This window comes from Nycticebus coucang, chromosome 1 (assembly GCF_027406575.1).
Source record: "Nycticebus coucang isolate mNycCou1 chromosome 1, mNycCou1.pri, whole genome shotgun sequence".
In the NCBI taxonomy this organism is placed as follows: Eukaryota; Metazoa; Chordata; class Mammalia; order Primates; family Lorisidae; genus Nycticebus; species Nycticebus coucang.
In genome coordinates, this window is record NC_069780.1 from 111,340,740 (window position 1) to 111,484,918 (window position 144,179).

Sequence of the window (144,179 nt, forward strand, 5' to 3'; positions counted from 1 at the left end):
ACCTTGTTCATTCTGTCAGCCAATTCCTGTCCAAAGTGATGGACAGAATTATTTTCCTACTTTTTCATAGACCCAAGTGCAGGTGGCATTGTTCAGAATGCTGTCCACTGCTCATTTCCCATCTTTCAACGTTTTTGTTATTGATTTTTCCTTTCCTTTCTATACCTAATGTTGAACCAAAACTATTTGTAAAGACGTGGACAATCTGCTTTTTTTCTGCCATCAGTTGTAGTTTCTTCAAACTTCTCTTCCAGTGTACAAGAGAACTGTATTGTTTTCAAAGTGCTCTCAGTTTTATGGTCTGGCCATTGCATCCATTTTTCACAGAACTGTTGCCTCCGTATATCTGTCATACATAGCCTTTGCTGTCCACCAGGCATCACTGTCCTTCTCACTGTAGAATGGTAGCCATGGTGGGCATGGGAAGAGCAGGGTCTGGGAAGGACCATGCAGAGCTGAGTTCTTTAGTTAACTTGTATAGGTCCATTTTTTTGACATTTGGGTTTTCACCATTTGTTAAAAAGATAAACTTTCTCCATTGAATTACCTTTGTACCTATGCAATAAATAAGTTGACTATAGTATTTGTGTGGGTCTGTTTCTGGACTCTATTCTTTATTGATCTATGTGTCTCTGCTTTTGCCAGTATCATACCATCATGATTATTGTAGCTTTATAGCAGAATAAACTTTTGAAATCTCTGCTAGAAACAAGTTCTCTCAAGCACACTGTAGTCAATTTTCAATCTTCTTATCCAAGAAAATGGATTATTGTCAAGATTTTAATGTCTTTAATCTTCATTCTTTTTATATGTTGATTATAAGCTCAGAGTATGTTGTATGATCTTAGCCAAAAGGCCAAGAATAAATATCATACTTCTTATATCCCTTCCCTGAGTAGAAAAAGATGGCTGTGCACTATGGCATTTGACTTGAGCTTGCTCTGCATCAAATTGCAAACATTTACCAAAATAACCCAAATAGTAAGCTACTATCTGTAGAAGTTCCCTCAAGGGAGCCACTTCCTATTTTTTTTTTAATTTCAGATTAATATGAGGGTATAAACAATTGTGTTATGATGTTTGCATTTGTTAGGTAAGGCCCCTCACCTAGGAGGTGTGCCATACACCCTTACATTGTGCCCATTAGGTGAGAGCTCATCAATCTCCAACCCTCCTCTTTTCTCTCCTCCCTCCTTCCTCCTTCCCACAACTTGAATTAAATTGAGGTTTTCTTTTGTGTGGACATGTATTAGTTCATCTATTGGCTTCATATTTTATTGAATACATTGGATACTTGCTTTTCCATTCTTGTGATACTTTACTAAAGAAACTGTTCTCCAACTCTATCCAAGTTAATATAAAAGATGTGAAGTCTCTACCTTTTTATGGCTGAATAGTATTCCATGATATACATATACTATAATTTATTAATATATTCCTGGGTTGATTCTATACCTTGGTGATTGTAAATTAAGCTGTGATAAAAAATCTAGTACAAATGTCCTTATGATTGAATGATTTTTTTTTTCTTCTGTGTAGATACTTAGTAATGGAATTGCAGGATCAAACAGAAGGTCTATTTTGAGTTCTTTTAAGATTCAGCCGCTTCTTATAGGCCCTGCTACTCTGTCTGAGCTGCCTGGACTGTGATGACACCTTACCAGCCAGTGATAACAAGCTTCCTGTGGAGTGGCAGTTGGTGGGAACCAGCTGTTATCATTCATGCCTTTTCAAATTTCTGCCTTTTGAGAAGTGACGCTAATAGAGCAAGGCTGAATAGTGTCTGATTGGGAGAATTTTCTTCATGAAAGAGGTTTGATTTCTAGTGTCTCGGCAATTGAACTTTTTATTTTTTAACAGGTATACTCCAATCTCTAGTTTCTGTTTGAGCTTAGGAGAAGGATAAATGTTGTTTTCATCAAGTGTTTGTACTGGCTGTATTTCTTCTTGAAAAACAAATAAGCATGGCAACTTCCCTAAAGAAAGATTCTTGCATTACCAATTCTTTAATAGTTTTACAAGCTTTCTGGCTTCTGATATTCTCCAAAAGGCAAAAAATTCCATCCATAAGATATGACTTGTTACATTTATATTTGGTGAAAGAATTCTTCAGTGTCTGAGGGATTAACTTACATAACTTGAGGGCATTATCCTTTCTCTTGGGCTACTGAGCCCAATTTCATCTTGTTATGTTTGTTTTTTATCATTTTCTTAGCTCTAATAAGGTTGTAAATATTATTTGATACCAGAAGGTTTGTTAGACTTTGAAGCAGTTTAAAACCATAGGGACAAACTATTGTAAATAGAATGAAAAGAACAATATAAGAACAAAAAAATTTAAATATTCATAAAGGAAAAGTATATTGGTTTTCATGAGTTACACAAAATTAACCTTGTCCTTACTTCAGAGAAGATAAGAGAGCATGTCAAGAAGGAGAGTGATGGTGGTTTGGGACATACCAGTCATGATTCTGGTAGCGTGTGTGGGGAGAAGGAGAACCTGTCAACAGCAGCCTTGACAGGGTGGAATAGATTTTTCAGCATTGCTATATGTACTTTGCTACGTACAGAATTACACCCCTCAAAATAAGAAAGTAAAGTTCTGGGTAGAAATTTTCTAATACTAAGAAGGACTGGTTTCCTAGAGCCAATTAAAGTTGTTTTAGAAGTTCAACATCTTATCACATTTGGTGGTAAAAAGTGATTTTTAGCTTTGGATTACTGATAACCGAGGGCAAAAGTTTTCAAACTTTATTGTACATAGGAATCATTTGGGGATCTTGTTAAAATTTAGGTCCCTAGGCCCCAGCTCTCTGAGGTTAACATGTAATAGGACAGGGGAGTAGCTGAGAATCTGCATTTTGACAACATATTCCTTTTAGCACCCTGAGTCATTTTTCAAAAAGTTCCAAAATTCTCCTAACAAAAAGTATTGCCCTTCAACTGACTTTTTAAAATACTATTTTACTTGGCACAAGTCTTATGTAACATAATGATGACTGAGCTTCAGAGTTCCAAAGAGATTAGCAATATCTAGTTTAGAATCCCTAGGTGTGAACTAGTATGTAGCATGCAATGAGCAGTATACATAGACTTGAGTTAAATTTCTTTCAATTAGAAGTTATTAGTTACACAATTTCCATTTCTAGGACATCTGTGTATCCGCAGATGCTATTAGATAAGGGAGATGGACCAGACATAGATACCTAGGGAATTTCACAGTTTCTTTTATAACCATTTATTGCCTACTGTGCCCTTAATGATGTTACTCAGGATCCCATTAAGTTAGCGGTGGATATAGTAATTGGTCCCCTGATAATGGGGGGTGGGGGCAGGGTGTCAAGTCCTGTGGCTCCACCCCATTCTGGTCATGTTGGAGACAAGACAGAAACTATTGCTTGTAATTTTCAAGGACACTTTCCTTTCTAGTGATAAGGCACAATTGCTCCAAAGTCCATTTCTGAAAACACAGTGAGAGTCCCTAGAGAGTCTTCCTTCTCTAATTCAGGCTGACACTTACAACCTACTTTTAAAAGTAATTTGAAAATCCTATCAAACACAAGCAATCACAATATAGATTCTCCACCAGAGATCCTATAGACCTGGCATTTCATTGTTTCCATCAGCCTATATTAATAACATAAATATATTTTGGACAGGATTTTTTTCCTGCCTCTGTTGATACTTAGGTAAAATGGAGCACTTGTAGTCACTGGATTCAAAGTAACTGCACAAACGAATATGATGCAAATTGTTTCTTTCTGTCTGTAGAGAACAGACATAGTGTCCATGTTACAGCATTGCAGGTACAGAGTTAAAATCTCAACCCAGAGTTACTCCTCCCTTGTTGAAATGGGTCCCTGGGCATATGCAGCTGGCTTTGAATCTTTTCTAAATTTTTATGGTAAAACTTAAGCAAGAGATTCATGGAGTCCTCTAGATATAGAAAGAACTTTAAACTTAAAGAACATCCAATCCTATCTCTTACTTAATTTTTGAATCTCACCTTGCTTTTATCTTAACTTTCCCACTTAATTTTCATCTTAAATACAATTTTATGTGAAAGAAAAGTTTCTTTTTTTAAATTTTAAATTTTTAAAATTATTTATTTTTATTTATTTTTTTGTTAAATCATAGCTGTGTACATTTGTGCAATCAAGGGGTACAATGTGCTGGTTTCATATACAATCTGAAATATTCTCATCAAACTGTTCAACGTAGCCTTCATGGCGTTTTCTTAGTTATTGTATGTAGACATTTGTATTTTGCATTTAGTAGGTTTCGCCTGTACCTATTCTAAGATGCACCGTAGGTGTGGCCCCACCCATTACTCTCCCTCTGCCATGACGTCCCCCCCTCCCTTCCCCTCCCTTGGCCCTTTCCCCATATTCTTGTGCTATAGTTGGGTTATAGCCTTCATATGAAAGCTATAAATTAACTTCATAGTAGGGCTGAGTACATTGGATACTTTTTCTTCCATTCTTGAGATACTTTGCTAAGAAGAATATGTTCCAGCTCCATCCATGTAAACATGAAAGAGGTAAAGTCTCCATCTTTCTTTAAGGCTGCATAGTATTCCATGGTATACAGGTGCCACAATTTGCTAGTCCATTCGTGGGTCGATAGGCACTTGGGCTTCTTCCATGACTTAGCAATTATGAATTGGGCTGCAATAAACATTCTGGTACAGATGTCTTTGTTATATTGTGATTTTGGGTCTTCTGGGTATAAACCTAGTAAAGGAATTATAGGATCGAATGGCAGGTCTATTTTTAAATCTCTAAGTAGTCTCCAAACATCCTTCCAAAAGAAAAGTATTAGTGTGCATTCCCACCAGCAGTGTAGAAGTGTGCCCTTTTCTCTCCATCCACGCCAACATCTCTGGTTTTGGGATTTTGTTATGTGGGCTACTCTTACTGGGGTTAGGTGATATCTCAAAGTAGTTTTGATTTGCATTTCTCTGATGATTAAGGATGATGAGCTTTTTTTCATTTGTCTGTAGATCATGTGTCTGTCTTCTTTAGAGAAGTTTCTCTTCAAGGACTTTGCCCACCCTGAGATAGGATCACTTGTTCTTTTCTTGCTAATATGTTTGAGTTCTCTGTGGATTCTGGTTATTAGACCTTTATCAGAGGTATAACCTGCAAATATTTTCTCCCATTCTAAGGGCTGTCTGCTTGCTTTACTTACTATGTTCTTGGCAGTGCAAAAGCTTTTTAGTTTGATAAGGTCCCAGTAGTGTATTTTTGATACTGCTTTAATTGCCGGGTGGGGGGTCCTCCTCATAAAATATTCACCCAGGCCGATTCCTTCAAGAGTTTTCCCTGCACTTTCTTCAAGTATTTTTACAGTTTCATGTCTTAAGTTTAAATCTTTAATCCAGTGAGAGTCTATCTTAGTTAATGGTGAAAGGTGTGGGTCCAGTTTCAATCTTTTACAGATCGCCAGTCAGTTTACCCAGCATCATTTGTTAAATAGGGAATCTTTTCCCCACTGAATGTTTTTAATTGGCTTGTCAAAGATCAAATAACAGTAAGTAGCTGGATTCATCTCTTGGTTCTCTATTCTGTTCCAGACATCTACTTCTCTGTTTTTGTGCCAATACCATGCTGTTTTGATCACTATCGATTTATAGTAAAGTCTGGTAGCATGATTCCTCCTGCTTTGTTTTTATTTCTGAGTAATGTTTTGGCTATTCAAGGTTTTTTCTGATTCCATATAAAACGAAGTATTATTTTTTCAAGATCTTTAAAATATGACTATGGAGCTTTGATAGGAATTGCATTAAAATTATATACTGCTTTGGGTAGTATAGACATTTTAATGATGTTGATTCTTCCCAGCCATGAGCATGGTATGTTTTTCCATTTGTTAACATCTTCAGCTATAGCTTTTCTTAAAGTTTCATAGTTCTCTTTATAGAGATCTTTCATGTCCTTTGTTAGATAATCTCCCAAATATTTCATCTTTTTTGGCACTACTGTGAAAGGAATAGAGTCCTTGACTGTTTTTTCAGCTTGGCTATTGTTGGTATATATAAAGGCTACAAATTTATGGGTGTTGATTTTGTAGCCTGAGACATTGCTGTATTCCTTGATCACTTCTAAAAGTTTTGTGGTAGAATCCCTAGTGTTTTCCAGATATACAATCATGTCATCTGCGAACTGGAGGAAATCAAGTTGCTCATGTCTGTTACAGTTTCTCTTATAAATTGAGGTGCATTCTAGTAGGGTGCATATTAATAATTGAAATCTCATCATATTGAGTATTACCTTTAACAAATATGAAGTGTCCATCCTTATCCTTCCTTATTTTGGTTGGTTTAAAGCCTACTGCATCTGCAAATAGGATTGCAATGCCTGCTTTCTTTCTGCTTTCCATTTTCCCGGAGTATAGATGAACATCTCTTCATCTTGAGTCTATATTTGTCTTTTAATGTAAGATGAGATTCTTGTATGCAGCAGATATCTGGCTTGAGTTTTTGTATCCAGTCAGCCAACCTGTGCCTCTTTAGAGGATAATTTAAACCATTCACATTAATTGAGAATATTGATAAGCCTTTTGAGAGTCCAGTGGACATTTTTAATCCTTTTGCTACTGTGGAATTTGGAATTTGATTAAAATTTTCTGGGTGGGTTTACTTTTGTGGAGGAGTATTATGCTGGTCTTTATGGAGGATAGGTTTGAGAATATTCTGGAGAGCTGGTTTAGTTGTGGCAAATTTCTTCAACATGTGAATTTCATTAAAGTATTTAATTTCTCCATCATAAATGAAACTCAGTTTAGCTGGGTACAGGATCCTGGGTTGAATGTTATTTTGTTTTAGGAGATTAAAAGTCGATGACCATCCTCTTCTAGCTTGAAAGGTTTCAGCAGAGGGATCTGTAGTTATTCTAATATTCTTGCCCTTGTAGGTGATGGTTTTCTTTCATCTGGCTGCTTTCAGAATTTTCTCCTTCATAGTAACTTTAGCGAAATTGATTACAATGTGTCTGGGGGATGTCTTATTCGGGTTGAGTTGTGCTGGAGTTCTGAAACTGTCAGCTATCTGAAATTCAGGATCTCTTGGCATGTCTGGAAAGTTCTGTTTCATAACCTCATGGAGAAGAGACTCTGTGCCTTGTGAAGCCACTTCATCGCTTTCGGGGATCCCTATAAGATGAATATTGGTTTTCTTCTAATTATCCCAGAGCTCTCTGAGAGTGATCTGTTTTTATCCTCCATTTCTCTTCCTCTTTGAGAGTTTGGGAGCATTTGAAAGCTTTGCATTCAATGTCAGAAGTCCTTTCTTCTGCTTGTTCCATTCTGTTACTGAGGGATTCTACTGTGTTTCCCAGATCTTTGAGGGCTGCAACTTCTTGTCTCAATGTGTCAAAATCTTTGGTCATTTGGTCTTTGAATTTGTTGAATTCTTGAGAATAATCTTTTGGGTTACTTCTTAGAATTCTAATTTTATCTTATTTGCTATCCAGATTCTGAATTCGATTTCTGACATCTCAGGTATTTGTTTGTGCATGGGATCTTGTGCTGTGTCTGCCTAATTGATCCTTGGGGGAGTTGATATACTCTGATTATTCATATTTCCAGAGTTTTTCCTTTGATTTCATCTCATGATTGTTTTTCACCATTGCCTCTGGTCCTCCTCAGAGTTGGGGTGGTATCTCTCTGAGATTAGACCCCGAGGGGATCACTCTATTGTTGCTGGATCTTTGTAGGGAGTGACACTGTGTAGCTCTTCTGGGGCTGCCCCAGCCAGGGAGTTCTGGTTGTGGGAGCAGCTCCGGAGTGTAACACCCTCGGATCCAGCAACAGGGCGGGAGTGGTGCACACGGTTCTTGGAGTGCCTGGTGCCCAGTGACTTTGGCACAGACAGCCCAAGGCTCCAGCAATCTCTGGCCAGGAGAAGGGCTCCACGCAGGGGCAGGGAGGGCTCTGGAGGGCACTCAGTTACCAGAGTCCCTGGCCAGATGAGCAGGCGGCGTGGAGGCAGGGAGGGTACAGGAGGGAGGGCGCGGGGTTGTGCGGGTCCTGGAGTTCCTGGTCAGGGCGTGGGGAGGCCTGGCGGAGGCAGTAGCGGGTCTTGGTGCAGCTCCTAAGGAGGTCTGGGAGGGTGCCTATCGCAGGTCCCGGTGCAGCTTCTGGAGGTGGGAGCATGCCAATCACGGGTCCCAGCGCAGCTCTTCCAGAGGTCCGGGAGGGTGCCAATCACGGGTCCTGGCACAGCTCTTCCAGCGGTCCGGGAGGGTGCCAATCACGGGTCCCCGCGCAGCTAAATTTTTTAAATTTTTAAATGTTATGTGTAAAATACATTTAACATTTACCATCTGAATCATTTTCATTGCACAGCTCAGTTAAGAACATTCCCATTGTTGTGCAACCATCTCCCACCTCCATTCACAGAACTCTTTTCATCTGCAAAACTGAAACTCTATACCAATTAAACAGTAACTCCTCATTTCCCCTCACACTCCAGTCATTCTATTTTTTGTTTCTATGAATTTGACTGTCTAGGTACTTCATACAAGTATAAACTGAAATCATGCAGTAATTATCCTTTGTGACTAGATTATTCCATTTAGCAAATTGTCATCATGGTTCATCCATGTTGGCATGGTGCTGAGGCTCATGCCTGTAATCCCAGCACTCTGGGAGGCTGAGGTGGGTAAATTTTCTAAACTCGGGAGTTGGAGACCAGTCTGAGCAAAACCAAGACCCCATCTCCAAAAATATCTGGGGATTGTGGCAGCCGTCTACAGTCCCAGCTACTTGGGATTCTGAGGTAAGAGGATCACTTGAGCCCAAGCCCAAGAGTTTGGGGTTGCTGTGAGCTATGATGTCACAGCAGTCTACCCAGGGTGATTCTGTCTCAAAAAAAAAAAAATTCATCCATGTTGTAGCATAAGTTAGAATTTCTGTCCTTTTAAATGCTAAACAATATTCTATTCTATGTATACAATCCTACCTAAGGTGTATAAGGAATACTATCTTGGTGACGGACACAATTACAACCATGACTCAAGCATTATAAAAGTGATCAATGCAACCAAAAGTATTTGTACCCTCATAGTATTTTGAAATAAAAATTAATGTCTAGTTCCTTAGAAAATTAAAATATATTTAGATGTAGCAATTGTCTGATTCCTTTTCTGAATGTATTTATGTTCATTCATTCTTTACAAGGTTTTTGTTTCTAGTCCTTATTTTAAACATTGTTATTGTTATTAAATTTTAAGCCTTTTTAATTTTGTGACGGCAAAAAAATGGAAACCTAATAAACACATGTATATGTAAAAATAAAAAATAAAAAAATTAAAAAGTGGAATTACTGTTAAGATCCAGCTATTCCACTTTTGGGTATGTACCAGCAAGGGCCAGGCCTGGTGGTTCACACCTATAATCATAGCACTCTAGGAGGCTGTGGTGGATGGATCCCTTGAGCTCAGGAGTTCGAGACCAGCCTGAGCAAAAGCAAGAAAAAGAGCTCATCTTAAAATAGAAAAACTAGCTGGGCCCTGTGGCAGGCACCTATAGCCCTAGCTATTCAGAAGCCTGAGGTAAGAGGATCGCTGATTTGAGATGCACTGTATCTAGGGCAACAGAGTAAGACTCTGTCTCAAAAAAAAAAAAAAAAATGTGGAAGGAGGGCTATCAAAAAAAATTTGAAGAGATATTTGTATATTCATGTTCATAGAAGCATTGTGCAGAATAGCTAAAAGGTAGAAGCAACTCAAGTGTCTTTGGATAGATGAAATGGATTTAAAAATTATTAGCTTTGTAAGGGAGACTGATAATTCTATCTTACTCGTATGTTTTTAAGCACCTTGAGATTACATTAATAATCAAGTTCAGTTTCTCAAGGAAAAGAAGGCTTCATTTTGCACAACTGGCTTAAAACAAATATTTTTGAATACTTTTTTTTTTTTGAGACAGAGTCTCACTTTGTTGCCCTCTGTAGAGTATTGTGGTGTCACAGCTCACAGCAACCTCAAACTCTTTAGACTTAAGCAATTCTCTTGCCTCAGCCTCCAACATAGCTGGGACTACAGGTGCCTGCCACAATACCCAGCTTACTTTTTTTTTTTTGTAGTTGTCATTGTTGTGTAGCAGGCCCAGGCCAGGCTCGAACCTGCCAGCCTCAGTGTATGTGGCAGGCGCCCTGCTCACTGAACTATGGGCACCAAGCCTTGAATTTTATTACTAATATATTGGCAGATTCTTTTCTCATTCTCTATTTTCCTAGTTGCATGAATTTGGCTGCCACATTTCCTCAATTCAGATTCCTGCCCAATCACTTACTATGGTATGACCCTGGGCAAGTTATTTAACTTGTTTGTGCCTTAATTTTATTCTCCTCCCCTCCCCTCTTCTCTTCTCTCCTCTCCTACCCTCTCTTCCCCTCCCCTTCCCTTCTCTTCCCTTCACTTCCCTTTTTTAGACAGAGCCTCATTCTGTCACCCTGGGTACAGTGTTCAGGCATCATGGCTCACAGCAACCTCAAACTCTTGGGCTTGAGCAATACTCCTGCTTAGCCTCCCAAGTAGCTGGAACTACAGGTGGCCAGCTAGTTTTTCTATTTTTAGTAGAAATGGGCTCTCACTCTTGCTCAGGCTGGTCTCAGACTACTGAACTCAAGGGATCCACCTGCCTTGGCCTCCCAGAGTGCAGGGATCACAGGTATGAGCCACCATGCTGAGCCAGCTTTTCTTGTCTGTAAAATGACACTCAATAAATGAACGCATGATGATGATAACTATCATCTTTAAGGATGATATTATAGAATATGATTAATATTTATGTGTCCAGATTAAGTAGATACCACTAATAATAGCTACCCATATTTTGAGGACTTAAGTAGTGTATCCATGTTGCTATAACAAAATACCACAGACTGGGGCGGCGCCTGTGGCTCAGTCGGTATGGCGCCGGCCCCATATACCGAGGGTGGCGGTTCAAACCCAGCCCCTGCTGAACTGCAACCAAAAAATAGCTGGGCATTGTGGCGGGCGCCTGTAGTCCCAGCTACTCAGGAGGCTGAGGCAAGAAAATCGCTTAAGCCCAAGAGTTGGAGGTTGCTGTGAGCTGTGTGATGCCATGGCACTCTACTGAGGGCCATAAAGTGAGACTCTGTCTCTACAAAAAAAAAATAAATAAATAAAATAATAAAATAAAAAATACCACAGACTGGGTAATTTATAAACAATAGAAATTTGTTTCTTACAGTTCTGCAGGTTGGTAAATCCAAGGTCACAGCACCAGCACATTCATTGTCTGATGAAGGCATGTTTCATAGATGGCATTTTCTTGCAGTGTCCTCACATGGTGGAAAAGGCAAGAGGGCAAAAGGGCAGAAGAGAATGTTCCCTCTTGCGCAAGCCCTTTTGTTAGAGTCCTAATCCCATCCATAAAGGCTCTGCCCTCTTGACTTAGTCACTCCTAAGGGCTCTTCCCTCTTCATCTCATCATCACATTGCCATTAGATTTTAATATATGAATTTGGGGGACATTCAGACTTTAGTAAGGACTTATGTGCCCAAAAGTACAATATAAGCTTTGTTTATATAACTCTCAAACTCATGAAAACCCTGGGGGTAATTGTTATCCACAGTTGGCAGAGAGGAAAAGCAAAATTTAGAGTCTAAGTATCTGGGTTCCCAAAATTATAATAGAGGATTGATTGAAATCCAAATTTGTCTATTCTACTTTCATTGCTCCCTGCACAGAGATTTTCTTATCATCTGTTACCATACTGCAAAAAACATAAAAAGGGACTGTGGAAAACTGGAGAGGTTATAATTCCATCTGATAGAGGCTGTCAGCACACACAACATGGGTTTCTAGGAATAAGGGAACTTGGATTTTAATGTTTTATGTATGCGTAAGTAGATAAACACATATATGTATATTTATATAATTTACATATTGATAACATTTAACTTTATTTTAAATATGTTGCAAAATATATTTGCAAAACATAAATATACATATGACTATATATTCTATATCAACAGTTACTTAAAAACATTTGAAAGTATTGGGTAGGCCAAAACTTTGATACTCTGAATACTCTGAGGAATGGCTGGATTTGAGTTGTTTGTATGGTTTGATGAAGTCTTTTGGATTGTGGACTGAAGGAGTCTTATTTCAGCTGAGCTTTGGATTGTGGACTGAAGGAGTCTTATTTCAGCTGAGCTTTCCTGATCACCACCAGCCAGATGATGCTGTCTTGATTTTAATCACTTCAGGATGTCTTTGACATGATTTCTATCAGCTGTCCTATTTCTGTTGGTGCTTGCAGCTCTCTCTAAAGTTTTCTATATTTTCTGTGTTTATTCATCTCTGACTATATTTCAGCTAGAATTCTGTAGTGCCAAGCATTATCTGGTGTGCTATAGGTTCTGGGAATAGTTGGGGTGTTGTGGGAATGGACAGCATAACCCAGGCCGTAGGGGAGCCTGTGGGCAATCCTGGACCTGCCACTTATTTCATTTTGTCTTAGTTTGTGTCCCTATACAGGAATAGCTGAGGATGGATAATTTATAAAGAAGAGAGGTGTATTTGGCTCATGGTTCTGCAGGCTGTATGAGAAGCATGGTGCCAGCATGTGCTTCTGGTGAAGGCTTCAGGGAGCTTCCTCTCATGGTGAAAGGGGAAGAGGGGCTGGTGTACATAAGAAGAGGGGAGGCAAGAGACAGAGGAAGGTACCAGGCTCTTTTCAACCATCAGTTCTTATAGGAAGTAAGAGCAAGAACTCAGTCTTTCCCACAAGAATGGCACGGAGCCCTACCTGAGGGATCCTCTCCAAACATCTTCTACCAGGCCCTGCATTGGGATCAAATTTCAACGTAAGAATTGTTGGGGCCAAACAAACAATATTTAAACCAAACACATGTTATCTGACTGGGCCAGGTCAGTTTACCTTGATAAGCTCAATTTTCTCACCAGGTAAGTAGAAGTGATAATAATAGTACCTATGACATGGGGTGAAGCATTAAGTGACTCAACATATATAAAAGCACTCAAAACAGTGATCAGCACATAAAAGGGATACCATGCCAAACTCCATCTTAGAGACTCTGATCAAATTGATGTTGGATGGGGCTCAGGCATCCATATATTAAAGCCCATAGCTCAGTGGTTAGGGTGCCCGCCACATACCCCGAGGCATGTGGATTTGAACACGGCCCAGGCCTGCTAAACAACCGCAACAAAAAATGGCCGGGTGTTGTGGTGGGCACCTGTACCCCACCTACTACCTCATCTGCCTGGTGGTGATCAGGAAAGCTCAGCTGAAATCCCAAGTCCAGCTACTTGGGAGGCGGAGGCAAGAAAATTGCTTAAGCCCAAGAGTTTGAGGTTGCTGTGAGCTATAATGCTATAGCACTCTATTGAGGGCAACATAGTGAAACTCTGTCTCAAAACAAAACAAAACTCTATAGATGACTCTGATATGCATCTAGGATTGAGAGTCACAGGATTGGTGGTTCTTAAAGTCAAGCCTAATAAGTAGTGGTATTGGCTTACATGTTTAGGCTTCTGCCCTTTCATTTCTAAGTTCTACTTAGAAAATATTGTGAGAAAACAGAAGTTATTTGAAAGCTGGTGAAAGAATGACATATTAATGGTTGCAATGATTTAGTAAGGACATACTGTATATACTTTATTATGGTAAATCTCCCATGATTCTAAGATAAGTGATTTTTTAATAGAAAATATAACAAGGAGTTTTTAGGCTGCTTTGACTCCTACAATGTAATAGGGAAATTACAATACAATATGTTAAAAACAAAAACAAATACATGATTCATTTAACAAAGTGAGGATAAGTATGCCTGTCCTAAAGAGTAAATTAACTTTTTTTTTGGAGTCTGATGAGTTGTAATGAATTGGGTTATCAGATGGTGACTTCAATTGTGCTAAACATTCAATTGTGCTCTTGAATGAATTAATACTCTTTAAATGTTGGAAATTCACACTCAGCTTCATCATACCTGTTGGTAATTTGGTGGCAGTATCCAAAAAAGCAAATTTCTGAAATAAATGCACCCAAAACACAACACCCAAACACAATATCCAAAAATATATAAAAGAATAATAAGTATCAGCAGCATTAGGGCCCTAACTTGTCATATCCCTGTGTGCCCCATAATGTTAACTGCAAATAAACTGGTAAGTAAAATACAGAGAAATAGAAAACAGAAAACTAAAACCACCTGCAATCTCTACACTTTGAAATACCTAAGGACTTTCTATAACAATTCTTCCTAGCCACAATTATATATTATTTATAAAAATTTTTAAACTTTTATTATAAATGTTAGTTGTCTATTTTTTGATACTTAAAAAAAAATAAGAAGTCAACTGATGACTCCATACTGAAACTCAGAGTCAAACCATTCTATAATAGACATACTCTTATTTGACAATGTGAATGTTACTTTGCATTATTATTACTATTGCTCAATATTTTGATGAAGCAATCATATGTTTCCTTTTCTGAATGTATTTATGTTCCTTTGTTCTTTACAAGCTTTTTGTTACTAATCCTTATCTTAAACATTGTTATTGTTATTAAATTTTAAGTCTTTTTAATTTTGTGAAGGCAAAAAAAATGGAAACCTAATTAACACATGTATATGTAAAAATAAAAATTTCTAAAAATGCATAAAATTAAAATAAGGTCATACTACAGATAAAAATTTACATATATCCTATTCAACAAACTCAATGAGAGTACCTTGTAAGACAAAATAACTATTAAGCTTTGCCTTCTCCTCAGTTGTACATAACATATGCTAAATAATAATGTGAGTTCAAAGGATCTCTGAAACTGAAGACAAAGCTTTTGAACATTCCCAAACCCTCAAAGATGGAGATAAATGGAGAGAAAAATCTGATCATCCCTTAGAGAGTTGTGGGATCACTCCAAAAGATCAAACATTCATCTTGTAGGAATTCCTGAAAAAGAGGATGGTCCCAAAGGTACAGATGCTCTACTCCAAGAGATTTTGGAGGAGAATTTCCTGAGCATTGCAAGAGATACAGAACTTCAGATAGCAGACAGTTTCAGAACCCCAGCAAGACTCAATCCAAATAAAACATCTCCTAGACACATTGTGATTAACTTTGCCAAAGTGAAGACGAAGGAGAAAATTCTGCAAGCAGCCAGACGTAAGAAAAGCATCACCTACAAAGGGAGAAATATCAGAATGACTGCAGATCTCTCAACCAAAACGTTTCAAGCCAGAAGAAGATGGTCATCGACCTTCAGTCTCCTCAAACAAAACAACTTCCAGCCCAGGATCCTCTATCCGGCTAAACTGAGTTTCATTTGTGATAGAGAAATCAAATACTTTAATGACATAGACATGTTGAAGAAATTTGCCATAACTAAACCAGCTCTCCAGTATATTCTCAGACCCATCCTCCACAATGACCAGCGCAATGCTCTACCTCCAAAGTAAACTCACCCCAGAAATTTTTGAACAAAACCCAACTTCCAGTGGACATACGAAAAATCATCACAACCAGGCTTATCAATTCTCTCAACAAACGTGAATTGTTTAAATTGTCCTCTAAAGAGGCACAGGCTGGCTGACTGGATACATAAACTCAGACCGGATATCTGCTATATACAAGAATCTCACCTTAAAGGATAAAAGGTGAGGGATAAAGGATAAAGGATAAAAATAGACTCAGGGTGAAGGGATAGACTTGTATAATACAGGCAAATGAAAACCAGAAAAAAAGCAGGGGTTGCAATTTTAGTAGCAGATACAATTGGCTTTAAACCAACAAAGATAAAGAAAGTTAAGGATGGTCACTACATATTTGTCAAGGGAAACACCCAACATGAAGAGATTTCAATAATTAACATTTATGCACCCTACCAGAATGCTCCTCAATTCATAAAGCAGACCCCAGTGGATATGAACAACTTGATAGCTTCCCGCTCTATAATAGTTGGAGATTTTAACACCCCTTTCACAGTTTTGGATAGATCCTCCAAGAAGAAACTAAACAAAGAAATGTTAGACTTAAACCTTACCCTAGAACAAATGGACTTTACAGACCTCTACAGAACACTTCACCCTAATAAAACTGAATATACATTCTTCTCATCAGCCCACAGGTCATCCTCCAAAATAGATCATATCCTAGGACACAAGTCTAACCTCAGCAAATTTAAAAGTGTAGGAATTATTCCTTGTATCTTCTCGGACCACCATGGAATAAAAGTTGAACTCAACAGCAACGGGAATCTTCATACTCACACAAAGTCATGGAAGCTAAATAATCTTAGGCTGAGTGATAGCTGGGTCTAAGATGAGATTAAGAAGGAAATCACCACATTTTGGGAACAAAATGATAACAAAGACACAAATTATCAAAACCTGTGGGATACTGCAAAGGCAGTCCTAAGAGGGAAATTTATAGCATTGGAAGCCTTCATCAAGAAAACAGAAAGAGAGGAAGCCAACAACTTCATGGATCATCTCAAGCAACTGGAAAAGGAAGAACATTCCAACCCCAAACCCAGCAGAAGAAAAGAAATAACCAAAATTGGGGCAGAATTAAATGAAATTGAAAACAAAAGAATCATTCAGAAGATCAACAAAACAAAAAGTTGGGTTTTTGAAAAGATTAACAAAATTGATAAACCTTTGGCCAATGTAACCAGAAACAGAAAAGTAAAATCTCTAGTATCATCTATCAGAAACGATAAAGGAGAAATAACAACAGACACTTCAGAAATTCAAAAAATTCTTAATGATTACTACCAAAATCTCTATTCCCAGAAATGTGAAAATCTGAAGGAAATAGACGGATACCTGGAAGCACGCCAACTTCCGAGACCCAACCAGAAAGAATTGGAAACCTTGAGTAGACCTATATCAACTGCTGAAATAGCATCAACAATAAGAAATCTCCCTAAAAAGAAAAGTCTGGGACCAGATGGCTTCACAATGAAATTCTATCAAACCTTTGAGGAGGAACAAGTACCTATATCGTACAACATTTTCCAAAGCATAGAAAAAGAAGGAATACCTCCCAACACATTCTATGAAGCAAATATCACCCTGATACCCAAACCAGGAAAGGATCCAACAAAGAAAGAAAATTATAGACCAATATCATTAATGAATATCAATGCAAAAATATTCAATAAGATCTTAGCAAACAGAATTCAACAACACATCGGAAAAATTATACACCATGATCAAGTTGGTTTTATTCCAGGATTACAGGGTTGGTTCAACATACGCAAATGTACAAATATAATACATCACATCAATAAAATAAAAAACAAAGACCATATGATTCTCTCAATTGATGCAGAAAAAGCCTTTGATATTATCCAGCATCCTTTCATGATCAGAATTCTTAAGAAAATAGGCATAGAAGGGACATTTCTTAAACTAATAGAGGCCATCTACAGCAAACCCACAGCCAATACATACTGAATGGTGTAAAATTGAAAATATTTCCAGTCAGATCAGGAACAAGGCAAGGATGCCCACTGTCTCCACTGCTATTCAACATAGTAATGGAAGTCTTAGCCATCGCAATCAGGCAAGAAAAGGTGATCAAGGGCATCCAAATAGGGTCAGAGGAGATCAAACTCTCCCTCTTCCCTGATGATATGATCCAATACCTGGAAAATCCCAGGGACTCAACTTCAAAACTCTTAGAAGCGATCAAGGAATACGGCAGCGTCTCAGGACACAAAATCAATACTTATAAGTCAGAAGCTTTTATATACACCAACAATAGTCAAACTGAAAAAACAATCAAGGACTCTATTCCTTTTATAATAGTGCCAAAGAAGATGAAATAGCTGGGAATTTACCTAACAAAGGACGTGAAAGATCTCTATAAGGAGAACTATGAAACTCTGAGAAAAGACATAGCTGAAGATGTTAACAAATGGAAAACTTACCATGCTCATGGCTGGGAAGAATCAACCTTGTTAAAATGTCCATACTACCCAAAGCAATCTACAGATTTAATGCAGTCCCTATTAAAGCACCATGGTCATACTTTAAAGAACTTGAAAAAATAGTACTTTGTTTTACACGGAATCAGAATAAAACCTCGAATAGCAAATACATTACTCAGAAATAAGAACAAATCAGGAGGTATCAAATTACCAGACGTCAGGCAGTGATCAAAAGAGCATGGTACTGGCATAAAAACAGAGTGGTAGATTTATGGAACAGAATAGAGAAACAAGAGATGAACCCAGTTACTTATCACCATTTGATCTTTGACAAGCCAATCAAAAATATTCAGTGGGGGATAGACTCCCTATTTAATAAATGGTGCTGGGGTGAACTGGCTGGCAACCTGTAGAAGACTGAAACTGGACCTCCACCATTCACCATTAACAAAAATTGATTCCCACTGGATAAAAGATTTAAACTTAAGACATGAAACTATAAAAATACTAGAATAGAGTTCAGGGAAAACACTTGCAGAAATTGGCCTGGGAGAATATTTTATAAGGAGGACCCCCCTGGGCAATTGAAGCAACACCAAAAATACGTTACTGGGATCTGATCACTAAAAAGCTTTTGTACAGCCAAGAGCACAGTAAGCAAAGCAAACAGACAATCTTAAGAAAGGGAGAAGATATTTGCAGGTTATGTCTCCGACAAAGGTTAAATAACCAGAATCCACAGAGAACTCAAGCATATAAGTAAGAAAAGAACAAGTGGGCGGCGCCTGTGGCTCAGTCGGTAAAGGTGCCGGCCCCATATACCGAGGATGGCGGGTTCAAACCCGGCCCCAGCTGAACTGCAACCAAAAAATAGTCAGGTGTTGTGGCGGGCACCTGTAGTCCCAGCTGCTCGGGAGGCTGAGGCAAGAGAATCGTTTAAGCCCAGGAGTTGGAGGTTGCTGTGAGCTGTGTGATGCCACGGCACATTACCGAGGGCTATAAAGTGAGACTCTGTCTCTACAAAAAAAAAAAAAGAAAAAGAAAGAAAAAAACAAGTGATCCCATCGCAGGCTGGGCAAGGGACTTGAAGAGAAACTTCTCTGAAGAAGACAGGCGCACGGCCTACAGACATATGAAAAAATGCTCACCATCCTTAATCATCAGAGAAATGCAAGTCAAAACTACTTTGAGATATCATCTAACTCCAGTAAGATTAGCCCATATCACAAAATCCCAAGACCAGAGATGCTGGTGTGGACGTGGAGAAAATGGTGGGAATGCAAATTAATACATTCCTTTTGGAAAGATGTTTGGAGAACTCTTAGAGATCTAAAAATAGATCTGCCATTCAATCCTATAATTCCTCCACTAGGTATATACCCAGAAGACCAAAAATCACATTATAACAAAGATATTTGTACCAGAGTGTTTATTGCAGCCCAATTCATAATTGCTAAGTAATGGAAAAATTCCAAGTGCCCATCAATCCACAAATGGATTAATAAATTGTGGTATGTACACCATGAAATATTATGTATCCTTAAAGAAAGATGGAGACTTTTACCTCTTTCATGTTTACATGGATGGAGCTGGAACATATTCTTCTTAGTAAAGTATCTCAAGAATGGAAGAAAAAGTATTCAATGTACTCAGCCCTACTATGAAACTAATTTATGGCTTTCATATGAAAGCTATAACCCAGTTATAACCTAAGAATATGGGTAAGGGGGAGAGGGAGGAGAGGGAGGAGAAGGATGGGCAGAGGGAGGGTGATTGATGGGATTACACCTACGGTGCATCTTACAAGGGTACATGTGAAACTTACTAAATGTAGAATACAAATGTCTTAACACAAAATAAAAAATAAAAATAAAAATAAAATAAAAAGCTTTTGCACAGCCAAGAGCACAGTAAGCAAAGCAAACAGATAACCTTCAGAATGGGAGAAGATTTTTGCAGGTTATGCTTCCAAAGGTCTGATAACTAGAATCTACAGAGAACTCAAACTTATCAATAAGAAAAGAATAAATAACCCCATTTCTATGTGGGCAAGAGACTTAAAACAGAAACTTCTCTGATGAAGACAGGTGCATGGCCTACAAACACATGAAAAAATGCTCATCATCCTTAATCATCAGAGAAATGCAAATCAAAACCACTTTGAGATATCATCTAACCAGTAAGATTAGCCCACATCACAAAATCCCAAGACTACAGATGTTGGCATGGATGCAGAGAGAAGGGAATGCTTCTATACTGCTGGTGGGAATACAAGCTAATACAACCTTTCTGGAAAGAATTTTGAAGAACACTCAAGGAACTTAAAAGTAGATCGTTCGATCCTGTAATTCCTCTACTAGGTATGTACCCAGATGATCAAAAATTATTTTGCAACAAAGACATTTGTACCAGAATGTTTATTGCAGCTCAATTCATATTGCCAAAACATGGAAACAGCCCAAGACTTCACATCTTTTATGTTTACCTGGATGGAGCTGGAACATATTCTTCATAGTAAAGTATCACAAGAATGGGGGGGGGGGGCGAAGTATCCAGTGTACTCAATACTACTATGAAATCAATATATAACCACCTACACACTCATACGAATGGCAAAACATAACTATAGTCCAGAAAGTAGAAGGGAAGAGGAGAGAGCTGGGAGGGGAGGGGGGTATTGGAGAAGGGAGCGTATTTGGGGGGACCTCACCTAATGCGCGTGATGCAATGGTACATTTCAAAACTAATAAGAAATGAGTATAATTGTGATGGATGTGTTATTTAGTTCAATGTAAACATTTGACATTGTATATCAAAGCAGTACCCTGAACCCCATAAATGCATCAATGTACAAAGGTATTATTAATTAAAAACAATTAAAATTAATGGGTTCAGCTAGAATGATCATTAAAATCATTTTTAGTTGGCCTCTTTCCTTCCATACCACTTCCACTTATCTAGAATCAGCTCAGCCTCCATGAAACCTCTTCAGACTTCTCCTTTCTTTGAATTTTTGAGCTTATCACCAATACCATCCAAATTAGCATTTAGTAATTCTCTAATTGTTTGCTTTGAGTGTAGTGGTTCAGTTGCCACATTCAAACAGAAAATCCCTTTAGAGACTATACACTTTAAATTTTAAACCCTCCATAACATGTTACACTTAGTTGGCATTCAACGATTATTTCCTAATTAAACTGAATAAAGGTCCCAAAAATATGTATAATTTAGGCAACCTTCCCAAAAAGCAACTTTCATCAGCCCTTTCAAAACTAATTACCTCATCAACATCACAACTGAACCATGTGATTTAGGCATAATGTGTGGTCTGCCTGTGTGACAGGCAATGAGAGACATTGGTAGTTGTATTAGTACCATTGTAGTATATGTAGTTGTATTGCTACAGTATTACTTTGTACCTGAACACAGCCTCCTTCCTTAACTGAAAACCTCACAGGGGGGGAATCTACAAAGGAACATTAACTCATTACCTTAATATATTACCTTCTGATTTCATTAAAAAGATACATGTACATATATGAAAGAAAAATATAAAGAAAAAACTTAAAAAATAAAAAGAAAATATTACCCCCTGGAACAATTTGTTGCCCACTAATGTAGGGCATGAGAAAAAATTTCCCACTACAATTAAGGAAAAAAAAATTACTAGGAAGAAGCTGTGGGTCAGACATTTGAAAACTACAGTAAAAACCACCTTTGCTCCTCCCCAACCCCCTTGGATGTCATTAGAAGTTCTGAGTAAGAGGCCAAGTTAGGATGTCATGTGGGTGGGGATTTATGCATCTTCACCGGAAAAGCAGTGGGATACAGGTTTTACTTGTTCTGGTCAAGCCTCCCCTCACCCCACAATAATTAAGGCTTTTGATATGTGGTCACTCCTTCCCTGTCAAAACAAACAAGAGAATAAAATAAGTACAGAATCCTCTTTAGACTATGGTTCACTTAGATATGAACTATTTGAGTAAGGTTTCTACTTTGGGAAAACTGAGATTGGGTTATAAAGCCTCTATTTCCCTTCTCAAAGTAAAATTCTTAATCCAATTTCTTTGGTGATTGTCTTAATTTCCTTACTCAATAAATTTAAGATCATTAACATTCCGTATTAACACTAAAGTAAACTAAATTAACAAGTGTTAATCATATCTTAACAGCTAGCCAATTCTAGTGGATTGAAATTAAATCAATTTACAACCTGCTCTCCTGTGATGGGGCCGATGCTTAATACAGGTGTTTCTACTTAACACATACACCAAGGAAAGAGAATTCGTCCGGCAATTCACTACAAGGTCTGAGGGTCTGAACCAAAAGGGAGTGTACTTGTAGAGTGGTGAAGGGATTTATGCAGGTGTAGGGAGGGTGGAATTATGGAAAATCCGCAGGCCTGATCCTATTTAAAAGCATCACTGAGGGTAAAAAGAAGCATCTCAAATTTAAGGGGGGTAAAGTTATTTTTTAAAACTGCCTTTCAATGGTTATAAACCTTCAATGGTTTGTTTTTAATCCGATGTTTCTGAGCATCCAGTTAATCTATGCTCTCTGACAGGAAGCCTATGGGTCTATTGACACGTGGCCTGAAGCGAACTCTGGATCAGGCCCTGGGTGTAGCCACGCCTGCACACTAAGCGTGGGGCGGGGCGGGGCGGACACCACGCAGGCCTGGTCTCCCAGCATCCACCAAACCCTGGCTACGTTTTCACACGGCCCTGTCATAACTCAGAACTAGAGGTGTCCACGTTTCTTTTAATTTCAGTCAATGCCAGTTACTCTTCTTCCCGGGTCCTTTGAAATGAGATACTCCCCAAGCAGGGGTGCACAACCCCACACATACAGCGAACTCCAGAGAGTGTTCGTTCCTTTGGGATCACAACCAGCACGGTGTGGGAAAGACCTCCAAGTCCAAGTCTCCTGTATGCTATGCCTGCCACTCGAAAGGCGCCTATCTTGATCTTCTGTACCTATGATGCTCATCAGAACACAACTCCTGACAGCCTGGGGCCGACTCACTAGGCACCCGACCCCATCGGCTCGACTTCAGCTCCAGACGGAGTTTTGAGGCGATCTCCAGAGACGCCGCCCGCTGTCTCCCCTCACAGGCACACGTCGCGCTCCACATGCTCACTAGGGCCAGGCTCGGTGAGTTACAAGACCCAGTAACTCCGGCGCTCAATCAGCAGGGGATCCCCCATGCCCGTCAAGCCAATCGCGGCAGGTGAGCCAAGACGAGCAGACCTGACGTCAGAAAAGATCAAGTTAGTGCGTCATCTATACGTCAGCCTTTCGGCGGTCGGGTCCCGGGAGCAAAACTCCGGCGACTTTGGGCCCCGCCCTGCGAGGGTGGAGGGTGGCCAATGAGGGCGGTTCTGAAGGAAACGCGACCAATGAAAGGAGTCCGGGGCGGGGCGCGGGGCCGGAGGGTGGAGCGGGCGGCGGCGGTGGCAGTCGGAGGTCTGGCTGCGCTCAGTATATGACAGTACGTCAGCGGCGGGATGGCCGTAGCTGTGGCGGCGGCTGCAGAAGCCGGAGCAGCCGCGGCCGCAGTGGAGGCTAGAGCCCGAGCGGTGTCGGCGGCTGCACCCCGGGGAGTTTAAGATGGCGGCGGGGGGGGCGGCGGGCCTGCGAGAGGAGCAGCGCTACGGACTGTCGTGTGGGCGGCTGGGGCAGGACAACATCACTGTACTGCATGTGAAGCTCACGGAGACGGCGATCCGGGCGCTCGAGACTTACCAGAGCCACAAGGTAAGCGGGCCAGTGGCCGACTTGGCCGGACTCGGGGAGGCAGAGGGCGTTCCTCGCCGCCTGGCCGCGCCTCCCGGCGTCCAGGGCACCCGGCGCCGGTCCAAAGGGGCCAGCGGGGCTGTGGCTCGCTACTGCTGCGGTCAGCGCCCGCGGCGGCGGGGTAGAGCTGGGCCAGGCAGGGTCGCTGACACCGCGGTCCCGGGTGGGCCGGGCTGAGGAGGGGCGGGCGGGCGGCCCCTGGCGGCGGGGCCGAGGCAGCCACAGCCCTGGCCCTGCTGCGCCTCCGCTGCGGGACTTTCCGACGGCGCCTGCGGATTTCCTGGCTTTGGGGTCCCAAGGAGGGAGGTAGTCTCTGGGGAGAGAAGTGAGGTGACCACGCTGCTCCGGCTGGGGCGGCGGCGAGTCGGCAGCCTACCGGTAAAAAATAGGGAGGACCTGTGGTCCCAGGCTGTCCGCGTTTTTTGAGAGACTTGTAGGCACCGTAGACCCGCAGCGACGGGACCCAGGCGCCCCGCCTGTGGGGTGGGATACACCACGTCCTCCCAGGGGTTGGGGACACAGCGGCCCGGACTCTACTCGCGAGGACGGGGTCTCGCTCGCTCCGCGGATGGAGGTGGAGGCATGGGCGGGCTGGGCGGCGCACCCGATGAACTCGCCAAGGCGGCGCAGCCCTGTCGCCTCAGGAGGAGAGGGACACACATACTTGCATTCTCCGGGACCCGGGACGTGGGCGCGACGTCCGAGAGGGACCCAGCACTCGGACACCTGGCGCCAGCCGGGGAGCAAAACGTCGGGCGCCGGGGAGAGGGGTTCGCAGACGGAAGGACGCGAGCTGGCGGCGACCCGGGGCGCGAACCTAGGGGGTATCCTGGACATAGAGCCCCTCCGCCCGCGTTCCCGAGAAACCCCCGCCACACACACACCCGAGTAGAGAGTAGAGAGGGTCAAGTAGACGCGGGTACGCGGCGAGTGCAGGACACCCCGGAACGCTTTCTGGTTGAAGTGGGGGACAGAGGAGCGCTGAGAAGAGATGAGGCACCTGAGGCGCTCGGGAAACCTTTTATGGGCTTTCGTTCCTGTCTGTGGACGAAGGACGCGAGAGGGAGGGATGTACCATATGGAGCAACCGGTAACATTTTACTCCAAGAGGAGAGAGCGAGTCAGGAAAACAACCCACAGGGCATCCTACCAAGTAGCCCAGTCCGTACCAAGGAACACGCCCCAACTGGTCTCATAAATAGAGGGACACGCAGGCACGGGCTCACATAGTTATTCAGATGAAAGGGGAGAAAAAAATTAACATCTGTTGAGCTCCCACTAGTGCCAGGCACTTCAAATGCATAGAGGAAAGAGGGCCCAGGCAGAGCAGCAGGAGAGGTGTGAATCCTGCTTGTCTGGGAGTGTGTTCAGAGAGGCCCTCCATGTAAGTTCACACACTTCTGATACGAACTCATAGGATAGGGTATGTGTAACAGCACTAGAAACTCAGAGGTGAGTAGTAGTATCAGAGTGCACTCACAGAATTGGGTGAATGCATGGGTGTACAAGTCAGGATGCACATGTTACCAACCAGAGAAACATACGGTGAAAAACACTCACAGACTTTGTGTGGTGGGGTGGGAGAGCATCTGGGAGGAGTGCATGCACAGGAAGAAAGGTACCGTCCTACGCTCAATGTAATCCCAAGCAGAAAGCCTCAAGTACGGCTGGAAAGGCAGTACACGCCCCGCAATAAGGATGCTGAGAAAGAAGAAATGCAAGATGGCATGTGCCAGATACTCCCAGAGAGGCGCAGCTGCAGTGGAAAGACCAGCAGCGGCTTGGAGTGGGAGGCCCATATGGGGGGAGCCAGGTAGGCAGGCAGAGGAGAGAAACTCAGCCCTGCAAGATGGAGAGATAAGCTTGTCTGTTCCAAGGGGAGGGTGTGGGAAGGGATGACAGTGAGGAGAAGGTAGGTCAGGGGATGTAAAGAGAAAAAAAACATACACACCTAGAGAGAATAGAAGTCAGCAGGAGGTGGCCAACCTCCTGTCAGAAGCAGACCCAGGGAGCAGAGAAAGACTGACACACAGTGGATGGGGAGAGGCATTTCTGGGGACCTTGGGGAAATAATAGGCAAACTGTAGGGATGATTACAGTGAGATTGACAGTTTACACTGGGCAGGAGAGGTACAGCGAGATTGACAGTGTACCTGGGGAGGGGTGGGGTGAAGAGACCCACTTGGGGAAGGGTAGGGTGGTGCCCAGGAAAGATGCCCCCACAGTGCTCACCCATCTGCCTGATTACTGGGGCCCAATAAAAGGCTGCAGTTTGTTTTCCTACTTTTGTGTGACCTTCATTTCTGCCTCCTACACCGTAACTGGTGTTTTCATGCTTGGGATTAAGGTTAGAGTGCTCTGAAAGCCACCACATTTCTATACCAGTGTCTTCTAGGAGATAGAAGATGAAAAATTCTTTCTGTCCCAACTCACCACTTAGTACTTAAAAAAAACTTTTTTTAATTTTACTTTAGTTAAAGTTACCAAAGTCAGTGGCTTTGTTTGCTCCTGACTACTTCTCTTGCTTATTAATGTCCTTACTGTCTTTTTTCCATCTCTGTGCAGGTAAATTAGTGGGTCTGGTTGATTTGCCCAGAGGCAGGAAAGGGGAAGACTTTTTCCAAATTGCTCCACCTTTCTAAGGTACTTCGTATTAGTCCTAGGATTTCTTTTCTCCTAAAATACTTGGGGGGGGGGGGTGCATAAACTGACTTGGCCTGAACTAGCTCCTGTTCTCAAGCCTTACTGTTGCTTCAGCCACGGAAACATGTTTTAAGGAGTTTGGAATAGCAGGCAGGAATTGAGGTGAAACTGTCAACCTCAGCTGGATGAGAAGTGGAAAGAGACTAAAGGAGTAAGAGACTTTTCAGGTATCTGTATGCATTTCTGCTACTTACTGCGGGATCCTCCTGTGTTCAGCTAAGCCTCCCATGGTTGTGTCCTCAGTGTCCCTCCTCCTCGGCTCAGCCAGACCAGAGCTCCCCATGGGCACAGTAATAGTTGCCAGCAGTAGGAGTCTGGCTGAGCTTTTACCTTCCAGTAGGATATTTGGTCTTTCTCACTTTCCATCGCTATCAGAAGTAGGGCTCATGACTTTTTCTTATAGATATTGTTTGGGAATATGTTGGCATATGTTGGCGTATGTTGTCTTATGGGGAAAAGGATTCTGGTGGTCAATCCTTTTCTCTCTGGGGAAAAAATGGCTTTGGTTTCTCGTATAAAATTGCCTCTACGAATCTTATGTTCTTATGGGAGGGTGCTTAATGACTGTTAACTGTTCTGAGAACCAGAAATTTTGACAGGCATTAATTGATGCATTCTTTGATGCCTAAATTAAGCATCAGAGTTCTTTTTTTGGTCTAGATTATTTTGTCCTTTGGTATTACTATTTCAAATTAGTCTACTTAACCTAAGGCTTCAAAGAAATAAATTTAGAAATTTTAGGAAGGTATGACTTAAGCAGAATAGAGACATTTTCTAGATAAAATTGAACAAAAATACTATTAGGGTTCATGGCAACAGAACTGCTGAAGAGAATTCTGAGATCTTGATTTTTTTCAAATCATAATTTCTCACTTTCAAAAGACAAACCTAATTGACTATCATTATTCAGCTTTTCTATTTTTAGAGAATAGATCTGGGAACCTTTCTAAATAGGCAGCAGAACATGATGAGTCCAGGAATGGGAGTTAGAGTTGGAGTAAATGCCTCCTAAAAAAAGTCGTTTCCACTAACTTTGAATACAGAAACATTTTTTAAATTTATTCATGATTTGCAGAAAAATTTAGATATGCTAATATAGATATCTAGGATATTAAACTTTTTAAATGTGGGTTATTTTAAATGAGGGGGAAAGTTACTAAGTAAAATCACAGATTACAACTTTATAGTCATTCTAAATTAGCATCTATGATTGTGTAGTCAGCATAAGCTCTGTGTATCTTAAATGAGCATATATTACTATAATTACATATTTCTTTCAAGTGTAAAATATATATTTTAAATTCCAATATTTAAAAATATATTTTGGCTAATTTTCTTAATTATGTAACTGCTTTCTTTTGACATTTGAGTAATTCATTTTTATATCAAAATTCTTATCAAAGTATTCTTTTTAGGTTTTGTCATTTTTGAACCTGCCAATTTAGTTTTTAAAAATATTTACTCAGGGCGGTGCCTGTGGCTCAGTGAGTGGGGCGCCGGCCCCGTATGCCGAGGGTGGTGGGTTCAGGCCCAGCCCCGGCCAAACTGCAACAAAAAAATAGCCGGGCATTGTGGCAGGCGCCTGTAGTCCCAGCTGCTTGGGAGGCTGAGGCAAGAGAATTGCGTAAGCCCAAGAGTTAGAGGTTGCTGTGAGCCGTGTGACGCCACGGCACTCTACCCGAGGGCTGTACAGTGAGACTCTGTCTCTACAAAAAAAAAAAAAAAAATATATATATATATATATATATACTCAAAGTTTCAAAGATGGTGGTTCAAATAATATTACCATGTCTACCCAACATAAAAAGTCTTGCAAAGTTGTGTTGGGAGACAGGAATTCATTCTCTATCTCTGAAGATCAGGAAGCAGGTTCCTGTAAGTAGATTCTGTTGTCAACTTTATTGGCTTGAAATAAATTTTCTTGCCTTGATTAATGTTTTCTAGGAAAATGATAGTGCTTTTAAAATTTGTACAATCATACTTCCATTTAACTTTACGTGAGTAACTCAATCTCTCTCTGCATTAACAGATAATCTTATTTCAAATGAAAGTATAAGGTCTTATTTCAGCCTCCAAATTTACCAAATTTACTAAATTCACTCCTTCATAATGGCTCACATAAATGTGTTACATGATTATTTTTTAATCACTGTTTCCACAGTTTATGGGGTAGGTGATTTCACTTTAGCATTTACCAGGTGAACTTGTCAACATTCCATTCATTATGATACCTTGTATCTTAAACCCACTAACACTTTGCCAGCAAGGGTCAAAGACTCATACCTGCTTTTTTCTTATCTCTTCCTTTTTCTGTCTGCCCCCAAATAGTGTGTGTGTGTGTATGTGTGTGTTTAATAATCTACTTTATAACTATAGAATACCATGTTCTCAAGTCACCATTTGAGCATCCAGACCTGCCAGCACAGCACTGCCATCCAGTTGGACATGTTTTTTAAGTAAAACAATGAGATTTGCTTTAACAGATTTCAGATATTTAAAAATATAGCCAGGTTTAATTTAAATAATTTAATCTTACTGACATTTAACTTAGTCCCATCTTCATTTTTCACTTGATCTTAAAATGCTTTTTATCAAGTAAAGTCAAGTTTGTGCTGGGGCTGCAGTGTTTGAAAAGTTTATTCAAATGCTCAGTTTCTCAGTGCAGAGGAGGGTGCTCTTCCCTGAGAAAAGTAGTAGCCAGATTGCCTAAAAAGATAGACAGGGAACCTTGGCACCAGAATTGGGAGGAGAGAGAAAGAACATATGTGAAGTATTGGAACTTGTTCAAGAAAAGAATTTAAAAGGAAAGGGGTGTAGAATTCTTGGAATGATTTACAGGAAAGTTTACTGAGGACAATCATCAGATTCAGCCTTTCCATTTGCTCTATTTGCATTTGTAAAAAAATTATGGAAGCTGTGCTCATAGGGCTTATTAGGCAATTGGTGATAAAATCTACAGAGAGGAGAAAGTGAGAATTTCAGCCAAATTAACGCTGAGTCATTTTTATCAATTCGTGGTGACCCTTTTCTCTGCCACAGAGAAACTCAGGAGCCTGGCCCTGGAGTGCAGCCAGATTGAGCCAAATCTGGATTGTTTGAGAAGATGTCTCTAAAATGTGATATCATGGGCATTGCTGCATTTAAGATGAGCTAAGTTTTACAATAAAGAAAACAGCATGTATATAATCCTGCATTTGCTTCTCCTATATATTTCAGCTCCATACAATATTTCCTATGTTAAAAATCTAGAAAAGCAGGTTCTAGAATAGACTAAAATAATTTTATGGCCATGTCTCCACAGCCAAATTAAAGCTAAAAAACATGGCATAACTCAGGTCAGATTTACTAGGGAGGATAACTCTCTCCCTCTTTCACGTTTTTCTCCCTTCCCTCCCTCCCTCCTTTCCTTCCTTCCTGTTTACCTATTTGTAATTTCTGTAGTGGCATTATGGCTTTTGAGAGCCATGTCAGAGGCTCAGAACTAATTTAAGGGTTTCCACTAATACTTTGCCAGCAAGGGCCAAACCTAGCATTTCTATGGCTGGCAGTTTAATATGAGATGTGAGAAAAGAGAATCTTATTAATTAAGCTGTAAGCACCCTGCCCCCCCCAACCCCCCACATTCATGAATCAATCACATCTGCATCTTGGAGTGACCTCTACAGTGAGGACATTTAGCTACCAGTTTCATGGTAACTAGATTGTTAGACTACGGGCATGAGTTTCTTTTCTTTTAGGGGATCCTATATGTTATTTGTCAAAAAAAAAAAAATCCTTGGATCTTAATGAATTTTAGCAGACAGAGTCTAGATGGAGACCATATTTCCAAAAGAGGAAATGGCATAGGTAAAGAAGAACACTGATAGAAAAGCTGAGGCAATTTCTGAGAATTGCCTTGTTATGCTTAACCCAGAGTGCAGGAGAAAAATACAGCTGGGTTTAAGAAAGGAAAAGCAAATTGGAGCAGGATGTAGTTTTTATTTGGTCCTTGCTGGCTAGAAATTTAAGGTAATTTGAGCTATGCCTCATTCTGGCCTTGGTGACTACATTCTGGCAGGATGACTACAATGTGAATCTGGAAGACAGTAGACAAATTACGAAGACGTATGTGGTCCAGGCCAGAGATGACTGGGATCTACACCAGGATATTTGTGAGAGATAGTAGAGATGTATAGAATCTATAGGAAGCTTTAACAGTAGATTTTAAAGGAAGAGGATTGAATTGAGCTTTCTAGCCTTTGGCCCTAGGAGGATACCCTTAGTAGAAAAAGGGAAATTGGAAACAGCTGGACGAGTTGCGCAGAGGTGGGGGAGATAAAGATGAGGACCATTTTGGTGAACATTCACTCAATTCTTTGATTGGTAATCAAGAGATGTAGATTTGATTAGGTGTTTTATATTTCAGAAGTATATTTGGGAGTTTGAAGCAGGCAGATATATATAGAACAGTGCCATGGTGCTTATGTGTCTTATATAAATGCTTCCATTTGAATGAAAATTGGGGAGATTGTTGATATTTCAGAGGAAGTTGAAACTGGAAGAAAATTTGGTTTTGAGCAGGGCTTTTAAAATATTGTTTGTATTTTTATTTTTTTGAATAACCTCTGCAAATTGCACTTAAAGCTATCAGAGAGCCCTGATAATATGAAAATTTAACTTTAAAATGAATGTCAGACCTTGTGTTGTTTCCATTCCTAGTAATTATTGAACCATAAGTAACTATATATATACAGTGTGCCTAGATTTACATCTCAAGTTTTAGTCATAGTTTGATAGCATATCCTAAAGACTTTGAAAGCATCAGTGTTTTTTCACTTCTTCCAGGTTACCTCCATTTCTATTTAGGTGTTTGGATTCCCTTATTTCTTTTTGGGATGGCAGTTACTTATGAAAAACAAAACAAGCATCATGAGTTCATAAAGTTTTTGTTACACGTGCACTTTGTAATTGATGATGGTGCTTGGTTCATGACCCCTGGAGGTAACCTTTGCTGGAAGACTCTTCCACTGAACAGTGAGGTTGTTCAAGGATAGAAGCAGGCTTGGACTTCCTTATAAGAATTTCACAGAGATACTTTAAGATCTAAATGTGCTTAGCTGGAAACTTATGTGTTTTATGTATATATACATATATGTATCGTATATATGTGTGTATGATACATTCACTATATATATGTATATTATATATACATATATATATGTGTGTAATATATATTATATGTATATGTAAGATAACATTTACATAGTATTGTTACTTTTGGCTCCATTGTTAGAAACCACAATGCTTCAGAAGACAGAAAAAGTTTTTATGTAGTAAAGATACAAACGAGTGTCTTATGCTTTTCCTTTAATAAAAGGTGAACATATAGGAGTCAGAATTAAAATTACCAAATATTTATTTGTTCACTCAGTAAGCATTTATTCATCTTTTGACATGAGTCAGGCACAGAGCTAGGCAATGGAGTTATAAAACTGAATAAGTCATGGCTGGTCCCTGCCAAGACAGTGCTTATCATTTACTGGAAGCAGACAAATGTGAAAAAGGAAATGCAATAAAACATGTGCTCAAGGTGTGTACCCAAAGAGAAAGGACTGTTTGAGGACATGTTAGAGGAGCAGTGTCTTCACCCACCATCCTCTGTGCAGCCCACTGTTTCTAACCATACTGCTGAGATTATATTGATAAGGTCTCCTGTTGCCAAATCTGGTCACCAGCCCTCAGCAGTTGTTCATTCTCTTGACCACTTCTTCCTACTAGAAACTCCCTGCCCCTTCTTTCTCAGTCTCTCCTTTGTCTACTGTCCTCTGCCTGAATGGCTTCTCACTGTTGGATATCCTGACTCTCTTCTCTTTATCTATTCATTCTGCCTAGGTGAGTTTGTCTAGTCCTTTGAATTTAAATGCCATCTCTGTGTTAATTACTTTCAAATACTTATCCCCAGATCTGTCCTTTTCTCCACTCCAGGCACTTATTTCCAGCACATTATCATATTCGTCAAAGTTTAATAGACATCTCAATCTATGGCCATACTACCCTGAATGGGCCCAATCTTGTCTAATAGACATCTCAGACCTTCTGTATCTAAACGTAACTCTTAATTTCATTCCTCAAAACTACACCTGCTTTAGAGTTCCCCATCTCCATAAGTGGCAGCCCTTTCTACCAGTTGCCTAGAAATTAGCTAGTAACCCTTGATTTGTCTCCTCTTTTCTTGATATATTTAAACTATCCGTAAGTTCTGGTACCCTTCAAAATATGTGAAATCTAAACCCCACCATTAACTATTCCAGTCCTGCCTAGCATCATCTCTTTTCAGGGCCATGGACTCCCAGCTGACCTCCAAGTTTCTATTCTTCCCCTATAATCCATTTCACACAACAGCTGGTGTGATCTTTTTTAGAACATTACATATAGTATGATCATGTAGTTTCCTACTTCTAGTTTCAAACCTCCTAATGACTCCCTTTATAAAAAGTATTTGAGATGCCACATTTTACCAATTTCTATGTATTTTTTAAACAATAATCTCTATCTTCCAATCAAAGCTTATTTTACCATCTGTCTATACTTCTGTTCTAGAGATCGTGATCCCAGGAAACAAATCTTTATTTGCATTGATAGTCAGATTTGACATGTAAGGTTATTATACAATTATAAAGCTCACAATAAGCTCTTGGGAAAAAATAGTGAGATTATTATGCTTCAAGTGTTGCTTATTTAAAGGATGTTTCATAGTACCTGACATTTTGGTTGATTGTTCAGTTTACATTTATGCCTTACATGTTCCTTTGAGAGCTGGTTGAAATCCTAACAGTTAAGACAGCAGGAATAATTTGTCCAGCATCAAATAGACAGTTTTCTACAAGCTATCTTTCAAAGGAAGAATTGTGTTAAATAAATTAGGGTTGGGTAATCCCTTTTTTTTTTTACTATTTTCTATGCTATAATGACTAGAAAGATATCATTCTCTATTCTATGTTCTTTAATCTGATGCTTCCAAATCTGCAAGAAGGAGTTTCTACTACATCTCCTACATTTGACCCACAAAGCAAAATACCAGATTTAATGGCTCTCTTTTTGGCAGCTAATAAAATCTTTGAGGCAAAAAAGCGGATACTATTTATTAGTTTTGGATTATCTTTAAATTTCACATCACGTGTCATTCTAAGCATACTACATCTTATCAGTTTTTGACAAGAGCTGAGTATATTTTATGTCCTTAGGATCAACTGTCTGATTTTCTACATGATTTCTCACTTTAGTTCCAATTTTCTTTCTTCTTTGTCTCTCTATGGCTAGATTTTTATTACAGTGGTTAAAAGATAATTATTAGATAGCCTTTAGATTTTCTATCGGGTTATAAAAAAACAAAGAATAAAATGACTCTTTAAATATAAAATTACAAACACAGTTCTTAAGTAGTATAGTGCCTCTTTTAGGAAAGAAAGATGATCTATTTTATACAATTGCAACCCAGGGAAAATCATATCTGCTTTTCACTTTGCTCGCACAAGTGAAAGCAAATTCTTCACTTGCCAGGTATTTTCCCTAAGCCATAGTACAAAACCAAAAACGTCTGATTTGCTGACGTTTGCTGATTTGCTATCAGTTTTTAATGCTCTGGGTTTTGGGTGCTTCAGCTTTTGTATAACTATTATTGGAGAGGGGCAGGAAAAGCCTAGCCATGTAAAATGGTGAATAGTAGCACAGTTCTTAAAATGAGAGGTAGAATAAGAGTACGGTTCTTAAAATGGGTTTGAGCCTCATTCCACTTATTAGCTGTGTAGTCTTAGGTAATGTACAGGACTTACCTGAGCAATGAAAATAATAGTATCTACCTCACAAGGGTGTTTCTGAGAATTCTTAGATATATTACTAAAAATAGTCATAGGGCCTGACACTCTTTAAGTACTTAAATAATAACTGGCTAGCTATAATTGTTTCTTAAAACAATCCTAGCAAGTCACCTGGACTGTCTATATTTATAGAAAGGGTTTTGGGGGGTTTTTTTGTTTTTTTTTTTTTTTTTTTACTATTTGGGCAAAATTGCAAAACTATATTTGACTTTGGAATTTTTTTGCAATATCTTTATCATGTCTCATAATGCAGCTTTACATTTCCAGGTAAATACCTAGTATTTAATAAATGCTTATTGGTTGATTTTTAAATGATTTAAGAGTTAACTTTGAATTAACTCAGAGTTCCATGATAGCTTCAGAAGGGAAGCTAAAGTTGTTAAAAGTCTATCTCTAACATTAGAGTATAAAGCAGGGAAGACCTCTGTAGTTTCTTAGAGAAATCATTCTTTTCTAGGACCAAAATGTTATTTCTTATTTTTGTATATTCACAAAACTGCTGATGTTTGATTAGATGAAAGTAACCATAGATTTAATTTGTTTGCATGGATAAGCAGTATGTAAATAAATCAAGAGATGGTTGTAAACCACCTTTATAGAATGAATACCTATCTTTTATTCAACTCCAAAGAAACATGAACTGTGTTTCTCTCACCCTAAAAGAATCATGTCAGAAATTATATTACTTAGGAAATTATATGTTACTTTTATAGTTCTGACATATTATGAGGAATAGTTCCTAGAAATAAGTGGACATAGACTTCTTTAATCTCAGAACAATTTTTATTACATAGCATTGGCCTGTAACCAAGACATCAAGAATGTAACCAAACTTATATAAATAATTTAGTGTTGCCTACATATCTATGTTTAGGAATCCCCTATACAGTGTTTCATAAGAGGTGTAGCGGGTAAATTCAAGGAGCTCTAAAAACAGTGAAAACTAAGAGTTTAACAGAATCGTTTGCCTGCAAACTGTCACCTTTATCCGGTTGTTGAAGTATTTGTCAAAAGGAATTTTCCTAGTCAGTTCAAATCTACCATTATGTTTTTGGGCTGGATATAGATATCAGATCACTATCTTATTTACAAGTCAAATACTGTTCAGTTAAACCTTAGAATAACTTGATTTTCAAAAGAGCTGCTTGGTGGGCGGCGCCTGTGGCTCAGTGAGTAGGGCGCCGGCCCCATATACCGAGGGTGGTGGGTTCAAACCCAGCCCCGGCCAAACTGCAACGAAAAAATAGCTGGGCGATGTGGCAGGTGCCTGCAGTCCCAGCTACTTGGGAGGCTGAGGCAAGAGAATCGCCTAAACCCAGGAGTTGGAGGTTTCTGTGAGCTGTGATGCCATGGCACTCTACCGAGGGTGATAAAGTAAGACTGTGTCTCTAAAAAAAAAAAAAGGAAAGAAAGAGTTGCTTGGTGCTAATGCTTCATTAAAACGAAAAGCAAAAATTGAAGCCCTACTTGAGACTCATTTCTAACGTACTTAGTAAATTTTTAAAGGTACAATGAGTTAAGCTCACAATTAGCTTAGGCTAAAAAACATTTAACCCAGAAATGAATCCACACGTTCACCCCCAACTTGTTTTCAACAAAGGCACTAAGAACCATACGTTGGGGAAGGATGTCTCTTTAATAAATGGTGCTGTGAAAACCAGATACCCATATGCAGAAGAATGAAACTGGACTTCTATCTCTTCTCATGTACAAAAACCAAGTCAAAGACCTGAAACTATTAAACTAATAGAAGAAAACATTGAGGAAACACTCCAGGACATTAATCTGGCAAGGATTTCTTGAGTAAGACCTGAAAAGCATAGGTAACCAAAGCAAAAATGAACAGGTGGAATCACATCAGGCTAATAAGCTTCTGCACAGCAAAAGAAACAATCATTAAAGTGAAGAGACAACCCAGAGAATGGGAGAAATATTTACAAACTATCCAAATTTGATAAGGGGTTAATAACCAGAATATATAGGAACTCAAGCAACTCAATAGAAAAAAATCATAATGTGATTTTTTTTTAATGGGTACAAGATCTGAATAGATATTTCCCAAATGAAGACATATAAACGGTGTACATGTATATGAAAAAAATGTTCCACATCACACTAATCAACGGAGAAGTACAAATCAAAACTATGGTGAGATTGAGCCCCAAATAAAGGGGCTTTATCCAAAAGACAAGCAATAAACCATATGACCGGCAGTCCCACTAGAAGACGTGGATATCCAAAAGACGTGGAATCAGTATACTGAAAAGATAGGTGCACTCCAGTGCACTGCAGCACTATTCACACTAGCCAAGACAGGGAGTCAGCTACAATGTCCCATAACAGACGAGTGGATAAAGAAAATGTGATACGCACACATGATAGAATGTTAATTCAGCCAGAAAAAATAAAGAAATCCTCTCACTTGCAATGACATGGATGGAACTGGAGGACATATGTTAAGTGAAATAGGCCAAGCACAGAAAGACAAGTATCTCGTGTTCTCATTCATATGTGGGAGACAAAAAATATTGAACTTAAGGAGATGGAGAGTAGAATGATGGGTTACTAGAGGCGGGAAGAGTAGTGGATGGGTACAAAAATATAGTGAGAATGAATAAGATCTAGTATTCAGTAGCACTGTAGGGTGACTATAGTTAAGAATAATTTATTTTATATTTAAAAATAGCTAAAGGAGTGGAAAATTGGAACATTCCTAACATAAAGAAATGAGTACTTCAGGTGATGGATACCCCAATTGCTCTGATTTGGTCATTACACATTATTTGCCTTTATCAAAATACCATGTGTGCCCCGTAAATGTATGCAACTATTATGTACCCTTAATAATTAACAAATTGATTTGAAAAACCAAAAGGAAACCTACACATATTTGGACACAAAACTAAGGTACTTGAGACATTTGCTTCTAATAGTATTGACTTTTAAAACTTATTATTCTTAGGCTAAGCGCCCATAGCTCAGTGGTTAGGGCACCAGCCACATTCACTGGGGCTGGCGGGTTCGAACCCAGCACAGGCCTGCTAAACAACAATGACAACTATAACAACAACAACAAAAATAGCTGGATATTGTGGCAGGCGCCTGCAGTCCCCAGCTACTTGGGAGGATGAGGCAAGAGAATCACTTAAGCCCAAGAGTTTGAGGTTGCTGTGAGCTGTGACATCACGACACTCTACCGAGGGCGACATAGTGACACTCTGGTAGCTGTCCTATTAACACAGTGGTCTGATGCATAATAAGTGGTGTAGAGCACTATCTAGCTCCTCTTGTGACAGTTATTATACAGTTTTTATATAGCCAAAAACTTTTCTTTTTTAGTTCATCAAAAACATTAGAAATCATGATTTTATGAAATATATTTTCCCTGGACGGAAACAGAATGCCAAAAGAACTGAATGAGCGTCAATGGTCTTTTAAGTGTCTAGCACTAGCAAATAACCTATTTCAGAGGCAAGAGAAGGAAAGAGTTCTGTATTCAGAGTTCAGAGGACTAGGTTTAAGTCAGGAGCTCTGTGACCCTGAGCAATGTGCTCTCCTCTCAGAAAGGAAGAACCTGAAAATGGGAATAATGATGCTTTCCTGCCACCCAGATGCTAGCTTGAGGCCGTAGATATGAAAAGGTTCTGTGACATACATTAGAAACCTGAAAATGATTATTCTTGTCAAGGAATCAAGCAATATACCAGTAGGTAGACTAATGAATATAAGCTTATCAAAGGGTTAGGTTCTAAATTCAGGGCATAAGATAAAAAATGACCTACAGTCAAAAAAAAAAAAAAATGACATACAGTCAAAATTACTCTTGAAACTCTTTAAATTGATCGAAGGAATAGTACATATTATTTTGTATAGAGTGATATACTGTATACAGGGAACATATCCAAAATGATTTATCATACAGATAACATTTATAAGTTAAATATGCCTTAGACAACTCTGTATTGTAATAATCAGGAATAAAAGAACCTATGAAAAAAATACACCCCGATATAGTAGAACAGTGGACACAGCATCGGGAAAATCAGTTTAGAGTTAGCAAAATGGTAGCAGCAGTGTTTTGCTTGGTAAGAAAAGATGTAAAATTTTAAAATTTGAATCTTTCCCTTTGACCTTTCATTCTGCAGGTATTCACCACTCATTGTTGCTTTACACCCATGAATCTGCTTGGGGTCTTTGAAAATTTTTAACACTGCGTCTTTGACCCCTAGTTTATCCAAAGAAAGGTATAGTTCAGGAAATTAATCTTGAGATTGAATAAGTGGTACATATGGATTGGGAATAGTGTATGAGAAGTCATGCCAGGTTGAAGGACTGGGAAGGAGATAGGAAGTGTAAAACAAACAAAGATTAGGAGTTTACTTTGAGGGAGTCAGGGGCAGACTGGCCAGAGTTAACAGCTGGGAGCCCTGGAGCTCCCTGGCATCATTTTTCTTTGATCCCTGATATTCTGGTTTTTAGCACAGCTTATCATTCTTCCTGGGAGTGTTTGCTCTGCCTGCCACCTCCTGTTGGCTCCAAATGCAGTCATACCAACCTAGACCTTTATCCTCACTTGGGGAGTATTGCTCAGACATTCTCTGGAGCTATTCTCTAGTCCATTTCTCTAGCCCTGATATGGCACATCCACGTTCTCTTCATCTGCTTTACGCATGATCTAAAGAGATGCCTTCCCCCAAAACACTTCTTTCAGCAACTCACTTATTCAAAAAATTGGGAGAGCCTTCAATTGTTTATCATACCAAACGCAAGACTCAAAATCCATCCATGAATGGGGTAAAGAGGGCAGGATTATTTCACAGGGTGGTAAACTTTTAAAATTGATTGATTGATTTAGACACAGGGTGTCTCTTTGTTGCCTGGTGTGTCTCTTAACTCTTTGCCTTACATGATCCTCCTATCTCAGCCTCCTGAGAGGCTGGGGCTATAGGCATGAGCCAGCGCACCCAACTGAGATGATTAGCTTTTTAAACAGACATCCTGGGGTCTGAAATTTAAATTACTGTCCTATTTACTCTGTCACAAATGGAAATTAAAACTGAAGACAAATTTTGAGGATATGGAATCTCCAGGTCCAGTTCTTATCCTTTCCATTGCATTTAAAAACTGTGAAGGAACTCTGTACACACACAGACCTGCCCTCTGCCCATTCCTGTCTCCTTGTTTTTCCCTGGTTTTGTTTATCTTTTTTTTTTTTTTCTTTGCAGTTTTTGGCCAGGGCTGGGCTTGAACCTGCCATCTCCGGCATATGGGGCCAGCACCCCACTCCTTTGAGCCACAGGTGCCACCGGTTTTGTTTATCTTTTCTCAACTGTTACCCAAGGTCCTTTTCCATGAACCCTTTGACTTTTCTGACCTCTATTCTAACTTACACTCTTCTCTCATTTTTTGAGAGTTCTTACCATATATCCCAGTAGTACTTTGTCTAATATTTACTCATTCTCACATTTCCCCAACTAAAATGTGAATTCCCTGGCTTACAGGATTAGGCCCCCAGACTATCAGATATCCTGTAGCAAGTGGATGTGGAGCACAGGGTAGTAGAAGAAAAACATTTAGGTTTTTATACCATGGCAAAATAGGAAGATTAGAATATTGAGTCTGGGTTCTGGTCCCAGCTTAGCTATTAATGGGACACAGGGCCTGTGGGAGGTGGGCACCAACTATATTATAATCTCTATATTCCTCTTCTGGCTTTAGAATTCTGTGGTTCTAGGGACATGTAATTGGTGAGATAAGGAGAGAGAAGAGACTATAAATTAATTCTAAGGTAGTGAGCCTGGAGAACCAAAAAGATAGATGTGCCCTTGCAGAAAAGTAGGAAAGAGGTGCCAGTTTAGCTAAGGAGGTTGAAGGGGGGTAGTTTGCCAGTTATTGAGAGTTTCTTGTGCAGAATGTCCTATAAGCAGTAGTGAGTAGCTGGCTGTGGATTGATGCTGCTTGAAGAGTGGAAAAGAGATTCCAAGTTGTCATCCCAAGGGTGCTGTGAGCCTTTGGATGAACTCCAGCTAGAAGGAGGTATGGAGGGGCACTAGCTTTTGAAATGAAATCAAAAAGCTAGGAGCACTTGTCCCTCTAAGTACAGTGTAATATCAGTAGATGAAAAATGTCCAGAAATTTTCAGTCAGCAATGTGAAAACCAAGAAAAAGTTTTTTATTTGACAGTAAGAATTGATGGACTTAATGGAGAGAGAATTTCAAATTTTAGTGATGAACTTAGGACAGCCCTGAGTTGCCAAGAGTCAAGGAGGGAATCATAACAAGTCTCTAAGGAGATGTTCAGTGTTTGTGATCTGAAAGGAGATTCAAGGGGCAGGGCTGTGGATGGAAACATTACGAAAATTGGAACCTGAACCTGCATTGCCTAAATTGGAGGGCCACTCACCTTTCGCACAAAGTGGGCCTTCCCACATTTCTGTGGGGAGGCTTTCATTACTTTAGGAAAAATAAGTTTAGCCAAGGAAAGTAGTTTTGGGGTGGAAGTTAATATGTAGAATGAAACACTACTAAAAATTAGGTATTAAAATTTCAAACACTACCTTTTTATTTTTCCTTTGAAAAAAAACCCACTTCAGGGCAGCGCCTGTGGCTTAAGGAGTAGGCCGCTGGCCCCATATACTGGGGGTGGCAGGTTCAAGCCTGGCCCTGGCCAAAACTGCAAAAAAGAAAAAATCCACTTAACCCACACCAAGGTCTGCATTTGTCACCCAGGAGTACTTGATTGTGCTGTAATCCCAAAGGTAAATAAAATCTTATGGTTGTAGGACAGAGATAACAGTATCCATTGTAATACCGTAATACTATCTCCAGGAAGACCTTTTTTTATTCATTTTTATAAATAATATGATTAATGCTACCACTTGATTTCATATTCAGGTAGTCTATCTTATAAAGAAGTACTTATCCTTTACTTATTTCTCCTTAGGTTTTTATACTCCTCATTAGTAAACTTTTTTATCTGGAGTTTGGAGAAGTAATTGGAAGTGATAGGTGATAAACCATGGCTGAGAGAGGGCACATGAGTGCCTTTTTTTATTTGGGGTAGAGGTGAGACCAGAAAGCACTGTTTGTTTTTGTACACTGGATTCAGATATGATAGTGTGAAGAATAGTTAACAGCTGATTTTTCACTATTAAATATTACCAAAATATGATTTCCTCCTGGATTTCTGTTAGCAATTTATAAAAGCATTCACATAGACAGACACACTGGTGACTGAATACAGGAAACCATACTAGAGACCATGGCTGATATTCACAATTATAGCTTTTCTTCCAAATGCAGAACTTCATATCGAAGTTATGAAAAGGCAAAGCTTGTAATAAAACAAACAAAAAAATTATTCTAAAACTTTTTTTCTTCTGGTTAAGAATTTTATGAGAAAATTGGCAACTTGTTTGACCATCATCTAAAAACAAATGTCTGGTAAAATGTGAGAAAATGGAAAGCCACAGCTCATTCTCAAATACTTTAATTTTATATTTCTAGCATCCTGTTGGAGTACGAAGTTCCTCCAATTATCTCTTCTCTCTCCCCACCCCTAGTAAAAATATGCCAGGAAACAAAGCAACAATATGCTTTTATAAATGTACAATTCAATTAGTATAGTAATTATTTTTACTAAATCATGTCATTCCATTTCAAATACATGATTAAGTACACTGCCAAAAAATACCTTTTGGTTGTGTGGTTCAGAGAAATGTAAAGAGTATGATATCATTCAGCTAAGGCATCATAATAAATGCCACCCACAACAGTGTGAAAAGGGAGTTTCATATACTACTATACTATGGCATTGCCAATACAAAGATTTTAAAAGTTTAAACATTTAGCTCTGTGGCATAGTAACCAATATTTACCTGTTTGTTTCTCATTTCTTTTAATAGAATTTAATTCCTTTTCGACCTTCGATTCGGTTCCAAGGACTCCAAGGGGTGAGTACTCTTATTGATTTGGAAAGAAAATCTAATATTCTTACATGCTATTAAACTTTTAAAATTTAAAAAATTCACCTGAGCCTCTTGATGCCACCAGACATTTATATTTTGTGACTTTTGTGACTGAAAATTTCTAACATTTTTCATTAAGAGGCTTGAATTACCTCTATTTAAAAAATAGTTCAGATGTAGTTAATGATATTGAAAGTGGTCTTTTCCTAAATCATGTATAATTGCATGTTTGAGTCTTTTTATTGAAGTATAGCATACATCATGGTATTGTGTGAATATGTTTTGTTTACAACTAAACACCTATAAGGAATTATTGATTTCAACTTTCACTATTAACAAAAATTTGCTGTTTGTATAGTTTTTTAACTATACAACTTTCACTATTAACAAAAATTTGCTGTTTGTGTAGTATTAGGAAATGAAATGTATAAATAGAAATTGAGTTTTTCTAATGCACAGAAAAAAAGCATTCTATGTTTATTTTTTGCTGCATTTAAAACCATTAATAAATGATAGCTCCTAATAAAATAGACCTATGAATTTTATGTTTATAATAGATAAGTTTTGCAAGAGTTGTATCAGTATTCTTTTTAAATTATTAATATTTAGTTCAATCATTCTATTTTGTTTCTTCACTTAAATTAATATGCATGTCTATATTTGTTCTTATATACTAACTATAGTATGTAAATATGAAAATATCTGTAAGTGGATTTTAGGGCTATAGAGAAAAGGCAGGTTGAGGGAGAAGTATTATATTCTTTTTTATTAAAAGGAGTATTTACCAAATATTCTTAAAGCACCAAATTACACACTCATACCATAATCACTATATTATGCTTATTTTAATATATTTTTAATATCATACTTAATGTTTTAAATTTAAAATGCATTAATTTTTAGCATTTATTCTTTCATTAAAGTTTTTATTTTTAATTATGACTACATAATAGTTACATATATTTATGATACATGCAATATTTTGATATAGGAATACAGTGTATAATAATCACACATTTAGAATTATAGTCATGATTATTATAAATCTCCATTCTTGTGAATTTTTGTTTAGTTATGTCACAGTGCACAAATACCAATATAAAATAAATACAATCTTTCTAAACTTTATAACTTGAAAACATTTCAAGACTGAGGTTAATTACATCATTCAACAAGCCCTAAGAGTACTTCTAAATGTGTTGTGTAATGCTAACTTGAAGGAGACGTTTGTGTAGATGTCAAAGCTTTGCTTCTACATGACAACTTTACAATGAAGTCTTTTTAACCCTCCTCAATAACTGAGTGTTCATGAATGAAATCCTAATTAGACTAAGTGTTTTGAAATTTTTTGTATAGCTTTTTAGGTAGACATTAGCACATTCTGATTCTATATTTGAGGAGTTAGTTCAATTGTTTAAGGCTTCTTGAATTTTTCTCCCAATTTTAATGGCATCAATAATATCCAAAAGGATGTTCCAGAGGCAGGGGCTGAGTCTGTGAGCTCTGGAAGGCTCCGTGGTGGGTTTTCACTACAGTGTTAACTGGGAGGAGGGGGCTGAGGAGAAGAGTAAGGTTTGAGCTGTTTCTCACTAGGACTTACAGCATTATCACCTTGTTCTGCAGCTCCTGCTTCTCTTAATCCTGTCTCCCATGGGGACATCAAGGCCAGAGAAGTCCAAGTATAGGACATTTTCTTAGGAGGCACCAAGTTAAACTGAAAGATGGGGACTAGTGTGTGCAGGCTTCCCGGCTTTCCACTCTGACCCTGTGGTTTTCCTTGTACTAGCCGCTCCTGGGCATCTAGGGATGCCCTGCAAAGCAGGCAATTTGTCTTTGGTACCTTGGGCTGCCTTTTCTGACTTCTGCCTCTTCGAATTGTTGATTTCAAGCAAGTTAAGATTGTGATTGTTTTTACTGTCGACAAAACCTACAGGTTTCCTGTCCCCCATGTTCAAGCTCCCTAGTTCATCTTTGCCTGCTCTACTTTCTCCTCTATTCTTTTCCTTGCCCAGTAGAGTTGACCAACAGACATAATTCACATATAAATGTCTGATAGGTTAAATCTTAGACTGAGTGTTTGAATTTGAACAGGGAAGCTTTTTAACCCAAATGAATGGTGATAGGATGAGGGGGAGAGATGCTGAGAGCTGGCTGAGAGTAGGCTGAGAGCTGTGGGGTGCTTGGCCCTACCTTATTTACTCTGGGTCTGTCTCCTCAACCCCCTACTCTTTTTATTATTCTAATTGGGAACAAAATATCTGGACTCAGCATTGTTTTAGAGCCCACAGCTGCATTCCATCCACCCCTCCCCCCTTTTCTCTGCCCAGCTCTCCCCAGCCCTTTGGGATTTAGTAAAAACAAAGAGTCATTACAGGGGAGAGAGTGGGTTGGCACAGCCCACAGGGAGTACACAGAGCCACAAATGTGAGGGTCTTCTCTACAGTGCTCCTCTGTTTTTGTTTTTTTTTCCCCCAGAGCCATGATAATTTAACATTGCCTGTGCTGATTACTTTAAAAACTCTCCAAAGGAGTATACTTACAGAATTTTCCTATGTGGAATATATTTAGGACTTTAAATTGAAAGGTTTAAATTTAGATTTACCACAAAAATGGTATCTTTTCTTAATGAGAAATTTTGTCTTTTTACATCAAAGGTGATTGAAAATGTACCTTGACTGTCATCATAGCATCATGCATTGGCATATTTGAAGTGTAACTGAAATATTGTTAAACTAGCATTTTAAAAGGAACATACAACGTTAAAGCTTTCCCTGCTTTTCTGATGAGTCTCATGCTACATACTATGTGGTATACTATTCCTTGTTACTAATTAGATTTTTTTCCTTCAGTAATGTCTTTAGGAGACCAGAATTTGGGTCTTGCCAGGTTAGCTCTTAAGTATATTTACTTTTGTGCCTGAACCTGTTCTCTTAGGATGAAGTTTTCTTCTAAATGAGTGCAGACTGAAACATTAAAGTATAGCAGTATCTTTAAGAGAGTATCTTTAAAGATCAAAAATTCAGAGAGTCATTGATTACCTGGATTTTTATTATCACACTTGGACAGCATAAAAAAATACAAATTGTGTCTTTTGTAGTTCATTCCACCCCTTACCCTTAGTGGAAGAAAGCCCTCAGGAAACTGAGTGGTCGGTGAAGGCATTTCTGGGTTCAGAAAGATGAGGAATTATCTATGGGAGCAGTTGATTCTGCTTTCTAAACTCATGAATATCAGAAGCTGAATAAATCAGCCCAAAATACTTTTGAGTCTGAATCCTACAATTGTTATCTGTACCTACTGTGTTCATCACTGAAGTTTTACCAGGATTATAAATATCTGCACACTAATATATTTGGACAGAAAAGGTAGCTAATAAGATGCACACTGGCTGTGGCATTGAGGTGTTCAAGTTACAACATTCATAGGGTGTGCTGTACCCATTTTCCAAAAGTGGCATCATTGTCAAGTGAGCTTTTAAAAACTCAGGATAGTTCTGTCTCTTTATTTTAACCAGGTACTGAAAATGTGGCAGGTGAAAAATTTCCAGACATGTGTATTCCAATGAATTTTTAAAAACTAAGCTGTATTTTCATGCTTGTTGAAAGTGTCTTATCTGAAGGCACACAGTTGATAGAGGCAGAGCTGTTGCTACAGCCTTGGTCTTTACATCTCTAGGTAAGAATTCTTCCAACGGTACGGTACAGCTTTAAAAGAGATGCTAGAAGCGAGTTAGCTCATGTGTTTTCATGTAATGGCTGTTGTTAATTGTACAGTTGTCAACCAATGTAATTATTCTAAACAATAAACTATGGACAGGTGCCACCAGTGAATGTACTAACAGGTTAGCTTATTGTTCTGTTTATTGGTTATTCATTGCACGTTCTTTCAGCCCTTACTGGTGCCAAGTACTTTGTTAAGTAGCTAGTGCAAAAAGATGCAAGGATGGCCAGGACTTGGGCTTCACTCAGAGAGGTCAGTCTGGCAAACACATACAGGCTGATGATACTCAAGAAAGAAGAACAGGATTTGTCCAGAATTCTCCACTTAGAACGTGTGTAGAAAAGGACTACCAGGAATAAGGCTGATACATGTAAAAGTTATAGTAAATGTAAAATGTTGGCAATAGGTATGCAAAGTTCCAAAAGGCCTGTTAAGAACTATGTTTGCATGCATGTAAACTGTTTGCATGCGTGCACACGTGCACACAAACATATGTATCTAGTGTATAATAATTGACATGAAATCTGAAACGGTGACGTTTCAACATTAAATAATGGCCAGTCACTGGCATATGGTGGCCTTACAGAGTGGACTCGCCTATGGCCTCAGGGACTCTTCGGGGCATGAGAAAGATTGTTCAGGGCAGTGAGAAATAATGTTCACTGTCTCACAGAACATGAGATTCTAGACCTCAGTGTTAATTCAGTAGTTGTTAAAAAAATGTTCTACACTTTGTTCTAATTTAATTGCTTACTTTCGAACTTGGAAATTCCAGAGGCTTGTAAAAATAGAAGTTATACATAAATAATTTTTAGAAATAATTTTTAAGGACTAAAAATAGAAACTGTTTTCTATATGTACCATTCATTGCCTCCTGTGAAACACTGAGTCACACATACTTTTCCAAGAATGAGCAAGGAGTAGCTAGCCAAACAAGTTCTGAATGTGTGCCTTCCGAAGGCACAGTGACCTTCTGAAGATTAAATCAGCATTTAACTGGTAACTTTAAAGGCTTGAATAGTGAAAAACTATGGTCATAGTCATTAATTCTAAAAAGCAGAGGGTTGGATTTTTCTTTGTTTTAATCTCCATACTTAGCAAACCATTCAAAGGTACTTTGGTAATTAGTTATTTTAGTTTTTGGAATCTACGGAGAAAGAAGATTGGGTTAAAAAACAAAATTATACAGTATTTGAAATTAGTAGGCCATTTCAACCCTCCTGAAAATGCTTCCCCCAGACTGCCCTCCCCTACCCTGCTTGGTCCCTGGGAAGCAAAGATAACTATCAGCTTAAAATAAGCAGCAAAGATAAAAATAAACCCCCAACACTGCCCTTCCTTCTTGGATGATACATGCCTTCCCTCCAACTTCTTTCCCCTACCGTTTTGGTTTGGCTAGTCCACTGGTTTTGCCAAGGGTTGTGTTTAGTCAGTCTGCTCAGAAGGTTGCTGACTAATAGTTACCTTTATACTCCGGCTCTGAAATGTAATTCATACTAGAAGGATGTTAAAATTATATCTTTTTGTAATGGCAGTTTTAATTTTTAAAATATTGCAGTGGTTAGCACATGTAGATGGCATTTACCTTAAAATACAATTCTGTATCCACATATTAATTTACTAAGGTATTAATAAAACAATAAATTACCCAATTTAAAAAATTGTTAACATATATACCGGGTGTCCATAAAGTTTGTGTGCTATTTAAAATTTTAAATTGTGGATCTTATCAGCTACCTTTTCTGTTCAAATATATTGGTCTGCATAAGTCAGACTTTATGGACACCCTGTCTGTATACACACACACACACACACACACACACACACACACACACACACTTTTTAAAATCTCGTTTTAGGCAGGGAATGGGACCCTAGAAACTCATACTATCAAAAACAATAATTAAATTATAGTTTACAGCTGTTGTAAATTAACAGCGCTCCTGTTCTTGAAGAGCTTAGAATAGTAGAGGTGGGAGGGAAGTTTTTACTAATGTGGTGCCTGAGGAAACTGTCTCAAAATACTTGCTGACCGAACAGCTCTGTCCTTTAAGCTGCATCACTGGAAAGCCACAATTGGAGCTATAATTTAAATCTGCAACTGCCACAAATACCATAAATTGCATTCTTAGCAGTGAGTTAAGTGTTCTGTCTTCATTTAGCAGACCTTCATGAATACATGTTGTATACCCACCACAGTAGACTCTGTGTACACACAGGTAAATACAACCTTGAACCAGCTCATTCCTAACTGGCATTATCTGTTTGTCAAAAAAATCCACCACCAATAACTTTGCTATTTTGTTTCCCACCAAAAAACTGAAACTTGTGAAATCGAGTAATCTGTATTGCAGACAATATCACTTTAATAGCACTCACTTATTATTTAAGCTTGGAAAATACTAGTCTTTTACCATTCTGTAAGACCTTGTGCTCCTTTTAGCTTAACCATCCCTTATATCTTAACTGTGAGCAGTATTAAAATATCTGTTGACCTCTTACTATGTGTAAGACTCTGTCTTAGCATGTAAGATGATTTTATAAAAGCTCTTATAAAATGTCAAAATTTAAAGCAAGGAAAAATAAAAACCTTAGCAGAGTATATCCAAGTCCCAGATCTTATTTCAAACAATATTTAATAACAATGACAACAAAAAAGAAAATCTTTGTCACTGATTCCAAGGGATGTAGTGTGTGTGTTTTATTCTTTTTAACTTTTAAGGTCTTTGAACTTGGAATGCATCTCATCGTGCCATGGTTTGTCAGTATTTTATGTTACATAATGGTACATAAAACCATGAATTATCTCACATTTTCTGGCATCGTAGATTGCCACAGACTACAGCAATATAGTAGAAATATTTAGAGAGTTCCTACTTGCTTTAATAAGAGCTTACCCTAAATAGAATCTTTTCAGAATTTTTTTCCTGACCCTCCTTAACTAGCTTCCTTTCTATTATTAACTCACTATGTTAGATAACCTGGAGAATTTATAGGGAAGGTATATTCTTATACCTATTCCTAAATTGTAATTTAAACTGGAAGGGACAAGATTATGAACTAAAAATGTTCTCAACTTGTCTTTCGGACAAAAATGTTTATTAAACTTTTGCAAACAAGTTTAGAAGAAAAGAGTTTCACTGACTTAAGGACTTCAAAGTCCACATACATGCTTTGAAACTAATGAATTTGCCTTTATCAGGTGAAGAATTTTCAAATCCCTCTAATTAAAGTTTTATAATTTATACTATATTTAGCATAAAATCATAATTATCTATTTTATTTATAGATTCCAATTATTTTTCAGTAATTACAGCTAACATTTATTAACTATTACATGCCAAGAACTCTATATTAAAACACTTTATATATATTTTCTTATTAAATCCTCACAGCAATGCTATCAAGCAGGTACTCCCATTTTGTTGATGTGTAAAGTATGGCTCCAAGGTTAAATGACTTGTGGAAGCTCATGCAAACAGTGAGTGAAGGAGCCGCACTCATATCTAGGCATCTGACTCCAGAGCCTGTTTTCCTCACTACACGGATCCCCTGCCCTGTCATAGTGTTCAATGAGCATTTTTACTCGTTCCCACAGAAACATTTGTTGAGCATTCCCTCCCCACAACTAGCAAGAGGAGAGGTAGTTGGGAATGCCTCAGAAGAAGTAATGTTAGAGGTAAGGTCTGATGGATTAGCAGGAGTTAGCTGATCAGAGAAGGATAAAAATGCTTTTGAGGGCTGTGGTGCAGCATGGGCAGAGTGCTAGGCAGGCCTGGCCGTACTCCCACTTTCCTAAGGAGTTAGGGTTTCACCTTGGAGAGCAGTGCTTCTTGTTTTTTTTTTTTTTTTTTTGAGACAGAGTCTCACTTTGTCGCCCTCGGTAGAGTGCCGTGTTGTCATAGCTCACAGCAACCTCAAACTCCTGGGCTCAAGAGATTCTCTTGCCTCAGCCTCCTGAGTAGCTGGGACTACAGGCATCCACTACAATGCCCGGCTGTTTTGTTTTTTTTTTTTTGTTCTTGTAGTTGTTGCAGTTTGGCTGGGGCAGTATACACCACCCTCAGTATAAGGGGCCAGCCCCCGACCCACTTAGCCACAGGCACTGCCACTAGTTTACATTTGAATACTTAAATTATGAGTGCTGTTACTTTTAATTACTGACATTGTGAAATTTAACTGCTTTTGCCAAATTTTGCTCATGCTTATTAATGAGAGTAGCAGAAGATAGAGAATGAACTTTGGCATCCTCACTCAGTGGAAAAGTCTAAACAATGGAAAGCACTGACTTGTAATTACACAGCGTGGCCGTGAATGTCCTAAGCAGACAGAAGGCTATATATGATATGAAATGGTTTTTATAAAATTTAATAAGAGACAAAATTAAATATATTGTTTAGGTTTAAATATATGATAACATTATTAAAAACCAAAAAAGGAGTGATAATAATATAAGTTAGCATAGTGGTTACCTCTGGGAGGGAAAGGAGAGGAACAGGAAGATATGTTTGCTGACCTTTTAGTTCTTCACTGGTGAGTTTACAGGTGTTCATTATATTATCAAGTTTCATGACTATCAAGCTGTATTTGTTTTATAGCAACAAATATTACATAAGTTCTCCTTATTAACTTTAAAGATAGTTTGTTGTCTTCATGGGTTAAATGAGAAAAACCAGAACGTATTTATTCAGTAAATGCCAAAAAGGCATTTTTTATCTTTATTTCCTAATTGTTCTATAAACATAAAAGAAATTTTGGAGATACAAGTTTAAATATGACAAAAGCCATGGAGAAAAGCTGCATAATAAAGGTTTAAAAACAGGTTGACAAGGAGAAAAAAGAAGTTATCTATAGGTAGACACCAGCTAAATATCTTGCTAGTGAACTACTTGATAGAGTTGCTTTGTCATTTATCGGTGGAGAAAGTTTTCTCCCTGCCGGTAATCTCTGACCAATGGACAGAAGGTATATATGGGCAGAGATGCTGGTGTTATCAAGGGTGTGGAAGGAGAGGCCATTTTCCTTTCTGAGTTAATACTTGGCATTTTGAAGCAGTGGTATTATGAAGTGTCCTGGGGAAAAGGTCACACTTAAAGAAGGACATATTAGAGGAATAAAAAGTAGTTTGTTGAATTTTTTAAAAATAAGGTTTTTAATTATTGTGTTCAAACCCTTATACTCTACACTTAGTAAACTTCACCTGCACTCTTCCAAGATGCACCCTAGGTGTAGAAAATGCCATGAAGGCTGTGTTAACCAGTTTGGTGAAAATATTTCAGACTGTATATGGAACCAGCACATTGTACCTCATGATTGCATTATTGTACACAGCTATGATTTAATAAAACAAAAATAAAATAAAATATTTTAAAAAATGAGGTTCTTGGAGGTTAGGGTGATAAAACTTGGAATGCAATGGAGAACTGATTAAGGGAGAACCAAATCAGGCCCACATCAGAAGGTTGGTACCTAAGTAGCTATAGGAAAAGGGCAGCCTTTGATAATATTTAGCCTAGAGCTTAATAATCACTCAGTAAATTATGCTAAGGATATTTTATTTTAGAGTGAGAATATAAGGCATAGCCATCTTCATGAAGGTAGCAAAACTTTACTAACCAACCCCGTTTTTTCTTAGGACTAATCTGAATGATTTTCCATTTTCTCTTAATCTAGGCATATTGCTAATTCACTGAAGTTAGTCTTCAGTCTGGAAGGAAGGTGTTTTGAGGTTCTTCCATTCTCCAGTGAGATAACGATGACTTATATTTCCACAGCTGTTTGAAACTTTTGTGTTAGACTATAAAGGAAAACTTTCTGCTAGGGAAACTTGTTTTGTTTGTTGGTTTTTTTTTTTTTTTTTTTTGTAGAGACAGAGTCTCACTGTACTGCCCTCAGGTAGAGTGCCGTGGCATCACACGGCTCACAGCAACCTCTAACTCTTGGGCTCACGCGATTCTCTTGCCTCAGCCTCCCGAGCAGCTGGGACTACAGGCGCCCGCCACAACGCCCGGCTATTTTTTTTTTTTTTGGTTGCAGTTTGGCCGGGGCTGGGTTTGAACCCGCCACCCTCGGCATATGGGGCTGGCGCCCTACTCACTGAGCCACAGGCGCCGCCCTGTTTGTTGGTTTTTAAGGATGATAATATTCTCTTCATTTTTTAGAGAATGTAAAGGATAGGATAGTTATGAATCTAGGATTAATTTTGGATAAAGTCTTTTACAATTTCTGATTTGGTAAAAAAAAAAAAGTAATGCCTAACCTTTTAAAAATAGTTGAGGTGACGAATCAGGAAGGGCAAACCTAACATCTAATTATTATATTTTACAGAGCCATTATTGCTTCTGATTGAAAAGCAAAGGGCATGAACATTTTGGAATTGTACAAAGTAAACATAAGAGTAAAAATGAATAATAGAAGTTATCCTAACTGTGCAAAACAGTTTTGCTGGTTTTCTTCTAGTCCTTTCTCTTGCTTACACACACACTTTCTGAAAATTATGGTCTTAGGCCAGGTGTGGGGGGTGGCGTGGTTCATACCTGTAAATCCTAGCACTCTGGGAGGCACAGGCAGGTGAATCGCTTGAGCTCAGAAGTTCAAGATCAATCTAAGCAAGTGTGAGATCCATTCTCCACTAAAAATACAAAAATTAGCCAGACGTTGTGGCAGGTGCCTATAGTTCCAGCTGCTCAGGAGGCTGAGGCAGGAGGGGCTTGAGCCCAGGAGTTTGAGATTGTCGTGAGCTATGTCATAGCACTCTACCCAGGGCAACAGAGTGAGACTCTATCTCAAAAAAAAAAAAACTATAATCTCTGTATTTACTGTTTGTTTGTTGTTTTTTTTTTTTAATTTAGCACATATCTTGAGCATTTTCCTTTTACTGAGTAGTAAAAGTTACTTTTAAATAGCTGCTTTATATTTCATTTTACAGATAACATTATAATTTATTTAGCCATTCTCCTATATGTGTACAGTTTCTTTTTCTTCCCCCCTTACCAGGTTGTGATTTGAATGTATATAATAATAATGGTATGATGAGCATCCTTGTACATTAGTCATTATTTTTGTCTTCAATTATTTATCTGGATAGATTCCTAGATGTGGCATTTACTAGGTCAGAACATTTTTAAAGTTTCAGTAACTGTTGCCAAATCACTCACCCCACCCCACTCCCAGAAAGCTGCTGCTTCCTATTTCCACAGCTGTTTGAAAGTGCCTGTCATGAGGTGGTGCCCTGGCCAATGTTAAACACAGGTTTTTTTTTTTTTTAATTTCCCAGATTTATTTGGTAATGTTTAAAACACGTTTGCTTGGTAATATCTGGCATGAGTAAAATACGGCAATGTTTTAAGACATCACAAAGTATCATCCAGTATTATTTACTTTCTCCATCTGGTATTGTTGGAAGGAATGGTTTTGAGTTTTTCTTTCTTTCTTTTTTTTTTTTTTTTTTTTTAAGACACAGAATCTTACTTTACCACTCTCAGTAGAGTGCTGTGGTATCACAGCTCACAACAACCTCCAACTCCTGGGCTTAAGTGATTCTCCTGCCTCAGGCTCCCACGTAGCTGGGACTTCAGGTGCCCGCCAGAACGCCCAGCTATTTTTTTGTTGCAGTTTGGCCGGGGATGTGTTCGAACCCGCCACCCTCCGCATATGGGGCTGGTGCCCTGCCCACTGAGCCTCAGGCACCACCCAAGTTTTTCTTTTCTTTATATTTGTGTTTCTTCCAATATAGTGGATAGGGTTTTTATTTTAGTAGTTCATGGATTCTCTTGGACAAATTACTCTATCTTGCTAACTATTTAAAATAATTATACTAAAAAAAATAAGTAAATAAAAATGAAATAAAATAATTATACTATATGTAACTTTTTATGTGCTGTATGTTGCTATTTTGACATTTCGCTTTACCACTGTTTGGAGTCCTACTAATTTAGGTAGGACTTACCTTTAAATGCCTGTCTTCTTAAAAAGAACATTATAAAGTTCTAATGAAGTCTAGTGATTTGGATCTGTTTTTTATGAGGCAATACGGTGTGAGTCATTGACAAGGAGGTAAAACATTTTACTACCTCATAGTTTCATTGTTAGAAGAACTCTGTAGTGTATGGTTCTAGCAGAATTCTCCTAGCAGAATTAAATAACTATCTAAAAGATAAGCAAAAGTTTTGTGATATGCATTATTCAATACAGCAATTGCCTAAACTGTCCATATGTTAACCATTAACTTTTTTTTTTTTTTTTTTGCCAAAATGTAATTTTCTCTATGTGAAGAGATCGGTTTGATGGCTTTGCCAGTAGCTCAACCATAGCATCCTTAGAAATCTTTTCAGGCGTATCTTTTTTATAGTTGTAGATCATTTTATCTAAGAGATTTGATAGGTCCTCTATATTCATATCAGACATATGCCAGGTCTCTTAGAAATCAGAGCTGTAATTTCTAATCTTACCTCTTGACACATTGTACATATCAATAGTTTAATATATGTGAAATCAAAATTAGTTTTACTTCATTTATAAATCTAAAAGAAATTAACAAGTGAATTTGATTTATGAAAACCGAGTAGAAATAAATTTTATGGAACAGACCAGATCCTACCTTAGAAATGAATTTTCAGAGTAGATGTTTGGAAAAAAATGTATAATAATTAAAATACTGTAGGCTTTATTTATTTTTAGGACTACCTATAGTTTTGATGACAAAGAAAAAAGAACCCAAACTTTAAAATATTTGTATTTATGAAGATGGAATGTTTAAAAGTCACGATGTCGTAGTTCTCATGAGAACCTTTAATTCTATTTCCTTTGTCTCTTTGTTGTGCTGTAGCTAGTGTCTGGGACTCTGGGGATCTAAAGACAGCATTTTTTTTAATGGACAGGGCAATTGGAAAGCAGTGTTTGCTGCCCTTCTAGAAGAGCAGCAGGCATTTCTAATTTTTCAGCCTTCCATGGATACTTGTTGGGGCTGATTCGTACTTGGACCTTACCTCTCTGTACTTTGAGTTTGGGGCAGTTAGAAATATTGCTAGTCCTTTTCCTTGTTTATTTATTTATTTATTTTCCAGATAGCTTCTTTGGCTTCTATTTATACTAACAGTTACGCTTTTACCTAGAAGGCTTGTAGCCCCTTTTAAATAACAAGAATTCAAAATGAGTATAGTCAACTTCTGATAATCCATAGGATGTTTGTTACCAGATTTGATCATTTGAAATTTGATCTAAAAATTAAACACATCATTATGCCAGGGAAGGTATGTGTGTTCTTAATCAAACGGGTCAGATCAGAGTAGGAGCTCCCCAATCTTGTGTTTGTACCACCAGAGCAAACATTTTTTGGCACATACTGTGTGCAGGCATTGTGCCATGCAGCTTAGGTGTGTTACCTCTTTTACCTCTTTTAGCAGGCAGCAGTCGTGTGAGGTAGGTAATACCATTATCTTGAGGGAGCCAGAGATTTACTTGCTCAAGGTAATACAGATGGTAGATTCTAGAGCCAGAGTTGGAAACTGGGGAGTTTGTTCCAGAGCCTGTGATCTAGCACACTGGATATGGTCTGTTGGGCTGCTCCCTTTTTATCTACATGTAAAGATGAGTTCTGGGTGGGCTTGGTGGCTCTGGCCAGGTGCGGTGGCTCACACTGTAATCCCAGCACTCTGGGAGGCCAAGGTGGGAGGATTGCTTGAGCTCAGAAGTTCAAGACCAGCCTAACCAAGAGCAGGATCCTGTCTCTACCAGAAATAGAAAATCTAGCCAGGTGTCATAGCAGGCACCTGTAGTCCCAACTACTCAGGAGGCTGAAGCAGGAAGATCACCTGAGCCCAGGAGTTTGAGATTGCTATGAGCTCTGACACCATAGCACTCTACCTAGGGCAACAGAGTGAGACTCTGTCTCAAAAACAACAAAAAACAACAAAAAGATCTCACTTTTTTCTTAAACCATTAAAGAAGACACAACTTAGTACTATAAACACAAATGGATCCAATACTAAAGAAAGCATTTTAAAAAGGAGAAAGAAGACAGGACACCATTTCCACCTTTGATATCCTTCAAATAGTTGGTACTAATTCCCATCAGGTGCATATTTTTTTATATTCCCATAAAGGTGCATATTTTTTGCACTCTTGTAATTATTATTTAATATATAACTAATTTAATTAATAAAATTATATTCCTTGAATATTGTGTGTCTTCATGCTATTTCTCCTTCCTTAGTTATAGACCGTGGTTTGGGCCTTTGGCCCCTGGGAGCTTCTCTGATGTCACCACAGTCACTGCCTCAGCAGCCCCAGGCTCTCATCATCCCTTTCCTCACACTTTGTTGTAATACATCATGGGTTTCCCTAGAAGATTTTTTCCCTTGAAAAAAGGCATTCTGTAGCTTTACCAAAAACAGAGCCAAAAGGCTTAGAAGCAATTGGTGTCTTAAAGAAAAAAAAAAAAAAAAAAAAAAACAGCAGTAAGAGCTGAATAGACTTCCAAATCTATATGAAAATATTCTTCAGATTTAACTATTATTTTATTGAAGTCATAAATTTTCATGATGGCATCGATTAGATTAGGGCAAAACCATGTGTTTTGCAAAATCTACGGCCTGGGCCACTCTTTAAAACTTATGCTAATCTTGAGAACTCAGTATCTGTCAAGTATTAGTCTTTCCACTAGATTTACACAACTGCTGCCGGCTGCCAGGCACAAATTCTAGGCCCACTCACGTTTGCCAGCAGCTCCTCCTCGCATCATAGAAAAAGAACGTTGCTGAAGGCTCCGAGAGAAGATTGGCAATGAATTGGACACTGTCAGTCATGTTTGAGATTTTTTTTTTCCCCTTGTAGGATTTACATTTGGGCTTTGTTTCTGAGAACTCATATTTTAAAAGAAAATTCTACTTCCTACTTGATCAGGAGAATTACTGAATTTAGAATTATTTAGTGTCATCTCCCTGACTTCTTTAAAATCAAAGTGGTTTTCAAGAGGCTGGGTCTTATTTTCAAATGGAATTTGGTAAGGTCAGGATATTCTGTGAATATTTTTTAAAAGATGAAGGTACTCTTCAAAAAGAAAAATGTCTAATACAAATTTAAGTCCCACAAACTGAGTAAGCCACTTGGCCTAGGTTTTGGGGCTAAACATAGCACAAGAGAGGCTAGAAACTTTCTCATCCTAATGTTTGTACCACACAGCAGGCAGCTATTCAGGCCCCCACCCCCACCCCCTTTCATTTTGTTATTTATTTTTGCCTGCTCTGGGGAGCCTGATTCTCCAAAGACTCTTAGGTGATCTATTTCAAATGCATTCATAATTTTTCCAGTATCCCTGGCATAAGGCACCTTCAGAGTGAGTGAATCTAGTTCTAAGTTTTTTCTACATAAATCCAACAAATTATTAGGTAGCTATTCAACCATGTTCCAGATAAATATAAAGTGAGCAAGACCACAGTCCTTGCCTCCAAAGAACTCAGTCTGGTGGGAGAGAAAGACACACGAACAAGTACTTACTGTACAGTGTAGTGAAGGCAACAATAAAAGTGAGCCCTACAGGAGAGGGGACTGTGGGGTCCAGAAAAGGGTCTTCTAAAGCCACCTCCCTGGGGAAGCAAAGTCTTCCCGAGGGAGGGACTCTTGAGCTGAGTCTTTAGGATAAATTATCATGTACTAAGATAAGACGTGGGAATGCAGAGTAGTTGTTTTGGCACCCAGTGGCACAGGGTTGCTGCTGGAACATAAAAAAGAAGGAGGAAAGTGAGTTCCAGTTAAATTAGTTTAGCAACAAGAGTGCTGGTCTGTTGGGAAGGAACATTTTAAGGAGCTTAGACTTACTACTACTCAGTAGTAGGGAGTCACCAAGAATAAATGACCTTGGGACTGACATGGTCAGATTGGCATGTTATAAGAATAGTTTGGGGGGCACCCATAGCTCATTGGTTAGGGTGTCAGCCACATGCTCTGGGGTTGGTGGGTTTGAACCTGGCCTGGGCCTGCTAAACAAACAAACAAAAAATAGCCAGGCCTTGTAGTGAGTGCCTGTAGCCCTAGCTACTAGGAACGCTGAGGCAAGAGAATTGCTTGAGCCCAAGAATTTCAGGTTGCTATGAGCTGTGACACCACAGCATTCTCCCGAGGGTGACAAAGTGAGACTCTGTCTCAAAATAAAATTTAAAAAAAAAGAATAGTTTTAGTAAAAACTGGATGATTAGGAAGGATGGGATTGAGAAGGGACCAAAAGTAGGGGCTGAAAATAAAGTTGTTCAAGCAAGAGTCAAAGGATAATATATCCTTGAGCCAAAGGATAACATAAAGATGAGATTATACATTTAATAAATGATTTAGGAGAGAAGTTGAGGGGAGTTGGGGTAGTGTGAGAGGGCCTTGGATGCCAGTAACCTCAGCATTAGTTAAATGATGGCTTATTAACTAGGAGGCAGATGATAATTTAGTTTTTATCATTGATTCTAAAGCATATGCCTAAATTTTAGAAGGGATAGGCTAATAAAAATAAAATGGAGTTTTATAAGAGTTGATGAACTCAATAGGAGTTTTAGTTTTTGCAACCAAAGAACTTGTGGCTCAGTCCAGCTGTGACACAACTACACGGTAAATGAACTGCTTAGAATCAGGGGTCCTCAAACTTTTTAAACAGGGAGCCAGTTCACTGTCCCTCAGACTGTTGGAGGGTCGGACTATAGTTTAAAAAAATATAAAGGAACAAATTCCTATACACACTGCACATACCTTATTTTGAAGTAAAAAAAGAAACAAAACGGGAACAAATACAATCACACCGCCTCATGTGGCCCACAGGCTGCAGTTTGAGGACCCCTGGTAGATTCTCTTCATGACTCTCTCACTTTTCTTCCCAAAGCCACTTTTGCGTTTGGCCCAATTTTGGTTAATTTTTATTTTTTTTTATTTTTTTTTTATTAAATCATAACTGTATACATTGATTTGGTTAATTTTTAAACACGACTTCCTTGCTCTCTCATGCTCCTTAGTCTGTACCCCTTTTCCTTAATGCAGCGTCTCTACTATTTGCTGTTTTCATCTTTACCTTTCAATAACTGTCATCCCCCTTTTGTTCCCTGGAAATGCCCAGCCACCAACCAACTGACACCCAGCCACCTGGTTTCTTCTAAATAATTTTTAGCCAGGAAGCTGCAAAATGAGTCATAAGAAAACTTACTTTGAAACCCCTTTTTAGCTGGTGAAACCAACATTGGTCAGTGGTACAGTACACATAACTGGCTAATGAACTCAGTTACATGAAGACGCTCATTGTCACATCCAAGATAGTCTATACGTGTGTGTAGGTCTGTAAGCAACAATGCACACACACGTTCAGATGATTCCTCTCTTCCAGGAACGGCACTTTGGAGTCATCCTCAATTTCTGTTTCGTTCCTCATACTCAGTATGTCTAAGAATCTTGCTGCCTGTACCTGAAAAGTGTAACCACAATCCATCCCTCTCTCCCTCTCTCCTGTTCCTTCATTTCTGTGTGTATTTGCGGCAGTGTCTGGGATCATTGTCAGTTCTATGCACTGACACGCCTATGTCATAGAAGCCTACACATTGCCTGGCACAGTTAATGTTTGTGGAATAAATGAATTAAATGAATGAATCAGTTAGTCAATGTCACTGTACCAGTCACATCAACATTTGGAAGTCTGGTTTCATATTAATAGAGAAGCCATATGGAGAGAGCCACAAATTAGGGTTTGTTTTTTTTTTTTAGTTTCAGTTACATAGCAACTGAGTATATGGGTGTATGTGATTTTTTTTTAATTAGTACTTCCATCAGTGTTACTGCTTACACTTGTAATTTTAATTATAATTAGTTTTGAAATGTTGCCATCAATGTTGTTTTCTCCAAGATAGTTATACATTTAAGAGAATACATTAGCTATGAGAATATAATTCTCGCAAATGATTTTTCTAATAAGACTGTCCTACATAAGTCACAGTAAATTGGAAAGCTCAGTAGGGGCTGCTCTACTCTTTAACTGAGAACTACTTAAGAAATTCTAATACTAGATCTAGAGGAGCTATGTGGAGAATACTCAGGGAAGCTATTCTACTTCTCTTTCTTCCTTATTACACATCTTGCAAAAGAGGAAGTATGGAAGCCAGCAGTTCTCAACCTGTGGGTCGTGACCCCATTGGGGGTCAAACAACCCTTTCACAGGGGTTACCTAAGACCACCCTGCATATCAGATATTTACATCACGATTCATAACAGTAGCAAAATTACAGTTATTAAGTAGCAATGAAAATAATTTTATGGTTGGGGATCGCCACAACATGAGGAACTGTATTAAAGGGCTGCGACATTAGGAAGGTTGAGAACCACTGATGTAAGGAAACAAATGGACATAGTTTGTCCTGAATTATTTATGTTAATTGCTATATGACCTGAATTTTCATGATAACTGCCAATGTTTCTCCTTGTGCTTGGAAAAAAATTAACATTATTTGCTACTGTCCTCAGTAAAATATATCATATGGAAAATTCAGGTGTTTCTAGAATTTGTGGGACCCTCACCACCCCCTGCCCTTCCCTGTCAGTAGGAATATTTAGCTTTTACATATTCCTCTAACAACTAAATTTTTCTGTTGCCAGTTTAGTCTGTCCTCCCCTTCTGACCCCTCCCCCAGCACTGATCTGCACATCTGGGCTGATCTGAGAGGGGTTTTTTTGACCATCCTCCCTAAACCCATAATCCTAGGCCTGAAGTCATCACTGCAGCTCTAGCTTGAAAAACAGCACTGGTGGCTTTCAGGGTGAGGTTTCTGTTTTCTGTTCTGATTCTAGATTATTCTTCCCCTAAACTATGGAACCTGAATAGTACATGCAAATATATTTTTCTAGAATATGTATTTGCATACATTTTCTGGATTGTTAGGAAATCGCAGAATCATGAGTCTGGAAAAAATTTGAGAACGACAGAGGATTCTAATGTTTAAGTGTTTGCAGCAAGTTTTATCTATATATAAGCTAAGAATATACAGCCTAGATGTAATCAAATAATAGATATATTAGTCCAATAATATTAAGAGACAGGCTGACCTCCTAGAATATTAGAGGGATGAAAAAGGTGGGTTCTGAGGTCAGACAAATTGGAGAACTACTATTCAGTATGAAAAGACCTACGCTACAGCAAAGAAAGTCATTTTGCTTAACCTGGCATGTCCTGAATTTATTTGAAGATAGAACCCTCTTTCCCCATAAGGAAACTTTTCAGCATGCTTTGGAAATGCTAGTGGAAAAAAGCAAACATTTCAGTTCCAGACCTGGCTCAGGCATTAATCAACATTTTCATTTATGCAACAAATACATATTGAGTGACACTTTGTGCTATGTACCATTCAAAGTGCTGGTAATATATTCAGGGGACATAGGAGACAAAAGCCTCTGGCCTTCCAGAGTCTATGTTTTAGTGGAGAGAGAAAAACCATAAACATATTATGTAAAGCATTACAAGGTAACATGTGTCTTAGACAACTGTGGAGCAGGCAAGGGGGTGGGGGTACAGAATTGGAATTTTAAATATGGCTATAACCTTGAGTAAGTAACTCAGTCTCTTTGTCCCTAATCTATAAAGTGAAGAAATTAAACTAGCTGATCTTGGCTCCCTGAGCCCTGTGGGTCCACTTAAGAGCAGGAATTGTCATATCAAACCACCATTCAAACTGACTCTTCCTGAGCATTTACAAATCACCTTAGCAGGCAAGTTTGGATATTAATGCTCATAGAATGACTATCAAAGAAGAGCTCTGTAAGTTTAAATCATCTGTTAAAACCTACAAAAGAACAAAGTCTTTTATTGGTTCTATTTTTAATCTAGTATATACCTCAATGCAATATTGAGTAGGAAGTATTTAACTTAAGGGTAGGGAACCTCCACAGTAAAGGCACACACAGCTCAGAAGAGAGTGCTGCAGCCTGCAGCCGTGTACACATTAGGCTCCTACCCTAGATCCTTATGCAAATAGGAGGGCTGGGACTTTATGTTGAAATGACCTTCAGACAGTATTCCATTGCCACATGCCTGCGCTTGTGTCTCAGAATAATTAGAAACTTTGACTTACACATTTTGGTATACAGTGTTTATGTTAATTATAAATGTCTGAAAGTTTCCTGAAAGTTTTTTCTTTGTAGCTTTTTATCAAAGACAGACTGGGGTTTGGGAGGAGGGTTGTGGATTGTGGTCCCTAAACCTTTGATTTTCAGTCTCTCATTTTTGGAATGAAAATTAAAATCTGCTTTTCCAGTTGCTGAGACATGGTGGTGTATTTTTATATCCTTCATCTTTAGTAAGAAACTGCTTGGAATCACAGTCTGTATTAAAAGAATATTTTATTCATAAAGCATTAGTTAAAAATTCAAAATCATGAGTTTGAGTCCTTAAATAAAAAGTTATCCTCACTGACCTGTAGGATAAGCTTCAGATGATGTAATTAAAATCCCCTTCTATCTTATAAGGGGAAGTTCTTCCAAGATTGTTTCTAAATCAGGCCTCAGAATTTTTTCCCGAGGTAGTTAGCCCAGTCCTCCAAGGTCGGCCTTAGGCATGCCAGTAGCAGCCAGTACATTTTTACCTCTCCCTCCTATTTCATAAACTTGGAGTTTAGTTTTTATGAAAATACTTCAAAACCATTTTGAAAGAAAGGACCGACTATCTAGGTCAGCTGTGGAATAGGCTGTTGTGTGTCAGAGAGGAATGGTAAGAATCCACAGGCTCCTCAGAAACTCTGCCTCTGTGAAGTGGTTCTAGAGTAGACCAGGTTTCAGACGCACCCTCGCTGCGGCCTGCAGCAGTCCCACAGGTTCTGGTCCACTCTGAGGTCTCGTAGTTTAGTTCTGAAAGACTCCCTCTCCCCTGCACGTGCACCAAATGTGCACCTAAGTGTGACTTTATATGCCAATTTCATTTTTAAGAATATGCTTGGATATTGATACTAATAAACTTTGTATCAAATTTGTACCATCCTTAGGAAATTAGACCAAATAAACCATGTAATGTAAGCTTTTGAAATTTTTTTTTATTTTTTTTTATTTATTTTTTTTTTTTTTGAGACAGAGTCTCACTATGTTCACTCTCAGAAGAGTGCCATAGCATCATGGCTCACAGCAACCTCAAACTCTTGGGGGCTTAAGCGATTCCCTTGCCTCAGCCTCCCAAATAGCTGGGGCTATAGGCACCTACCACAACACCCAGCTATTTTTTGGTTGTAGTATCATTGTTGTTTGGCAGGCCCAGGCTGGATTCGAACCCGCCAGCTCCAGTGTATGTGGCTATGCCCTAGCCACTAAGCTATAGGCGCCAAGGCTGAAATTTTAAATATATAAATATATAAAAATTGTTGGGCGACATCTTGTTTTCACAAAGCCCTGACATTAGGTCAGACCACCCTCCATGTGCTGCTACTCTGAAAACCACTGAGAAAAGGCAATGTACAAACTCAGATTGCCTGGGCTCCATGTCCCCTCGTTGCCTACCCTCCATCTTCCACCTCAACTCCACAGCTGGAAAAATCACCATGCTGTGCATCCAGATTCACCCTGAAGTCCCAGAGTGAACACCATTTGCCCAGACGCCCGGCCCAGCCCTGTCGGCACACTGCTTGCATACACTTACCCATTTCTTATTTTGAGCTTGTTTATCTTTTTAAGACTTCTTTATTAAAAAGAAAAAAAATGATATCAGGAGTAGGTATTCTAAAAAAGTATTTTTTTATAACTCACATTAAGCCATTTGTTTATTTGTTGGCTTTGTGATACTTAGGAGAATTTGCAGACGTTAATCTGCAGTGGGAACTTAATCTTCACATTCTCTCTATAGCTAAATGTTCTTTAAATATGGCCCATGTTTACTTACCTTATTTGCATTACAGTTTTTTCTGATTGAAAGTTATAAAACTAAAATACATTTCCAAATAAGTTAAAATGGCTTTTTTCATTTGCAATAAGATGGATACTTTGATCTTAGACCCCACTGTTTCCTCTTTTTCCTGGACTTTTAGAAGTCAGTGAAGTCAGAGTTCTGACTTCTCTTCTTAGGGACTGACCTGCCTCTATTTCTAACTCAAAATTTCTTAGCCTTAGCCTTGCCAACATTCAGGAAGGGTGAGTCTCTGTAGTGGGAAGAGACTGATGGGCATTTGGCAGTATCTCTGGCCTCCCTATATGCCAATAGCATCCTTCCAGACCAGATGTCTCCTGGGGACACAATCTTCCCTCGTTGAGACCACTATTCCAACGTAGGTGTAATACGAGCTTTAAAATATTTCAGTGGGTACATAAAATGGTTTATATATGATTTTTTAAACTTTATTTCTATTTAACCTGATTTTTTTTTCTAGTTGTGATCATATGTGTATTTTTTAAATCTATACCTTTTTTTCCTACTCAACAGACTTTTAAAGAACAGGAATATAGGCTGAATGTAGTGGCTTGTGCCTGTAATCCTAGCACTTTGGAAGACCAAGGAAGGAGGAAAGCCTGAAGCCAGGAGTTCAAGACTAACCTGAATAATGTAGCAATACCCTGTTTCTATAAAAGGAGGAAGCATGAACTGGGCATGGCTGACTCATGCCTGCAATCTCAGCTCCTCAAGAAGCTGAGGCAAGTGGATCGCTTGAGCTCAGGAGTTTGAGGTTGCTGTGAGCTATGATGATGCCACTGCACTCAAGCCTGGGCAACAGAGTGAGACTCTGTCTCAAAAAAAAAAAAAAACTCATAAAACTCTTCTGTGTCCACCATTAGGCCAGACCATAATCCTTTAAGGGATATACATAGTAATTAATTTACACAAGATATTTTTGTTATTGAACTATCCAAATTTAGACTAGACTTTAATTGCATGTGTGTGTGTTTTCAAAAATAAAGTGAAAAAATGTATAGAATAATAATTCTTTTCTTTCACTTTAAAGCATAAATGTTAACTTAGAAATTTAGAGGGTTGGACAGTTGGCCAGTTTGATGAGATGAGAAAGGAAACAAATGAGATGAGAAAGGAAACAAATCTACATTTAAGTAATCTTAAAGGGTTATTAAGAGTCTTCCCATAACACTTTGTTTTAGTAGAAAACATGTGAGCTAAGTGATTCAGTGAAGTTAACAATTTTCAGTGAATACTGAACATTTGTAGAATTTGAGTATGGATGTTAGATACTCTTGAAAAGTAGGAAAGAGCTATATGATTCTAGTTTTGTTTTTTTTTTTTTCTAATGCAATTTAGAATCTCCCACAGGAAGGATATTTCATACTTTGATGGTAAAGTACTTCCTTCTTCCCAAACTAAGCTGCACAGGAAGGAAAACTTCAGACCTAACCTGAAGCCAGAGCCTGAAATGGAGATGAAACTTCAACCACTATAAAAATCTCCCCACCCGGGTCCTGCAGATGTAGACACAGAGTTAGGGGGAGATGGATGGAAGTTAAGTGAGTCGTGGCTGGGGACTTTATTCAGGCGGATTTTATTCAGGTGTCCACACCTTTCTTACCTATCTGCCTTCTTGCATAGGCCTCCGGAAGGCTTTAGGCTGTATTGCATATCCCTTCCCTGTCAGCAGAATCCAGTTCTCAGAAAAACAGGAGCATGTAGCTGGACATGTTTTTCTGTCTCTTACGGGAGCACTCCTTTGGCTCCGGTTCTCCCCCACTGCTGCAGGATCACGAAGTCGCAAGTGTGTGTACCTACTAGGCATTCAGTTTGCATGATCAGTAAGACAGACCTACCTAGAGAGAAAATTAAGACTTGTTCACAAAATCACTGCGTTTTAGTACTGGGGAAAAATTGGGGAACTAAAGAGTAACTTTAGAGCCCCCACAGATATTATTTATAGAATAGATAATAAATGCAGAAAATGTTACTCCAGGAATTGAGACTAATTTAAAATAAGGGGTTAAAGGTAGTTTAAATTCAGAGATGATGGAGACTTAATGGAGTATTATCCAATACTTAGCATCTCTGATGAAACTTGACATTTCAAGTTCTCCTTGAGTCTTTTGAATCTCCTAGGAAAAGACATTTTTCTTCAGCTTCTTTTTTCTTCTCCTTGTTCACTCATTCCTTCAACAAATATTTATTATATGCCTACTATGTGCCAGATACTGCAAATGGTCTTCCTGCTTAAGTTTTTTTTTTTTTTCTTTTACTTCTGGGAGCAGAAGAGGAGGAGGAGTTGGAAATCGATGACCCCAGTTCTTTTCACTAACAAATTTGTGAGTGTGTGTAAGCATTCACACCTGACCACGCATACATACTTAGCAGCTAACTTGCTCTGGGTTGTCTTTTTCTAATAATGGAAAGCTCAGATTTTACTACAGCAGCCCCTGCAGACCCAAGGGAAGAAAGGTTTCAGGTGCTAGGAAGGGTGGTTGGGCGCAAAGACAGTGAGAAAATTTCAGTTGTTCACAAGCCTTTATTGAGCTCTGGCCATATGCCAGGAAATGTGGCTGATGCAGGCCTCAATCATCTCCAGCAACCCTGTCCCTTCACTCATGGGGCTTCCCATCTGGTAGGGAAACTAGATCTTGAGCAAGACATAGAAAGTTGCACCTGCCAGTTCCACAACATTGCCTGGGACTCAACCTGGGAGTGGCCTGCAGAATCACCTCTGAGAGGCTGCTGACCCTGTTCCCCAGAATGAATGATGGAATTAGAGAGCAGGGAGAAACACCCTAGCTGCATTTTTTTTCTGTCAATGTAATTATGGCATTAATCTGCTGCTGCTAGTTATTCTTCTTCGGAAATACTACTCAAAAAGCCAGAATCAAAGTGAAATGTGTTTTTATTAAAAGAGTGAAAGATCGGGATATGGACTGTATCTCAGAGACAGCTTAAATATCTAGAAGCTATTCAGCAGAAGGTTACACTAGCCAGAGATAAAACTTATGTAGGTCAAAGGAGAAAGAGCTTTTAATAAATTCACTGATAACTCTTCCTATGAACTAGTCATTTGCTAGCTTGAAATGAACAGGGTTTCTCTTATAAATGAATAGAAACTAATGAGCAAAAGTGACACTTAAGTGTAGAAAATAGAAATAAGAATGTGATAAGTTATGTGCATGCTTGCCAGATGGCTTGAATTATTTTGGTCATTTACATGACGTAAAGATATTTATCACGAGGACTTGGGTATAAAATGATTGTCACTTGAAAAACCAGTCATAAGATCTTTGTCATAAGATCTTTGATGGCAAATTTATAACTTGAGGTGTTTCTCTCTTTTCCCCCCTTTTAGCTTGTTAAAATTCCCAAAAATGATCCCCTCAATGAAGTTCATAACTTTAACTTCTATTTGTCAAATGTGGGCAAAGACAACCCTCAGGGCAGCTTTGACTGCATCCAGCAAACATTCTCCAGGTGAGTACTTTTCAAGGTATGCTGAAGGGAAAATAATTTTTATTTAAAAGGGTTTTTAAAAATCAAACAATGAAATATATAGTAGCCATTCCATACATATTTCACAAGTTCAATTGCAGAGCTCATTTATCTATTTAAAAAATATTAAAGGCCTAAAATATACTAGAAATTATATTTGTCACTGGGATACAGTCACAAAAATTCTTAAGATTTTTACTCTTCCTGGGCTTTTAAGATACGAAGATATTTTACCTATAAAATATGGAGGTTTTTTGTTTTTGTTTTGTTTTGTTTTTTGCAGTTTTTGGCCGGGGCTGGGTTTGAACCTGCCACCTGCGGCATATGGGGCCGGCACCCTACTCCTCTGAGCCACAGGCACCGCCCAAATATGGAGTTTTTTTAATTAAAGGCAATTTTGAGAATTTTAAAAAAGGTTGTATTCATTTCACTTAGAGTGTCTCTGACATATTCAAGGCTCACACTCAAGGGTACAGGAGGAAAAGCTATCTCGTATATACTCTTCTTCCCTGTTCAAGTCTTATTTTAAGGTATATTATTAAAAATCTTTATTGCATAGCAGCATGGAAACTAGAAATTAACCTAAGTATAGCAGTCACTTCTCTTGATTTAAGGGGAAAAAAGGGAAGAACAGAAGAATGCACACTCACATCCCAGTGTACCATGAATCCCTTATCCACTTAGGTCCTCTGTAAACAAGAAGCCACTTGTTTTACTCTGTTTGGCATTGGTTGTTTCTGATCAAAGAATGGGCCCTTGAGTGGGGGTGGGGGGCTGTCGTTCTGCCCCTAGGTTGAGAGGAGGAGGGAGGTCAGGGTCTCTCTCATTTCCTCCACATGTAAGGCTTTGACATTAGCCCAAAGCACCCAACTAGTGTGCATCTCTGTTGCTCATATGTATGGTACTTCAAACTTGCCACACTCACTGGCTGTGGAAGAAAAAGGAAAGAACCCCATGTTTCAAATAGGCCCAGGAGGCAGAGGTGCGAAATAAGACACTTGGGTGAGGGAATGACTTCTGAATTTATCCTCTCATTTAAGGTGATTAAATAACTTTTCCTTTGTTGTATCTTAATCTACCATTTCCTTGAGCGTATACTAATTTTGCTTTCCCCAAATTACCCTCAAACTTACTTTTTTTGGCGTAAATTGCTTATGTTATAGATTACACAGAGTGGAGCAGAGATATTCAGCCTGCTGCCACGTAGACTATTTGAGGACTGTTTTGCTTATCCGTGGTGTCAGATATCGTGAAAATTATCCATGGACTTTTTTTTTGCTCATCAGTTTGCGTTAGTGTTTGTGTATTTAATGTATAACCCAAGACAATGCTTATTCTTCCAGTGTGCAGTAGAGAAACAAAAAAGGATCGGATGCCCTGATAGACTTTTCTGTCTACTGCAGTAGTCACTGGTCACATGCGGTTATTTATATTTGAATTGAAAAAAACTAAATAAAATTTAACATTTCATTGCTCATTCACACCATATTTTTCAGTCTCAGTAGCTTTGTGTGGCAGTCATAGAGGACACAGGTATAGAACATTTCCACTATTGTAGAAAGTTCTGTTGAACAGCAATATGATAGAGTATAGAATCACCAAGTATTAGGGTCTTCAGTGATTATATGAGTTAACGCCTTCATTTCACAGGTGAGTAGCCACAGTTACACAGCTGGTAGTTAGTGGCTACATTTCATTCTCCTTACTCCCAGCTCAGTGTGTTTTACACACCACAGGGCACACTAAGTTCTAAATGTGGCCATTGGGAGGCACCTGTGGCTCAGCGGGTAGTGGGTAGGGCGCCAGGCCCATATACTTAGGGTGGTGGGTTCAAACCTGGCCCCGGCCAAACTGCAACAAAAAATAACCTGGCATTGTGGTGGGCACCTGTGATCCTAGCTACTTGGGAGGCTGAGGCAAGAGAATCACCTAAGCCTAAGAACTGGAGGTTGCTATGAGCTGTGACACCACGGCACTCTACCAAGGGCCATAAAGTGAGGCTCTGTCTCTAAAAAATAAAAAAAATAAATGTGCCCACCACCTATGGTGCTTGTCTTTAGATAGTTATTTTATTATAGTGAGCACATTTTGACATCAGACTGAATTGGGTCTCCTTAGGAATTTTAGTAAGGAACTTAATCGATTCACTCTTCAAAACAGTCATATCATCTAATAAGGCCTTACTCTTATATCATAAATACCATGTGTATTTATTTCTACCGTATTTGTTTGAAGAAGGATTTAAGGCCACTTACAAAACTATACACATGCAGCAAGAGAACAGAACTAGTCATTGTTAGAGAATTGAGGCAAATGTATGAATATCCTTTCAGTATGATCGAAGGCGCTTTATAAAATGGTGTAGTATAGGTGTAAATTGAAATTTGCTGCTACAAAAACAAAAGCACTCAAACTTCCAGTTCTCAGCCTGGCAAGCAAATGTCCTTCATCTGGCTCTACCTATTCAATTTAACTTTAATGTTTCCTGTGGCTCTTATCTCTCCAGCAATAGTTCAAGCTTTTCAAGGGATGCTCGGTAAATAACTGTTCAACAAACAGGGATGAATTTGTCTCCTTATCTACATTTTTAAGTCTTACAAACCCTCATTCTTCTCATATATAAAATGGAAGAAATCTCAGTCAAAAATTACCTTCCAGAAGTCTCTTAAATCTACCCATTTGCAGTCCTAGTGAAAATATAGTTTAGGCATAGCGTGTATAGTACGGGAAACAGGGAGTGAGGCTGAGAAGGATGAAGGAGCATTCACACACGCACGTGCTAAACTTCGGGGGTGCCTTCCTGCCGCAGGGTTTAGCTGTGCTCTGTGTGTCTGTGTAAAGATCTATTTCCAGACCTCAAGTAGCTTCATCATGACTGGCAATTGGCTTAGCTTATTCTCACCAGGTTAAATTGTTTCGTAAAAAATAGAGAGAAATGTTAAAACAGAAACTTCCTGCCACCAGCCCTTCTCTCCTCTGCAGTCCTTTCCTCCTGTACTTCTCCTTCCTTCCTGCTTGTGCTGGTTTTTCAGGAAACATGCTAAGATCCCATCTCATTAAAAAAGGAAATTAAAAACACTCACTTCTTGACCCAACATCTGGCTTAAACCCCCCACACACACCATTATTTCACTGAAACTGCTCCCCCAAGGGAGCCAGACCTCCTTGCCCCTGGGCTGTCTGTGATTCTGGACTTGGTGCCAGGGCTTCCCACTGTCACCCACTCTCTGCTGTCCTGCCGCTTCCAGGACACAGCACTCTTCTGGTTTTCCTGCTACCTCTTTGGCTGTGTCTTCTCAGCCTCCTGGGGTCTCCTTTTCTTCCTGGTGATTAAATATGTTCTTTAGTTGGTTCCCTCCTGAGACGCCTCCTCTCTTCAGTCTTTCAAAGTCATCATCTCTAAGACTGAGCTTATCGTCTTTCTCCCCGCCCTGTCCCTAACCTGCCCTTCATTTTGTGTTCAGCATTGCAATAAATGGCAGCCCCTTTTACCCAGGAACCAGGCACCCTGTTTAACATCCCTCCCCATGTGCTAACTAGGAACTGAGTCCTGTCTTTCCTTCTACATCCTCACTGTCTCTGGAACCTGTCTCTGTTCTGCCTTCTCACTACCCTGCTCCAGTCCACACTCCCACTTCCTGCCTGTGATCCTTCAGGGGTCTACTCACTGCTCTTCACTTTCCTCCCAATCTGTTCTCCATCCAGACTGAGCTTTCTATAATACAGGCAGATACTTTCTCTGCGCTGGTTTTAACCACTGTTACTCTTGGGATAAAGTTTAAAATCTCTAACACAACCCCTTCAGTCTACTCTCTAAGTGCCCTTCCCTGCTCACTCTGGCCAGCCAGAAAACCTTCTGGCTCCCTGGGCCTGCACAGGCAGTTGTCTTCCTAGAACACTGTAGTCCTCACCCCACCCTCCCGCTCAGTCCTCTCTCTACATTAGCTCAGACATCAATTACTCTAGGAAGTCCAGGCGAGGTGCCTGCCTGGGAGTCCCCTGCTTCCTGGTGTTTGTCACACCGTGTTGTAATTTCCTGTTTGCCCATCCTCATCACTCACTAGATAGAGAGCTCCTTGGGGCCAGGGGGTGATGTCTGTCTAGTCCCTACCATAGCCACTGTGCCTCTGACATCACCACGCATGCTGGCCCTGCCCAATGGGTATTATGAAATGAATGAACTGAGTTTTAAATAATAACATTTGTAAAAAACAGTTAATAGTATTTACAAAAATTTTTAGCAACCCTTATTTCTTAGCATCATAATTAAGTTACTTCCAGTTAAGTTTAGAAGTAGAGGATCAGAGCTCTAGTATCTATCACTGTTTTTTTGGTTTTGGGGGGTTTTTTTGAGACAGAATCTCAAGCTGTCACCCTGGGTAGAGTGCCATGGCATCTTAGTTCACAGCAGCCTCCAACTCTTGGGCTCAATCTGTCCTCTTGGCTCAGTTTTTCTATTTTTAGTAGAGACAGGGTCTCGCTTTTAGCTCAGACTGGTCTCAAACCCATGAGGTCAAGCTATTCACCCTCCTCGGCCTCTCAGAATGCTAGGATTACAGGCATGAGTCACCATGCCTGGCCTATTATTACTTATATATTCTAATTTGTTTTAAGGTCATTGTGATTGATTTTAGAACGCCAGTTATGACTGTTACCCTGATTTCCCTAATATTACCATAGTACGTTGATTCATCTTCTGGGTCCTTGTTAATATTCATGATTGTTTTCTTCTGGGTCCTTGTTAATATTCATGATTGTTTTAATAAAAGTTTTTTAAATATTTCTGCAAAAATCACATATCTTGTATTTACATACTTGTCCTATGTAAATAGGACATGTTAGAAAGATTGAACAAAGCAATAAATACAAATTTTAAAAATTCTTAGGAACTTTTGCTAATAATACTAAAGTAAGCTCTCATGTTTGTTGGTATTTTAGCCTTAAAATTAATAACTTGTTACAAATAAAAAGAATTGTGGCCAGCCCATTCCATCTAGTAAGCTCTCTTCATATTGCAGTTCCACTAAAAGCACATTTGTTTTATCATTGATAGGTAATTTTTAAAAATAGTTGACTGTTAAGGTACAACTGTAGTGTCCATTTGGGCTCTGGTCTTTAAATACTGATTTTTTTCCTAAAATTTTATGGATTTGGTCTCTGAAAACTCATTTCATCAGAATATTCAGAATATGAAAAATGTTGTAAGAATAAGAACTTTAATATATTAAATTATCTTTACATTTAAAAGTTAATGTTGATTATTTTTGAATTGCAAACTTATAGTTGGGCTTCTGATTTTAGAATTTTATACAATTTTTGCTTACCTTTATTGTGCAAGATGAGAGCCATCTCTAATAAAGCTACTATCTGTCTTGACAGCTCTGGAGCCTCTCAGCTCAATTGCCTGGGATTTATACAAGATAAAATTACAGTGTGTGCAACAAATGACTCGTATCAGATGACGCGAGAAAGAATGACCCAGGCAGAAGAGGAATCCCGCAACCGAAGCACAAAAGTTATTAAACCCGGGGGACCATATGTAGGTTTGTACAGATACCTTTCTCCCTCTTGATGATTGATTGGAGTGATTCAAGATCACTGTAGGTAAATACCAGTAATGTTAAATTAATGAAAACAGAAATAAGTTTTCAGATTGTGTATGATATGGTTAAAAAAAAAATTATTTGTTCTCTTCAGATTGCTGGTAAATTGAGGGATAGATATTCAAAGTTTTACAACTTTTCTAAATCCTAAATCAGCTGTTGGCTATTATTATTTTATAACACTGAGGCCTGGCCATGCTACTGCACAAAGTTCTGATACTTGTGTCATTTTCTTTATCCCTGGACGATGTCATTTCAGTGATGGTCAGAATGCTTCTTGTTTTGCCTTTTTTGTAGGGCTAGGTTTACAGTAAAATCGACTAGTAAAATTAATGTTTGGTAACTTCATTGTGGTAGATTTTGCTTACATTTTCAGAGGATCTTTGTAGAGCAAGGATTTCTTTTTTATTACAAAAGTAGAAAATGTGCTTATAGCAAAGCTTTACAACAGAGCATTGGAGTGATGCCCCTTTGGTGCCTCAGTTGCGACCCTCCCTCTCCTAATCTGCCCCTTAGCTAAGAGCCTACATCACTCTCATCAGTTTATCATCAGCTCACTCAGATACTGGTGACTGAAGGGAGAAGACCAGTCTGGCAAGATGAGCCTCTCTTTTATGAACAGTGACCCTAATAACTTTAAGGAGTCAATTCACAGTGACTATTAACAGTAATAGAACTACCAGGAGTAGGTATGAGATGTTGGAGTCTTTAGTTTAATAATGCAAGTCACTCTATAGTAAATGATGAAAGGGTATTAATTTGGAAACTTGAATGCTCATGGAAACAGTCTCTTGAAGAACCAAATCCCTTAAGCAACATCTCTCCAAAGTTTGATATAACACTGCTGCTGCATTTCCCCATTGCTAAAGCAGCTATCATACATTTATCTTTGAGAAGCTTCACCAGTGTCTTTAATAATAGTGTCTCTCTTTGGAACAAAGCCAGTGCTCCTGGGACTTGGTGCTTAGCTTAGATGCATTTAGTTTGGTTTAACAACAATTCATGACTTCCCCAGGTATCTGTACCCAGGGGGCCAGTCCCCTACTCAGCAAGTTACCAGCAATGAGATTTCTCACATTCCCTTTCCTGCTGAGTGAGGTAACAATTCCAGCCTTCTTTCTTTCCCTGGACTAGTAGGCTCAGTCTCCATTTGTTTTAAAACACACAAGGCGGCTGAATAGTATTCCGTGGTATACATTAACCACAATTTGTTCATTCATGTGTTGATGACAGTTATGATTTAATAAAAATTAAGTTAAAAAAATAAATACAAAAAAAAGCCTACACAAGATCTGCTACCGGTACATTTTAGTACATTTTATCTGTTGCTATAACTTTGAAAGTATTCCTTTATTCTGTCCAATACCTCCATTTTACAAATTAGTGTGTTTGACAAAGGAATAGAAGATTCAAACCACCCAAAGATTTTTTTCCCCTCCCAATACACCCCAATGAGAACACTGACCAGTCCGCTTGTCCACAGAAGGATGAGTGTGTGTCCTCTGTGTTAACATTTTTTGCTGTGTTCAGGTGGGCCAGGCGAGGATAGTTTACAGACACAAAACAGACTTTTCAACACCCCAAAACGCACAGACCAGAACTTCGCTAAAGGTACTGAGAACTTTAGAAAACTTGTAAAGTTTCTCATAGGCACTACAAATAATTTGCATACATTTTGGGGGTAATCATAAGAAATTTGAGATTATAAAATTTTAAACGTGAACCAGATTGCACCTCCATTGTCCTAAGCGCCGGCTGCCCTCTCTCCTCGCACTCTCCGCTGCCCTCCCCCATGGTCCCCACCGCCCTCTCCTCGCACTCCCCGCTCCCCCTTCCCCCCACCCCCCCCCAGTGGTCCCCGCAGCCAGCTCTCCTCGCACTCCCCGCCTGCCCTCCCCCGTGGTCCCACTGCCCTCTCTCCTCGCACTCCCCGCTCTCCACCCCCATGGTCCCCTCCGCCCTCTCTCCACGCATTCCCCCCTCCTCCCTCCCACGTGGTCCCTGCTGCCCTCCCGTGTGATGCCTCTGGTGCTCTGCTCAGTCTTTCCCTCCTCACTTTGTCCTTAGTGCTCTGGCCACTCACTGTCACAACACAGTGAGTTTTCTGCCCTTAAATCTTGTTCTCTAGGTTAAATAATCCCTGCTCCTTTTATTTTTTCTTTTTGAGACAAAGTCTCACTTTGTCACCCTCAGTAAAGTGCTGTGGCATCATAGCTCACAGCAACCTCAAACTCTTGGGTTCAAGTTATCCTCTTGCCTCAGCCTCCCAAGTAGCTGGGACTACAGGCACCTGCCACAATGCCCAGCTATTTTTTTTAAAGATGGTGTCCTGAGTTCAAGTGATCCACCCACCTTGGCCTCCCAGAGTGCTAGGATTACAGGCATGAGCCACTGCACCTGGCCAGCCCCTCCTCCTTTTAACTTGTCTTAATATCCCTGTATTCCAACCCTTTAATTGTTTTATTACTCTGGACTGCCTCTGACTCTTCATGTCATAGTTCAAAACTGGGCGTGCTACTCTTAATAAAAGTCCAATCAATTCTAAATATAGGGGAGCTGAAGACGCATATTCTGATGGGCTTCCGTCTGTTTTGATGTTTTTATTGTACTTTGTTGTATCCCATTTTGATCTTTCTCTTTTAGCCTTATCCACTGCCCGCCCTTTCCCATATATTTCTTTTCTTTAGGCAGCTCCATTTATATTTTTTTGCTTCTTTCAGTATCTCAGAACTGCCTGGCTCATTCAGTTCTTTAAAATGTTAGCCAGTCACTCTTTAATACTGTATTTCCCAGCACATATTGAGTGCTTGCTATATACAAGGTATTGGTTAGCACTATGCATGTGGTTATTCAGCTGGATCTCATAATCACCTTTATGAGGAAGGATATGATTCTCTCCCCGTTTCACTGATCAAGTTGCTGGTATCAAGCAAATAGCAAATGATGTAAGTATGGCCTCATTAGCAAGTTGGATGCTTTCCTCAGAACAGTAGGAGATGGCCCTTTAATTTATAGTTGACTATGTCATGTAAAATGACACCTAAAGCTCACCTGTGCCAGCTTCCAGGTACCTGTAGAACAAGGTAGCTTTCCACAGTGTCAGCCTGGGTGGAGGATGGATGAGAACAGTGTTGGTCCCACTGTGGTGTCGTGCAGCCTGATTCCAGGTCTCTCACGGCAGGATGAGGACACGCCCACTCTAAGGGGAAGAAGACCGTGCTCCTGGGAGTCGCCTAGTCTAAGCAGCCAGGCCTGTGAGCGTCTACAACCTTCCTGCTGGCTGAAGAAAACATTATTTTTTTCAGTAATATTTCCGCTTTAGTCATGACATTTACATTAGTCACGAACACTGTTGTATTATAATCCCTCCCCTTTGTTGAAGAATAATTACTAATCGCCACTCCTTACAGTTACGTTTGCTCACTGACTTCTACCTAAATTCTAGAATTTTATTGAATTGCAAATTTTATATGCACTTACATTTATTTATGTGTATAAAGTAACCCAACTAACCTAATTTCTAGGATTCTGTTTCTAATTTCCCAAACTTCTACCCCCACTCTCCCTATTTTTGATGAGTTAGCACATGTTTGAATAACTAGATAAATCATTTAACAAGTTAATTTTCTCTAATATTGAAGAAGGGATATTAGTTCTAACATTCTGTGACTGTTGGGTATATATATTTTGGTGGTAAACTTTTTTAAGAAGTTGGCATCACAAATGCCAAATGGTGGAGATGTATTTCTTTGCACTGAATTACATATTTAACCAAGCAGAGCCACATCATTGTCACAGACCTTTGGGTTTAAATCTTTGGGTTTGTTGTTAGGGATTCTGGTGTAGTTCCACAGAACAGGAAAACAACTGGAAAAGATGGCTACAGTCTCCATGCTTTTTGAAGGACTATTTTAACACTTTGCTTCAGATTGTTTACTTGGTACCATTAGATTGAGGGATAAATACTTTTGCCATCTCATATTAAATGGAGAAACTAGAATCAGACTCCTTGTTATGAAACAACAATTCAGTTATAGTCCCAGATTACCCAGCCCTGTTGGACCCACTGCTGCTGTTTATATAAAGAGCCGAGGGAATTGATTAGCAGTTGGGTCTGGGAAGAGAATTAGGTTCTCCCAGAGGTTTTATTAAAAGGGCTTTTCTGAAGCAAATATAAAAAATAAAAACAAGCCTTTCTTCTGCCCACTTTGAACCTGACATTGTTCTGCTTTATTTTTGTTTCTTTCTTTAGCATCTCATTTCTACAGATATTTATATCAGTGGTGTTTTCTTCATCTATAGCCTCTCTTAAACCAGAGGACTCCTTGTTGAATAGGAACAAAAGGGATGGGGAAGTGATGAACAAGGGATGTTTTGGGTATAATTCACTGGCCCATGTGACTGAGTTGTTCTTTCAAGCACTGGACTGAAAAGAGTTATCCTCTAACTGGGATATCTAAAAGAAAATGAGGGAAAGAGTGATGTGAGTGTATTGGAGGTGGGGGATTCATAGGGACATGATGCCCTAGCACAAGGCTCAGGTGAGGCTCCAACACGGTCCTCTGCCTGAGGGGACTCCCAATTTCTTGTCAGACCTCATACTCACGCCCTCTTAAGAGCAAAGTTAGTTTCTCTCATTTGTCTGCTCCATGCTTGCTTCTGGGAGGGATGGGGTAAGCCCAATAGACTTGGAGACCTGGAGACCTCCTGAGACATTGATCAGAGGTAGATCAAAGGTACAGAGAAGGTAAGGCACCTACAACACAGTGGCAATACTGTCACTCCTGTTTTTATTTTTTTGCCTTGCTGGCTTGAATTTATTCTAAATGACCAGTCCTAGAGTGTGAGCTTAGCTAAAAGACATTCTGTGCCCATGCCTTCTTGGGAAGGGTGAGGGTAGAGAGGGTAGAGAGATTAAGGGGGTGAGGGGGCTCCACAGTTAGCTTGGTTAGGAAAAAAGTGAGGTAAGTGGGTTCCTTTTTTAAGACAAAAGAGGAGTTGGAATTTATATCATTTTCTGAGCCTTTGTGACCTTGATCCTAATTTTTCTTTTAACAAATTCCTATGAAACTTTCAAAGAATGATAATATGTAATATTATGCTATTGCAACTGAAAAGTGGTGGACTGGAAAGTTTGTATTTGCTACAGTATAAACTTCAGTACGTGTTCATGCTCTTGCAACCTAGAAATGTGGGCAAATGTGGATCATGTTGGCTTCTGCTTCTCTGCTTACTTCCTCTCTTGCTGTCATTCACTTAGTCATCAAGCAGTGATTCAGGGTCAGCTGGTGCACTGTGCAGCCACAACCCTGCCCTCACGGAGCTTATAGCCTAATGTGAAGCAAACAGTAGACATTTGTTTATAAAGCCTTTGTTGCAAATAAGTACAAATAGGGAAAGCTGGGTGTTAATCAAATCACAGAACCTCCCAAATGCCAAGTGAGCACTAATGCATTTGAGCATATCCCATTAAAGCCCTCAGTTTTCTCATCTGTGAAGTGGGGTCAGGGTCCACCTTTTCAGGTTACTGTGAAACTTAGTGAGACAGTATGTGGCATATATCAAACTCTCAGCACAGTGTTCCCCATATAATTGGTGCATGGTTAAATGTTTCTTTTCTGTCTGACATTGATGCAACTGAATCTAAATTAAGAAAAATATAGAAAGTAGATTTAAATCTATCTCTAAAACACTAATTGTAATTTAATAGTTTTTCTGATCAGTAGGCAGTGGCCTCTTAATGTTGACTTTCTTTGTTGTACAGTAGTTTGATTTGACATTTGTAATTGATTATGTCCAGCAACACACTAGCTGGTAGAGGTTTTCTGAGAGCATTCATCCTTTTTCTCTTACTGGTGGTAGGGTGAAGTCAGATAGGCTCTCTGACAAGGCCTGGGGAGCCCAGCCTGGACAGAATTAGTATTCAGTAAAGCTCTCACCCTTATAACCTGTTTTCACTCCAGACTGTAGCTTATAGAAGCTGCTTTTACTTATCTGTTATTTCTAGTTGCTGGTTTTGTTCCTAATGTAGTTGCCCCATTGTGTGTGTCATTACCAGATCTTCCCCTCTTTAGCCAGAGCACATAGAGTTAGGGCTTCAAGTGTACTAACTGAGTTAAAGCCTCCACCTCAGAAATCACAAAATGAGGGTTTTAATGTGGCATATGTATACCATGGAATATTATTCAGCCATTAAAAAAAGATGAGACTTTACATCTTTTACATTTTCCTGGATGGAGTTGAAATATATTCTTAGTAAAGTATCACAAGAATGGAAAAATAAATATCCAGTGTATTCCATATTAATATGAAACCAATATATAAAGAATTACATGCTCATATGAACAATAAAACACAAATATAATCTAGTGCAGGGATAGAGGGAAGGTGAAGGGAGGATAACGATTGGCAGAAGGAGGGCGGGCATGAGGCGGAATCTCACCTAATGTGCACACAGGGTGTGTAACACGCCCCTGGGTTAGGGCTCCCGGAAGTAAGAATGATGTAACCTAAAAATTTGTGCCCTAAGATTAATTTGAAATAAAAAATAAAGGAGGGTTTTACATAGTTTTGAGCTACTCTCTGATCCTTATTAAGGAATGGTTCCTGAGGTCATCAGTGACCAGCAGCCAAGACAGCCGCACCTGCACACCAGTGTCCAGGTCACTTCTGCCCATAGAGACGTGGTCTAGAAGGAGCCACTTGCCAGGTGTCAGTGTTCAGCCTGAACAGGCAATGGGTTGACTGCGCGAACAGCCGGCTCACGCAGTAGTGGAGTAAGGGCCTCCTCCGCACTGCTCCCTGTTCGCCCTGGAACCTACTTACCTCTCTAGTCTCCCCTGAGGGGAGAGCTGTTTGCTAGGCTCTCTGAGGGGCTTGGTTGGTTCATTTTATTTTTTGACTCTCAAGATTTGTCATGACCTGTAGAAAAAGACCATCACTAGTGGATGCTGAGCCCTCCTTGTGGCTTCTGAATCTAAAATGATTAAGGTGACACCTCAGTTCAGCCACAGTTATCTTCTCAGTGAGCACCTTCTCAGTGACAGGTGTTTCTCACATCTGCTGTGTTCACTGTGTTCCTTCCTACCTGCTTTTCAGGAATGGCATGTACAGGCAGCACCTGTGGCTCAAAGGGGTAGGGCGCTGGTCCCGTATGTCAGAGGTGGCAGGTTCAAACCCAGCCCCGGCCAAAAACTGCAAAAAAAAAAAAGGAATGGCATGTACAGTACTTATTCAAAAAAAAAAAAAAAAAAGAAAACATTTTATAAAAAAATTTCTTTATTAATATTTTAAGCCATTAAAATGCTTTCTGTTTGCACATCTCTTTAAAGATTGAAACAAAGTGCCCATTATTCCCTCCAGAGATGGCAGGTACCTGAATCCTAGCTCTGGAAACCAAGATGCTCCCTGTATTCTAACTTGCAAACATGTAACAATGTCCTTTCCACTGGACTTTAGGGAAAAGAGTGCAAATTCGGAAAGTACCTCAAGCTGTCTCAGATGCAGTACCTGAGAGGAAAAGGTCAACCCCCATGAACCCTGCCAACACAATCCGAAAGACACACAGCAGCAGCAGTGTCTCTCAGCGACCATATAGGGACAGGGTGATTCATTTACTGGCCCTGAAGGCTTACAAGAAACCTGAGCTGCTTGCTCGACTCCAAAAGGATGGTGTCAGTCAAAAAGACAAGAACTCCCTGGGAGCAATTCTGCAACAGGTGAGGACAGAGGGAGAATAGTCCTTCTGCTTACTTTCTCTTTAAAAAATCCATTTTAAAAGGCTCATGTCGTTATTCATTATTGTTGGGATGGGGAAATTTCAGAACCAGTTTGATTAGTGGCATGTAGTATAACTCCTGTCTATTAAGTTAAATCATCTCATTTTAAAAATTTAATTAAAAACTAGTTGAAACATGAGCATTGTCTTTATTTAGGACAAATCAGATTTTACCCTGAAATTCCAGGCAAGAAGTGTTGGTTGTCTGTTTGTAGTTTTGAATCACCTGACCTGCTACCTTAATTTTCATTGGTTTATCAGGGGTCCTCAAACTTTTTAGGCAGGGGGCCAATTCACTGTCCCTCAGACCATTAGAGGGCCAGACTATAGTTTAAAAAAAAAAAAAAAATACTGAACAAATTCCTATGCACATATCTTATTTTGAAATAAAAAAACAAAATGGGAACAAATGCAATCACACCACCTCATGTGGCCCGCAGACCGCAGTTTGACGACCCCTGGATAGTTGAAGTTGTACAATGCATTTACTGGTCTTCGGTTTATATAAGCCAAAATATTTTGCCTACTATTATAAATAGTTGGGAATTTGTCCTGCCCATATTATTCTACCTTTTTCTTCCACTGGGTATGCCAAGATCAGTCACTTGTCTACATTAAAGGCTGTGAAAGTGTAAAGCAGGGTGTCCAGGCTTTTTTCTTTTCTGCCACACATTGGAAGAATAAGAGTTTTGGGGAGGAATTGTGTATTTACTTCAGATTAAATACACAAACATTAATACAAGCTGATGAGCAGGAAAACAAAAGGTCTGTGTATACTTTTCAAAATAACTGATACCATACATAAGCAAAACAGCCCTCAAAAAATCTGAATGCAGCCTGCTGGCCTCAGGTTGGGGACCCCTTATGTAAAGGGGTCAGTTACTTACCTTATAATCACAAGTTTAAATATAAAATCAGGCCATTATTTTTGTTAAAGCCAGTGATCTATCATACTGTAAATTCTTATATGTTTTTTCTTTTCTTTTTTTTAGCTTCCTATATTTTTCATATTGACTTCAGATCATAAGTGTTGGTTCACATTCAGTTCCACCAAAAATAGTAGTCTCTTTATTTTTTTTTAAAGCAACACATTTTCAGAGTCATTCTTAAATTTTATCATTAAAAAAACTATAGGTTTTTATTTATTATTCAAGAAATAACACTTTCAAATCTGTTTTTTCAACCATCATGTCTAGTTTGGGGTTAGCCAATCCTCAAGATATCTTGGTCAGTTTTAAGGATTTTTATTACATCCTTTGAGCGCTTTTTGAAAACAATTTAAATTCTTTATGGTACATAGCAGTTTCAAGAGCTCAAAAGACAAGATGAGAGAATGAATACAGATGTGAGTGTATATATTTCAGTTTTGGAGAAAGTGGGAAGAGATAGGTTATGAATCACAAAATGATAACTCCATCTCCAGATAGGCTGTGAGTTACCTTCTGTGTCAGGGGAGGAAGGCAGTTCACACGGGCCTGCTGTTGTTGCATGGCGGTAGCTGTGTGATGACATGTGCTGTGTGTGTTTAGACAGACATATCTGAGAATGTAGGACAGTCAACCCTGAGCAGGTAAGACATGGGGGTCATTAGTACTGGTCACTGGAACCCAGAGCATCATCTCATCCTGGCTGCATGCTAAAATCTGCTGAGGAGCTTTTTAAAATGCCAGTGCCTACATTCTAACCTAAACCAACTACAGCCAAGTCTTGGAGACCCAAGGTAGGGCATAGGCACCAATATGGTATAAGGTCCTCATGATTCAAGTGTGTAATATGACTGAAACTTCTGGCCTAGTGAAAAAATAGATAGAAAGCCCAATAACATCTACCTCTTTTTTTTTTTTTTTTTTTTTGAGCATGTACCATTGGTCAAGCACAGTGTTAATTTAATCCTCCCAAAGAATATAGCAGAGGCATATTCAGAACTTTGACTTAAACAAATTTTATATTCCCTTTTCTGAACATTCCTAGCAACTAACAAGAAAAATAAAATGTGTTCCAATGAAACTGACCAAAACTAGGCTTGAAGGTAAAAGAAAAAGAACACCAAGATACATAGATCACCCCCAAATTGGTTATTCTGTCCCTGACAAACTGGTCCAAACAAGTTACCTAAAATAATAAATCCTGTTTTGCTTATGCCAATGGAGTTATTTGTTGATCTGTTATTTGCACAGTAGTTCTCAGCACCCTGTGACATTAAGTCATCCAAGTAGTAGGTTTTCAAAATAAAGTAAGTGGTTGGCTCACAATGAAATTTGAAAGAATGTTTTAAATTTAAAAATGCTTAACATCCACAAGGAAATTTGGTTTAATACTACCAAGTGTATATTAATAAATTTCTTTTTCTCACAATGACTATTTTCCTGAAAAAATAAATTTAAAAAATCAGAAAAATAACTCAATAAAGCTGAATTACGAGTGGTGCCTGTGGCTCAGTGGGTAGGGCACTGGCCCCAGATACTGAGGGTGGCAGGTTCAAACCCGGCCCTGACCAAATTGCAACAAAAAAATAGCTGGGCATTCTGGTGGGTGCCTGTAATCCCAGCTACCCAGGAGACTGAGGCAAGAGAATCGCCTAAGCCCAGGAATTGGAGGTTGCTGTGAGCTGTGACGCCACGGCACTCTACCAAGGGCGATAGAATGAGACTCTATTTCTAAAAAATAAATAAATAAGGGCAGTGCCTGTGGCTCAAAGGTGTAGGGTGCCAGCCCCATATGCCGGAGGTGGTGGGTTCAAACCCAGCGCCAGCCAAGAACTGCAAAAAAATAAATAAAAATAAATAAATAGATAAATAAAGCTGAATAACCTTCTCAATTTTAACATTTGGATATTTGGCTCAAGCTCAACATGCTTTCATTCAGTTCAATTATTAAGTACCTAGAATGCAGCAGACACTGTTCTAAGGGCTAGAATCCCAAAGTGATCCCAACAGACAGTCCCTGCCCTCATGGAGCTTATTCATGAGACAGTTTCACATAGAGTTGGGAACTGAGTGGAGCTGGGGGAGGGATCAGCTACTTTGAGTGGAGAAAATGGGAAACCTCTTTCTCATTTTAGTCAAACATGAGGAAGAGAGAAGAAGATGAGTCAGCATTTCTGGAAGCCTGGAGGAAGAGAAGGTTTGTGTGAAGCAGAGGTTGAACATCAGAGGAGCGTTGCCATGGGCAAGAAGCTTAGGTTTTATTTTGAGTGAGATGGAAAATGATTATAGAGTTTTAGCAATGATATACTATAATTATGCTTTTAATAAGATCACTTGAAATGTCATTGGGGTGTGGAGGGGCAGAGTAAAGGAGAGAGAAAAGAGCCTACTACAGAAATCCAGGCACCAAGTGCTGGTGGTTTGACCTGGTATGGACAGTGGAGATGGTCTGTCAGATTAGGGATATATTTTGTGGGAAGGCTGGCCAGTGGATTGGGTATAGAGAGAGGTGAGGGAGAAAGTGTAATCTGTGATCATGACTAGGTATGTGGCCTGAGCAACTGAATGGATATTGAGCCATTGACTAAAAGGGAGAGACAAGGAGTAGGGATGAAGGGCGAAGAAGGACCAGCATTCTGTCTGAATAGATGCTGTTAGACATGTCCAAACAGAGATGGATGTCAGCAGGTAGTTAGTTATAAGGGTCTGGCATTCAGAGGATAGTCAGAGCTGGAGTTACACATTAGGAATGAGTAGCTTGGACGCCATAGACTTGAATGAAATCATCTTAGGAGGAAATGAGATTGAAGAAAACTAGACAGAAGACAGGCCCTGAGCACTCCAGCATATAGAGCAGCGAGCAAAGGAGACTTGCAACAGGTCCTAAGAGGAGGGAACCAGGATGTCCTGTCACAGAAGGCTGAAGACAGGATTGCTGAGGGGCGGGTGTGGAGTGCGTAGTGCTGAGGTCATAAATGGAAGGGTTGTTGCTTTTTTTCCACTTCAAGAAATCATGTTGTATCGTCTTAATTTACTCACAAATTTGAAGATAAGCCTACTATTTTCTACTCAGCTGAACTGTGAGGGAAGCATAAACTATCAAATTTAATACTACTTTAAAAAGACACAGAAAGAAGTCAGGTTATTATAAAGACCATTCCAGTGGGAAAAGACAGGCAAGAGCACCTTTCTCCCAGCTTTGAACATGGCTGTTGGTTGGGCACATGCACCTGTGCACTTGAGGAGTATACTGAGAATAACAGTCATTTGAGAATTATTTTGGTTTTTGTTTTCATTTATCAGTTTGGGGAATTTCAAAGACTTCAAATAAGTGGTTCTTCAGGAGAATTGGCATATATGGGGAGCAAGCTTGATTGTCAAAAAAAATGACAGGGTTCTCAGAATTGGTACTGTTTGTGATAACAATTTCTGTTGCTGACTAAAGGAAAGTTTTAAACCAGCATTTGGGTTCTGTTTGGTTTCTGCTTAATGCAAGTGATAAAAGGGTTTTCATTGGGACTGGAAAGTAAAGAAGTTAATGAGCAGAGATAAATAATGATATTGGTAATACAGTAGTCCCCTTCTATCCAGGGTTCCACTTTCTGAGGTTGCATTTACCTGAGGTCAATCAATCACTGTCCAATAAAATACTAAGAGGAAAATTTCAAAAATAAATCATTTCCAAGTTTTAAATTGCACATGGTTCTGAGTATTGCGATGAAATCTCAAACTGCCCCCCTCTGTCCTGCCTGCCCTGCACGTGACTCCTCCTGCTGCCGGGTGTGTCCACGCTGTGTGGGACCACCTGTCCCTTAGTCACTCAGCAGCCATCTCACTTATCAGATACACTAGGTCTCAGTGCTTGTGCTCAAATTACTGTTATTTTACTTTATGATGGCCCCAAAGCACAAAAGTATTGATGCTGGCACATTGTTATAATTGTTGTTTTTTTATTAGTTATTATTGTTAATCTCTTACTTTGCCTAATTTATAAATTAAACTGTCATAGGTATGTGTATATAGGAAATGTAGTGTCTGTAGGGCTGGGTACTAAGTACGGTGTCAGACATCCACTGGGGTCTTAGAATGTCTTCCTCTCCCCACACCCTGAGGATAAGAAGGGACTCCTAAGTGTTTTGGATTCCTTTGACTAGAAAAAAAATGATTTTAAAACTATCTTCCTCCATTTTTTTTTTTTAATGAGGGCTTATTATTTGATTAGAAACATGACAAACTGCAATGGCCATTCAGGGGAAAAAAACAGGCATATGTGTATACAGCTTTAATTCCTAAAGTGAAGTTGAATGGCTTTTACTGAGATCTGGCATGTATAAAACCAGCAATCCCTTTGGGGCCAGTTCCTAAAAGTCACCTGTTTTAGGTTAGCAAAATATCTAATGTTTTGTTTTTACACCACATACCAGGTAGCCAATCTAAATCCCAAGGACCTCTCGTATACCTTGAAGGATTACGTTTTTAAAGAGCTTCAGAGGGACTGGCCTGGGTACAATGAAATAGACAGACGATCATTGGAGTCAGTGCTCTCCAGGTAAGTGCTTTCTTCCTTTTTTCTTTCTTTTTTTTTTTTTTTCATTTTTTAAAAAAAATTATAATTATTATGGAGTACATGTGATGTTTTGATACATATACTGTGTCATGATCAAGTCAAGGTAATTGGGATATCTGTGACCTCAAACATTTATCATTTCTTTTTTTTTTTCTCATTTTCTCATTTTATTTTCCATACAAGTATCTATCAGTGGCCGTTATAAATTATCTATGGCTTGATGCTGAGCCTTTTTTTTTTTCTTCCCTTTTTCTTCTTTTTCCTTTAAAAATGATGCAGATTGGGCGGTGCCTGTGGCTCAAGGAGTAGGGCACCAGCCCCATATACCAGGGGTGGCGGGTTCAAGCCCAGCCCCAGCCAAAAACTGCAAAAAAAAAAAAAGATGCAGATAAGTATTTATTTCAATCATTGTTATTTTAGTATTAAAGTTGGAAAGAGAATCAAGGGTAAGCTTTCTATCCTGAAAACTTTAAAATTCTCTCTCGTAACACATATGTGTCCTTTACAGAAAACTAAATCCATCTCAGAATGCTACCAGCACTAGCCGTTCAGAATCTCCAGTGTGTTCTAGCAGAGACGCAGTATCTTCTCCTCAGGTATTTCATGGAGCTGTGGGATCACAGACCTGAGGTAGAGCTATGGGGCCAGCTAGCCAGGTCCTCTGGTGTATAAGAGAAGCTTGCCTGTCCAAAGCTGCACCACTCGGCCTGGGGTTTCGGCCTCAGCTCCCAGCCCACCACACTCTCCACTACATTGTAGTGCTTGTCAGCGTACTTAGTGTGTACCTTGCTTCCATTTTTTAAGTTTACATTTCATTGTAGATTTTCTACTTTTCAATTTGGTCATGAACTAGAAGACATATCGAGTGCCCTATAATTCTCAGATGATGTGGAAAACTGAAGATATTTAATTTTGTCTGAAACACATTTCAGAAAAAATATTCTTGCAGAAATAAGTGAAAAGCAATAGCATTTTCATATGTTTTCTTACAGGCTTTTTCAATTTGATCTTTGTCAGAATACTCCCAATCAGATTACTCTCCAGTTTAGAGTTTCCCCCAAGAGATGAGTTCATCCTGGAAAAAGGCAAGGAGGTCCTGGGCAGTTCCAGAGTTCCAGCCTACTTGGAACTGGCCCAAGCCTCAAAACCCTCTCAGTGACCCAAGTGCTTTGGATGGACTTTGGGACATAGTCTCAACCCCAGTGCCACGGACACACTGTCCCCTCTTTCTCTGTACCCTACTCCCAAGAATTAGGGAAAAGCAGATAGATGTGTGGACAATAGTAAACATGTCCTGAGCAAAAGTCTTATGTCCTGAGAAAAGGCTAGAAACCTACTGTGAGGACAGAGAGGAAGCAAAATGTAAAGCAATTCTGTCCTCACTTGTACATGTGTGGAGGCCTCACTTTTAATGCCAATGATTACAAAACTGTTTCTATTCTGATCAAATTATATACTGGGTGCCAAACAGATGGTGTTAAATTCAAAACAGAATAAAGTAATGCATTGATTGTTTTCTTTCAAGCTAATAATATAAGCCACAGCATTACATTTAAACATAAATATAAATTTATGTTTTACACTTTTCAACTGTCTAAATTTCCCTTTTAATTTAATAAGCAGCTGTCGTTGTTGCTGGATTGGGCTAGTATTAGCATAATTTTCTTTAAAGTACTAACACATCATTTTAATGGACCAGTTATTAACACTTATCTTGCAATCTGATGAGGAGACATGTAAGGGTAAAACAGTTAAATAGCATTGCAACAGTAATGGAGATACTTAGAGAAACTACCTGAAAGTGCTGACTGTTCTGCTCTAAGACAGATGAAATGATAAATGACAGCCAAAATATTCACAACTGGAGCATTTAGCACATTAGAGATTAAAATAAGTGGAAGCTTACCACCTTTTACCTAGCTGTGTCAGTTCTCACAGAGTCAAAGGAACAAATTGCTTTCTCTTCTCATGTCACATAACTAGTCAACCATGGCCAACACTGGAAAGCAGCTGCCTTGTTTAATACTCCCCTGAATGGTGTAATCCACAGAAATCAGCAGTCTCTCTTGGACAGTGGTTCTCAACCTTCCTTATGCCTCCTAACTTTAATATAGTTCCTCATCTTGTGACCCCCAACCATAAAATTATTTTCATTGCTACTTCATAACTGTAACTTTGCTACTGTTATGAATCGTAACGTAACCATCTGATATTCAGGATGTATTTTCATTATTACAAAGGGGTCGCGACTCACAGGTGAGAACCGCTGCTCTAGGAACTTAGGCTGGGGCTGTGTGATTGGAAGGAATTGAGTAAACACTCCAGGAAACATATGTTTGCCAGATTCTGCCTTTTGACATTAGACATGAAGATTTACCTCACTTTTGGCTGTTTTTGTTGTTTTTTGTTGCTTTGGGTTTTTTGTTATTAGTTATTGGGATTTTAGCTTAAGCTAGAGAAAGGTGAACACAACCCTGGTAATAGTAGTAGGAGTGAGGTTATTCTGCTGTTTAGCCATTCATATCTGTATTGAATTATTTAACTTCAGTGAAAACTCACTCTTTTTTTTTTTCTCCCTCCCTCAGAAACGTCTTTCGGATTCAGATTTTATTGATCCATTAATGAATAAAAAAGCCCGAATATCTCACTTGACGAACAGGGTACCGCCAACACTAAATGGTCATTTGAATCCCACCAATGAAAAATCCACTGCAGGCCTCCCACTGCCCCCTGCAGCTGCCGCCATCCCTGCCCCTCCACCGCTGCCTTCGACCCTTCTGCCTGTCTCACATTCTCTCCAGATTGTAAATTCTAACTCCAATTCCCCTAGCACTCCAGAAGGCCGGGGGACTCAGGACCTGCCTGTCGACAGTTTTAGTCAGAATGGTAATATCTATGAGGACCAGCAAGACAAGTATACCTCTAGGACTTCTCCAGAAACCTTACCCCCTGGGTCAGATCTACTAAAGTGTCCAAAGCCTATGGAAGAAAACCATTTGATGTCTCACAAAAAATCTAAAAAGAAGTCTAGAAAACACAAGGAAAGAGACCAAATCAAAAATCAGGACATTGAGACTGTCGAGGAAAAGGAGGAAGACCTTAAGAGAGAAGAGGAAATTGCCAAGCTGAGTGACTCTAGTCCGAATTCCAGTGGAGGTTAGTTTACCTTTGTAAACTAACTACATGTGTCAGATGAACTGGGAGAGCGTATTATTGTGAGTTTGCAATTATATGGTCTATAATTAGTAATGCTTTTTTAGCAAGTGTCCTTCCATTTAATTAAGTTTATTACTATTAATAACTTAAGATTTTTAATGTTTTAGGGTTATGCTTTTGAGGAATTTTTTTCTCATTTTGTACCAGTCATTTTCAGTCTCTTTTTAGCTAGCTATTAAACATGGTTTCTGTATTTATTAATAAAGAAATGGCATTTGAAATTCACCCTGTCATCCTCCAGAGACTCCCTTGTTTTGTTTTTTTTTTTAGAGTCTCACTTTGTTGCCGTGGTGTCACAGCTCACAGCAACCTCCAGCTCTTGGGCTTAGCCTCCCCAGTAGCTGGGACGACAGGCACCCGCCAGAACATCCAGCTATTTTTTAACTGCAGTTTGGCTGGGGCCGGGTTTGAACGTGCCACCCACGGTATATGGGGCCGGCGCCCTACCCACTGAGCCACAGGTTCTTCCCGTGACTCCCTTTTAGAAGGTGGACTTTGATGCTTTTTTTCACGTCTGTTATGATGCTCTGTACAGTACAACCTCAGCATGACCTAGTACATGCTGTTGCTGAACTTGATTAACCAGGCACACAATTATCAGTAAAAATGTTCATTTCCTTCTTTTGCTAAGAAACAGGGTCACCCCCACTTTAATTAATATTAGCACAGGGGAAATGTCAATTTTTTTATAAAACAGGCAAACTAAAAGTACATTTGCAGATCCTCATAACATCATCATCATCATCATTGGGAGTAAAAGCAATCTGTCTTTTGCAAGGCTATTAGCTGTTAGTAGCTTAAGAGATCTTAATTTTTTCATTTTTGTTGTGTGTGTTTTTTCCTCCAATTTTGAGAGTCCTATTTTAGTGAACTAGTATCAATTATTTTATAAAATTAATCATTTCAGGCTTTAGGGAGCTTAAAAGCCAAATAGACACTTAAAGAAGCTTAAAATAATGCTTTCTTTCTAAGGAAAAGCTAATCAGTAGAAAAACTGCTTACTGGGGTGTACTAATCATTAAAAACTAACAACAAAATCAGATTTTCTTTTTCTTTTTTTAAGTTCTCTTTAAAACTCGATGTCTTACATGCCAGCACCTCATAGAAGATTCAGGCGCATCATTCTGTGTCGCTGCTGATTTTTAAGCCAGAATCATTAAGACAAAATTCACCAGAGAAACACAACTTTAATGAACAGAGTTTTAAGGAGTGTTATCTTTATGTATTTTGCCCATAACATTGAGAGTTTATAATCCTTAGATTTAACTGCCCAGCTTTGCCATATGAGAGAAGCTCTAATTATTTTCTTTTAGTGGTACTTTAAAGAAGGAGTTGTAGAATAATATGATACAGTGCCTTTATTCACCTGGATTGGGTGTATTGTATATCACAGCGTATCTTTTGAAGTATTTCAATTAGTATACTATATAATGGCCCAAGAAAGAGGTAGGGTAAGCTTTTTCCCTTCAATCCTCTTATAGTTGAATTTGTCAAGTCAGGAAAAGACATGGAGGAAAAAGTAAAATTCCATATTCGGAGTTTATAAGCCAGTGGGTACACCCCACTCTCCAGACTTCCCTCCCTCAGATGGTGGTGCTGAGTCAGAGGCTAGTGTCAGAAGGACTGGGTTGCAGCAGTTGAGACAAACAGCAAAGATTTGAGGGTTCTCAGAGTAGGAGACTGGAAAGCAGACCTGGTCTGATCTCTTTGAGTACTTTACTGAGCATAGTACCTTTCAGAGCCAATTGAGACTATTCCAAACCTACCTCCCCTGCATCTTTTGGCATCTATCTGGTGTCTGTGGCAGTGGGGAAGCCAGTTGACCTGTACTTGACACCTTTTCCTTTAAGCTCAGGCTGTTGTAAAAGTGTCCTCTTACTGAAGGCTACATGAAACACACACAGTGAACAAATGCCTACAGAATCTATATCATTTGTTTAGAGTACTTTGTCCTTTAAAGCAGTAAACTGACAAATTAGCAAATGTTCAAGTTTATATGTTCCCCAGCAGATATGGTTAGGGTTTGAGTTGTCATCTTAACTCTACTGTGAATGATAAAAAATTACACTACTAAAAGGTCTAAACATAGCTTCTGGAATGGTCCATTTAAGCAAATGGAATGTTGAGGAATTTACGTCCTTTCACAGTATAGCCTAAGTGACTAGCACTCTTTTTGTCCCAAGGGAGAAATAAAATCTATTTAGTATTATGAGAGCTAGTAATTAGAAGAGTATAAATCAACATTCAATAATACCTTATTTTAAATTACCTTAAACCAATGGGAAAACTCCCTACCCACATCCACCATCTGCATACAGAAAACAGAGGCAATGAAAATGCTGTGACCACAGCAGTCTGCTACCTGATTTTACTGTCTGATTTCCCTTGTTTGAATCTCATGAAAAGTAGATGTTGATGTCAAATTTGTATCTCCCATTGTCTGGCTGCATCTGCCGCCACAATCTTTGAATTGCTGGGCAGATGCCACAACTATTGTTGAAAGAATAGAAGACTGACCTTGGGTTAAGATGGAATTCCTTCATTGTGCAGACACTGCAGTAGGCAGGCGCTTTAAATGCCTGGCGTTGGTTCTGCTGGCGCTGGTCATAGGGCCTCTTTTGTTCATGTGCAATTGTATTCCTTACTCACTGTTGCTTATTGAGATGGGAGAATAGAATTTAAGAAAAGTGTTCCAGATGTTTCTAATCTATTTCACAATTATAGGCATTTGATAACCTTACTGGGTGATGAACGCTTTGAATTTTCTTTCCCAGGAGTTAAAGAGGGTTGCATTGCCTCCACGGAACCGTCAACAATTCAACTCCCAGATTATTTGATGTAAGTTCATATGTCTGCCCATGGAGAGGGCTGTTTAATTTTAGAAAGTTTATGGACTTTTTCCCCATAATTTACAAACCAGTAAGAACTTCCAGATAGAGCATCCTGGAGCCACCCCATTTCTCAGCCTTTCCCGAGGCTTGCCAAGCCCATCCTTGCTGTGTTTGCAGGTCCTGCCTCCCCTGCTCTGAGCTGCATACTCAGGCCTTGGAGTCTAGAGGAGTCGGTCCTTTGTTCCAGGGCCAGGGAAGCATTTGATTATGCATGATTTCGAGGATCTGACTCTTGAAGACTGACAGGCTATCAATGCACAGTTATCTCCGTAGCCCCCTCAAGGGGACATTTTTTACTGACAGAGTGTTTGGACCCCTGCACTTAGTAATACAAAGCAGAGAGAAATTGATTTTGTATTTAAATGAAGTTCTGCCTTCAAATTAATTTTCAGAGGAGAGAACAGTAAAATAGGATCATTTACTTTAGCACTGGTTATAATGTTTTTCTTGTTATGACAACAAGTTGCTAAACACTAAACTGGGGACATTTTTGTAACTGGTTATCACAGAAATTGCAACTTAGAGACATAACTCTAGCTTTTTTAGAGAATAAAAGGCTTTTGTAAAAAGAAAATAATTAAGTTGCAAGAGCCTAGAAAAATTGAGAATGATGGAACAGACAGATCTGACTGCAGATCGTTTTGAAAATGATCCAATATGCAAAATAATGAGAATGTAGAATGAACAGTGGAAGCTGGGCTATAGGAACTTTGTTTTCCCCTATTGGTAGCAACTCATGGTAGACAAAGTTAAGTAGTACTGTTTACCTCTGCTCATTCCCAGAGTAGAGACCTTTTAGATTTAAAACATGTCACTTCTTAATGGTAGTGTGAAAGCTATACTTTTGGGGGAAGGATACAGCCTGAAAGCATATGCTGGTTATCATCTCTTAACTAACAGGAACTCAGAAAACCGTGCTGTGTACTCTTTCATCCAGGGTCGTACATGCATATGATTGTAGAGTTCTGTTGGGGGCTGGGGGGGTGGGGGGAGGGCTTGAAAGGTAGCTGGCATCAGCGTGGTAGTTGTCAGGCAGCCAGGCAGCCAGGACTACCACTGGCTCCACAGCTGAGGGGTCCACCCCTCCAGCTACAAAACACTTCTTAAAAGTCTTCTGGAAGTCGCCCCCCTCAAAAGACAACCACCGTTATAGTGCTGGCACTACTTTGTGATAGATTTTGAATTTCTCTTTCTTATAATATAGTTACATATACTTGATGTATATGACAAAATCAGGTGGTGAGACTAAAGAATAATGCCAAACTTTCCCCCAGGAAGTCAAAGCTGTTACTGTGATTTGCCAAGTTAATTTCTATATTTAAAAGGGTTTTTTTAGGTTAGTAATCTAGGGGGATTGCTGGGTCTGCCTCAGTGCCTCTGTGTGTTTATCCTGTTTCTAGTGCAAAGTCATTGTTGGCTTGATTTATTTAAGCAAAAGCAATTTTTTAACCAAAATTAAGACTTAAATTTTCTAAAAATTGTGGGAAGCAGGAATTTTCAGAAAAATTGCCAAAAATACAGAAATTAAGTTGCCTCTTGAGAAAACCAAAAGGAATGATCAGAATGATGAGAATTCAAATACTTCATAATTAACTGCCGCATTTCTAATTTTTATGTGAGACCAATTTTGTTATTTATAGGTGTGAGTTATCCAAATGGCTTAAATTGTTTTCCCATTACTGCATCAAGAACCAACCGTAAAGAACTGTAACAATTTTTTGTTAAAAATAGTGAAATGCTTTTTGTTAAAATGCCAGTAGAACCAAATAGCCTCTAATATAATAGCTATACAATTGTCGGCCAATTTGTTATTTTTTCCTGAAGAAATTATTACATAAAATACTGAAGGTGTGATTTTGAGAATATGAGATAAGTGTGTAATAGATAAAGTCTGAGTTTCAAGATTGGTATGGACAGCCCTTTTGTTAACCCAGGCTTATCCCCAGGGACCTCTTTTGACCCCCAGACTCCTTCTGTTGTGCAATCAAGACAGTACGTGTCTGGGAAGAACAGCTTCACAGTCTAGCTACTGGCATTCTTTTTACAACTGAGACACCAGGAGGGCAGCTGTACATCTGCATACTGTCACTGTCTCGGTTACACTTAGAAAATTAAACTCCGCCCTGCCATAAGTCAGCATGAATAAAAATATTAATGAGGACACTAAGCTCGCTCACTGCATCTCTTTTCTCACATTCCCTACTAGGCATCGGTGACAAAGCAATTTAAATAAAACTGACAAGATTATGTAAAACCATTTGGAGAGGGCTTACCACTAAGATTTTAGCACACTCGAGTATATCAGTACACCCCCAGGGAACAGCCTGAAGCGCCTGTCGCCTGCCTGAGATTGCTTTGAAATCTCAGTTTTTAATACAAAAAGTCAAGGGGATTTTGGAGTCTATGGCAGGAGCACATAGTGCAAAGAAGCAGACAATTCCCGGATTCACAAACAATAATACTGTTTGTTTTAATGTTAAAATGCTATTTTAATTTACTTACCGTTGAATAAACTGACACTCTAGACAAATGACCTTCCCTTACCAGGACCTCAGGGGTATTCACACTCTAAAGTAAAATATAGATTCATGGTATTTTTTTTTAAATGTAAATTAGACTAACAGTACAACGCTGGCATTCTGTTCAATGCAGTATGACATTTTAAGTGTTTGAAAAGAACTAGGGAGGCGGCACCTGTGGCTCAAGGAGTAGGGCCCCGGTCCCATATGCCGGAGGTGGTGGGTTCAAACCCAGCCCCGGCCAAAAAAAAAAACCATAAAAAAATAAAAAAGAAATTATTTAAAAAAAAAAAGAAAGAAAAGAAAAGAACTAGGGAAATATGCCTTTAGGTCTATCTCTCATTTTCAAAAGTGGTAGACAATTCAAATCATAAATACGAGGAAGGGGATAGAGGGAGCAAGCCTGAGGCACCTGGTTGAAGATTTCTGCTGGTAGCACGCCTGAAGGCCAAGTCAGCCTCTCATAAAGAGCAGCCCAGAGAGCTCTTCGAGGTCAGACCTGAGGGCCTGCACATGTCCTCCTGGCTTCCTGCTGCCCGTCCATGTAACAGACTGACTGGCCTCTGCCATCAGTGCAGTAGAGAACTCTTCTGGATAAAGAAAGTTTCCCTAGTTGCACTTTAATTCCATTGCTACCATATTTTATTCACATTTACTCTCCTTCATTGAAGCTCTTAAGCTGACCTTACCTGAAAGGTGTGGTGTTTGAAGGAGAGACCTAGCAGCAAGCCAGGGGCAAAGCATCATTAAATACTAGTGATATGTGCATGGATATAAGTTTTAAATGTTAGGGTTGTTTTTTACTAAGAGCATTAAATATATACAACTATTAGGTATTTATAATAAAAATTAAAAACTTAAGTAATAAAAATGTCTAAATATTTGGTTTAAATCTCAGATTTGTGCAATCATGTTTGTGGTGTAAGTATGCTACATTTGTCTTTTTTCTTTTTTTCTTGTTAGAAAATATATCTCTATCGTCTCCTATGAGCAACGCCAGAACTACAAGGATGACTTCAATGCTGAGTATGACGAGTACAGAGCTCTGCATGCCAGGATGGAGACTGTAGCTAGGAGATTCATCAAACTCGATGCGCAGAGAAAGCGCCTTTCTCCGGGTTCAAAAGAGTATCAGGTACATGGATTTGCTCCTAGATGGACTGACTTGTTTCTGCCTCTGTATTTTGCCTTCTTTCTTTCCCTGCCCTACCCAATACCACTCATCCCACTGGCCTTTGGAGCAAGTCCTCTGGGCAGTCCAGCCTCACTGCTTTAAGGAAACTAAGTATTTGAAATAGCTCTTGAAAGTAGATTAACACAGTAAGCCTGTATTTCCACCAGTGGAAAAAAATGTTGTGCCACTATAAAATAATATATTGAGAAAAATGCCAAACACTAGATAGGAAAAAGTTGAATCTTGATGTTCATTTAAATATTTGATTAAGACTTTGGTGCTGTACCCCAAAACTGCTGTTTTCAAGGAAAATGTTTTGAATTTTGATTTTAAAGAAACTCCAGTCTGATAGAATAGGGAAGATGTAGACATAGGATGTAAAGGGGGCTTAAAATCACAGAGGTTTAGGGTTTACATGAAAAAAGCTTGGTCCTTGGTTACTTGATTCCACTTTGCCTCAGATTCCCCATCTGTAAGATGGGAGAATCACGGGGATTTTGTGAGGAGTAAATGTAAGTAAGCATTTGTAAATGGCTTACATGCATGCCTGCATACAGTTTTGCTGCCACCTGACCCCCCAGTGACCCCCAAGGCAATTGTCAGTACCCTACACCTTTCAGAAGTGTGCTCATGTGATGTCTTGGGTATGAAGTGCATGTCTGTATTTATACAAGTCAATTCACATACGTACCATCTTACATCAAATCTAATAGGCATGATTATTGGTAATGATAGGTTGTTGTTTATCCTGTCTTCATCAAAAGGGGAAGAAATGGGCCTCTTAAAAGTAATTAAATTCTTAGGATATAATACTATTCTGTTTCTCCCTTTTAAATACATAGTATCAAACTGTCCATATTGTTCTGTACTTTCTTTTTACACCAAACAATATAATGTATCTTAGAGAATTATTTTGTATCAGTACATAAAGTGCTTCCCCGTTTTTTAGTGGTCTCTCTGAATCCTTTGTATAGATTGATGGAAATGTAGGCTTTGTTTACTGTCTTTCGCTACACAAACAGTGCTGCAGTAAATAACCTTGTGTATGCTGATTTCACTCAGGGGCAAGTATATCTGTAGGATAAGCAGAATTGCTAAGTCAGTTTTGCATTTGCTGCTTTGATAGCTATTGCCAAATTGCCTTCCATAAAAAGATTGTTCTAAGTTACATTCCCACCATCAGTATTTCCTACACCCTTGCTGAATGTATATTTGCTGTTTGTTTTGCCCCCCTCAAAAAGTTGTTCTCTTCTGATTTCTAATTTTTAATTTTGTAGAATGTTCATGAAGAAGTCTTACAAGAATATAAGAAGATCAAACAGGTAGACATTATCACTGTCAGTTTTCTGACCTGTTGTTGAGAAGGGTTATAAATTGTGCAACCTAATTCCTCGTTGTTGTTTTTTTCTTTTCATCTGCAGTCTAGTCCCAATTACCACGAAGAAAAGTACAGATGCGAATATCTTCATAACAAGCTGGCTCACATCAAAAGACTAATAGGTGAATTTGACCAACAGCAAGCAGGGTTGTGGCACTAGAGCTCTGCTGGAACCAGAAGATGTGAATAAACTTAAGCTTATTTATTTAAAATTCCAAATGAGTTATTCTAGATTCTAAAAAGATGAAACTTTGCCTGTTAAAAGTTTCAGTGTTAGTAAACTTGAGTTCCTTTTTTTTTCTTTTCCATTTTACTTTGCTTCCCTGCATTTCAAAGCTGCTTTTTCTGGTCCTTTTTCTCCCCCTCAAGACTTGTGTTTGTTAATAGAAAATAATTTTTAGGTAGTGGGATCCAATGTCTATACTTCAAATCAATTGTTTTTCCTCAAAAAGTTGTGTTTGTCATTATAAATGATTTTTTAGATATTGGGGATCCATTGTTCACACTTAAAAGTTGTGTGTGTTTAAGAAAAAGTAACATGCAAGGCAAAATGCTTTTGGATAAACATAAGCCTCTTTTCTGACCTTTCTTAATGCGAACTCTTTGCCTTAAATGGTAGAATATTTAGAAATTTGCACAAAATACAAAAAAAAAATTAAAACATTGTCTTGGAGGGTTAAAAAACAAAAAGGTATCTGAGTATGTATATGTGTACAGAGTTACATACACATATGTATTTACAGACTGGCTTGATCTAGAACATTAAATCTACCCTGCAAGTTAACCCCCCATTGCAATGGTTGCCTTAAGGTGTTTGCTAGTTATGTACATAGTGTGGTTAATCCTTAGCTACACTGCTTCCCACTTGATTAGTGTAACGGGAAGTATACCGTGGCCTACCAGCGTCTGAAAGTGTGCTCAGCCTGTTTGCGTGCAGAGGTGGTGTGGATGTGAGCGTGTGTGAAGGAAAAAAAGCTGCTACTCTCAGTAGGCCAAACGCTCAGGTTAAACAACTGACGAGTGTTACTGTAGGGGTTTTTTTTTTTTCTGTCAAACTGCTACTTTTGTGGAAGACAAAAGCATTTCCATTTCAACTGTTTGTCAGCTTTATTAATGTTGGGAAAAAATTAATATCTTATGAAAATGAAACAGATCTATAGTTTTGGGACAAAATTATAAAACTAATTGTGTAGGTAACCTATTTATATACTGCTATAAAGTATTTTTTGAAGAGAGATATGCAAAGAAGCTATTACCTACATGAGATGTATATTTAAAGATTTTTTTTTTTCTTCCTGGGCACCAGGAATATAAAGAAGAGTGGATATATTTAACATAACATACTGTGATTCATCAAACAGCACAAACTTTCATTTCATGGAGTTTATCTGTTGGCGTTGATTTACACTATCATTTGTTTTATCATGTGGGAACATAAGTTATATGGTCAAAAAGACAAGGATCTTAAACTAATGTTGATTCAAGTTGTGTTGTCTTATTGTATTGTCTTTTCAAAGTGCTGCCAGTTGAAAAGGGAAGCATTATGTTTACAAATCTGTTTTGAAATGTTTGCCAAAATTTTGGTCGTGTCTTTAATAAAGATATTTGTCTTGAGCATCCACAAAAATAAATAAATAGTGTTGTTGTGTATCACTGTAAACCAGAGAATTTTGATATCTAGAAAATAGGAGAGAGCGTGTCGATCAACTTTTCTCCGAGAAGTTTTTCTTAAACATTAACTGGAAAGATTAGATACTACATTAGAAGTATACACAAGTGTGCAGATCATACAAAACAGGAGACAAGACCCTTTTGCACTACGACATTGTACATACCAGTGTAAGGTTACTGCAGAAATTTTATTTCTGTCTCACATGGACCTCACATAGGGAATTCTGTTTATTTCATCAGTGAGATCCCTGGTGCTCTTCCCTTTACCTCATAATTGGTACAGTCATTAAATGTTAATTTCTTTCAACCTTTCAGTTGAACAAGGAAAAGGAAACTGGGGTTAAATTTGGTCTTCATATTATTATGATAGAGTCTCCTGAGGAGTTATTTCTATAGGTAATGACTTACTCCTTACATATCTTGCCCTTTTAATCAAAGATTAGGTACTGCTGCTTGCTGTGAGCAATGTTTCTCAAAAGCAAGGTGCTTTGGACCACTTGCATCACTCAAATTAGACTCTGGATGGGGCCCACCAGGTATCTGAATGTCACAGGTTTCCTACAGTGACCTTTACAAACTGAAGTATGAGAACTATTGCCTTAGCTATGACTCTAAACTTTTAAGTCTCCAAATCTTAAATCTTACATTGAAAGTTAACTGTTGCCTTTTTTTTTTTTTTAAACTCATTGCTATCAGCAGGTATGAATCACTTTACCTGCTGCATGATCTGAGGTGGTCAGTTGTTTCACTACCAACTGTTACGTCTGAACCTGTTTATAAGCAAGCCTCCCAGGTGGTTAACCCATCTCCACATCAGCACATCTTCTGGTTGATGAGTTGGGTAGGAGTGGAAGCTGCAGATGCTTAGTGGAGTCCACCCATGTACTCCCTTAGACTTGACCATGTACCAGTAAAAGCCTTAATTTAGATCTTTTTGTAGATGTTGGATAGATCTTACAAAATGTGTATCTGTCTGTTGCAAGTTTGACAGTTAATAAATCTCTGAATCTACTTTTACCCAAGGTTGCATATTTTTTGAAGATGGACATGAACCCATTCAAATATTTATAATCATATTTCATCCCCTACTGCAAGATTTTTACATTCTTGCAAATGATTGCTGTAGGAATGGTGGTTATTTGGATCTTTCTTTTTTTTTTTTTTTTTGGTTTTTGGAAGAATGGTAGGTATACAAATTTTCAAGATTAGAGAATGAGTTGTATTGTTCTTTCCATCACATTTCATCTAAAATAATTTGAAGGACTTTTGAAGATTTTTAATGATACCCTTAACTCCAGACTGAATGAGCTATTGACTTAAAATAAACTAAAAGAATATTAACTCAATGTGTACTTTTTTAAAAAGTGGGTATTTCAACTCTTGCCTTATTTATTTCCTTTGGAACACTGGAAAGTTCTCGTCTGTTCTCGGAAGCTAAGCAGGGTCGGGCCTGGTTAGTACTTGGAAGGGAGATCACTGGAAAGTTAACTTTGAGCTCTGTAGTAAAGGATTTTTAATACTTGCTCTCACAAAAGTAATCGGTGTGGTCAGTTTGTATTCCATGCAACAATTATGAAAATTCAATATTTTCTTTCCTTTCTCATTGATCTTATAACCTTTGTAGGGGTTTTCTCTTCCCTTAAAGTGTTTGACCTTGTTATGTAAAGCAAATGCATGCTTGCCTGTTAGAAGCAAGTCACTGACATGGGGTTTATGCTCAAATGGCCCATCAGTTCAGACACTGTGTGGGAGCCTTCCACTTCCCATTCCTGCACACTTGGCTTCTGAACTTCGGCTGAAACTCTTGAACCAGTTCTTTCTCTTTCCAGCAATATGAGTGTCCAGTCACATATGCTTGGTATATGCCTTTACTACTTCTCAAGTTCTATAGTTTATTACTTACCCAAGTGTTACTAAATCTTTTCTTGTGTGTACTGGATGAGGAAAAACTGTAGCCTGCCCTTTGAGAGGAAGATTGTGAGAAAAGATATTGACGGACACTACTAAATGATGGCCACAAAAGATGTTATCAATGTTAACATTATTTGTAACCTGAAAATTGAACAAGGCTGTGAAGCTCATTTCAAATTATTTTGAAGGGTTAAAATATATATATACATATACATATAAAATACGTATATGTATATATATTTTATATGTATGTATACTGTTTCTCAGCTGTCCCACCCAAATCATCTTAGAACTCTCAAAGGTAAAATGTCATAGGGGCTGTTTGGTTCTCAATGAGTTCAGCTGTGGTGGCCCACGTTCACCAATTTCAGTTCAATAAAAATGTTAACGTTGCAATTCTGGTACCTGTTTTTCCTTTTTTTTTTTTTTTTTTTTTTTGCAGTTTTTGGCCGGGGCTAGGTTTGAACCCACCACCTCCAGCATATGGGGCCAGTGCCCTACCCCTTTTGAGCCACAGGCGCCACCCCTTGTTTTTCCTTTATCATTTCAAAGCTCTTAACTTTGTTTTAAAAGGCAAAAAATAGCCCCATGACCAAGTGTCCACTGGGACAGGGATACTACTTGGTGACTCCAGGAAGTGGGCCAGGAGGCATACCTTAGTGTACGACATGCCCTCTGGAGGCACTGTCTGCTGGAGGAGCAACAATCATACTTAGCATTTATGGAGGGGTTTTCTACTCGTTACCCGATTTTTTGCATGCACTGTCCCATTTTTCCTCAGCACCTGTTGTCTCCACTTCACAGGTGAGTAAACTGAGACAGAGAGAAGAAACTTGTGCGTTGCACAGCTACTAGATGGCAGAGCCCGGGAAGCCAGACGCCAGCACCTGTGCTTTGCACCAGCTCACACTGCCCTCCTTATTTATATAGGATGGGACTTCTCTTCCCAAAGTGATGATTTTAGTGGCACCACACTTGTGATTCCAAAGAGTCTTGAATATGGAAGTCAAGATAGTGTCTGGTAAATTATTCTCAGTGAGTTGGCTTGTCAGTCATGACAGAATATATTTGAAGCAAACCCAAGTTCCTTTTGGGGAAAAGATTGTTCCTCCTCTGCTCCTGTACTTTTTTTTCTTTTTTTTGCAGTTTTTGGGTGGGGCTGGGTTTGAACCCGCCACCTCCGGTATATGGGGCCGGTGCCCTACTCCTTTGAGCCACAGGCGCCGCCCTCCATGGTATTTGAAAGTGGGCAGTGCAGCTGGAGGTAAGAGAAGGGGCACAGCTTTGCAACCCTGTCATTTTCTCCTACCCTGTTTCCCCGAAAATAATCTGCCTTATTTTAAGGTGTGCTCCCAAAGACGTGCTAGGTCTTATTTTCAGGGGACGTCTTATCTTTCCTATAAGTAGGTCTTATTTTCGGAGGATGTCTTATTTTCGGGAAAACAGGGTAGTAAAAGCCTATCTCAGGAACAGATTCCATCTGAATGAGATATAAGGACATTCCCTAACCGAATCCTTAACCTGAAATTTCTATTAAGTAAACCTTTTTTTTTTAAACATAGTCTCATACTTTGTTGCTCATGCTCTTGCCTCAGTTTTTCATTTGTAGGAGAGATGGGGGTCTTGCTCTTGCTCTTGCTCAGGCTGGTCTCAAACTCCTAAGCTAAAGCAATCCACCCTCCTCAGCTTCTCAGAGTGCATGGGATCACAGGCTTGAGCTGCTGCCCGGCCTGAAGAGATAATATAAAAGGAAAGAAAGCAAGCTGCAAGTGGTACCGTGGTGTCTCTGCCAGTGTGATGTGGAGCCTGAGCAGTGTGAGGCCTGCCCATTGTCACTGCGTCAGGAGACCTTCCCTGGAGGAGACATTGGACAGTCCACATACCTGTTGGTATGAGTCCCTGTCCTCAGCTGAAAAGTGAAAATACGTCTCCTTACTGGTGTGTGGAAAGGGTCCATTATTGCTATAAAGTATTTGGGAGTTCCATGAAAAAAATAGGTCTCTAAATTACAGATTATGTGCCCAGAGCAATAGGGAGTGTTGGTTGAGGCATTGTTTTCCAGGTGAGAATGAAGTTCATGTTGACTGATGGCAGAGGAGGCAAAATCAGGCAGGAAATTCCAAGGTGGTGTGTTTGGAGCTCCTTTTATTGAATCTACATGTCCACGTACCTGGTTTACTGGTTTGACCTTTCTGGCAGTGACGGGAAAAGCCTCTGATGTTCTAAGATTGCTTGATTCTCAAGCTGGGGGTCAGATAGATTCTGCTGTGTGTGCTGGTGCAGATATATCACTTTCAACTCCTGCCTGCCTGATTCATCTGACCAGCCAGGCTGGTTTTTCTCACTGTAATTAGGTAGTTGGTACAACACAGGCATTTGCAGAACTCCATACCCAGGTCTATGCAATGTAGGAGTGTCTCCTAAAGATGAGCCTACGCTGTTAGCCATCATGACTGCGTTCTAGGGCTGGGCTTCTAGAAGCATAGCTGACCACCCTTCTGTCCTTCATGCATTCCCAACAGGCTTGAAGAACTCTGCTGTGGTGTGCGTGGCAGCATGATCTGCCTTGCCGGTCTCTTTGCCTGACACCAGTCACTCAGGCCAGCCTGCAGGTTGTCCTGACCCCAAGCCTCACGTGCTAAGCTGGCTCTGCTTCACCCTCCACCCCTTCCTCATTTAGCTACATCCCCCACATCCTTAAGATCTCCACTGAGACATCATTGCCTCCAGGAAGCCTTCCCTACGCTCCCAGACTAGCTGGGGTCAGCCTGGTATCTGGTCCTTCTTATCTTATGCTTCTCCTTTGTGGTATTTGTCATAATTATAACTGGGTGCTAGCTACATCGTCTGTGGGAGTCGAGACTCTTATTCCCGGGTGTCCCCACCCCCAGCTAGGTGCCTGGCACATAGAAGGTGCTCAATAATTCATTGAAAGATTGAGGCAGACTATTCAGTGGCCAGAGGATTTGGATTACTGCAAAAATCTGCTACACGTGTTGTCATTGAGGTTTGCGGGCTCTGCCCTTTTATCTCTCCAAAGTTGTGATTTAGGAATTCATGATGGTAGACTGGTGTCCATGGCAGACCAACTTGACTTTGGAGTCCTTTTTTCAATGCTTAACAAACTGGAAATCTTCAAAAAGAACATTTCTTTCCAATATTAGCATTGTTACCTATAGCTACCTGTGGAATTTGAACATCAGCAGTCTGTAACGATTTGGAATATGAAATGAAATGGCTTTCAAAGTTACTTTTATTGTTTACCATAATAGGCAAGTTCCAATTTGTTTCCTAATACTACATTCTTTCCCATAGCTTTCTGTCACTTTGCAAGGATATGGTAGAAGACAGCTTCCCAAAATTGGTGCTGAAGGTGCATCATTTATCCATCTTCGTTACAGCATCTGTGCCCTAACACTCCTTCAGACCCAGCGTGTGTTTCCGTTGACGTTGCCTGCACGCCTGGCACTGTGTCCCTCTGTGTGGTGCGCATTCTGAGGATCAGTAGAGGACTTCCAGATTCTGCAATGATGGAGCTAACACAGCCCATCCAGAGTGCACAGAGCAGCAGGACATTTCATAGATGATAAAATGAGGGTGTCTCGTGCCAGCACACAGCAGAGCAGGATGACACCCCAGCAGCTTGCACACTCTTCCTAGGAAGGGGTGAGAGTAACCCGGCAGTCACTACTGGAGAATGGTACACAGACAGGGAGTGAGTGGTGAGATGACACACACCAGCTATGGGCACAGCAGTTCAGCCCAGGGAGTCAAGCCCAACAGTCGGCTTAGTCCCACTCTGCCTCTTCCCAAGCCACAGACTGCAGGCACGTTCATAAAGCCCTCCCTTTATCCTGTGTCCCGAGCATGGGTGGGATAGCATGGACCACCACAGTTGTTGTGCTAACACATGGTAAGAGGTGCCTGGCATCTAGTAAGCTTTTTTTCACCCCAGATTTGCCCAGTAGCATTTTTTTTAGAAAGATAGAGTGTCACTCTGTCACCCAGGCTAGAGTGCTGTGACTTCATTGTAGCTCACTGCAACTTGAAGCTCCTGGGCTCCAGTGATCCTCCTGCCTCAGCCTCCTGGGTAGCTGGGGCTACAGGTGCTTGCCACCACATCCAGCTAATTTCTCTATTTTTCTGGAGAGACAGGGTCTCACTCGGCTGCCTGGGCTGGTCTGGAGCTTCTGAGCTCCAGTGATCCTCTTGTCTCACCCTCTCAAACTTCCCATGATTATAGGTGTGAGCCACCAAACCCAGCCAGTTGAGTTTTCTATATGTATTTTTATTTTATATTTTTTAATTATTTCTTTCCATCTTTTATTTTGATCTAAAATTTTTGGAGCAATATACCTAACACAGCTGCTATCCAGAACTGAACGCCTTAGTGACTGAACTCCCATGGTAAATAAACTCAACCCTAGGACAATTTTAAAGGCTCTGCTCCTCATTTCTCTAAGAAATTATGTTTTTTTCTGTGAATCTTTTCAAGTACCATATTATCTTCCCTGAGCATCACAGATACCACTAAGACACAGTGCTGCTGCATTTGTCCCAAACTTGAGGTTAACTTTGAATAGTCTCTCAATTCTCTTTTCCAGCTATCTTTATAGGGGAGAATTTTAAGAGCCGTTTTGTCCAGAAGCCACCTAGTTACTAGAGGGGATTGTCTATTACAGGGCAACTGCTTTGGATAAAAGGCTGCTGTGAAAATGATTCCCTCTCACACCTGTAAGCTTCCCCTTCTTCTCCCAAGGAGAGAGTTTGTTTAAATCCACCTTGTCAAAGGAGTGCCAAGAGGGTCTCCAGGGCTCTCCCAGACACCTGAGCTACAGAGCTCTGCAGCTGAGAACAGCCATAAGGGGACACTAGGGACTGTTGGCAAAGCCACCTTTTCATCCCCCTCACCCTCCTTTCTCTCTCTCTGCCCCTGTTGACAAATCTTCATCACTATGGTCGCCAATTACCACCACCCACCTGCTTCTCCCTTCTCTCAGCTCCCTACTTCTGCCCACATGAACTAGCCTGCTCCTCCCTTCTGTGAACATGCACTTCTCACCATTTTTGCCTTATCTTTGGCTGAACATGATGTGGCTTATTCATTGTGATAAGGCCAGTTCAGAAAGAGGGACCTAAAAGCAGTACATGAAAATTTTGAAAAGTTGGCTCAGTGCCTGTAGCTCAGTGGTTTGGGCACCATCCACATGCACTGTGGGGCCTAGTGGGTTGAACCCGGCCTGGGCTTGCTAGAACAACAATGACGACAACAACAACAACAACAAAATAGCTGAGCATTGTGGTGGGCACCTGTAGTCTCAGCTACTTGGGAGGCTGAGGCAAGAGAATCACTTAAGCCCAAGAGTTGGAGGTTGCTGTGAGCTGTGATGCCACAGCACTCTACTGAGAGCTACATAGTAAGACTCTGTCTCAAAAATAAAAAAAAAAATTTTTTTTTGAAAAGTAAAACTGGGTCGCGCCTGTGGCTCAGTGGGTAGGGTGCCAGTCCCATATACCGAGGTTGGTGGGTTCAAACCCAGCCCCAGCCAAACTGCAACAACAACAAAAAAAATAGCCGGGCATTGTGGTGGGCCCCTATAGTCCCAGCTGCTTGGGAGGCTGAGGCAAGAGAATTAATTGCCTAAGCCCAGGAGTTGGAGGTTGCTGTGAGATGTGACGCCACAGCACTCTACTGAGGGCAATAAAGTGAGACTCCGTCTCTTAAAGAAAAAAAAAAAAAGAAAGAAAGAAAAACTGAAAATGTTTTGTAGTATTGAGAGGGAAGAAGGGAACACACATTGAATCCTCCCTGGGTCTGAGTCCTAGATCTGGGATTTACCAACCTGTGACTCAAAGAAATATGCCTAAACCCCTGGACCTTCCTTCCGTCACCTGTGATCAGCCAGGATGCTTGAGTCCCATGGTTATGTTAAATAATGATTGTCATGTATGAACAAGAGAAATTGGGCAGAGCAGTCACAGAAGCAACACTGTCCTCACATGGGCCTTACAAACCCATTTTGGGGGCTGTTTAACTTCAGAGATGAAATTTCTGGCAGAATTCTTCTGGGACAGCTAGTCCTATGGTCATACTTAACATGGGTCTCATTTGAGTAACTTACACGTCCAGTAGTATAACAGTCAAAATTCTGGAATGCATTTAGCATTAAAGTTTCTCTCTCTTCCAGCTTAGGCCTGCTTTGGGCTGGATGCCAGTTCTTCTTAACATTCTTTCCAGGGTGGAAGGAGCAGAGGGATGGGAAGAAAGATGAGGGCAAGAGAGGGCTTACTGAAGGGCACCTGTGAAGTCCAACCGGGTCCTGTTTCCTCCTGACTCAATCTTGATAGGCTGCGTGTGTCCAGGAATTTATCTGTTTCCTCTCAGTTTTCCAGTTTGTTAGTATATAGTTGTCCTAACAGTCCCTGATGATCTTTGTATCTCTGTCGTATTAGTTGTGATATCTCCTTTTCATTTCTGATTTGGTTTATTCAGGTCTTCTTCCTTTTATTTTTAGTCTAGCTAGAGGTTTACTAATTTTTTTTCAATCTTTTTTAAAAAACACAGCTTTTTCTTTCCTTGAGCCTTTGCTTTTTTGTTTGTTTCTATTTTATTTAGTTCCGTTTTTGTTGTTTCTTTCCTTCTAAATTTTGGTTTGGTTTATTCTAGCCCCTTTGAGGTGCACCATCAGGAGGTTTCCTGGGAATCTTTCAGTCTTCACGCAGGCATCTCTTGCTATGAACTTCCCTTTTAGCTCTGCTTTCACTGCATCCTATAGGCTTTGGTGTGTTGTTTTAATTTTCATTTGTTTCAAGAAACTTTTATATCCTTGTTAACTTCTTCCTTGACCCAGTTGGTCATTCAGGACCATGTTGTTTAATTTCCATTTATTTATACAGTTTCTCAAGTTTCTCTTTTTTTTTTTAAGTTTCTGTTGTTTTCCATTTCTAGTTTTATTCCACTGTGTTCTGAGAAGATACTTAATATGATTTTTATTTTTTCAGACTTATTTTATGTCCTCACATATGATCTATCCTAGAGAATGTTTCATGTGCTGATGAAAAGAATGTGTATTCTGTAGCTATTGGACAAAACATTCTATAAATGTCTGTTAAGTCTATTTGGTCTAAAGTACATTTTCAATGCAATGTTTCTTGTTAATTTTCTGTTTAGATGATTGGTCTAACGCTAAGAGTGGGGTGTTGAAGTCCCCAGCTATTTTTCCCTTTAGAGTTTATCTCTCCCTTTAGATCTAATAGTATTTGCTCTATATATCTAGATGTTATTGGGTGAATATGTGTTTAAAATTGTTATATCTTCTTACTGATTTGATCCCTTTATCACTATATAATGACCTTCTTTGCCTCTTTTTACTGTTTTTTACTTAAAGGCTATTTTATCAGTAGATGTAAGCTACTCCTGGTCCCTGTTGGTTTCCATTTGCATGGAGCATCTTCTTCCATCCCTTTATTTTCAGTCTATATGTGTTTTTACAACTGAAATGAGTTTCTTGTACACAGCACATAGTTTAGCCGTTCATTCCACCAGTTTGTATCCGTTAAGTGGATCCTTTAATGTGTTGACATTCAAGGTTAGCATCATTATTATGTTTTTTTGATACAGAGTCTCACTCTGTTGCCCTAGGTAGAATGCAGTGGTGTCATTGTAGTTCACAGAACTGCAAACTGCTAGGCTCAAGCCATCCTTCTGCCTCGGCCTCCCAAGCACTGAGACCACAGGTGTATGTCACATGCCTGGCTACTTTTTCTAATTTTAGTACAGATGAGGGCTCCCTCTTGCTCAGGCTGGACTCAAACATCTAAGCTAAAGCAATCCTCCTGCCTCAGCCTCACAGAGTGCTAGGAGCTGCCACACGCACCCTCAAGGTTATTATTTATATGTGAGGGCTTATTCCTGTCATTTAATTAATTTTTGTTTGTTTTGTATATTCCTCATTTCTTTATCTCTCTCTTATTATTTATCATTGTGGTTTGGTGGTTTGCTATAGTGGCGACATTTAAGTTCTTTCTTCTCCTTTTTTGTGTATTAGTTTTACTGGTGAGTTTTTGTACTTTCATGTGTTTTCATGATATCACTCCTTCACTTCCAGGTGTAGGGCTCGCCTAAGCATTACTTGGACAGCCGATCTAGGGATTATGAACTCCCTCAACTTTTATTTCTCTGGGGAAAAGTTTACAGGGTGTCCCAAAATTCAGCATACACAGGGAAAGTGGAGAATTATAGCTAAATGAGCCTTTCTTTACAAAATATTCTGTACATGTTGACCACCTCATTGTGAAATGTTGTATTGAATAATTTGTAAATAAAAGTACATTTAGCTACAATTTCCCACTTTTCCCATATATGTGACTTTGGGACACTCCATATTTCTTCTTCATTTATGAAGGGTAACTTTGCTGACTGTAGTATAGTTTAATGGTATTTGTTTTTTCTTTCAGCACTTTGATTGAATATGTTATCCCATCCTTTCCTGGCTTGTAAGGTTTCTGTTGAGATTTGCTGATAGCTCATGAGGGTTCCCTTATAAGCAACTAAATGCTTTTCTCTTGTGGTTTTTGAAATTCTCTCTTTGTCTTTTATCTTTTACACTTCACTATAATGTGGTGTAGAGAAGGCCTTGAAGGCCTTTCACATGGTGTCTCTTTGGAGATCTGAGATTTCTGTATCTGGCTGCATAATCTCTTGCTACCTTTGGGAAGTTTTCAGCTATTATTTTGCTAAATAGGTTTCTATCCATGTCATTTTCTCTTTATCTTCTGAAACAGTGAGAATCAAACATTTAGTGGCTTTATGCTGTCCTATGACATATAGGCTTTGTTCTTCTTTTTCATTCTTTTATCTTTTTTATCTGACTACATTATTTAAAAATACCTGTCTTTAAATTCTTTCTAATACTTAGTCTAGTCTTGCTGAAGCTTCAAATGTATTTTGTATTTCATTTGATGAATTCTTCAGTTCTAGGATTTATGTTGGTGGTTTTTTTGTGCTATCACTTTGATAAATTTCTCAATCATTTCCTGAATTGATTTTTCTGATTTCTTAGTATTGTTTTTCACTATACCCTTATATCTCACTGAGCTTCATTACCATTATTTTGAATTACTTATCCAGAATTTCATAATTTCTTTTGGTTTAGAATCTGTTGCCAAAGAATTATCATCTGCTTTTAGAGGAATTCTATTTCTTGCTTTTCATGTTTCTTGTGTCCTTACACCGATGTCTGGTGTAACACCTTCAGTTACTTCAATTTGCTTTCATAGGGGAGGACTTTTTTCTGAAGGTGTATTTATGGTTTTGATTGGGTGAAGCACTCTGGCTTTGATTCTGGGTGCATGCTCTAGTGTGGTCTCTGTGTGATTCATTCAGCTATAAACAGTGTCATTGTTGTCTATGATTTACTCAGTGGTGAAGTTTTTCTGGGAATAAGGATGCCAGGTGAACCTACCCTTACCCTCCAGTGGTGACAGGGGTGGACTGAAAGTGCCTGCCTGTGGGCCTGAGGATAAGGAACACTGGCACCAGTGATGGCAGGTCTACATGGTTGAATTCTTGGGCCACCAGATATCAGCATGGCAGCAGTGGGCCAGGCAGGTGGGCAAGTTCTTGTGCTCCTAGGCAGTGGGTTTGGTGCTGGCAGGAGCAGTGGTGGGATGACCCTCTGGGTCCTGAGTGGTTCATTCTGGTGTTGATGGTGGCTATGATGAGCTGGGCAGACCAGTGTCAAGCCGGCAGGGGACACTTCTTGGTGGATGCCAGCTGTGGTGGTAGCAGCAGGTTGGATGGACCCAACTTCAGACCGCCAGGTGTGCTTCAGTGCCAACAGTGGTGGACTGGCTGTGGCAGTTTTAAGGCCCCTGACCTTCATGCTCAGGGGAGACAGCTGGGCCAGGCAGATCTGTTCTTGAAGCCCCTCATAGCACATGCAGGTGCTGGCTGTGGAAGACAGAAGCAATGTGATTGCAGGCCCAAGGTAGATAATTCAAAGTGTGGTTATCTACTCACTGTTCTGGCTCTTATTTGTGGGTGAGGCAAGTACCAATAAGCCACAATGAAGCCCCTCCATTCAGGCGCCCTTTTAAATGACTATTCCAACACTCATAGTAGAGGTGTTATGTCTGGTCTTTCACACACCCTCCCCCCACACAGACATATGTCTTGGCCTGGCATCATGAGAGTGCAGTGACTTCCTAAACTCGTCCTTGACTCTGCTAAAGACCTTTATTTTCAGGCATGAATCCCATACCAGCCCTTTGTGTCCCTACACTTGTGAATTACAAACTAGGTTTTCTAAATGGTCTTCATAAAGCTGCTCTCATTAGCCCTATGGTCAAAGGGAGTCCATTACCGGCTGTCCATATAATGTCTCTGATTTTCAACATCCACTTTCCACTTCTACCCCTTCTACCAGAGGAGCCAGAAGCTAAGGGAAGGTCATTTATCTGATTGCCCCTCTACAAGTCCTGCCTGTGGGAGCTGACTCTGACTTTCTATTGTCAGGGTAGATAGCATTACGACTTCAGCCAAAGCTGTCAAAGAGTGTTGTACGAAACCCTGGAACAGGGCAGCACCCATAGCTCAGCCGCTAGGGCACCGGCCACAAACACCCAGGCTGGTGGATTCGAACCCGCCTGGGGCCTGCTAAACAACAATGACAACTACAACAAAAAAATAGCTGGATGCAAATTAATACATTCCTTTTGGAAAGATGTTTGGAGAACACTTAGAGATCTAAAAATAGATCTGCCATTCAATCCTATAATTCCTCTACTAGGTATATACCCAGAAGACCAAAAATCACATTATAACAAAGATATTTGTCCCAGAATGTTTATTGCAGCCCAATTCATAATTGCTAAGTCATGGAAAAAGCCCAAGTGCCCATCGATCCACGAATGGATTAATAAATTGTGGTATATGTACACCATGGAATATTATGCAGCCTTAAAGAAAGATGGAGACTTTACCTCTTTCATGTTTACATGGATGGAGCTGAAACATATTCTTCTTGGTAAAGTATCTCAAGAATGGAAGAAAAAGTATCCAATGTACTCAGCCCTACTATGAAACTAATTTATGGCTTTCACATGAAAGCTATAACCCAGTTATAACCCAAGAATAGGAGGAAGGGAGAAAGGGAGGGGAGAGAGGGGGGAGGGGGCCGGAGGGAGGGTGATTGGTGGGATTACACCTGCGGTGCATCTTATAAGGGTATATGTGAAACTTAGTAAATGTAGAATATAATTGTCTTAACACAATAACTAAGAAAATGCCAGGAAGGCTATGTTAACCAGTGTGATGAAAATGTGTCAAACGGTCCATAAAACCAGTGTATGGTGCCCCATGATCGCATTAATGTACACAGCTATGATTTAATAAAAAAAAAAAAAAAATAGCTGGGCGTTGCAGTGGATGCCTATAGTCCCAGCTACTTGGGAGGCTGAGACAACAGCATCACTTAAGCCCAAGAGTTTGAGGTTGCTGTGAGTTGTGACGCCATGGTACTCTACCCAGGGCGACATAATGAGACTCTGTCTCAAAAAAAAAAAAAAAAACCCTGGAACATAGGCTTGGGAGTGCCTCAGCCATAGCACCTGGGCTTCCTGCTAGGTGTTGGGAATGTACCATTGATCAAGACAAATGTAAATTACACTGGTTGATTCCAGCTGTGGAAAATGCTGCACCGCATAAGGTCAGTGAGGACATGAGTCAGGGGACCCAGGGTAGCGAGGGAGGGGGCAAAGCCCCTGGGGGGAAGTAGCTGAAGGCAGTACTGGTTGGACGGGAAGAGGGGACCAAGGTGAGCAGGTGGTGGGAAGGCCTGAGGTGGAGGCCCCTGGGCACCCTCACTGTGTGTTTATCTAAATTGCTTCTCATTAACAAAAGGACCTTGCTGCTCTGTTGCTGGGCTTGCCCCCTCGGTTGCTGGTCTGCCCTCACTAAGCAGCCCAGTCCTGGCTCCCTGTGGAGGGCAGGCATTCCAGGTTAGTGCCTTATCGGAGGAGGATTTTTTTTTTTTTGTACTAGAGGTTCTTATCTGGTGCCTTCTCAGGTGCTAATTAATTCATTGTTCTGAGGAAAGTTTCTAAAACAAACAGATTGCCTGTTAGTGGCCAGCAGACCTCAAACTGGTTCAATAGATCTCACATGGGGAGGAAAGGTGACTGCTGAGCCCTCCTCTCTGAGGGTGGAGCTTGGTGCTTACTGAATGCACAAAGAACCAAGATCGGCCTGCTTTGGTGGAGGTTCCTGGGGTTACAAGTAAAAGAGAGCCTGTCACCCAGAGGCAGCTTCTCTGAGAAGAGAAACGACATCTATGGTCCCCGCCAGGCAAACCTGCCGCAGCCATTGGTGGGCAACCAAAAGGCTGGGAGAAACACACTGGGGGCAGAGAAAGTGCAAAGGAGCCCTCATGGGGATGAAAATGAGCAGTGAGTGCTTCATTACTCGGCAACGTGCAAGCTTTCTACCTTTTCCAAACATTTTCACTAGTGTTCTGAATTGATCCTTTAAGCCATGTTTAGTGTTAGGTGGGACAAACCACCAAGAGGAAAGACCCCAGAAGAGCCACATGGTACCAGCACTGGGCAAGAATGCAGGAGACAGCTCTGCACGGGCCTGCCTTCAGAGCCAGACCAGACGGGGTGCTGATCCTCCAGCTTACCTGGAGACTGGCGAGAAGGCCCAGCAAGATCTCCTCCTAGCCCACTCCCATTCCTTATCCTTGAAATTTCATTTTCCTCTTAAGAATGCTGGTGTAAATCTACACCCTTGAATACAGAAGTTAACATGTTCGTTGCTCTGTCCTTGCCCTGGCTGCTTTAATGAGGCAAACACCTCAATCTGCTATGAAAATGCCAGCCCTCTCTGCTACCATGCCCCAGAGCAGAGGTCATTGCACAGATCACTGATAGCCCTTGGGGCTCTCGTCCAACCCTGTGACCTCCCCTCCTCCTGCCTTCTGGCCAGACTGTTGTGCCCTCATTGCAAAGTACAGTCCTGCTGTTTGCATCCCTGACACCTGCATCTCAGGACCTTTCCTCTAAATTATCAGCCCTGAAACTGACATTTCCACTCAGCAAGAGTAGCCTGCTAGCCCTGTTGACCCATTGTTCCTCAGAGCAGTGGTTCTCAGAGTGCATCCTCTGACCAGCAGCACCAGCAGCAACAGCAGTGTCCTCTGGGAATCTGCTAGAAACACAAGTTCTCAGGCCCTGCTCCAATCACCCCACCCCCCTGTCTGAAACTCCTGGGCTGGGCCCAGCAATCAGCACTTTATGAAGCCCTTCAGGCAATTCTGATCTGAGGCTAAATAAACATTCACCACGCTCTTTGTTCATTAGACTCACCTGCAGAGTTTTAAAACCATACCATACCTGAGGCCAAGTGATCAGAATCTCTTGGGGTGGGGGTTCTGGGGGGTGAAAAATTTTCTGAGGTGATGTCAATGAATGGTGAGAAGTGAGGGTCATGGTCCTGGGTAAGATTTTGGCATCTCCCAGATCAACGCCAGTGAATGTGTGTAAGTATCCCCCAAAAAGATTGCTCTTGCCTTATACATTTATAAAATGCTGGGTTTAATAGAGTTGACAGTTTTCTTTTTCTGAGGGAGTTTTTGCAACTTTTAATATGTCAATATGCTCTCCCAGAGGGAGGAGAGGCCACAGCGTGCCTAAGTCAGGTCCCCTGAATGCCTTGTGTGCAGGCTGCAGCTCCCCACCTGTCAGGTGTGTGTGTGTGTGTGTGTGTGTGTGTGTGTGTGTGTGTGTGTGTGTGTGTGAGCGCGCGCGCAAGCGTGTGAGAGCCAGGGTGGCTGTAAGGAGCAGCGGTCTGGGGACACTGCTGGTGTGGGTTGTCTGCACAGCCACTTGGCAGCTCTTTTTTGTCTCCATGTTTTATAAAACCATGTAACAAATTTTTCTTATGAGATTTATGCTGTGGGGGAAAGTATCTTTATCCTGTGAACTGAAATTAAATACTTCCTTAAATTACATAATGAGAACTTTGAAGCCCACTGTGCTGTCCTGCTGGGAAGCTGCCCACGGAGTTCTGTGCTCCGTCCTCACTGACTGCCTTACTTCAGGTGTGCTACGGACAGAGGGGCCATTTCATCTTTGTTTTAGTAACTGTATTACTTGGTAGTATTTATTGCCACCTATTTCTAATACCTTTTAGAACATTAGAGATATATAGCTTTGGTATAATTTTTAAAAGAAGAAAAGCAATAAAGAGGTTTGGCACTTCTGCAAGTTTCTCTCTCCCTAAAAACTCCTTGCTCTACCTGTACTCAGAAAAGTTGACTTATAAAACTGTGAAGAACAACTCCAAAACTGCCCATTGTCTCAACTCCTACCTCCTATAAAATCTAAGATGACAAAAAGCTAAATTTTGGGCTGGGCACGGTGGCTCATGCCTGTAACTCCAGTACTCTGAGAGGCCAAGGTGGGAGGATTGCTTGAGCTCAGCAGTTCGAGACTAGCCTGAGCAAAAGCAAGATCCCATCTCTACTGAAAATAGAAAAATTAGCCAAGCATTGTAGAGAATGCCTATAGTCCTAGATACTCAGGAAGCTGAGGCAGGAGGATTGCTTAAGCCCAGGAGTTTGAGGTTGCTGTGAGCTATAGCACCATGGCACTCTAGCCTGAGTGACAAAGTAAGACTCTGTCTCAAAAAAAAAAAAAAAAATAGAAAGAAAGCTAAATTTTGTAATGGCCATATAGTTTAAAGATTAATATAGTATTTCTGGGAAAGTATCATTTTTCCTGTTCAGTATCATGAATATTCTCCATAAATAGTCACCCAAGAAATTCTAACAAAGTAGACTAAATTTCCTAAAAACAATTTCCAAATGTAGGTCTGTTACTGTGTAACAAATTATACCAGAATTTAGTAGCTTAAAATGACAAACATTTATTATTATGAGGATTTATGGAGCAGCTTAGTCGGGTGTCTTGAGTCTGGAGTATCTCACAAGCTTGTAAGCTAACTACTGACCGGCCTGGAGTGCCCACTTCCAAGCTCACTTGCATGGTTCTGGACTGGAGCCCTCTGTTCCTCACCATTTGGAACTTTACATAGGTTGCCCGAATGTCCTCACACATGGCACAGCTGGCTTCTCCCAAAGTGAGAGGTGAAGGGGGACACAAGAGACCTACGTCACTGTCTTTTATAACCTAATTCCAGAAGTGTGGCTGTGATGTTAAGTGACATTTCTATTTTGAGTCCTTTAGCAATACTTCCTTTTGGAATAAGACTGTAGCTCTAAATCTGTGTGTTTTGTAAAAAATGGAATTGACACTCATATTACTGAAATGCCTTCCATTCATCAACCCTTGAGTGTCACTGAGCTAATTCCAGCCAAACAAGATACAACAGTCTCTGAGGCTACTAGCCGAATCTTGCTCTGCTGACCCTGTTCCGGACTCGGGCATGTGAGCAGAACACACCAAGGGGGGACGTGAGAGGAGACGGCACTGTGAGTGACGGCCCCAGATCCCTCGCTCAGTGGGGGGGGGTGTCATCGATCCGTAAAACCCATGGTTATGGCACATTTCCCTCATGGGGATACCATTCTAGGCACTGAGGTTGACACAGCGAACAAAACAAAGTTCCAGTCCTCAAGGGACCAAGAGTCTGAAAGTCGGAGCTGAGCATCCCAGGGGGACATGCAGAGGAAACAAAGATTCTGTTTAACAGTCGCTTGTGTGGCTCTCCCTGTCTGGCACTGCTCTAGCACTTTGAAAATAATTACATCATCTCTGCATAATAACTCGTGAATATTATTTCCATTGTATGGATGGGACTCAGAGAGGCAGAGTAACTTTCTCAGGGCCACACAGCTTGCTAGTAAGTGACAGACCTGGACTTTGAAACCGACAGTCTGGCTGAACAGTCCACTCTCTTTACCACCCTAGGCTAAAAAGTGTTGGTCTCTCTGATTTTGCGTAATTATTGGTGCCAATTAGACACTAATCCACAGACAGTAAATTTTGCTTACTAAGAGTTAGTGTAGGCACTGGCCAGAGACCCAAGGTTGTTAAGTTCCTCTTTGCAGAAATGTTTCCTTTGCACTTGTGTCTTCTGGGTGAGAGGTGAATCAGGCTCCACAGAAGGGCATCCAGAAGTGGCCAGAGGCAACCACTAGCAGTGGCGAATTGGAGGCTCTGCCAGGTACCCAGTCCAAACAATGAAGTAATGATTGGAACCAGAAACCAAAAGGTGAGGTTAGAGCACCACATAGTCCAGAGCATGACAGAAAGAAGCAGGAGGCACAAGCCAAGGACAGCAGGTCCCATGTGATGCCCAGGAAGTGCTGCCAGGATGGGCACAGAATCCAAAGGCCCCTCAGCAGAGCTCCGTAGCCAGGTTCTCTCCCTGACTCATTAGCCATCACTGCTATGGTGAGCCGATAAAAGCCAAAAATGTGTCCTTTGTCTTCCCTAAATTCTCATGAAAAGTCATTTCTACCCTTTGCAAAAATTTCAAATAATATAGAGTGGGTGCAGTAAAAAGTGAAACGCCCAGTCCGGACTCACCAATCCCAGGCTCCAGAAGGAACTCAGAGAACGCCTCCACGCTCAGGGTTTCCTCTCCCTGTCCCTGCTGACCAGCCCCGTTCTTGGTTAGCAGGCGCAAGGTACTCCACCTGCTGCTCAGAGTGAAGACATCATAGGGGCCCCTCAGGCCACCTGTTTTGTTTTGTTTTTTTTTTTTTTGTAGAGACAGAGTCTCACTTTATGGCCCTCGGTAGAGTGCCGTGGCCTCACACAGCTCACAGCAACCTCCAACTCCTGGGCTTAAGCGATTCTCTTGCCTCAGCCTCCCGAGTAGCTGGGACTACAGGGGCCTGCCACAACGCCCGGCTATTTTTTGGTTGCAGTTTGGCCGGGGCCGGGTTTGAACCCGCCACCCTCGGTATATGGGGCCGGGGCCTTACCAACTGAGCCACAGGCGCCGCCCCAGGCCACCTGTTTTCAAGAAAACTCTGTATCCTAAATGGAATCCAGAGCACATGCTCAGGCATCTGTAGCTCAGTACAGATTCCCCATATTTGGCAGCTAATTTGATTTGATACTGTAGCTATTTCCTGATTTCATTCTATAGGTAGTACTCATACCAACATTTCATATTTTTAAAAATCATTTTGGTAGGTTTCATGGAAGGGGGTAGAGAAAACATACTTTACACCACTATCTTTTAACTAGAACATAAACATTTAAAAAAAGACTCAAGTTTATGAGCTCTGTAGGTTACATTTTGCTTTACTTAGTTTCATTCAAAAATACTTATGACAGCTGAATGCCACAGCCAATGCCTGTGATCCCAGCACTCTGGGAGGCCGAGGTATGAGGATTGCTTGAGCTCAGGAGTTTGAGACCAGCCTGAGCAAGAGTGAGACCCTGTTTCTACTAAAGTTAGAAAAATTAGCAGGTGTTGTGCTGGGTGCCTGTAGTCCCAGCTACTCAGGAGGCTGAGGCAAGAGGATCACTTGAGCCCAAGAATTTGAGGTTGCTGTGAGCTATGATGCCATATCATTCTACCCAGGGCGCAGAGTGAAACTCTGTCTCAAACAAACAAACAAACAAAAAAAACTTATGTATATATGGATGCAGAGCAGTATATAAGACACCACTTAAAATATAAAAATGAGGGCGGCGCCTGTGGCTCAAAGGAGTAGGGTGCCAGCCCCATATACCGGAGGTGGTGTGTTCAAACCCAACCTCGGCCAAAAACTGCAAAAAAAAAAAAAAAACATATATATGATATATATACACACATGAGTAAGACTGGAAACCTACTTTCAAGGAACATATGGTGTGATATGAGTAAGAGAAATCTGTAAGTAACTATAATAGGATACGTTAAATGGCCTCACTGAATGATCACCATTATCATGACAGTGACAATGAGGATGAAAAGAATGATGGGGAGCGTGACAAGAACATGATCACATTCACCCGAAGGGATGCCAAGAGTCAGAAGAAAAGAGAAAAATGACAACGTTCATAACGGGTAATGGCAAGGTCCAGGTCCCCCTCTCAGATCATATAATCACTGTGTGTCCTCAGGGAAACATCCGCTCTGAACTTCAGAGCTTCTTTTTCTTTTTTAGTTTTCCTTTGTTAAAATGGTTAATGCTACCAACCTGTTGCAAGGATCAAGTAGAATAACATGTGTCAAGATTCTTGCACCACGCCTGGTTCATAGTAGGTGTTTTACAAATATTTAATTTCTTTCCAAATTAACTCTATTTACATAACATGATTCATTTCTCAATTGCCCTGTTGTATTAACTATCTAAAACATACAATGACTTTTAAAAAATGAAAGTTCTTACTTTACCTATTCTGTTATGTACGTGTATAACCCTTACCTATGCCATTGTTCTATTAAACTTATGTCTAAAGCATCAGATGAGGTAACCTTTGTGAAAGTGCTCTTCAAACTGCCAGGTAATATTGGTGCATGAAAAGCAGTCTCCAAGCTACCACAACACCTGCTTGGAAGGAGCAGCAGCCACCCCAAACCTCCACCTGCAGCAGGAGGCAAACAAGTCTCCTCCTTTAAAAGAAACCCCAGCCTGGGCAGTGCCTGTGGCTCTAAGGAGTAGGGCGCTGGCCCTATATAGTGGAGGTGGCAGGTTTAAACCCAACCCCGGCCAGAAACTGCAAAAAGAAAAGAAAAGAAAAGAAAAGAAATCCAGCCTCTCTTTGGGTAGGAGACACATTTTGCAAATTTGAACTAAGTTTTACCCTTGTGGGTATTTAGACAAGTTTTCTACTGAGTTAAGGCCATTTCTCTGAGAATATTTAGGATCTGCTTGAGACCAGCTTGGACATGGCCAGTGTTTTCCATAGAGGTGAAATATTATACACATAAAAAGAAAATAGGTCAGAATTTGCTGTGGTTGTGCTGCCTCATTCCTCAGCTAAAGGTCATTCTTAATCCTCCCACAGCTCCCAGAATGCTGTGTGCAGTGGTTTTTAAAAATATTCCAAGAAAGAAATGTCTTCTATAAAGAGAAGGAGACAAATTCTTCACGGGACCAAAAGCTCCCAAATGTTTCACAAGTCCATTTATAAAACATAGCAAAGATGAGTTCTAGGGAAACATCATGGTAATATTTTTTTCATAGTCAAATTTTGAAGCTACTTCCCTGGATAGAACTATGACTGGGACTTCAATCATCTGTGAAAGGGAATGGGAAAAGAGATGATTCTATGGGCCCGTGTCACCATTGAGCGTAGTATTGAGCTCAGCTGGGAAGTTCCTATGAAACCCACTACACTGAGCTGACATCAAACTGAGGCTGCCCTGCTGCTCGGAAACAGAAATCAAAGGACGTTATGAAGATGTCCTGAGACACACTGAGACCGTTGTGGAGCATGTGGCTTTGGACAACGTGCCCTGACGACAGCTAGGCCCAACCTGGAAACTCCAGGTTACCTTAGCACCTGCTTGGAAGGAGCCCCAGCTCCCAAACCTCTACCTGCAGCAGGAGGCATCCCCAGCCACGTCCCAGGGAGCCTGGCAGCTCCTCATCTCCACGTGCTTTCCACTGGCTGGACTACATGTGACTTCCCATTTCAGAGAAGAGGTTGTTTTCCAAAGTAGAATTAAATTTGTTCTTCTCTGAACATGACCTCATTTCCACATTTCCTAAGCCTACTACCAGCCTGAGTTTCCTTTTTGTCTATTCATAGCAGTTCCCTCATCCAGTTTTGACTCAACCCCTGTCAAAGTATGTGTGGCTCCCCCAGGCCTTTATCCGGAAGTATCGCGTATGTGACCCAGGAGCAAGCAGGAAAGGGAGGCTGGCTGAGTACCCTGGTGTCAGCCCTGAGGTTTCCCATCCTTGGATTTTTTTTATTGAGTCATATACACATAGATCATGAATACATTTATGCATATGTGGAGTACAATGTGTTGTTTTTTTGTACAATATGCCATGCTTACATCTAATATAGATTTCACCTCATTTACTTGATTATTATGTTAAGACGTTTATGTTCTATACTTGATAGATTTCTTTGATTTATTTTCTAAAAGTGACTTATCTAACTTCCTTGTATGTATTAGCTAATACGTAGGTCACTACTTAGGTATTGAGACCGACCGTATTATGGTCCATGATTGCACATAGCGTCCTTTCTGATTCACCCGGGCCCAGCTTATCTGTGCTGCTGGACGGCTTCATTTGCTTCCATCACGTGCATTTTACGTTTGATTTTTGTGTATCACAAAACTTTCATAATGATCCACATATATGTATAAAAATAAAATTTGGCCAATGCCAGTATAATTTGCCACAAAAAGCATACACATTGAAAGAAAAACATTGATAGCATCAACTCATAAAAAGTTATGCCAAAATTCAAAGCTATGTCACTGAAAGGTTAAAGTATATTACGGGTGAGGTCTATTAAAACCTTCCGCTTTCTTGAACACCTTCTATAAAGATACCATCTAATTGTGGAAACTGGTAAACTCTTTGCCTCTTTTTAGCCCCTAAAATAAAACCAGTTTCCTCAAGCCAAAAAAAAGTGGGGGGGAGCCCTGTTTTGATTTCAACTTATATGACATGTCAGCTCACACTGGGGACGTGGTTGCAAATGCCTTCACTGTGTCCACTCTCGCCGCCCCAGGCTGGGGGCTCAGAGTAAAGTTGTGCAAGGCACTGTCGAGCCTGGACTCATTTCCGTGCCTCAGCCCAAACACTTCTCGCCCCTTCTGCTTCCATTCTGATGCCACCTCTTGATACGGGCCCTACTTACCTTTATCTGGCTGTTAACCCACTTTTGTACTGTCCTTCTCAACTGCCCTCAAGGGCCTAGAAGCCCTCGAAGTCAAGATGACTCTAAAAGTTTATTTTGAAAAGTAGCCTAAAGACTTGACTATGTGTGATAGAAATACTGGTCACGTGAGTAAAAACACAAAGGAGACAGACATTCACTGTACCGTTTCTTACTATTAGACTGCAGAGCCTGCCAGTGGATGAACTGTGAAAGTTGGGTCCTACAGCAGATCCTCGTCTACCAAGAAGACACAGGTAATGCTGTTCTGTTTAGTCCCTGTGACTGTCCGTCCAACCAGCAGCAAAGAAGCCACTTCATCAAGGGGGCTTTCCTGGGATCTATAGATACCCAAGGAATTCATAGATAGAATTTGGAGGGTTTATAAATGTGAGTGGGGTAAAGACCCATTTATTTTTCACAACTAGTAACTGAAATGTAGCATTTCTTCTGATTGTGAAGGTAGGCAACAAACAAAACTAGTTACCTGTAACTTTGTCATCAACAGTTGTTGCCAGTGACTTGAAGTATCATTTACATTCATCACTATTTTGAAGGCATCAGTAGATCTTATTTTGTATTAATAAAAAGCATCTATGTAACTATATCTTTTTTTAAAGTTTTGATAACTATACTTGAAAATAATTGGTTTTCTTATTATCTTATGTATTTTGTTGTATGCTTTTAAAAACATGATTCTTAGAAGGGGTCAAGAGCTCTACCAGACTTCCAAAAGGGCCCATGTTTTAAAATCAAAGACTGAGACACCCTGTACTATGTTTCACAGATGAACTTTAATTGCCAGTTATAGATCCATTAATCATAATAGAAACAGGGCAGATGATAATGATTAATGCTTAAGGAATTTAATTTAGGTATAGACTTCTAATAGAGGTTCATCCCTCCTGTGCCAAGACATTTCAATGAAAGGATGGAGAAAAAGAGAGCCCATTGTCAGCGAGCTTTCAGGACTACAAGGCAAACCATTGCTTACCTCAGGGCTGACCCCCTGTGGCCTCCTTTACTCAGCCTGCTCACATTATGACATTGTCTTCAAGGGTGATTACAGGTGACTAGGCAGCTTCAAAATTGCCCTCCACAGCTTCTGTAAATGCTTCTATTTGTTGCCCATTGAGTTTCTAGTCCTTTGTCTAGAAGTTACAGCTTATAAATTTGATTAAAGGTTTCATTTAGAACTTGATAATGAAAGAAGATTCTTTGTCTCCAACAGAAATCAACTTCAGCATATCATGTCAGGTCCTATTGGACTTAAGATTATTTTCCAACAAGTTTCAGCTAGTTCTTGTTCTTAATAGCTGACTCGGTCATGACTCAATAATGATGACATCATTATAGTTAGAAAATGTAAAGAGAACCATGGACGGAAATAGAAGGGGAAAACATGTAAAAAGGATGGTGATAAGAAGAAGAAAACATACCAAATGAATGACCACCAGTGCTCCTTTGTCCTGGTATAAAATAGAAACTTTGCTAATAATACCACATGATCAGCATTTGAGGGGTGCTTTCCTAGTCATTATTCTGTTTGATGTCCATAACAACTCTGTGAGGTAAGCAGTTGCAAAAGCTGAATTTCAGAGAACTTCAAAGACCAGAGGCCACAGACGGGAAAGTGGGACATGAGTCAGGGTGAGGGAGGATGGTGAGGCCCTCTGCTCCCTGGCCCTGGTCTTCTCCTCACAGCACAAAGTCTGAGAGGCCTGGAGCCCTTGAGGCTGCTGCTCTGGTAAAACTGAGTAAACACAACAGACAAAGAACTGTGTGCTGATTGGAGACTAAATGGGCCTCAGGAGCAAAGCAGTAAACACAGGTGCAATTCCCAGGTTTTCTGAGAGAGCGCTCTTACTGTTTATAGTTCACAAAGGTAGGCACTGGACAGCGGTGCCAGGGGCCACTCTGAGAAAGACAACGATACACGTAGAGGAGACCCAGCAAAAGAAACGGAGGCCAGAAACAACTGAGAATCTTAAGTTACGTTGCAATTTTCAACATGTTTACTGTTGGTCTACCCATCAGTTGGTTTGGTTTGAGAAATACATATCATATATGTGTATTTATGTACATGTATCATGGATGTGTGTTTTATGTACATATACATATGTATTTTATGTACTATATTATATATATTTATTTTATATACATATATGCATGTATTATATATAAATACATACTTATGTTATATATATATGTATTTAATGAATTCCCCTATAATACAAACAGTAATGACCTATAATACAAATAGTAATGTCTTGATTTTTTTAAATACATTTTCTATATAGTTTGAATAGCATCCAACAAAAAAAATATCATCTAACTTGTTCAGTTTCATGTTACAAGTAACTAAATGACTTTAGCTTTTGGTCATTTTCTATTGCAATGGGGGCAGATTTTTGTTTTGTTTTTTAATGATCTCTTTCCCAGGCTTAGGGCCTGTAGCTCAGTGGCTAGGGCACCAGCCACATACACCGGAGCTAGCAGGTTCAAACCCCGCCTGGGCCTACCAAACAACAATGACAACTGCAGCCAAAAAATAGCCAGGCGTTGTGTCCAGTGCCTGTAATCCCAGCTACTTGGGAGGCTGAGTCAAGAGAATCACTTCAGCCCAAGAGTTTGAGGTTGCGATGAACTGTGATGCCATGGCACTCTACAGAGGGTGACATAGTAAGACTCTGTCTCAAAAAAAAAAAAAATCTCTTTCCCAACTACAGGGAAACCTTAGCTCTTATAAAAAGAAAAGGATAAGGGAAAAAAAAGAAAAAAGAGGCTGGAGGGCCTGCTGGTATCCAGGCAGTATGCATGTGGGCGGTTGCTACACAAGTTTCCAGATCCTGATTTGAATCTCAGGGACCAGAGCTGTGTGTATTCCACAAAAGGCCCTTTGAAACTCCCTTCCCTTCCTGGTCTGACAAAGCCCTGGCTGAGTGACCTTTGAGGGACAGACACATTGGTTTGGCTTGGCCTCTGATCTCTCGTGAAGGACTGAGAACCACACTGGTCCGTCCAGGACCTGCTGCCTACTTCCTCCATTATATTTAGCTCTGTGGTAATTTTCCTAATGATCTGTTTCCCTCCAGCCTTCCAGCCAGGAGATAGATGTGTGCAAAGTAAGTGTGCTAAGTACCCAGCATTCAGGACCTAAAAGGAGCCATTCCATGCATGTTGAAATCCACCCACTTCGAGCCTGTGCTCGGGCTATCTATCCCTTTATTCTTTTTGGCCCTAGGCCAGGCAGGCCTGCAAGCCTCTGGCCAGAGCTGTTCCAGGCCTTGCTCAGATTCTCTCTAATGCCTCTCCACCTTGTTCTGCCTCACCAGGTGTGCTGAGGTAGCTAACAGCACATGCTTAGGACAACAGTGATTCACAGAGGGAAAGGGAAAATTAAAAATATTTTAACTGGGTGGTTACCCTGGGAGAATTGTTTTATATTTGCGCTGTGACTTGAATAGTCTTTATTTTGAGGGTGGGATAGCAGAAAACAAATCTTAATCTTTTGATTCTTGGGAACTCGAAAGGTCCTGCTTTCTAGAATCCTACAGACAGGTCCTACACTTGCTTTCCAGGGACTCAGAAAGTTCAATCCTGCTGGAAATCTGGAACCTGTCAAGCCTCAAATGGCCTTCAGGTCAACTACTCAGTGCCTACTATTCCATCTTGCATGGCCCCAGTTAGTCGAGGCAATTGCAGACATCAGTGCATTCAGGGTCTTTAAAGTGAATGATAAAGCTTTATGCCTTAGATTGTTGGTAGTTTAGAAACTTCATCTTCCCAGAGGTGATGGACACCAAATACATACAGTATCTCTTCACATACATAGAAAGAATATCATGAGCCCACCCTTGCACATCTTCTAAATGACATATGGCCATATTTTATTAGGCCCCATGTAGACCCATTATATAAAATGGGCATGGATATTTTTATTTTATGACCTAGGAAGTGCTGAGTAACCAAATTCTCCCTAAATTGTCAGAAGGAGTTTGCACACCCAGGTAAAAAAGCCTATGGGTGAAACGCCCACAAGTCTCAGCCTGGTGGGTGCCCCATTGCTATGTGGTCTGGCTGAGCCATTTCTGCTCTCAGCCATACCAGATGGCAAAAAAAGCCTTAAGAAGATGTGGGGTTGATTTAGCAGCCCTTAGGTATCACCAAATACCATATGGGCACTCAATTTTTTAAAAAACTTTGGTAATATATATATACATATATATATATATACACACATATATGTATGTATATATGTATATTTACAGATTTACATACATATATGTATATAAACTATGTTCAGAAGACCAATTGATTTGCTTTACAATGAGAAGTTTAAAATTATATTTTCAGGGCCAGGCTCTGTGGCTCATGCCTGTAATCCTCGTACAATGGGAGGCCTAGGCAGGTGGATTGCCTGAGCTCACAGGTTTGAGACCAGCCTGAGCCAGCGCGAGACCTCGTCTCTAAAAATAGCTGGTTGTTGTGGCAGGCACCTGTAGTCAAAGCTACTCCAGAGGCTGAGGCAAGAGAATCACTTGAGCCCAAGAGTTTGAGGTTGCTGTGAGCTGTGATGCCAGGGTACTCTACCCAGGGTGATAAAGTGAGACTCTGTCTCCAAAAAAAAAAAATTATTTTCAGAGCTCTGGCGGTCAGAAGTCCCAGGGCCTCCATGACGCTCTGTCTCCTCCTCCTCCTCCTCCTTCCCTGGCAGGAAGAGATCACAAGGTCTGGGAATTTTTGTAAACATGAGGCTCTTGCTCAATGTTCTGGGGAAGGCAAACCCCAAGCCGTGCCAAGGGGCAAGCTCCTTCCAGCCTCTAAAACAAGACAGTCAGGCCTGGCATGAGCCATAGAATCCAGCGGCACCAGAGCAACCTGGGTGGTCACACCATGGCCACATCAATTCCCAGTGGGTTTTGCATGGACACGAGAGTGGGTGGAAAGGCCTCTTACCCTCTGGGTGCCCTGTCGCTGCCTTAGGACTGCCAGGACAAACCGGCCCATGGCAGACAAAGGGTCTTTTGAGCCTCACACACGAACGAAGCATGTATGGATGGGGAAGCAGACCTGCCTGACCACTGCTTCCCCGGGACCTTCTCTCCCATGCCCCTCATGGAAAGCCCTACAAAGGAGAAATCAATCTCCCGGGCTCTAAACCTGCCTTCTGTCCTGGGCAGATGTTGCCAAGCACAAAGCTGTTCGGAGGTTCCTATCACAAAGCAAACAGCCAGAGCTGCTGGAAGGGGAAAACTGCTCTTTAAAAGCTTTTAAATGCTGTTATATTTTTAAAACCACTTACTGAAGAGGGGAGTTTTTTCTACTCCTCCTTCCCCAGAAGCACAGACATTAAGGTTACCTAGAAACCTGTCCAGGAAGCATGTGGCAAACAGCAACCATGTGCTAGAAACATCCGGATTTGTCATCTAATAGGAGATGGTATCGGCGAGATCACATTTGGGTAGAGGAGGAACATGAAACTTAATTAGTCTGCATGCCCTGGCTATTTTGGGGGGCATTCATATGCGCTTTGGTAGAAGGAGACTTTGTTCTTAAGCCTGGCTGGGAGGGCATTTGGTTGTTGTAAGTTGGCCTTCAGATCTGAAGTTGGATGCTACTCACCCCAAGATCACCCATGGGAAGGAACAGGCAGAAGAGGAAATAAAAGGACATTAGAAGGGGTCACCTTTACCCAGGAGAACTGCCAACCTGCAGAGATATGAGGCACACAGAGAGTGACCTGAGGACAGAATTTGTTTTAAGTCTAATAAGTTAAATAATATGCCAAGCAGGCCAAGAAGGGGACAAGAAGACTTCCTTGAGTAAGGTCAAGGGAGACAGGGGAACAGCAAAGAGAACAAGAGAGGAGGAGGGCCAGAGGTGCCTGGGGCGGGATGCCAGCAACTCATGTGCTGAGGACACAAAACACAGTGTCCGGAAGAGATGCTGATAGAACGAGAAACCTATACTGCTGTTTGCTTGATATTTTAATTCTCATTTTTGTTGGAAGGGGAAGGGGGGAGATGGCTCCTCTGGGTCTTTACAACCCCAATTCCAGACTTTTGAAGAACACCCTCATTTCATGAAGGCAGTTTTTCTGTTTCCAAAGAGCTTCTTCCTTGTGAAGATTTCATTTCCACCACCAGCCCTTCTATGCCAGATGAAGTGATAACGTTTGTAATTGTAGTGCAGTGGGGACAAAGTTGTGACTCAGCTGTTTCACCATGAAGCCTCTGTCGCAGACAAGGGCTTTGGGAAATCCACCTGGCATGAAAAAAGCAGCAGGGAGCAATGGGCCACTGGGAAAAAAAACCAGCCTGCACATGTTCACTTCACCCAGTTCCCTTGGTCTCTACCCCAGAATATATCCTTTTCCCAGTTCAGCATGAAGAGGGGTGATGGGTGAAACTCTAGAATTCTGTAAGTGAAGCTATTATCAACTTATTCTGAAGACTCAGCACAAACCCACAGGACCATCTGGGGCAAGGCTTTCCGTGCTGGTTCTCTCCATCAGCCAGTCCCATCAGGGCATCTGTGAGTCAGTGAAACATGACTGGAGGGACTTGAGCCACCACAGGAATGAGGCTTCATGTGTCCCTTTGACTAAATCTTTTTAATGAAGGGATTTGTTCTGTGAAGTATGAATTCAGTCGAGATGCTGCACTTGGGGATCTAGAGGGCTACATGTCACCTTGAGCCCACAGGCTCCCTGCCCCAGAAAAAGACACTAGAAATACTGGCAGGATCCCTGTGCAAGCCAACCTCAGGACAAGAAGCCTGGCTGATGTTCCACTCTCCTCTCAAATGACACACAGCCAGTGCTGTCATCCTAAGAATAGGGAGCAATACTGCAGCTGTGCCCTGCGGGCCTGCTCTAGGAATCCTGACTTGTCAGCAGTAGCACCCCCCTGAGAGCTGGGGGACAGCATGCTTATGGCCTGTTTGACAAGACTTTGACTTGTGTGAGGTGCTTGACCGCATCACCTCTGAAAATGGAATGAGGCATTTTTCAGATCTATAGCTGGTCTTCCCCCACGAACCCCAAGAAGGATGAGAGGCAGGGGCATAAAGGTATGGATTGGATTGGGAGCCAGAAAACTTGGCTGCAGCTCTCACATTCACCGTCTCAGGAAACTCACTGAAGCTTTCTGTGAGTTTCAGTCCTTCCGTCTCTAAACTGGTGTGAATCTGCCTTACCTACTCCGCAAGGCTCAAATCTCACAAAGTGACTAAAGCACGGTTTTCAACCTGTATGTTGTTGATACGTTACCTTTTTTTTTTTCTTGATACAGAGTCTCTCTCTTTCTCTCTCTCTCTCTCTCTCTGTTGTGTCATGGAATCATCATAGCTCACAGCAACCTCAAACTCTTGGTTCAAGAGAGCCTCTTGCCTCAGCCTCCTGAGTACCTGGGACTGACTCCAAGTACCCACCACAATGCCTTGGCTAGTTTTTCTATTTTTAGTAGAGACAGCATCTTGCTCTTGCTCAGGCTTGTCTTGAACTCCTGAACTCAAGGGATCACCTGCCTCAGCCTCCCAGAGTGGTAGGATTACAGGCATGAGCCACTGGCCCTGCCCCCCAGGCGATAACAGCTGCTTTCTTTTCTGCTCTGGGGCTCTCTTCCACCCTGCTGCCTCTGGATTAGCCATAACCATTTACTTGGCAAAGTGTGAGGTTGCACTCCTATCATCTCTCACATGAAAGGCACAAGGAATCAGAATTCTTCCATTGTCTTCAACCCCAATGTTTCTCCAAGAGAAGAAAGGGATAGAATTTAGGTCACAAGGCAGAATCACTCATAATTCTGCAAACATCCATCCCAACATGCTACACATACAAATACCAGCATCATTTTCTCTGTGTGCTGGGGGCGGGAGGGGCATGGGGCAGAGGACTAAGTTGGACAAAGCTAAACTCTGCTGGACTGAGTTTGGAAACTGTTTAGATAGTGTTTGCTGGCTTGTTTAGTCACCAAAACCTTCAGGATCCTGGGTGCCACAGGAGCCCAGCACAGCCCCTCACACCCACCCACCCCCTACCCAATTCCACCAAAGCCAGAGATCAGTGAGGCAGCCAGAAAGCCACCCCAGTGGGGCCACAGAGGAAGAGAAAGCTTGCAAGACCCCACAAGAAGATTGTTTTTTCCTAAGTAAAAACCTAAAAGAACCAAAAAATAAACAAGCACAAAAAATTCAACCCGGCATATAGTTCTGTAGTAAAATTGGGGGTGGGGGGCACTTTGAGATTTCACCAGGTAACACAGAGGCTTGAAAATTAGTAGAAAAATTCCCTAGGGGTGGCACCTGTGGCTCAGTGAGTAAGGCGCCGGCCCCACCCATATGCTGAGGGTGGCGGGTTCAAACCCAGCCCCGGCCAAACTGCAACAACAACAAAAAAATAGCCGGGCGTTGTTGCGGGCGCCTATAGTCCCAGCTGCTTGGGGGGCTGAGGCAAGAGAATCGCGTAAGCCCAAGAGTTAGAGGTTGCTGTGAGTCGTGTGACGCCACGGCACTCTACCCAAGGGCAGTACAGTGAGACTCCGTCTCTACAAAAAAAAAAAAGACTTGGGCTTCAGAAAAATTCCCTGGGGAATCAGTTAGCTAGAACTAGGAATGGGGAACAGGGAACTTCTTGGGAAGAAGCAGTATCAGAAACAGGACGCTGGCCAGAAGCACAGCCCAGGCAAGCTACCCTGGTACCTGCAAGTTGGAGCCACCCTACCAACATTCCTGCACCTCCTCTGAGCTCATTCTCCGCTGCCAGGACTCAGGGCGTCATCATCTGGACTCCTTATTCTTAGGCTTTGATCCCTTCCGGCCCTCCTGGCTCTGCTGTTTCTAATTTCTAACCCTTGTCTTGTCTCTTCCCCCAGTAATCTGCCATAATCTTCAGACCAGCTCCAGCAGTCTCCTTTTTTTTTTTTTCTTTTTCTTTTTCTAGGTTCCAGAAGTTTCTGGCCTTCAGCTCCCTCCCCTCACCAGTCAGGGCACTCCTTGCTGCAATCTGTCGTCCTTGCCAGAGACAGATTTTGCAAATTTTACTTGAATTTCTACACAGCACACCTTTGAACATGTAAATAATATATAAGACCAACCTATTTTGGGAGCTAAGAGTGACAACAATCTCACACTAGGTTCTGTCCCAGGTTGGTGTCGCGCCCCTTCCAAAAAAAGAAAAGTTCTTATGAAATTACTCAGATCTCGGGCGGCGCCTGCGGCTCAGTCGGTAGGGCGTCGGCCCCATATACCGAGGGTGGCGGGTTCAAACCCGGCCCGGCTAAATTGCAACCAAAAAAAATAGCCGGGCGTTGTGGCGGGCGCCTGTAGTCCCAGCTACTCGGGAGACTGAGGCAAGAGAATCACTTAAGCCCAGGAGTTGAAGGTTGCTGTGAGCTGTGTGATGCCATGGCACTCTACCCAGGGCCATAAAGTTAGACTCTGTCTCTACAAAAAAAGAAAGAAAGAAATACTCAGATCTCTTTGGTTAGCACAAAAACAAATGGTGACCCAAAAATTCAAGTAACAGCCCAGAGTGAGGGGAAGAGCAATGTTGACTCTGCCTTACAGAAAGTGACTCTGAGTCACCGCCAGGTCCTAAGCTCCGTTCTGCCTGTAAATGCCTGGCATCCGTGCTGAGCAAACGTGCACTCCGGCCAGCCAAGCAGAAGCACTTTGTTTTCCATTGTGCGGTGACGCCAGATGCCAGATCCCCGTTGCGCGTGACAAAGGCCCTCGTCAAGCCGGTGTGTCATCCTTAGCGTCGCCGCAGCGGCGGCTGGGGGCGCAGACCTGCTTCCCGCGGCACCCCCGGGGCGCCGGGCCTCCCCGGCCGCGGACCGCAGTGCCCCCTGCTGGCGCGGGGTGGAGGCGCCGCGGCTCGGCGCGGTCCCGGACCTGAAGTCCAGCGCCGTGTCCTTCAGCTGTGAACCGGCGGCCAGACCTGACTGCGGGGAGAAAGAACAAGGCGTCCGCGGAACGTGCACGTTTACCTAAGCCGGTCCTGGTGGCCACGCACGCGATCCTTTCCTCACTGTAGAAGGTGGAGCGGCAGGCGCGTGCGCACAGGCGTGTGCGGGTGGGGTGTGCGTGCACGCGTGTCAGGGACGCTGTGTGGTATGTGTACGTGTGTGTGTGTGTACATGACCTCTCAAAGGTAGGGATGTGATGACATCGTGGTCTAACCTGTTGCATTTGTAAGGAATTCTGCAGTTTGATAGAGACTTTTAAAAAACATCTCGTTTAATTCCTGGCTACTCCACCAGGTAGACAGAACAGTCTAAAGCTACGAGACGCAAGCGCCCTGCTCTCCCGGTGGCGTAACTCAGGGCCTGCCCATGTCCGAGGGTGACAGCTAACTAATGATCTCTCCGTTTCCAAAGACTTCACCCACGTGGGAACAAAGCCTGCGACGATGGCCTGGCCAGGCAGAGCTGGCCACTGGCATCAAGAAGGGAGATCCATCCGGCTGTGGAGAGAAGCCTGAAACCAAACCCCGTGGCCTCGGAGGCCAGTAGTAGGTGTCCCGGAAACGCAGGCAAAGTCCCCTGTTTAGGCTTTTGCCGGATCCTCTGGTCCTTTGGAGAGGTGCTCATGTGTGGCAGTCATGAGAAAACTTTCCCTGCCTGAAGGTTACTGACCTAAACGCAGGGATGTTGATGTGGGAGGCCTTGTGAGGCCTTCAGGTGGGCAGCGTGGGAACACCAGGCACCAGCAGGTTGAGGGTCCTGTGTTTTCCTGGCTCCTGAATCATAAAAGCTACAGTATCTTGAGGGCTAGGCCAGCTTAACTGCTTTACCTCTGCTTCTTCACATAATCCCCTCAACTGCTCCATAACATAAGTACTGTGATCAGCCCTGCTTTACAGCTGAGGGAACTGAGGCCCATAAGTCACCTGCATAAGGTTACACATCTCAAATGGTAGACAGAGGACTTGAACCCAGGTCTACGGCCTAGAGTCCACACTCCTAAAGTAGATCCACTGCCCTGCCGGCCCTGCTAGGCCTGAACTACAGCCAACTGACTATTCCTCTCAGGGCCAAACCGACTGGCAGCCACCTGCACCACCATACCACCATTTTCACTAGTCCTCTGAGCATGAAGACAGGGCTGGAGGGAAGAGCTTTCCTTCACTTTGGAGCCAAGATGGCAGACTAGGGAATGGCTGGAACATACAGGGTCGGAGGTCAGGGGCAGATAGGACGCTAAGGGCAAAAACAAAGCCTCTTGCAGCAGCTCTCTCTGTGTTGAGACTCACAGGCGCTGGCAACCTTGTCCCCAAGTAGGACAGACTGTCTACCTGGCCCATTTTAGGCAGCTGGGGTGGATGAGGAAATTGCTGCTCTGGATCCGGCTTCCAGTTCTGCCACATACCAGCTGTGGGCCTGTGGAACAGACTGAAGATCCACAGATGACAATGTCATCTCTGGAGAACTCCGGGGACTCCAAGTGTGGCAGTAATGACATGCCCCCGGTGCAGAGTTGTTGTGGGTGATGGTGGGAATGAACAAACAAGAGAGTGCTATTACACTCCAGGGCTTTGTAGATAGTGAGTCTTTATTGAACTTTATGAGTATCGGTTTCACAGCAAAAAAAACAAAAAAAGGTACTATTATTCTCATTAATTCTGGTGTGCATGATAAATGACAAAGTGATATTCTGCTTGCAACTTTTTGCCTTTGGTGAACATCTTCTGGACAATGACAGAGTTTAATGTTTCTGTGAGGCAGCTCAACCCTGGTGGGTATCCAGAGCCACTTATTTTATTAAAACCTTCCCACATAGCTTGAGTTTGCATCCACCAACACCAGTAGTATTTTCCCATTAAGTGAACCAGTCCTAAGAGCAGAAGATATTGTAGTTCCACGTCTAGGTCTAAAGACTCTCATCAATGGAAGGAAGAGAGTGACAGGGAGTGATGGTGGAAGTCCTGTCCTCCCTGTGTAGAAGCAGGGAAGCTGAGACTCAGGCCAGCACTGTCCCCCACCACCGCTGACCTCCCCCTGGGGTGCGGGGCAGCCACACGGAAACTGGTGTTGGCTAGGCCAGTGAGGTGCAGGCCTCCAACCTCAGACAAAGCCTTTTGTCTGGGAGGTGCTGGGGTATACCACACAGCACTTTCTTTCTAAATTACTTTCTTTTTTTTTTAATTAAATCATAACTGTGTACATTAATGCGATCATGGTGTAAATTACTTTCCCTTGAATGCTATCTAAATCCTAGATCTCCATTTCCATGAGTTGATTTTAAAATATCCTGTATACTAAGTGAGAACTTGCCAGCAACCTGAATGCCCAACATTAGGGGACGATTAAGTGCGGGACGCGGTATCCCCTGATGCGTATGGAAGTCTTTACCTTGCCAAGGAATAGCAGGATAGGAAGCTCTCATTAGGCTCCCACACAAAAAAAATAAATGGAAAGTGCATTAGGGGAGGGTCTGACCATATAAAAGACAAGTGATGAAACTATCCAGTATGAGGCTGAAATGGTGGGTACTGATCTGCTTCTGTCAAAACCTGTAGAACTATAGAATGCAGAGAGGGAACTTTAATTAAATCTCACTTAATAGTCATACCTTTACATGGTGCCTTAACTGTGACAAATGTGCCACACTAAGATGACCTGGTAACAAGAAAGAGAACTGTGTGCAGGGAAGGAGGGCGTGTGGGAGACAGCGGTACTATTTGCTTAGTTCACTGTAAACCTAAGCTGTTCTTGGAAAGTGAAGTCCATTATCAAAAACTAAAAATACATAATAACTAAACAGAAGAAAATAAATCAAAATGTTAATAGTGCTATTTGGGGATAGTGAGATAATGATAAATTTCTTTTCCTTTTAACTTTTCTAATTTTCTACATTCTAATTTTATTTATTTTTCACCTTGTCAATCAAGTACCAACAAATCGAAACTTTTAAAATCATCTCTGAGGCAAATACTATAATGGCTCAAAGTGTCTGTGGTCTAGTTTCTGAAACGCAGTAGGAACTTAACAAGTTCTGCTAACTGAGTGTGAGCAGACTCAAATAGCTCTTCAGAACTGTCTGCCCAGAAGCCTACACACCATAACGTCAAGCCCAGGAGGAGCCTGTACATGATCACATCCCAGCCCAGGAGAAGCCTGTACACTATCACCTCCTGGCCCAGGAGAAGCCTGCACACCATCACCTCACAGCTGAAGAGAAGCCAACCCTGCACACCATCACCTCACAGCCCAGGAGAAGCCTGTACACCATCACCTCCCAGCCCAGAAGAAGCCAAGCCTGTACACCATCACCTCCAGGCCCAGGAAGGGGCAAGCTTGTACACCATCACATCCCAGCCCAGGAGAAGCCTGTACACCATCACCTCCTGGCCAGGAGAAGCCTGCACACCATCACCTCCCAGAGAGGAGAAGCCTGTACAACATCATCACCTCCTGGACCAGGAAAAGCCTGCACACCATCACCTCCAAGACCAGGAGAAGCCAAGCCTGCACACCATCACCTCCTAGCCCTGGAGAAGCCTGTACAACATTACCTCCTGGCCCAGGAGAACCCTGCACACCATCACCTCCCGGTCCAGGAGAAGCCTGCACACCATCACCTCACAGCCCAGGAGAAACCTGTACACCATCATTACCCAACCCAGCAGAAGCCAAGCATGTACACCATCACCTCCAGGCCCAGGAAGGGGCAAGCCTTTACACCATCACCTCCAGGCCCAGGAGAAGCCTGTACACCATCACCTCCTGGCCAGGAGAAGCCTGCACACCATCATCTCCATGCCCAGGAGAAGCCAAGACTATACACCATCACCTCTTGATCCAGAAGAAGCCTGTATACACCATCACCTCCCGGCCCAGGAGAAGCTGCACACCATCACCTCCCAGCCCAGGAGGAGCCTGTACACCAACACCTCCTGGCCCAGAAGAAGCCTACACCATCACCTCATGGCCCAAGGGAAGCCTGCACACTATCACCTCCAGGGCCAGGAGATGCCAAGCCTGCACACCATCACCTCCATGCCCAGGAGAAGCCAAGCCTACACACCATCACCTCTCGATCCAGAAGAAGTCTGTGTACACCATCACCTCCCGGCCCAGGAGAAGCTGCACACCATCACCTCCCAGCCCAGGAGGAGCCTGTACACCAACACCTCCTGGCCCAGAAGAAGCCTACACCATCACCTCATGGCCCAAGGGAAGCCTGCACACCATCACCTCCAGGGCCAGGAGATGCCAAGCCTATACACCATCACCTCTCGATCCAGAAGAAGCCTGTGTACACCATCACCTCCCGGCCCAGGAGAAGCTGCACACCATCACTTCCTAGCCCAGGAGGAGCCTGTACACCAACACCTCCTGGCCCAGAGGAAGCCTACACCATCACCTCATGGCTCAGGGGAAGCGTACACACTATCACCTTCTGGCCCAGGAGAATCCTGTACACCATCGCCTCCTAGCCCAAGAGAAGCCTATACACTATCACCTCATGACCCAGGAGAAGCCTGTACACCATCACCTCCTGGCCCAGGAGAAGGCAAACCTGTACATCATCACCTCTCAGCCCAGGAGAAGCCTGCACACAATCAGCTCATGGCCCAGGAGAATCCTGTACAGCATCACCTCATGGCCCAGGTGAAACCTGTATACCATCACCTGCCGACCCAGGAGAAGCCTGCACACCATCACCTCCCGGCTCAGGAGAAGCCTGCACACCATCACCTCCCGGCCCAGGAGAAGCCTGCACACCATCAGCTCATGGCCCAGGAGAATCCTGTACAGCATCACCTCATGGCCCAGGAGAAGCCTGTATACCATCACCTTCCGGCCCAGGAGAAGCCTGTACACCATCACCTCCCGGCCCCAGAGAAGCCTGCACACCATCAGCTCATGGCCCAGGAGAAGCCTCCACACCATCACCTCCCGGCCCAGGAGAGGGCATGGAATATGGTGCTGACTGAGCAGAGCATGTCAGAGTCCCTGCAGGAGGTTCTCACAGCACACAGGAAACTACAGTTAAACTTCCACAGCACACTTCAATTATGTTGATCAAAAAAAGTAAAAAAAATATATATACTTCCTGTGTTTTGAACTTATTTTGAAAATAACTTAATTAATTATCTTTAACATTTTTCTTGGCACACCTAAAATGTCAGGGCACACTGGTTGGAGGTCACTGCCCCTTGGTGATCTTTTTGGATCACTTTTTGGATCATTGTAACTTGCAAATCTTACCTGAAGCAGCTAGAGGATGTGGGCATCTCCAGAACACCTATTAAATGGCTTTGATGGGCGGGAGGTGGTGGGTGCTGATGAAGATGGACCCCAAGACGTCAGTCATTGCTCGGGAAGCTTGGATAAGGCTCTGGATATGGAAGTTGCTGCAGTGGGTCTGAGAACCAGGGACAATTATGCCAAAAGCTGAGCACCTAATTCTTGGTGACCAGTCAATATACAGTAACTGGTACATTTGGGAGAAGTAGGGAGGTTTGTGCGATTCCACTTTCTGGAACTCACCCTCCACATTAGAAGTGTTTGGAATTTGCCATCCTTCTTTACACAGCTCTCATCAGCTGCTTCCATCTGTTTGCTTGTCTTACAACCTTGATGACTGTGAGCTCCATCCAGATAGGGCCTCTTCTGGTGTGGTGTTGTATCTGCTGCTCACAACACTATGCTTGGCACATAGTTCTTTCAGTAGACTAACCATAGCTGCAAATTCTTTGATATCTCCCTTCAAGAAGTGTAGTCTACATATTTCTCCTCCTTTTGAATTAGGGCTGATCTGTGAGTATGGCAGAGGTTTAATTATGACACCTCTGAGCCTAGCCTTAAAGACAGCATGGTCTCCTGGAGCCCTGAGCTGTCTCATAGGAAGTCTCATTACCCTGCTGGAGTGCCTGTGCACAGAAGCCTGAGACCATGTGGAGAGAAAGAGGAACCCAGCCAAATCCAGCATTCCAGCACCCCCACCAAGGAACAGAGAAGAGGGTGAAGCCATTTGAAACCCTCCAGATCAGATCAGCCACTACCTGAACATTCCAAAGGACTCTAGTTGACCGCACATGGAGCAGTCACCCAGCTCAGCCCTACGCGGACACCTTCCACACAAGAGCCCTGATGTACAATGAAAAGGTAGTTCCTACCACTAAAGCGGGACAGTGTGGGATATCATGCAAGGGATAACCAGGATGGCTCTCATGAAAAGTTGGCTGCAGATGGCTTGCTGGGTGGCTGGCTGGAAGGATGGAGGGATGACTTAGAGGCCACTGTCTTCCTAGGGGAATAATGTTCAGAGAGAGAGAGTAATTTGCCAAAGTTACTACAGTGGACATTTGTCCATTCCTCCTCCTCCCCCAGCATCAGAACCTCCTTCCCCTTTTGGAGAATATTCTGCCTTGCAAAATAGAGCTGTCTCACATCGCAGAAGCTGAAATGCTGTGTACACACCTCCTCAGCCTTCCTCAAAGCTGAAGCACTTTACAAGGGGCAAGGTCTCCCGTCAGACACTCTTGCCTCAGACTGTGAGCCAGAAATGGTGCAGGTTCCATCCAGTGAGATAGGGAGCAGTGGGAGCAGGACCCTCCTGAGGCCCCAAGGCATAGCCCAGCCCCAGGTTTCTGCCCAGTCCCATGGTGGTAGCCCCCCTGGACAGCTGCTGGACACTGTGAGCGGTTGCTTCTGTGCCCACCACAGTACAATTTGGGGCTACTGTTCCTACCGCCGCCCCTCTCAGGGCTGGGGTGAGCTATGCAATGCTTTTTTAATAAACTCCTTTTCTGTTTAAAGCTCGGGATCCTGACTCATAGTCACATACTTGGGTTTCTCTTTTTAGACCCCGTGTTCTGCCTGAATAGTCTTCAGTCTATGTCCTCAAAACTCAGGTTCCTTGTGGGAAATGTAGAAGGGTACAGAGTAGACTTCCTCCTACTTCAGCCAAAATAGTCCCACTTCTGTATTTGTAATACTATGATCTCCTGTAAAATTTGCTTTGGAATAATAGATCTCCTTCTAAAAAGTAAGTTTGAAAATGACCACTTGCACATACAAAAAAAGAAAGAAAAAAACTCATGTAATGGATTGTTTGGTGAAGAAAAAAGAATTAAGCAAGACAAGTGGCCGCATAAATGTCACAATGAGTTCTTAAAACATGTGCTCTTTGTCCCAGAGCATATATCCCCAGGGGCTCCTTCCAGGTCAGGTTTGTTTTGATTGGAGAGTGAAACAGGATGTGGGAGCGGGGACCGTGACAAAGGCTGCTCACCAATGTACCTCTAGCCCTGATTATCCAGAAAGTACAGAGGTGGAGCCCCTGACACTCTCCTTTTGCAGTTTAATGTTCTTAGAGCATAACGGTGGTAGCAGTAGCTCCCTGAGAGGCCAGCAGACTGGCAGCCATGCCCAGAAGTGTCCATGAGGGATGATGGAGTCTGGACCTGTGACCCAGGCTCAACCCTGAGGGCAAGTCCTTCTCAAGGTGGGATTGTCCCAGCATGTGTCAGGCCTACAAACATCTCCTGACCCAACCATCTGGAACTCTGGGGCTGCCCTGGAAACAATGTAGTGTGTTTGCATGTGTGTGCGTGTTCACGCCAAGGCTCCATGCAGACAGGGATGCTGTGGTGCTGTGTAGAATGAGCCCAGCTGAGAGTGAAGACTGTGGAGCGGCATTTCCTCCTCGTGCCCCCACAGCATGAGCAGCCACTGGCAGACCAGTCGCAGCCCAAGTCTCTGACTAATGGCGCCTCTATGTCTAAGCCTGCAGGGACGGCCCTCCGCTCAGGGCACAGCCCGAAAGGCAGCAAGAGCCTGGAGTGGAGGAGGGGCTAGAAATTGATGGGATCAAGTGGCCTTTGGGGTTCCTTGGACTCATCATAGGAAAGGGAAATTCCAGAAAAGGCAAGAAGGACATTCTCTTGACAGCAACATGAGGGCTCAAGCTATTTTATCATTTTTTTAAGTATGACATTATTTTATGGTCCAAGCTAGAGAAACAAGAAATAGGTTACATACATTGTTTCATGGTTGGAAGAAAATGTAGAGTGACACAGAGAATAAGTACTCTATAAAATTTAAAATAGTTGTCTATTTTAAATGGCACATGAACTTTATGGACACCCTGAATATTTAGAGCAGTGATTCTCAACCAGTGGTGATTTTGCCAATGTCTGGAGATGTTTTCAACTGTTGCAACAAAGGCAGGAGGTCCTTACAGCAGATGGTGAGTAGAGACAGGGGTGCTGCTGACCCCTACAGTGCACAAGCTCCCACAATAGAGACACTCAACCCAAAACGTTAGTCTGAGGCTGAGAACCCTGACTTAGGGCAAGAGAGAGAACTTCCATCTGGTCGAGAAAAAAACAAGGGAAAAGACCAGAAATGTGTAATATTTCTGGTCAGGGAGATATATTTTCTGGACTTGAAATGTGCAGGAATCCACAAATTCTTGTTCAGGGCGTTTCTGTTAAAGTGCTGCTGTGATTACAGGCCCTGGAGAAGCAGTCTATGAAATGTGACCTGGAGCAATGGATTTGTAGATTCAAATAAAGGCACATGGTTTAATAGATGGTGAAAAGGAGGGAGCTGCGGTTGTACAGAATGATGAAACCTAGTTTTTCTGCCCATTTGTATGAATCCCCTTCCTCCACACATCATGCGGACTGAGTTTTCTTCTCACGGCTTTGCCAAAAGTAAAACTATCCCCCTCACCCGCCAACAGGCCATTTAAAGAAGAGGAGATTAACTTTTAGACAAAACTAACTTTGCTAAGATCTTTTATAGCCCTTTCCCCTGTCTATCTCTTTCTTCTTCCTACATGTGTTTATACATTAAAACTTTTCCAAAAGTGTTTTCAGTGTGGCAACCCACCTTTGAAGGAGACCCGCACATTTGAACATGGCTGGAATACAAGCTTCTGTCTCCCCATTTGTTGACTCTGTCCTTTCTCCTGTGGGGAGTCCTCTGTCACCTGACTCTTGTTCCTGTATAAGGTGAATACTTTTGCTTCAGGAGCCTTTACACTTTTCTCTTTGTTTATGAAATTCTTAATTTCTGTGCAATGTATCAAGGTGAGTTTTTCTTGGTTTCTGTTTTCTTTTCTTTTTTTTTTTTATTAAGTCTTTTGTACATGGATCATAAATACATTTATGCCCATTTCAGTGAGTTGATTATTTGTACAAATTGGAGTGCTTACATCATACTAATCAGCATAGCTTTCATCTCATTTACCCAATTATAGCATTAGGACATTTGTGTTCTACACATGATAGAACCAACTTGTATTGCAGTGTGCTCCATAGTTGTGGTCCCCCTACTACCCCCTACTATCCCTCCCACCCCCTACATCCCTCGCCCTCCCCTTTCCTCCTTCATCATAGACTAAATTTGTGTTTCATTTTTCATATGCAAGTGTGAGTTATTATAAATTGGTTTCACAGTAGTGCTGAATACATTGGATACTTTTTTTTCCATTCCTGAGATACTTTGCTAAGAAGAATTTTTCCAGCTCCATCCATGTAAACATAAAGGAGGTAAAGTCTCCATTTTTTCCTGCTGCATAATATTCCATGGTATACATATACTACAATTTATTAATTCATTCATGGGTCGAAGGGCACTTGGGCTTCTTCCATGACTTGGCAATTATGAATTGAGCTGCAATGAACAATCTGGTGCAAATATCTTTATTGCCAAATGATTTTTGGTACTTTGGGTATACACCTGGTAGAGGAATTGCAGGATCAAACAGCAGGTCTACATTTAGACCCTTGAGTGTTCTCCAAACTTCCTTCCAGAAGGAACATACTAGCTTGCATTCCCACCAGCAGTGCAGAAGTGTTCCCTTTTCTTCTCCACATCCACGCCAACTTCTGTTCTTTTGGGATTTTGCAATGTGGGCTACTCTTACCGGAGTTAGATGGTATCTCAGAGTAGTTTTGTTTGCATTCATCTGATGATTAAAGATAATGAGCATTTTTTCATGTGTCTGTAGGCCATGTGCCTGTCTTCTTTAGAGAAGCTTCTGTTCATGTCTTTTGCCCACAATGAAATGGGATAGCTTGTTTTTTGCTTAGTAATAAGTTTGAGTTCTCTGTGGATTCTGGTTATTAGACCTTTGTGGGTAGCATAACTTGCAAAAATCCTCTCCCATTCTGAGGGCTGTCTGTTTGCTTTACTTAGTGTGTTCTTGGCTGTGCAGAAGCTTTTTAATTTGATCAGATCCCAGTAATGTATTTTTGATGTTGCTTCAATTGCCTGGTGTGTCTTCCTCATGAAGTATTCTCCCAGGCCAATTTTCTCAAGTGTTTCCCCTGCACTCTCTCTAAGAATATGTATAGTTTCATGTCTTAAGTTTAAGTCCTTTAACCAGTGAGAGTCAATTTTTGTTAATAGTGAAAGGCGTGGGTCCAGTTTCAGTCTTCTACAAGTTGCCAGCCAATTCATCCAGCACCATTTATTGAATAGGGAATCTTTCTCCCAATTTATATTTTTAATAGGCTTATCGAAAATCAAATGATGATAAGTGTCTGGGTTCACCTCTTGGTCTTCAATTCTGTTTCATACATCTACCTCTCTGTTTTTGTGCCAGTAACATGCTGTTTTGATCACTACCGATTTATAAAAAGTTTGAAGTCTAGAAGTGTGATTCCTCCCAATTTATTTTTATTTCTGAGTAATGTCCTGGCTATTGGAGAGGGGGGGGCCTTGGTGTGTGTCACACTTTATGGGGGCAAGATATGATTGCAAGAGGGACTTTACCTAACAATTGCAATCAGTGTAACCTGGCTTATTGTACCCTCAATGAATCCCCAACAATAAAAAAAAAAAAAAAAAAAAAGAATTGGAGAATGATATAATTCACTTTTAATATTTGGTTAATCATGTTGTTATTGTCATATATGTTACTACTGTTTTTGTCATATATTTCACTTCTATTGTTCCTATATTTTTTGTATACATGTTATAAACCTCTCAATATGTTGTAAATATTTTGGCTTTAAGCAGCCATTATCTATTAAGGAGATTAAAATGAAAGCCAATTATTTTATATGTACCCATAAAAAAAAAAAAAAGAAGTACTAATTTTTCAAGGTCTTTAAAATATGAGAGAGGTGCTTTAATAGGGATTGCGTTAAATCTGTAAATTGCTTTAGGTAATATAGACATTTTAACAATGTTGATTCTTCCCAGCCATGAGCATGGTATATTTCTCCATTTGTTAACATCTTCAGCTATTTCTTTTCTCAGAGTTTCACAGTTCTCTTTATAGAGATCTTTCACGTCCTTAGTTAGAGACACTCCCAGATATTTCATCTTCTTTGGCACGATTATAAAGGGAATAGAATCTTTGATTGTTTTTCCCCCTTGACTATCGTTGGTGTATATAAAGGCTACAGATTTATGAGTGTTAATTTTGTATACGGAGACGTTACTATATTCCTTGATCACTTCTAGGAGTTTTGTAGTTGATTCCCCTGGGATTTTCCAGATATATAATCATATCATCTGTTTGACTTTTTTTTTTTTTGTAGTTTTTGACCGGGGCTGGGTTTGAACCCGCCACCTCCAGCATATGGGGCTGGCGCCTACTCCTCTGAGCCACAGGCGTCGCCCCCATATCATCTGTTAAGAGTGACAATTTGATCTCCTCTGGTCCTATTTGGATCCCCTTGATTGCCTATTCTTGCCTGATTGCGGTGGCCAAGACTTCCATTACAATGTTAAAAAGCAGTGGAAACAGTGGGCATCCTTGCCTGGTTCCTGATCTGAGTGGAAATGTTTTCAATTTTATTCCATTCACTATGATATTGGCTGTGGGTTTGCTGTAGACGGCCTCTATCAGTTTAAGAAATGTTCCTTCTATACCTATTTTCTTAAGCATTCTGATCAAGAAAGGATGCTGGATATTGTCAAAAGCTTTTTCTGCACCAATTGAGAGAATCATGTGGTCTTTGTTTTTTAATTTGTTTATGTGATGTATTATATTTATGGATTTACATATATTGAACCATCCTTGGGACCAAGGGATGAAATCCACCTGGTTGTGGTGTATAATTTGTTTGGTGTATTGTTGGATTCTGTTTGCTAGATCTTATTGAATATTTTTGCATTAATATTCAGTAGAGATATTGGTCTATAATTTTCTTTTCTTGTTGGATCTTTTCCTTGTTTGGGTATCAAGGTGATATTTGCTTCATAGAATGAGTTGGGAAGTATTCCTTCTTTTTCTATGTTTTGGAAAAGATTAAGTAATACAGGTACTAGTTCCTCTTTGAAGGTTTGGTAGAATTCTGATGTGAAGCCATCTGGTCCCGGGCTTTTCTTTTTGGGGAGATTTTTTTATAGTTGATGCTATTTCAGAGCTTGTTATAGGCTTGTTCAACATTTCCACTT

General features: G+C 40.8%; 1 protein-coding gene across 1 annotated transcript; it reads left to right on the forward strand.

The window, feature by feature from the left end:
* Window positions 1–22,197: 22,197 nt before the first annotated feature.
* Window positions 22,198–99,045, forward strand: ELL2 (elongation factor for RNA polymerase II 2). The gene is made up of 12 exons (XM_053586316.1): window positions 22,198–23,695; window positions 42,198–42,245; window positions 67,223–67,344; window positions 72,742–72,905; window positions 80,424–80,683; window positions 86,093–86,217; window positions 86,744–86,831; window positions 88,821–89,391; window positions 92,226–92,289; window positions 95,825–95,996; window positions 97,313–97,357; window positions 97,457–99,045. The coding sequence occupies exons 1-12, from the start codon at window positions 23,549–23,551 to the stop codon at window positions 97,571–97,573; spliced, it is 1,923 nt and encodes a 640-aa protein (XP_053442291.1). The 5' UTR covers window positions 22,198–23,548; the 3' UTR covers window positions 97,574–99,045.
* Window positions 99,046–144,179: the final 45,134 nt, after the last annotated feature.

What these genes read in the sequence shown, in the direction of transcription:
- ELL2 (XM_053586316.1), top strand. Translation starts at nt 23,549, where the DNA reads ATGGCGGCGGGGGGGGCGGCGGGCCTGCGAGAGGAGCAGCGCTACGGA. An exon ending in GGTTCCAAGGACTCCAAGGG is followed by an intron (nt 42,246 to 67,222) that starts GTGAGTACTCTT and finishes CCCCCCTTTTAG; the next exon opens with CTTGTTAAAATTCCCAAAAA. An exon ending in ATCCAGCAAACATTCTCCAG is followed by an intron (nt 67,345 to 72,741) that starts GTGAGTACTTTT and finishes CTGTCTTGACAG; the next exon opens with CTCTGGAGCCTCTCAGCTCA.